This window comes from Sciurus carolinensis, chromosome 2 (genome assembly GCF_902686445.1).
Source record: "Sciurus carolinensis chromosome 2, mSciCar1.2, whole genome shotgun sequence".
In the NCBI taxonomy this organism is placed as follows: Eukaryota; Metazoa; Chordata; class Mammalia; order Rodentia; family Sciuridae; genus Sciurus; species Sciurus carolinensis.
Window position 1 is genome coordinate 151,704,404 of NC_062214.1, and position 144,179 is coordinate 151,848,582.

Sequence of the window (144,179 nt, forward strand, 5' to 3'; positions counted from 1 at the left end):
AATTACTGTTGCTTGGAAATTGCTTTTCATGTGTCATACAGGTCAAGTTACTGGTTTTCTTTTTCCTCTCAGACTTTCCTTGCCTACATTCTTCCATTAATGTTTGAAAAATAATTTAATCAATACGCATTTTGTCAAATTCCAAAGAAAGGGATTGTCACCCAAGAATATGAGGGGAATCAGTACTGACATTGAGTTGGGATCTTGTTAAGCATTTATAGATCACACACAGATTAGTAATACCTAATACTTCATAGAACTTGTTATATGCCAGGCACTGTTTTGAGAGTTTCATACATCACTTCATTCAACTTGTTTTTTATTGTAAACAAATGGGATACATGCTGTTTCTCTGTACATGGAGTGAAGGCATACCATTTGTGTAATCATAAATTTACATAGGGTAAATTTGTTTGATTCATTCTGTTATTTTTTCCCTTCCCCCCACCCCTCCACCCCTCTTTTCCCTCTATACAGTCCTTCCTTCCTCCATTCTTGTCCCTCTTCCTAACCCTAACTCTAACCCTAAAACTGACCCATCCCACCCCCCATTATGTGTCATCATTCGCTTATCAGCGAGATCATTCGTCCTTTGGTTTTTTGAGATTGGCTTATCTCACTTAGCATGATATTCTCCAATTTCATCCATTTGCCTGCAAATGCCATAATTTTATCATTCAATATGGTGGAGTAATATTCCATTATATATATATATATATATATATATATATATATATATATATATATATATATCACAGTTTCTTTATCCATTCATCAATTGAAGGGCATCTAGGTTGGTTCCACAATCTGGCCATTGTGAATTGAGCAGCTATGAACATTGATGTGGCTGTATCTCTGTAGTATGCTGATTTTAAGTCCTTTGTGTATAGGCCCAGGAGTGGGATAGCTGGGTCAAATGGTGGTTCCATTCCAAGTTTTCTAAGGAATCTCCACACTCCTTTCTGGAGTGGCTGCACTAATTTGCAACCCCACCAGCAATGTATGAGTGTACCTTTTTCCCCACATCCTCGCCAACACCTGTTGTTGCTTGTATTCTTAATAATCGCCATTCTAATTGGGGTGAGATGGAATCTTAGAGTAGTTTTGATTTGCATTTCTCTTATTACTAGAGATGTTGAACATTTTTTCATATGTTTGTTGATTACTTGTAGGTCTTCTTCTGTGAAGTGTCTATTCATTTCCTTAGCCCATTTGTCAACTGGGTTATTTGTATTCTTCATGTAGAGTTTTTTGAGTTCTTTATATATTCTGGAGATTAGTGCTCTATCTGAAGTATGAGTGGCAAAGATATTCTCCCACTCTGTAGGCTCTCTCTTCGCATTGCTGATAGTTTCCTTTGCTGAGAGAAAGCTTTTTAGTTTGAATCTATCCCAGTTATTGATTCTTGCTTTTATTTCCTATGCTATGGGAGTCTTGTTGAGGAAGTCTGGTCCTAAGCCGACATGTTGAAGATTTGGACCTACTTTTTCTTCTATAATCTGCAGGGTCTCTGGTCTGATTCTGAGGTCCTTAATCCATTTTGTAGTTTTGTGCACGGTGAGAGATAAGGGTTTAGTTTCATTCTGTTGCATATGGATTTCCAATTTTCCCAGCACCATTTGTTGAAGAGGCTATCTTTTCTCCATTGCATATTTTTGGCCTCTTTGTCTAGTATGAGAAAATTGTATTTATTTGGGTTTGTGTCCGTGTCCTTTATTCTGTACCATTGATCTATCTGTCTATTTTGGTACCAATACCATGCCGTTTTTGTTACTATTGCTTTGTAGTATAGTTGAAGTTCTAGAATTGTGATACCCCCTGCTTCACTCTTCCTCCTAAGGATTGCTTTAACTATTCTGGGTTTCTTATTCTTCCAGATGAATTTCATGATTGCTTACTCTATTTATGTAAGGTACATCATTGGGATTTTAATTGGAATTGCATTGAATCTGTATAGCACTTTTGGTAGTATGGCCATTTTGACAATATTAATTCTTCCTATCCAAGAACATGGGAGATCTTTCCATTGTCTAAGGTTTTCTTTAATTTCTTTCTTTAGTGTTCTGTAGTTCTCATTGTAGAGGTCTTTCACCTCTTTTGTGAGATTGATTCCCAAGTATTTTATTTTTTTTGAAGCTATTGTGAATGGGGTAGTTTTCCTAATTTTTCTTTCCAAAGATTCATCACTTATGTATAAAAATGCATTAGATTTATGAGCATTGATCTTATATCCTGCTTCTTTACTGAATTCACTTATGAGATCTAAAAGTTTTCTGGTGGAATTTCCTGGTTCCTCTAAGTATATAATCATATCATCAGCAAATAGGGATAGTTTGAGTTCTTTTCCTATTCATATCCCTTTAATTTCTTTGGTCTGTCTAATTGCTCTGGCTAGAGTTTCAAGGATGATATTGAATAGAAATGGTGAAAGGGGGTATCCCTGCCTTGTTCCAGTTTTTAGGGGGAATGCTTTCAGTTTTTCATCATTTAGAATGATATTGGCCATGGGCTTAGCATAGATGGCCTTTACAATGTTAAGAAATGTTCCCACTATCCCTATTTTTTCTAGTGTTTTGAGCATGAAGGGGTGCTGTATTTTATCAAATGCTTTTTCTGCATCTATTGAAATAAGCATGTGATTCTTGACTTTAAGTCTATTGATATGGTGAATTATATTTATTGATTTCCTGATGTTGAACCAACCTTGCATCCCTGGGATGAAACCCACTTGATCATGGTGCACTATCTTTTTAATATGTTTTTGTATGCGATTTGCTAAAATTTTGTTGAGAATTTTTGCGTCGATGTTCATTAAGGATATTGGTCTGAAATTTTCTTTCCTCGATGTGTCTCTGTCTGGTTTAGGTATCAGGGTAATATTGGCTTCATAGAATGAGTTTGGGAGGGTTCCCTCCTCTTCTATTTTATGGAATACTTTGAGAAGTATTGGAATGAGTTCTTCTTTAAAAGTTTTGTAGAACTCGGCTGAGAACCCATCTGGTCCTGGACTTTTCTTTGTTGGTAGGCTTTTGATGACTTCTATTTCATTACTTGAGATTGGTCAATTTAAATTGTGTATGTCCTCCTCGTTCAGTTTAGGCAATTCATATGTCTCTAGAAACCTGTTGATGTCTTCGAAATTTTCTATTTTGTTGGAGTATAGATTTTCAAAATAGCTTCTAATTATGTTTTGTATTTCAATCATGTCTGTTGTGATATTTCCTTGTTCATTTCGAATTTTAGTGATTTGGGTTTTCTCTCATCTTCTCTTTGTTAGTGTGGCCAAGGGTTTATCAATTTTGTTTATTTTTTTGAAGAACCAACTATTTATTTTGTCAATTTTTTGTATTGTTTCTTTTGTTTCAATTTTGTTGATTTCAGCTCTGAGTTTAACTATTTCCTGTCTTCTACTACTTTTGGTGTTGGTCTGTTCTTCTTTTTCTAGGGCTTTGAGCTGTAGTGTTAGGTTGTTTATTTGTTGATTTCTACTTCTTTTATTGAATGCGTTTTATGAAATAAATTTTCCTCTAAGTACCGCTTTCATAGTGTCCCAGAGACTTTGATATGATGTTTCTTTGTTCTCATTTACCTCTAAGAATTTTTTAATTTCCTTCCTAATATCTTCTGTTATCCATTCATCAAATAATAGCATATTGTTCAATCTGCAGGTGTTGGAGTAGTTTCTGTTTTTTACTCTTTCATTTATTTCTAACTTCAATCCATTATGATCTGATAGAATACAAGGTAGTGTCTCTATCTTCTTGTATTTGCTAACATTAGCTTTGTGGCATAATATATGGTCTATTTTAGAGAAGGATCCATGTGCTGCTGAGAAGAAAGTGTATTCGCTCTTGGTTGGATGGTATATTCTATAAATGTCTGTTAAGTCTAAATTATTGATTGTGTTATTGAGATCTATGGTTTCTTTGTTCAATTTTTGTTAGGAAGATCTGTCCAGTGGGGAGAGAGGTGTGTTAAAATCACCTAGTATTATTGTGTTATGGTCTATTTGGTTTCTGAAATTGAGAAGGATTTGTTTGACATACATGGATGAGCCACTGTTTGGGGCATAGATGTTTATGATTGTTATATCTTGCTGATTTATGCTTCCCTTAAGCAGTATGTAATGTCCTTGTTTATCCCTTCTGACTCACTTTGGCTTGAAGTCCACATTATCTGAAATGAGGATGGATACTCCAGGTTTTTTGCTGAGTCCATGTGCATGGTATGTTTTTCCCCATCCTTTCACCTTTAGTCTATGTGTATCTCTTTCTTTGAGGTGAGTCTCTTGCAGGCAACATATTGTTGGATCTTTCTTTTTAATCCAATCTGCCAGTCTATGTCTTTTGATTGATGAGTTCAGGCCATTAATATTCAGGGTTATTTTTGAGATATGATTTGTATTCCCGGTCATTTGGCTCATTTTATTTATTTATTTATTTATTTATTTATTTATTGACACAACTTGGTTCCTCCTTTATTTGACAATTCCTTTAGGGTAGTTCCTCCCTTTGCTGATTTGCTTCTTTGTTTTTCATCTCTTCCTCATGGAACATTTTGCTGAGATTATTCTGTAATCCTGGCTTTCTTTTTGTAAATTCTTTTAGCTTTTGTTTATCATGGAAGGATTTTATTTCATCGTCAAATTTGAAGGTAAGTTTTGCTGGGTATAAGATTCTTGGTTGGCATCCATTTTCTTTCAGGGCTTGAAAAATGTTGTTCCAGGCCCTTCTAGCTTTTAGGGTCTGGATTGAAAAATCTGCTGATATCCGTATTGGTTTCCCCCTGAATGTAATTTGGTTCTTTTCCCTCACAGCCTTAAAATTCTGTCTTTATTTTGTATGGTAGGTATTTTCATTATAATGTGCCTTGGTGTGGGTCTGTTGTAATTTTGTGTATTTGGAGTCCTATAAGCCTCTTGAACTTGATTTTCCATTTCATTCTTCAGATTTGGGAAATTTTCTGATATTATTTCATTGAATAGATTGTTCATTCCTTTGGTTTGTTTCTCTAAGCCTTCTTCAATCCCAATAATTCTCAAATTTGGCCTTTTCATGATATCCCATAGTTCTTGGAGATTCTGTTCATGATTTCTTACCATCTTCTCTGTTTGTTCAACTTTGTTTTCAAGATTAAATATTTTGTCTTCAATATCTGAGGTTCTGTCTTCCAGGTGTTCTATCTTATTGGTTATGCTTTCTATGGAGTTCTTAATTTGGTTTATTATTTCCTTCATTTCAAGGATTTCTGTTTGTTTTTTTTTTTCAATATCTCTAACTCTTTATTGAAATGATCTTTTACTTCCTGTATTTGCTCTTTTAACTGTGGATTGGTGCGATCATTCAAGGCCTGCATTTGCTCTTTCATCTCATCATTCAATGCCTGCATTTGCTCTTTGATCTCATCGTTTGCTTCCCTGATCATTTTAATTATGTACATTCTGAACTCCCTTTCTGTCATTTCTTCTGCCATGCTGTCGTTGGATTTTATTGATGTAACATCTAGATTTGTTTGGGGCATTTTTTTCCCTTGTTTTCTCATATTGTTCAGGTATCAGTGGACCGCTGAGATATTGCAGATTTCCTCCATTGACTTATAATGTCCCTGAAGATTTTTAGTATATCCCCTCTTAGCCTTCAGTTGCCTGAAGTCTTGGAGGAAGTTGATAATGTGGTGCTCCCCAAGGAAGCTGCCCCTCTATGGGTGGTGGCCTTCAAGTGGGGTATATTCCCTGCTAGTGGGCAGAGGTGCCTCCACTTGTTGACCAATGGTCATCCAAAGGGGAACCAGGCTGCGGGCTGAGGCAAGGCCTGTTTGGGCCTGTGTCTCTGGTTTTACTGTCCTTGTGGACCTCACCCAGTGGGGAAGACTCACCCAGTGGGGAGGTCTCGCTGGTCAGTTCCCCTCCTAGAGGTTCCCCTCAATCCACAACTACTGCCTGGGCTGGGCAGCCTTCCTCTGCAACGTTCCCAGGGGCCCGGACCTACCTCCTGGGCCTGGGAGCCTTGCCCTTCGCAGTCGAGTCTCCTTAGGCTGCCCCTCCTCAGAGAAGCTGCCTGCAGTCCTGGAACCTTTGCTCTGCCCCTCAGCTTGTCTCTGTGTGGCTCTTCCACCAAGAAGCCACCTAGGTCCTGGGACCCTGCTCTGCACCTAACGCCTGGCTGTGCGGCCCCTCCTCTGAGCAGCCACCTGGAGCCCAGTATAGTCGCTTGGAGTCCCAGCGACCCACCGCATGCCTCTTCCTCCGGGCAGCCACCCGGTGTTCCGTGCGGTCGCTCCAAGTCCAAGTCACCCGCCGTGCACCTCCTCCTCCTCCAGGCAGCCGCCCTGAGTTCCAGTGCGGTCGCCACTAGTCCAAGCAACTCACTGCACACCTCCTCCTCCTGACAGCCGCCAGTAGCCCTGGTGCAGTCACTCTGAGTCCAAGCGACCCACCGCGCTCCTCCTCCTCCTCCTCTGGGCAGCCCCCCGTGTTCAGGAGCAATCGCTCTGAGTCCAAACAGCTCACCGCAAGCCTCCTCCTCTGGGCAGCCACCCGGAGCCCTGGTGGGTTGCTCTGAGTCCCAGCACTGTGCTGAGTGGCCTCCTCTACAATGCTCCCAGTTGTCCGAGTTCACTGCTCCAGTGGGAGGAGGGGTGTCTCATTGGGCAGCTGTACTTCACAAAGTTCCCTGCGTTCCAGGACTACCGCTCCATCCAGGACACCTCCCCAATGGGAGAGACTCACCCAGGGGCTTTGAGTTGGTCCCAAGTCTCTCAATATCTCCTCTTTTGAATCCTGAGTCCTGGAGCAACATGAAATGCAGCCACCTTCTAGTCTGCCATCTTGAAAATCCCCCTCATTCAACTCTTTAGAGGTGTGGATGGATGGGTTTTCATTACTTGCTCTAGGACTCACAGTTGGCACACCCTGAACTAAGACCAGAACTGAATCAGTCACTGTTGGATGCTGTACTCTATCACTGTATTTCACTACCCTCAGGGTTGTTTGAGTGTGCACAGTGTAAAAATCCTGCTCTGTTCAATCCTAGATTTAAATCATCCCTTTGTCCTGTGTGTCCATACTGTATATGCTACCTGCCCATTAGTCACTTAGGAGCAATCCTGGTTGTCAGGCCCACTTCCTTGAGGTACTGCAGTTCTTGCATGCAAATAACCCTTCTTTTTTAAAAAAAAATAATGGCCCTGAAGTGTAAGAGAAGTGATACTGGAGATTTAGATACACTTAAGAGAATTCATAATATGCTTTGCCCTCTGAAAAGGTGCAAATTCTGCACTTAATAAGGAAAAAAAATCAGATGCAGTAAGAACAAGTCTTCATGAAATTGTGAAGGAAAAAAGAAATCGTGCTAGTTTTGCTGTGGCACTTTAAACTGCAAAATCTCTGACTATAATGCATAATAAGTGCTTAGTTAAGATATAAAAGGAATTAAATTATGGGGTTTGGTATTATCTATGGTTTTAGGCATACACTGGGTGTCTCGAAATGTATCATCTACTGCATATGAATACATATTCAATATATTGTCCTTATGAGAGAGTTTTGGCCAGGATTGAGAGACATTAGTTTATACCTTGTGTCCTCATGAATCCTTCTCTTATCCAATTGGTTTCTTTAGCTTTATGGTTTCCTTTGTCATGCACATACATTAAAAGCTATTAATTTGTAAGTTGTTAACAATTAGTTAAAATTAACATTTTCCATGCTTCTTAAGAAATTATAATTTACTATCTTCATCAGTTATTAGAGAATTTTAGAAAAAAGACATTGGGGGGAAAAGGCAAGAAAACTGTGTTAGTTAGCTTTGTGTTGTTATGACCAAAAGACATGACAAGAACAACTTAGAGGAGGAAAAGTTTATTTTGGCTCATGGTTTCAGAGGTTCCGTTCTTGGGGGGTAGCTCCATTGCTCTGGGCTGAAGATGAAGCAGAACATCATGGTGAAAGGGCATTTCAGGGGAAAACAGCTCAGGACAGGGCAACCATGAAGCAAAGAGAGTTCCACTCACAGGGACAAAATATAAACACCATATGCACGCCCTCAGCAACCTTTTTCCTCTAGTCACACCCTATATGCCTATATTTACCACTTGGTTAATCCATTCAGGTGGATTAATGTAGATGTTCAGAGACGGGGTTCGCTGAGGGTGAGGACAAAGGACGCCTACCTTACCTAGTGCACTAACTCAGGCATTGGAGAACGGGCTCTGGAGGCACAGATCTAATTTTATTTAGGGGTGTGCAGGACATATATAGGCACATTATCCAATCAAGTTAACATGTTTGTTAAAGCATAACAGAGTCAGCCTAGAGGTGAACTATAGGTCAAGGTAGTGTAAACAAACCAAGCATGCCTAAGTAATTCTGCCCAGCAACAGGTCTGAGACAAAGGACTGGGGGGACGTAAGCTGCAGCACACAGCACGAGGCAAGGCAGCGAGGGCAGCTCCCTGTGATGCTTGACAGTGAGGCTTCCCCTCAGCTCTTAGCTCAGACTCAGCAGCTGCAAAGACCTTCATTCCATGGCGAGTCTTTACCACTACCTCAGTTTCTCTGTCCAGACTGTTTGACTTACTTAGACCATGACGTCAGTGACTGCTGTCAGATAACAGATAAGCTTGAGGAATGTTCCCTACAGATTAATCCACCAATTAGGTTATAACTCTCATAATCTAATCTTTTCACCTTTGGAGATTCTTGCATTATCTCACATATGAACTTATGGGGACAGCTCATAGCCAAACCATAGTAAACACTAACCAAACTATTAACTCTTTTAAATTTCTTGGAGCATGCTTATTTTAACTTGATGGAAGAAGGAAAAAGATATGAGCAAGCTTTATGACCACTAAGGATGTGTAAGACCTATTTTGCCTTGTTCTCTTAATGAGACCAGTTCCTTATTCTCTCCACTACTCTGGTAATGAAGGAAAGGAGCAGACTAAATTTCCTTTTAAGAAGGTGGAAAACTAAATGTAGAGGTAATTTCCATTAGATAGGAAGAGGAAAATGATGGCATTTCCATTTACTAAGTGATAGGGTTTGAGTATAGTTTGTAACCCCTGAACTCAAGCAAGAGATTAATCCCCAGTCTTAGGTTAATGGTATTAGGAGGGTGGAAATTTAATCTGACTATGGTGTTTAGAGCTGGGGCCTTTGGGAAGTGATTAGGTTAGATTAGGTCCACTGAGGTGGTGACTTTATAAGGAGACTGGTGACTTTATGAGAGGGAGAGAGACCACATGGACACAGAGATATGCATGCACTCCTGCCATTATGTGATGTAGTAATGGGGGACCCTCCCCCAAATCTGCATCATTGCTGTTTGGACTTCCTGCCTCTAGAATAGTGAGACAAATAAACTCTTTTCTTTATAAAGTAGTCTGCCTCAGATATTTCATTATAATAAATAATAAACTAAGAGAACAGGGGAAGGGAAAAGGAAGGGTAAGGTCCGGAGGTCAGGTCCTATGTTCTTGATATCCTCCCTCTCTATTTTGGGCTTTGTCTCAGAGGAGAGAGGCTACAGGAGCTTCTGGACAGGTTACAGAAACAGAAACAGACTGTAAAGAGAGCCCTTGTAAGACAGAGATTGCCCAACCTGGCCATGAAGGGACCAGGTCACAAAGCCTTGGGAAAAGGAGGCAGTGGGGTCTGAAGGGCCTGAGAAGGGCCTCAGTGTCCTCATGTACTTTGTTTCCTGCTCAGGAGATCCTTTGAGTATTGTGATGGATTTTTCTGTTTTCATATTGACTGAGATATAATGTACATGTCATATACTCACCTTTGAAAGTATCTGTTTCAATGCTTATACAAACCATTGACACTATCTTATTGTATTAAATTTTGGTCCCCCTTTCCACCCATATATATATATATTTATACAGAATTTCTTGCCACAATTGTGGTAGGGTGGGTGGGGAAGCAATAAGTTAAAAGATCCTCACTGATGTTTCTATTTAATTGGGTGTGTTTGTTGTTCACTCATATTTAGTAACCCCAATTTCATGTTTATCTAAAAAGTTGGTTCTTCAAATAAATACAAGATTTAGGTAGACTCAGTTGCATGTGATATGTCAGATCCATAGTTCCCTAAACACCAGTCTTGGTGGAAGTAGCTTACACATATATTTGAGAATATGTGCATGTATCTTTAGTGTTCATATAAATTGTAAGACAATGTGATCTGAGAACATGTTAATTATTATAGTTCCCTTGATTCTAATTGGAAGTCTCGATTCAATAGCAAGTCCTTCTTTCTTATCTGTGGGTTGAACTGATGGGCAAAAGATGAGTGCACACTTTAGAGGTAGAAAAAATAGGATCTCAGTTCCATAAAATAGGATGCAAATCACTTTTTAATCACTCCTATTAGGAAATGCTGGGGGGTCAGAAAGTTCATTAACATTAGGACCATGAGAAAAACAAAAAATGGTCCATGAGTTCCATTAGGTGGTGAATGGAAGAGAAGAAAACTGGAAGAAGAGAGATAAGACAAATAGAGGAAGAAGAAAAATCTCTCCCAGTTGGGTGTAAGGAGAGAGGGATATGCAGAAACTGGGATGGACAGAGAGCCCTGCAATGTGTCCTGAGATTACAGCCTAGATGATGGACTTTTAAAAAAAATATACATATACATTTTTTTAAATTGTTGATGAACCTTTATTTTCTTTATATATGTTGCTGAGAATTAAACCCAGTGACTCACACATGCCAGGCAAGCGCTCTACCACTGAGCCACAGCCCAGTTCCAAGATGATGTACTTTTTTTTTTTTTTTTGGCGATGCTGGGGATCGAACTCAGGGCCTTGTGCTTGTAAGGCAAGCACTCTACCGACTGAGCTATCTCCTTAGTCCCCCAAGATGATGTACTTTTAAGTCATATTTTCTTTTAATAAGAAACACAGTTTATCAATGAGGGAGACTAACGGTGTAAGGAAGATCAAAAGTGTTATTATTTACAAACAATTGCACTGTTCAGCCCTTCTAGGAAATGCTGTAGGAACCAGGTTTGACCAAGTCAGTGACTCCATGTTTGGCAGCACAAGTTTGTGACTCTTTTAGAAGCAGATTTGTTAAAATAGGTCCCCAGGGCTTGGAGGCAGATCCCCAATGCATCTGAACTGTGGACATGTCACATCCAACTAAGGTTCAGGAATGAGCGAGCCTTGGGGTGGTACAGGCTCGTGAGGGAAGCTTGTGGAGAGCATGTGCTTTCAAGAGCTCGGGACTTTCCAGTTACACTTTACTGAAGAAATATTGTCCCCACAAAGGTGAATTGTCTCTCCAATAGGTAAAAACTAAGACATTCTACAGAGACGTTTTGTGCTCTCATAAAAATCATTTATTGGCACAGGAAATGATTTTTTTTCTAGTACAGTAGCCGTATGCATCTATCATTGCAATTCAGTGTAAACTACGGGTTATGAACCACTAGAAATCTGATTAGCAGGATGAATTTAATAAAGAATGAGAACAACTATGAGTCTACAGAGGCCCAGCCATCGAGTCTCATTGGAGCACAAATCAAATATCAAACCAGTGTTGTCCTGCAACAGTGTTGTTTGTTTAGCCACAGAAAACCAAGACGGACAGATAGGATAGCACCCGTTCAATAAATTAGCTTCCAATTAGAAAAACATTATAACTGACAGAAATAATCTAAGTAAAAGAAGCACAAAAGTAAATAATAGTAAAGTTGCTATTTACATATATTACTTTTTGCCAAAACTTTATTAGCTTTCCCTTCTTACCTTTTCCCTTGGATTTGTTATTCTTGGGGTTTTTCCCCCCACTTCTTTCTTTCTTTCTTTTATTTTTTTTTTCATGGTGATATTCTTGGCTCACTGGAAAATATTTAGACAACTAACCAGACCTTTATCCTCCAGGTCCTACATTTTCTACATCTTCATGTCAAACTAAAGAATCTGAAAGGTAAGTGTCTTTCTCTACAGAAGTAATACACCTTATTATTGTGCCATCAGTCCTAGTAACCACATACAATCTCATCTTTTCCCTAAACATTATTTGAACTACCCCAGAAAGTCAGGCTGTGAATGGCAGCAGAGTGAATGGAGATTTTGTTTGTAACAGGCACAGGTAGCACACAGGTAGATGTTTATCCTGAGAGTGTGAATGCAACTTAAGATCCCCCATGACTGAGCATGGGTCCTCTGCCCTCTGCTCACCGTTATTTCTTAACCGTTTTTAAGGCTTGATATCTAAGAATGCTGACGTCATTTCTACCAAAGAAGGGCTCTGTGATGAGTGGCAGCAGGGCATAATTAAAAGAGTGCAGTTGAAAAGGCATTGAGTTGGTACGTTTCTGGTGTGATGACCAGAACGTGTGGGTTTTTAGCATCACCTAGGAAGCCTGAAAGACCTTGTCAGTAAGGCTCTTTGATCTTTGTCTACTTTCTTTCTGGTACTTAAAACAATTTGTAATTATTTAATTTCTGCTTTGTTCTCCAACTAGAATATAAACTCCAGTGGGGCGGAGACTATGCCTATCCATTCATCCCACAATTCCACAGTGTCTAGAACACAATGTTCTAGTGTCTGGAACAGTGCCTGGTCCATAGTAGTTCTCAATTAAAAACCTGTATTAAATAAATGAGTCAAATCATGAAGTCCCCTGGTCTGCCTCAGTCTAGAGACTTTCCAGGTTCATATAATGGCCAGGGTTTCTGGCCTGTCCTACTGATTGGGCTATCCTAATGACCCTACCCTGCTGTGAACCTGTGTAGTTGATATTTTTGTGCTTCAATGGGTAGTGAAACTTCTCAGTGATAGATTCACTCTGCCCACCTCTCAAAGGTTAGCTATGCAGATGGAGCACTGCATGAGAGGGCATGAGGGCAAGAACATTCTAGGAGGTAAACTGCAAGCTCCAAATTCAGCTCGTTCTTCTCTACCTCCCTCTACAACCTCATTGTTTGACCAAAAGCTTAAGAAAAAAGTTATTAGGAGAATTCTTTTCTCGGCAGTGCCAGTTCTGTAGGTCACCAATAACATGTTCAGAAAAGAAACAAAGTGAACTCACCTATGTAAAAAATTAAGTTAAATAAAGCAAAACCTGGGAGTGGAAAGGAAGTGAGGTGGTGGGCTGTCCAGGTCCTTTGTTGGTTAGAATTGCTAGACGTGGAAGCGAACACAGGCATGGTGAGGGTGGAGAGGCTGGAGGGAAAGGGGCAGAGCTCTAGAGGACCAGCTGTTCTTTCCTCCTTCTCCTGCTTCTGCCAACTCTGCCCTTGGCCGTGACTGGCTGAGCTCCTTGCCGACGCGCTCTCTCTCAGGCGGAGGAAACAGGCAGCTGGTGCCTCCACAGCACATCCTTAAGCTATGGATGCTCTGCTGGAGTAGAAGTCAGGGACTGGGAGCCCAGTGTGAAGCGTGACCTGGTGGGGACAAGACTGTGAGTTCTGCAAGGCACCAGGGTTAACCCCTTTCCCCAAACACAATGTACAGTGGGTGTGCTACTACTAATTTAAAAAGGGGTTTATCTGCTGCTCTTGAATCTATTCTAGTAGACATTAAGGAGGATTGCAGCAGAATTCTAGCTGTGGCAAAAGCCTGGTGATCATGGGAGGCTCCCAAATTCTGGTGATATTTGATAATCTGGTTCTCAGCCACCTGCTTCTTTTAAAGGATTCTGAGAGACTGTGTACCTTATGATCAAAGACAGGCAGGCACTGATCTGCAGGTAGTAAGCCTGCTGGCTCCACCTCAGTGAGCACCCCTGAATCCATGAATAGAGGACAGATTAGCAGAGATGACTCCTCCCTATGAGTTACTCCAAATGGTGATAAACTTCTCTGGGACTGCATGGACAATTGGTTGCCAGTTATGAAGAAACATGGCATTAGTTTCTGTTCAACCTCAAACCTCCATGGACAAGACTAGAACTATTTCAAGCAGTACTGTCATTTTTCTCCTTCTTGTCTCTGTCTTCCCCACCCAAGAGTCTATGAAGATACTCAGAACATCCTGGAAACCCCTGTAGGGCATGTAGCATGATCTTATTTGTTAGGGAGATGGCTGAAACTTTTGAAAACTTTGTTTCTTTCTTCTGAGATTCACTTATAGGGCAATTTGTGATTTTCTTTCTTCCTATGTAGAAGATAAACTGACAGATTAGATTCTAGCCTCCCAGAAAACTCCATCTTGCATAAAGAAAGAAGAGCAGAGTCACTGGGTTCCAATCAATTGTACTGCTCATATTGATAGATAACAATGATTTAAAAAAATATCTTAGGATTCTCGAGTGCTATCTTAAGGCAGCTATATGCTGAATGAGGTTCATAGTTGTTAATGAGAGGCCCAACTCAGGAGGGTAGTGAGGTCACAAGTCCCAACAGAGGCTGGCAGGGTACAACCTCCATCCCTGCATGGCTCTGATCTTCCTCTCCTGCTGCCTGCCACCCCAACCCACCGGTCTCTTTGCCCTTCCCTGCCCATCTGGGTTCCTCATGCCATAGAGACTTTGCAAAGGCCATTTCTCTGCCTGGAACTCTCCACTCAGCTCACTCTACCCCTGTAGGGGTCAGTTCACCTGATACTGCAATAGGGCCAGCCTAAACTGACCATCCTCATCAGGACTGTAACCACCCTCTCTAGTCCCAGGACTCTGGATCCCTGACCCATCCTTCTTTCCATCACACTTTTCACTTTCTAACCATAATATACTTAATGTCATTGTACTTACTGTTTGTTTCTTATAACTGGAATATAAGCTCTAGGACAAGATCATTATCTGCCCACCCCAACTGATGTATACCAAATATGTAGAATAGTGCCTGGTGTATTAAAAGTGCTCCACATTTTTACTGAATGACTGAATGAGAAGAACCTGTTGTTTTCTGTCTACCATCAACCTTAAGTAAGTGATCTGCAGGCAGACTCAATGTTTCTATTCGTATAGCACCTAGCAGAGCTGGAGTGCAGAGAAAGTGCTCCTATTTCCTGCCTAGGGTAGGAATACTTCAATCTTACATTTTCACTTCTTATCCTGGAGCTCTGTGTAAGTCATCTCATTTGGTTTTGTGTTAGTTGTTAAAGGCTTTCACTTCTACTTAGAGATGAAACTAGGGCAAACCATGTGTAGAACAAAATAGATTTCAGTTTCCCACTCATTGTAACTAAACTGCAACTGTAAGGTAGGGAATATGCTGGTAGGGAATCCCACTAGTGGTCCACACTAATCCTTCTCTCCCCCTTCCTCCATGCCTGTGCTCTGTGCTCTGGGTATCTGATTTGATCCCAGGTACAGCCTCTGAAACCAGAAGAATCTGTTACACCAGAGTGTCTTGGGGCTTACCTGCACATTTCTGTTCAGGCTGACGGCAGGGAAGAACAGGCCCTCCACGTTCTCAAATGCTATGGGGCCCTGCTGTTCATCGTTGATAAAAAATGTCAAGGTCTTTCTATTTAAGTCGAGGAGGACACCAATGGTGGCCCCTTTTGTGATCCCTCCCTCAGTTCTGTGGGCAAAGAAAGAAGTGGGGTTTCACTTGCTTTTGTCATTTTAAAAACGCCCCTTTTTGTATGGTTAAACCATACAAAACAGAGCAACCTGTTTAAAAGTTTTGCCTCCCTTCCCCCCATCTTTTCAAAGCATTTTTTTCCTGTAAGCACCCCCTTTCGCATACAATTTAAATACCACAGATATACTGTATATCTATCGATGTTCTGAATGTATATCTGTGCTTTATAAAGAGTAAGATCATTTTGCCTCCCACCAATGTCCACTCCCTTGTGGGAGGTATTGGATCCTGCTGGGAGTATGTAGGTTGCTCTGGATTGCTCTGCATCGCTGAGAGTGAACATGTTCATCAGGGTCTCTACCACTGGGCTGCACCAGTAGAAAACCAGGGACTACAAAACAATAGCCTTTGGTCTGCCAGAGCTCAGACTCTGGCTATATTGCATACTTTGCACAAATTTTGGAAATTAAACATCATTAAATATGAAATGATTTAATTTGAAAGTCAAAATAAAGAAGCACTTAGGTTGAACCTAAAATATATGCATGGGAAATTGAATTTGGGGCCTTATGCTTCCCATTAAATAGTAAAACTCATTCCAGAAAGATGATAATTTTTTGGCATGCGGAATTTGAATTAAGAAGTTATAGGGTCTCTGAAAAATGACAACATTGAAGAAGATTCTTCCATGTAAAGTGAGGTAATTATACTAGAGGAAATGTAGTGATTTTATGGAATCCGCATACAAATGTCATTTTACAAAGAATTGTGTCTTATGCTTCAATTGATGGTTTCATCAAATGCCATTAAACAGGGATGATCACATTTGTCTTCCCTTCCTGTCTGAAACCTAGCAATACTGAAATTCATCTTCATCTCAGCAGAGCACAGAAATTTAAAAGCATCATTCATTTCCTCTTGCATGCAGAATACAGACTGTACATAGTCATTAAAAGACAGGTTTACAAACTACATCTTGTTATTCACAGGTTTAGCAAAGACAGCACAAGTGACATGCAGTTTGCATGCAGGCACATGTGTTCAGAATGTGTTTCTCTGCATAGTGTGTTGGTTGTGTTCTTATTCAGTCTTTCACTTTGAAATAAAGATACTAAGCATGGTACATAGGTAATAGCATCAAGAATCTAGCATTAGAGTTCTCTAAAAGGTAAATTACTGAAGATAATTGCTTACATACATCCAGTAGGATTTGATATCAAGTTGAAATGGTGTGTGTGCTCATTTCAAGAGGTAGTGGAAAAATATATACCTGAATGGAGATACATTGAAAATATCCCAGGGAACAAGAGGCCCTAGGAATCTACTGGCTAGAAGGGTCAGTGATGCACACACAGGAAAAGCTGAAATGGGGGAGACTGGTCATCCTGCCACTACCTGGTCTTATTTTCCTTTGAAAAGCAATTGGATTTTTTCATTTTTTTCAGAGACACCAGTGAGAGTGTGTCTTCAGGAATCTTTAAGAATAAGGTGGACCAGTGTTCATGAAAGACAACTTTTCAGCCTTAGAATTTTTGAAAAACTACATTTGAAAAGAACACAAACAAATGAAAAAGGAAATCCAAGAGAAAATCATAATTTGTGTTACATTATAGTTATCTGTATTTTGGTGATAAAGGAAAACCTTAAGGAGCTTACTACCTTCTCCTTCTTTAGCAATTGGGTGCTCTGAATTTATACAATAATAAGAGAGTTCTAGAACAAAGCTACCCAAATTGACATCAAAAAGATTTAGTTCAATGCATGGCTTCTATTTGGGGCAGTAGTGTTGGTAATAATAATAAGAACAATGGCTTTTATTTTCAGGTACCTCCACCATTAGGCATTTTTTAATAGGTCTCACTTAATCTTCAGAAGACTCCTGTATGATTTTTTTTTTTTTTTTTTTTACTAATTTGGAGGATTTGCAAACCCACGTAGGGAAAAGCAAATAGTACTTTGTCTGGAAGCACTTTTCTGGTCATAGGCCTGGCTTTTAGAATCCTGCATTGTTTTTCTATAATGGATTTCCCTGGGGAATCTAGTTCCTAGTCCAGGGTGGAACATAGCAATGAAGGGTCAAGAAAAGTGCACATGTATCTGTTATTGTGCAAAAAGTCCACTAGCAGGATGGACGCAGCTTAGAGTAATGGATCACTTCTGTGACTTAATGAAAACTACTGCCCCTTAATGTTGCCTATATAACAGGTCTTTGGACCAGGGTTCTCATCAGTGACCAGAAGCCAACGTGAAGAAGGCTTGGTTTGGGGCTGCAGGGTACCTGTTGGTGTGCGAGTTGTTGTGCATGAACCAGCTCCGGTTATTGTCCACATACATTGCCCAAGCTTTGTCGTCTTTTCCTAACATCACATCCTTCATCACATCCATGCGGGCTACACCAAAGGCAGGGTCGGGGTGGTTGTCATAGCGATCTATCGTTAGCTCCCAGTAGTGAACTCCCTTAGAGAAGCCAGTCTTCCCCAGGACCACCCGGTCATCATAGCTACTGCAGGTCACCGTCAGGTTGTCATTGGAGAAGATGATGTCCGAGTGTGCAGAGCCAGGGTCGAAAGCAAACCAGGCCACTGAGAACAACAGAAGGAATTGGGTTATTAAGGCAGACCCAACAGGCTCTGCACTGTAACACACCCCTGGGCGGGTGAGGAGCATCGTGTCAAGTTTTCATGCTGCCATGCAGGAAGGAGGTGTCCGGGGCCAGAGGGGCTGTAAGTGAGCAGACAGGGGCACATCCTGGGAGTTGGTACTCTGCACCAGAAGCAGACGGAGGACACACGACCGATTCAGCAGGGGTTACCTGGCGCAGACTGCACTCCCAACCAGGTGATCCGGGAGTGAAGTAGCATCGAGTTTGGAAGGTGCAAGTCCCTTCCCCTGGTGACTGGCAGAACAGTGCACCAGAGACATAAAGGGAGAGGGGATGCACTAAGGTGCCTGTGTAACCCCTGAGGCGGGGAGGCTAGATCTAGAGTCCTGGATGGAGGAGGGATAAAACACACTGAGTGAAATCAGGAAATAGCCCTTAGGCAGAAGTGCTAACGTCTAGTTGTTTTGAAAATTTCCTTGGTTCTCCTGCCCGCTCACAAGCTGTGAAGCTATAAGCAACATAAACTAATTTCCACGAATGATTGTGACTTGGATGTAGGACAGGTTTCTTCCTTCCTAACTGAAAAATGTACTACTCCTAAAACTAATATGTACTCTATTTTGCTGGAGCAGTAGGTAGTTTGGACATTAGGCACAAATAGAATGACATCTTTGTACACACTGCTGTGCCCCAAGTTCTAAATGCTGCCTACAAATAACACACTCCGGAGAGATGAAATCGCTGACTTATTGAACCTGTGAGCCACCTCACATGCATTTCAGTCTTTGCTACTGGTAATAGAACAAGGTTATTCCATACCTGCCAACAGCTTTTTAATGTCAACTGTTGTCATTCCAATGAAAGGCATGGGGGAGAGAAATAGGAAGCAAAATTGACATTCATAAGAAAACATGTCTCTTTTGACAGACTAATACCACAAAAGGGCTCCACTGAAAAGGTTACACACACTACAACAGCTGGTTTGACTTGTTGTACCCACATTAAATGCTCATAAAGAGTGCTTTGCATTGATGCATAAGGCGGGAAAGTAAGCTTGGAGGTACAACATTAAAAATACGGATACTTTTTCCATTTTGCTAAGAATCCAAGAAACTTATAAAGGGGTGAGAATGACAATTAGACAGTTTTATTGACATAAAATAAGCTGCTGCCATTTATTTTGTGAAGGAAATTGAGCATACCGGTCACATAAGTCAAAGATAACAATTACAATAAGTATACTTGCCTAATTGAGAGTAAGGTGCAGACTGTGTCTCAAAATTGCATCCTATAAAGAGATACTACACATCAAAGCTATGAAACGACAGCCAGGTTGATAAAAAATATTTGCATACATATAAAAAGCACCAACTGCATATAGTCACCAGAGGCCTGATTCATGAAAAAACAAGCCCTTTTTATGTTCATTGTCTTTGCTGGGTAAAAACTGCTTCTCAGCTCTTTCCAAATGAAAAGTACATCTTTTTACCTTTTAATAAGTTCATTTCCAATTGATTCTAAATCCTGGAGCTTAAATTTTCATCATCTTTCAAGTTCAATCTTGTCCACTGAATTTTTATACTAAGAAAGTTGACTGTTAAAAATGAGAAAAAATTGCCCAATCAAAATGCAGAAATTACTGACTCTTTAGGATTATTTTGTGCATTTTTAACTCTGGATATGCCAAAAAGTCTTTTGACTTGGGTCTAAGTTAAATGGTATATATGTAACTAAATGTGCAATGTAACCCATATGTTGATGCATCTGATAATTAATAACGACGTGAACTGAATGTTTTAAAAACAAAAATTGCCTCTTCTTTGTAGATTGTTTTGTTACATCAGTCATTGAGGGAGAGGAGTGGGGATGCTGGGAGTGGGAATGGTCTCAGAGATACAGTAGAGTCACTGTCCCCTTCACGAAGGTTTGCAGACCCCACACTATGAGAAGCTGCATGGAGATGGAGGAAGGTGTCTAGTCTTAAAATGTTCAAAGGTGTGTGACTTATAATTTCCAGTGGTATTAGGAACTACTTTAGAAAATGCAGTTTTTTTTTTTTTGTTTGTTTGTTTGTTTGTTGCAGTGCTGGGGATTGAACCCAGGGCCTTGTGCTTGCGAGGCACGCACTCTACCAACTGAGCTATCTCCCCAGCCTGAAAATGCAGTTTTTTAAAAAAAAATTTTTTCTTAGTTGTAAATGGACACAATGCCTTTATTTAATTAATTTATTTTTATGTGATGCTGAGGATCAAACCCAGTGCCCCATACATGTTAGGCAAGTGCTCTCCCGCTGAGCTACAGCCCCAGCTTAGAAAATGCAGTCCTGATGAGCACTAGGCGATAAAGTATCAAGTCATTTTTTTTTCCTGATTTGTTAAGTCCTTACATGCCACTTTCTAAAACAACTAAAGGATAATTCACTGACTTGAAAAAATTTACAATAATTAGAAAATATACTCACTATAAAAAGAGGACTGAATTAAAAACAAAATGTAAAGATTATGACCTTACTTTGGGTTAGCTAATTTCACTCAGGCTGGACTTTATGTTTGGTTTCCACTGACTGTTACTTGGATTCCTACTCCTGGATTAGAGCACAGTGAGTATGGAACATTCAGAGTTTTAAAACTGAATTTTATTTCCAGCTTTGGAAATCAACTTGTAGAATCTGATCAGGGCTTTATCAATTTTTAAATGAATCATGCCTCGTGCAAATCTTTTTTGGAAACGAACATTCTGAAATCTTTTTACACTACTTGAAACACATACATTCAAGATTCCACAGTACAACTAGAACAATGCTGCTAAATATACCTGTCAAATATCCCCAAACCCACATTTCATTTTATTCTTGAGACAATATACATTACAAAGACTATAACAATATTTCAGTACATTAGACACAAGTGAAGAGAGTTCCATAACAAAGCATGTTGGAAAGCCAGTAGTGCACAGAAAAACAATAAGAAACGCAAAAGCACAAAGAAAAATGTCATTTTCAAGAGAGCTTGAAGTCCCTGCATCCTTTTTGCACTGTCATGCTGTGGCCTTCTTCATTCCAGGATGTGGGATGAGCCAAAAGAATAAAACAAAAGCCAAAAGAAACCTTTGGAAATGTGAAATGTGCATCATGTGTATCCATGATTACAATATAGTCCTGAAGAGATCAAATAGGTCTGCATTGTAGATATTTTAAGATTCTATTTGCTAGACGTAGCTCACTGCAAAGTAACACAAGTCTAGCTTCCCTGAAATCAACCACAGGCCCTGTCACAACCAGGGAAACTCCCCAGAGGCTGCACTTTTGAATTACTTTGAGTCTTTGGGTATTGGGCATTAGGAGTTACAGGTTTCTAATTCAGTCAGAGGTGGTCCCTGCCCTTTGCTAGGGAAACAGCCATGAGCCCGCTGTCTTGCCAGTGAATACAGGCTTCTGCAGAAAATACTTCCATTCTCTGCGCTCTGGTTTGCCTGCTTTGTAGGATTCATTTGGCTGTGGGCATGTTTTCACTTTTTATTTGATTTTGTCAATAAAGATCTCTTGAGTCTATGTTTAATCAGACCACTCCAGGCTGGATGCACTGATCCAGTCTCCCAGACACAGCTGGTTTCCTGGATACAGAAAGGTTGCAAACCTCCCAGCTACTATTGCGGCCTCCACTCAGCCAGAGCCTGTGCCGTGCTATGCCACTGCATGTGATGACAGCGAGTTATCCATGGTGGTACCAGCTTGTGCAAAAAAGAACAACTTCACTCATCACTTTCCAATGTCATCACACACGGATCACAGCTCCATGGCTGGTCCTTTCACCACACAAACAAGAACGCCACAAAGCTCCATCATCCAAATGATCCTCACACTGGAAGCAGGCCACAGACACAGAGACTAGCTCATCCCCCTCACCACGCACATGAATGGCAAGAACAAAACAGGTATTTCAGAGATGCCTTCAAGGCACAGAGATCAAGAGGAAAGGTCTGACAGCTCAGCTCACCCGATGTATTGAGAGACTGTAAAGAAGAATGCAAGCTCAGCTGGTGGGGTGAGGATCTGAAATCAAAGTAGGATCTCCCGGGGAAGCTGGGTTGAAGATTAAGGGTGGAGGAGAAAGGACTCATTCTACGGAGCGGCAATCTTTCCGAAGGCACTGGAAAAGGGAGGGTCTGTTCTTCTGAGTCTGTGTCTAAATGTAAGATCAATGCAAACTAGAGATCAGAAATCTGCCACCTGAGGTTCCCCAAGACCTGCCTTAACAATGCATTCATACAAGCCTCATCTGTCCTGCAGGGCACCACATGCAGGCATTAACAAAGCCAAGGTATCTGGGGGCTGGCAGGAAATTCTCAGCAGGTCAGGACCCAAGATCCAGGCCCAAGGCTCTCTAACATCACTGACAATTATTTTCATTTTCCACAATTTTTGGTGGTAGAAAAAGTATTTTGGAAGGTTTCCTTTAATTTAAATATTTTTAGGGTTGAATTCAGAAACTTCAGAGTTAAATTTTGCCCATTGATGACCAAGAAGAGATTAATACTTTACCAGCGTCAGCTACCCCACAAATTGCTGTGTATTCATTAATAATCTCTTGAAGTGTTTCTAATTTGGGAGATAATAAGTTTTACAAACCGTTTTATACTTCCCCTTTTCTCTGCTAATGTGTCTTTACCCATTTCTGGATGAATGACATGAGAGAGGGTTCAACAAGTAATCTGGGAAAGAGCCTTACCCTTTGCTTCTGAATTCTGATCAGACCCTAGGGGACATTATTGACATTCTCTGGTTCTTTAATTATAAACAGCCTATGGGCAGGGGGAGGTGCATTGGTGTAAAGTGTCTGTTTCTTTTCAAACAGTCATGTCTGGCATTGAAGATTATTATATCAGACTAAGAACTTAATCAATTACTTGGTCTGATTTTAGATGGTTGCGTGTTAGTTTCTCTAAATTATTAACATCACTCCTTTTGCTTGTCAAACAGCTCTCTATGCAGTGCTGTGGACGGTCAGAAATAGATCATCCACCATTTGGAAGGTTCTAAAACTCACTATAATAGCAAAAATTCAGGAACTATTCGGGACATGAAAGTTACACACTATGTCCAAAACCCCAAGGACACTTTCATCTTTTGAAAAACTAATTTTGTTTTGGTGTCCATCAGGTGTTACTGGGAATGATTTTCTGACTTGAGTCTGTTAGCAGCTCTTCTTTGGGCACACTCCACACCCTTCTTCTGTCAAAATGCTACTGTGTGCATGTTTAGGCAAAAATAACTGCAGTGTGTGTGTGTGTGACGAACGTGATCCTATTTGAGGAGCTCAGAACAAGGGTGTTGGCAAGTTCTAATACTGCCAAGAAGCAGCTTCATTTTCATTTTTGAACTCACAATATTAAAGTTAGCTTTCCATACTTTAGAATTATCCTTGGGGGAAGATTTTTTTTTCTAAGTATAAATCAGATCTCAGAGAAAAGGAATTGCTATTTATGGAGTTAAAGCTTTATGTTTCCAATAATAAAACTTCTACCTAGACTTTGTATAGTTTGGATGATTGGGCATATAGAATCCTTTGTTCACATATGATACATCAAAAGATATTATTTGTAAAAATCAGTTTTGTTATAATCAACTTATAGGGGAAATTAGTGTCGGTTTAATGAGAACGATTTGAACTAACATAGCACTACCAACAGACATGGGCTTTCAATGAGATAGAGCCTTTACAGCTATATTTCTGTCAATAAAAGATTTTTTATTAAAAAGAATTTGCTTAAAAATGAATCTTTAACAGCTATGATTCTCAATTCATTGTATTGAAAATATTTGTTGCTTTCAAAATTAAGGGAAAAGGCATATGTGGTAAGATAAATTCTGAAGAATTTCAAATCCCGAGCAATTATCTGTAAACCCATGACAAACTGGTTACAGAATCCAGAATTGGGGAAGCATATCAAACCCATCCTGAGTTGTACTCACCTTTGCTACTCTCAGCACCAGGAAGAAGAACTTAAGGGTTGGCGAGGGCACCACTTTGTAGGGTGGGGGTTGAAGGTAGTTATGGCTAGTCCTGGGATTAATAACTTGACACTCAAATGATTATTATCTTATCCTTTTTTGTGGATCCATTGTTTATTGATGACCCAATTTTCCTTGACTCCTCTTACTTTTGGACTCTGCCCTCCACTCAGGCAAACATATAATATCCATGGTTATCCAAACATTCCACTTTTGTTTTTGAGTTTTTTTGTTCTCCTCACCTAGGGCCTCCCATTCTTGACATCATTATTCTTACCCATTTCTTATAAACTGCTTCTATATCATCATCATCATCATCATCATCATCACCATCATTATCCTGCCTTGCCATGAGAACTTCCCAAATAAATTAGAAGAGACAGAACACTTTCCACCTGATTCTAGACAGACTAGACAGGCAAGTCTCCCTTCTCACCCTTTCTCATGGTCGTGGGCACATGGTGGAAGTGTTTGGTCAGATGCCTTCAGGTCACACATGCCACTTCATGTTATCTTTGATCACAGAAGTCTCAGAAAGACACTTATCTCAATATTTGAGAAGGAACCATCATGCTTCCTTTGAAGTGCCCTGGGATGAGAAATATCACCTCCAGCCAACTCTCTCTAATCTGTAGTTAATGCTTGTATTGGGTGGATACTCTGCCCCCCAGTTGTAGTATTATCATCTGGGGCCATATGGAGCAGATTATGAGTTCTTCAAGTATTTGAGGCAAGTAACCAATCCTCTTTGAAATTTCCCTTTTCTGGGCTAATCAGAGTTTATTTCCAACTATACTTCTATATATGGATTTCAGATCCTTGACGCTGCTGGTCATACCACTCTGAACATGTTGAAAGGCATGAACCAAAGACAACATGAAAATGTTGAGAACAGTATTGCCACAACCTGGTTTAGCCAAATCACATTTAACTCACATTTAACATATACATAACTACTCAAGTGTGTATTCTGTTATCCCCATGGGATGCAAGGAGAATGTATATCCCACATTCTCACTTTCCCTTCAAAACACAACTAGTGAGATATGGAGAAGGTTTCTTAGTCATTAATATTCTATTCGCAAAGACAAAGAGGAAAGGGGTTATTTTTTGCAGAATATGAAGCTATGTTTCAGGTCACAGCTAATGTCCAGGATGATGATGATGATTCATTTTTAACTTGTAGATCTCTAGAGAAAGCCAAGTAGCTCCCTAACAGATTGCTAATGCCTCATTATTATGTGCAGTGATCCTGCCTGGTGAAGAGCTGTGCTGAGTGAAAGCAGTTTAGTGGGAAAGAAGAGTGGAAACCAGCATGCCAGTGACAGAATGTGGAGATTCCATGCATATCGATAACGCTAAGATGGGACTGTGTTCACAAGGAAAATGTGTCAAGAAGTGCTTTTCTCTACCCTGACAATGACCATCATTTTCCTCTAGCTGTTCCCTAGACTTCTTTCCCTTCTCACCTGGGGTTGATTGGATTCTAGAGCAGGGACCTAGTTAAAGGCAGAGGCCTCTGCTTGAAAGAAGCATTCAAGAATTACAGAAATAAAAATCAACTGGGGGATCATGTGTACTCTTTACTGGATTTGAGTTCAAGGAGAAAAAAGAATGTCTAGATGGTGTACTCTGGCTCCCTGTATGGTTCGTTCTCCTATTTACTTATTGGTTGATTGATTATATTGGGGCTTGAACCCAGGGATGCTTTACTACTGAGCTCATCCGCAGCACTTTTTTACTTTTTATTTTTATTTTCATTTTATTTTACTTTTTATTTTTTACTTTCACTAAGTTAGTTAAGGCCTCACTAAATTATTGAGGATGGCCCTGAATTTGTGATTCTCCTGCTTCAGACTCCCAAGTTGCTGGGATAACAGGCATGTGCCACTGAGCCCGGCTTGGATAGTTCTTTTAATTGTCCATTAGCTGACACTTATTGAGCACATATCATGTGCTAGACATTGTATTAGCATTGAGCAGCTGATATACATGAAGCTGGCAAAAGTGACTATAAGAAAAATAATCTAGAAACTCTGTGTCATTTATTATTGATTGGTTTTATTACTTCTAGGGGTGGCATTTCTAGACCAATTCCAACATGTATGGAGTAGGAGAGATTTCTACAGGTGTAGAATAATATGAAAATGTAAAGTACAATCTTTAAGGGATCATCTTTGGGACTCAAAGAAGAAAAGCAAACTGACAGAGGTTTCTTATGTTGGCATGTGCTAATTCAGGTTTCTCTGTGTTCTGATGGAAGCCCCATGGTGTCCTGTCTGACAGTGAACAGCTTCATAACCAAGCAGCCCTTGCGCCCTGGTTCAACACAATGGCTGTATTTCAGAGCATGGTTAAGCAAGATATGCCACTAAAAATTACACAAGTGGTGTTAAAGATGAGTTTCAGTTCAATTATAAGTCAGCTGTAAAATAATTTCCTTTTGTTGGAAAGATTTTAAGAGACAAAAGAAATGAATGAAGAAGGAGGCTGAGCTTTCTTCAATGATCTAATCAGCAACCGAAGTCACAATTTATGTCCAAGTGGTACATAATTTATAACAAAAGGTGGTATTTTAAGCTTTCTTAAGTGTGGCATTAATTGCAGTTGAGCAGTGAGAAACAAATCTGTTTTGAAAACCTCCTTTTAAAAGAATGAAACAGCCCTTGCTATGCCTAGGATGATTGTGTACTTCATCACTCTAATTTAGAGCACCAAGGCATTATTTATAAAGAACTATCATTAAGAGAAATGAGAATTCCTATATTTCAATTAGATATCCAAGATTCCAAAGGACTCAACTGTTCCTCAGAATGTAGGACTGCTAAGCATACTCGTAGAACAAAAATAGAATCTGGATTCAATTCAATCCTATGGAAAAATTCAGGAAATTTCTTGGGATATCATGTATGTTGTCAAAACTAAAAGGAACAAAAGTCTCTCTTTGGGCTGTGAAACCTATCATTATGATTCTCCTTTTGCAAAATTTACCCAAATTTGGTCAGGTATGATTGACCTACCTTTAGGCTTTTGTTCTGGAAATTAATGTTCTTTTAACTTAATTATTTTTGGTGAGGCCCAGATGCTCAGTGAGCCATATTCTTTTCCTTATATGATCCTTTGTCACTAGTATTGAACATTTGGTATCATAGGCAGAACTTTAAGACTCACAAAGACCCTTGGAGGAGGCAGGAGGTATCTAATGCCTTTTCATAGTATTCTCTGAAATAGTTAACAGCTTTCCGCAGTAATTTTAAAGAATTTGGAGGTCATTTGCTCTAAGTTCCTAGTTTTACAGATGAGAAAACTGAGATCCAGAGAGGCTAAGGGAATATCCAGATCACACTGGCAGTTGTGGTGGAATGGTATTTAGACTCTAGCAGGATCAATTTACAATGGGTACAATCTGGATTGAAAAAACTATTTGACATTTGCAGGTAAATGGATGGAACTAGAAAATATCATGCTAACTGAAATAAGCCAATTCCCCCCAAAAAACAAAGGCCGAATGTTTTCTCTGATAAGTAAATGCTGATCTATAGTTGGGGGGTGGGGTAGAAAAGAATAAAGGAACTTTGGATTGTGCAGAGGGGAGTGAGGGGAGGGATGGGGCAGTTGGGGTGGGAAGGACGGTAGAATGAGACAGACATTATTACCCTATCATGCATGTATGATTACACTACTGGTGTGACTGAGCACCATGTATAGTCAGAGGAATGAGGCATTTGTGTACAATGTATCAAAATGCATTCTAATGTCATGTATAACCAATTAGAACAAATTTTAAAAAAGAAAAAAAAAAACCCTGTTGTTGCTCTTTTGTGACTTGGAGGTACACAAAAGGTAAAATTTATGCCACAGGCCATGGGGCACATTCCAGTGGTCTCAGGGTAACCAAGTTTTGTGTAGATGATCTATTATTGACTACAAACCCTGAATATATTAAAGATGAATCTTTTCTAAATAGTGTTCAGTAGATCAGTGTGATTAGGTTCTAAAAGGCAGATGCATTACCACCCCCCCTTTAGAATTCTGGTCACATAGTTGGTGGGCTGAGGTGTTCCCTGTTATTGGTTTTCTGAGAGGTTCTTCTTCCCTCACAAGATTGCATCTTCTTGGGGGAGAGGGACCTCAGTACAGTAGGGTTTAGGCTGGATTAAAACCACTATAAAATTATGCCTGCAAAGAGATGCTGGTCAGATGACAGAGGCCATTAGGCATTCAGACAAATGGAAGCAGAAATCTGTAGTCTGCCTACATCATTAAATATTTTCTGACTGGTTTCCTTTGATGGGAGAGTCTAATCAAGGAAAAAGACATTATAATCTTCGTAAATAACACCTTCTAGGCCCACTTTTTAGGAAGCAATTTCTAAGATTTAGCTTTAAGAATCCCAACCTACTTATTGTTGTTGAATAAAACAATACTAGAAAATGTTGGGTGATGGCTATGGTGGTCATTTGACTAAGGATGCTTGAGGGCACTCTTCAGTACTTGCTGATTGGTGCTGGAGTTTATAGCCTTATCTAAAGCATGAATCTCTAGTTATCCCTGATTTCCTTCTACTTTTCTTCCCAGTTGAGATCTGAGGGCCAAAAGCCTTCTGTGAATTAATAGCTGTGTGCTTTCAACTTGAACAGGACTCCAAGTCCCAGATGTCATCTGGTTACAGCTTTCAAGGACCCCAGAGATTTGGCTCTGATATTCCCTTTCCTTCTAAAGCAGTGATCCATTCCTGCTAGCCAGGAGCATCCATGGTACCACCTGGAGAGATGAACCTCTCTAAGGTGAGTTGCTCACCTGGGGTAGGAAGAGGCTGGAGAAAGAACAGAACCCTGGAAATAGGAGGGGGTTCAGATGTTATGCTGGGAATGATGGCCTATTCAATATCTATTCCTTAAAGCAGGAAATTTTTTTTTTTGACAAAAGTCTAACTTAACTTTTTGAAAATATTTAAGTTCTATTTCTGGCTTTCTGGATGAGCATACAAGGCAGCAACTCAGGGCGGCTTTGCTTTGACAGGATGTTTTTAGATACCTAACAGACAGAGTTAGGGTAGTTTCCACCCCCCTCTTTTTTTTTCCCATTTTGGTTAAATGCAAATAGCATAATTCTAATGTCAGCACCACAGCGTGCTGAGCCAGGCGTTGGAGGCTAAAAGAACTGAGTTTGAAATGTTACTTAACCTTCTAGAAGCTCAGTTTCCCCATATGGAGAGTAGGATGATGATAATAATAATAATGATACCTCCTTCATAGGGTGTAGCAGACAGAATAATGGCCCACCCCAAAATACCCACATCCCAGTCCCCAGAAACCTCTGAATGTGTTACCTTTCATAGCAAAAGAACTTTGCAGCTGTGCCTGAATTAAGGATCTTGAGATAAGGAGAGTATGCTGGGTTAGCCAGCTGGGCCCAAAGTAATTACAAGGCTCCTTCTATAAGGAAAGCAGGAGGGTCAGAGTCGGGGAGCGAGTGGAAGATGGCTCTTAAGAAAGGGGAAGGGCCAAGAGCCAAGAAAGGTAATGGCTTCTAGAAGCTGCAAAAGGCAAGAAAACAAAAGGCTTCCCCAAACCTCCTGAGGAACCCAGTCCTGCTCACACCTCACTTTCAGCCCGTAGGAATCTGACTTCCAGCTAATAAATTTTTGGTGTTTTAAAGTCATTAAGTTTGGGGGTGAACTGTTACAGCAGAAGACTAATTCATAGGGTAGATTTGGAATGTTGTGGCAACAGAGCAGGGGAGGGATTCAGACTTTAGCAATAGGTACAGAGGTGTAGTGTGTAGTCTGTTTAACTCCATTATGACAGATGAAAAAATTCCCTGTTTTTTTTTTTTTTGTTGTTGGATTTTACAGTGAAACATGGAATGAATAGTTTTTATATAATCATTCCACTGAATTTCAGTATCCTAAAAATATTTGCTGGCTCTCATGTGGCTGTCTTTAGATGGACAATGAAGAAATTCTCAGCAGCTTGACGCAAAATGAAGAAGGATTTAAGGTAATAGTTTTTTTCAGCTTATTTCATGTTACTATTCCACAAGACCTTTTGTGATATGCCCTATGCCCACCATGGAAGGTTCCAGAGAACATACTGACTTGTAAATATTTTAGATGGAAATCTTTCTAAAATGTATTATATACCTTCTGACTTTCTTAATCAGAACATTTGCCACAGAATACTCTGTTTTGATTTTTTTGGGTCTCTTCTCAGTTTTTCCAAACACCTTCCTTGATCAATGCTACCAAAAGACTAAATTAACTTCTATAACAACTCCTTGTCTCTATTCTAATGTGAGGTTTTTAGTTTGCTATGGTCTTAACAAATGGGCCAATGAGCTCAGTGGAACTGTGCATAAACTCGGAATAAATAAACCTGAACTTTGTGTCCTTTTTTTCCCCCAAAATTGGAGGCATTGTCTTTACTATCTGGTTGCAGGATGGCAAATAAATTGTAGGGTGGATATCTTAGTTCTCCAAAGGTAGGTGGTATGGTGGTTTTTAGTTCTGAGAACTTCACTGTCTATGAAAAATAACAGGAACATGAGAGCACCAAATATTTTTAGGAGACTGAGATACAGTAGAGGAATTACATAAGAACTATTAATTCCATGTTTCACTATAAGATCCAACAGAAAAAAATAGCAATTTCTTTTTTCTATCTACCCTAAGGCAGTTCAATAGATATGCCTATACTTCTGTATTCATGGCTAAGGTCTGAACCCCTCCCCTTATCTGAGGTGTCACAGAGTTTGGGAAGGACGAGCAGTAAGGCTCCTGAATTTTAAGGCATATGCCCTACTTGATGCTCTCCTGTGATCTTGGGGTCCAGTTAGTTACCTGACATACAGGTGCTTCATTGAAGTTCTGAATGACCAGATTTCCTCTTGTGTCAGTGCAAGGCAGATTTTTGAAGCTTTGCTTTGCATATAGTTATCCCCTCTGCCTGGATGTCTGTCTGTTTGTCTGTCTGTCTCTCTCTTCCCCTTTCTTTCCAACCTATTCTATGTAATTCTCTCTGGGAACTCTTTCTCTCCCTTTAGATAATGTTAATTTACCCTGCAATATGTTGTGACCTATTTCATGTAGCTATTAGATGTAAAACAATCAGAATAGTACTTCTGTGAAAATGTATAGTAAAAACTCTTTTAGAAACATTTTTTTGTTATTTTTAGAGGAGTCTTTTAGTTGAAATTAAACCCCAACTAGTAGAATTAAGGTGATATACTAAAATGGAATGGCTCATATATTTCTGGAGTAAAACTATTTAGAAAGCAATTTGGAAACACAGATCAAGGGCCTCATAAATCTTCAGACTCTCTGGACCAGTAATTCTACTTTTAAGAATCTGTCCAAGGAAAATCTCTACATAGAGGTCAGTGTTGAAGAATATGTATTGCAATTGTGCATGTTTTACTTCCCCTGACTGACTGGGGAGGGTAAGTTCTCTAACTCTGTGAAAGAGGCTGCCAGAAGCATTTCCCCAGTTTTGAGGGGCTGAGTGGAATGGAATCTCAGGGACTTAATTTTTTTCAGTCAGTTAATAGACTCAAGTGAATTATTTGATTCCCATAAATATTACTTTCCCTTTATTTCAGGTCTCCAGATTAAAACCAGAAAAGGTACACTCTGTTTAGATAGGCAGAAGGCAATTAGAGAAAAATAAACAGAAAGTGTCCTATCCTGCACTCAGCCCTGCCTAGTCATTTTTGGTGGGAGTGTAGTCTGTTGCACAGAACGAGCCTCAGAACACTGTGTATCAAGAAGGCCTGGGTACACAAGGTTTTTAGCAGATACTCATTTGCAGATGGTTTCAAGGACTGTGACACAGTCATGATGGGTATCGAATGAATTACTTTAAAATTCTACACAACTAAATTTGTGGGCCTTGTTTTAAAATTGCATTAAAATTCTAAATTAGTTATATTTCTTCTTAAGTCAGGGTGATTTGGTTTAGATCTGGGATGGGCCATATTTTTATGGATGTCTTAGATACTTTCCCAGGAACTTGCTTTCAGGGAACCAAACAAACTTGAACTCACACAATAACACATTTTCCTTTCCTTTTATCTTATAATAACATATTTCTTTATCATTTCCACTGAATTACATTGTTTTTCTGGCTGGTATAAAAATAAAAAAATAAAAAAACTTATGCCTTCCTTTTCTTTTTCCACAGTGCTCATTAAAATTTATAAGTTTGTGACTATGTGTTTATTTCCTTAAGGCCTTTCTCTCTTACTAGTCTGTGAATTCCACTGAGCAGGAGTACCATCTGCTAAACTATACCATACCACAGTGTAGTACACAGTGGGCACTTAACAAGCATGCCCAATACAGAGAGATAGAGAAAGAGACAGGTAAATTTTGAGGGAAAAAATGGTAAAAATTCATAGTAATGTAGACATTTGATCTTCACCGTGTAATGTTATCTTTAGGACAACAGAAGGTTTTGTGACAGTTCAGGGTTTCAGTGACAAGTGATTTAAACTTCAGACTAAATACATATAATCACAAGTTAGATTTGCTACCACAAATGTAATTGTACTCTTCTGTGATTCAAACTTTGTGTTCTGAACTTTGGAAAGGGGTTGACTCTTGCTAAGAAGAATGTGAAAGATTTCATTACAGTACAAAGTCAAAATGAACCATCCCACCTCCCCCAATGCCAGCAAACATGATAAATCTCTAAAGCAAACTTTCCAGGAATGGTGAAATAATATGAATAAAGTACAAGTGCAATGAATGTATCAAAAATTGGTTGATAGCATTTTTCTCATTGTATCTAGAAAACAAAAAAGATATAATTAATTCTGTAGGCTTTATCTATTATAACAGATTGAACAAATCCTTTTTTAACAAATAAACTATCCACTATCTTTTTCTTGCTTTCTAAGTTCTGTCTTACTATTTGAATGAATTAGAAAGAGGGAGAAACAAATAGAACAAACCAAAGTTATGGAGAAAGTATGTGTGCGAACTTTATTTCATCATGAGAAAGTCACTTCTGTGCAGTAACAGAGAACACTGATATCTACATGATGATAGCATCTGCTTTGTATTCAGATACATACCTTATATTTGTATACAATATATAAAATTCATGGAGGAAATTAATTTCTACAGTACAGTTTCTTTGTTGGAAGAGAACTGGTTCCATTAGTTTCACTTAGAAATTGACCCCCGATTCTGTGACTGTGGTACCAAGGATCGCAGTTCCAAATCCTGTAATTTATTAAATTAGACACCATAATCTCATGAACATTGAAAGAAACTAAGAAATTACATCCTTCTGCAGGATGAAAGAAGCACTCAGGCTGTTATGCTAATAACTGATTTTAGCAGAATAGTATAATTTCCACGATGTATTATGAATAGAAATAGTTTTCCTATAGGTCTGAGGACAAATATTAGCAACACTATTGCAAATTTCTCTCTGCTCTGCTGGCATGCATGTCATTGAATCTGCTGTGTGCATACATGGGAAACGAGGCCAGCATATCAAAGGCCTTCTGCATTGCACCTAGGAAAAACTTTTGGAGGGTGTCAGCGTTTATCATGGTATTTTGGGAAAAGAGGCAACTGCTCTCAGACTGATAGGTCCTCCCAGAGAGAAGTTGCTAAAAGGATAATCCTGGGGAAAGTTCTAGTTACCATGTCACTGTAATCCAAATAGAATAGGTCATGTGGGCATTTTCCTGTCAACAAATCTTCTGTTTGAATAGCATCACTCAGATTTACAACTGCTCCCCCAAAACACTGTTTTCACGGCTAGGGGTCTTCTGCCCTTGCTGTAGAATGCAAAGTTGTGCTTGTTTTTAACCATGTGAACCATTTTAGGGGTGATGGGAACATGCGGTGGTTTGTGGGAAGTGGGAAAAAACACCTCCACAGTTCTTTGAGCTAACATCTTGAACGTGAAAAAAATCAACATAATTGGTTCTGTGAAGGGAAGTTATTGAGAATGCCAATGGGGTGGGAGGTGACTTCTGTGATTAAAATGACACCCCAAGGTCTCAAAATACTTTTGGCACTGGTTACAAATCTCTCTCCATAGGTTCAATTTCATGTGTTGCGATTGCTCTTAAATTGAAAATGTTAAAAGCCTCAGAGGTATACTTGGTCATCATATTCAAGCCTCTCTTCTGAGGCAGATTATTTGTCTTTGATGACCAAAATATTTACAGTATAGCCAAGAAGCAAAAGTTCTCTAGAGATTAACATTGTATAGTGGCCCTAGGCAGCCTAACCAAGACTAGAGGGACTGGCAAAGACGCAAATGGCGAGGTAATGCAGAGTTGCTGGTCTCTTCCTGTTTGGTGCCCACAGGAAGTCTCTGTCCTGGTGCCCACAGCCTGGGCTTTTGAGTAGGAAATGAAAGTGATCTGAACTGGTTAAGCCAAGAGTGGCCAACAGGCCTCTCTGGATAGCTTTAGCATCCCATGCCCATTGGAAACATGTTCAGTCATACAAATCCACAGCTGGAAAGAACCTAGGTCCCAACCTCAGGAACAAGCAAGCACTACACAGGAATTGAGAACCATCTGGGCAAAACTGGCAACTGGTGTGTACTGGTGGAGAATGGAAGCCTACTCTACAGCCTAGATACATTCGTCTTAGACACCAGGGGCACATTCAGACCTTCAATTTCAGTTTCTTCAACTGCAGCTTATTTAGAATGTTAGCAAAGGAAGCCGACGGCCCAGGCCGTTGGAACTGCCGATGTGGAATCTTTGGTTTGATCACATCCACATACCATGGGCTCTCTAAAGGCAGGAGAGGAACAGCGGCTCTGTGCCAGAATGCAGAGCAAGTCATGGAAACACTTCAGGAATGTGGGCAGTGGTGGGGTTACCTCCGAGAGTGCCAGCCATTTTAGATGCCACGCAGTTCTCGCTCGGAGGGGTACTGCTGAAGGGCCTTACCCTCGGACGTCTGGAGGACCAGGGTCTTGCTGTAGGGGCTGACTCCTGTTTTGTTGAAGGCCTTGACTCGGGCATTGTATGTGCTGTTGAAGTGAAGACCATCCACGGTGCACATTGTCTCTTTTCCCACATACACTTCCTGAGGGTCAACAAATAACAGGACACCACTTAATGTGAACCCTGTGAGGAGTGAGGAAGGCAGAATTGCTGAGTGGTTAGGAATAAGAGTTCTTCTAATAGCCTGATTGTACTTGAATTCTTTAAGATATTGGGCAATTTAATATACCCTTTTAAGTCTCAGGTATCTAATCTGTGAAATGGTATGTAAAATAATACACCCCTTCCAAAGTTGGTTTGAGGACCTTATAAGGTTTTATGTGAAGATTGAGAGCACAGCTTCTTGTATTTATCATAGACCCAGCAGCTTAATGAGTGGTAGTTATTAGGAATTTGTAGGACTTAAAAAATTAAAATTGGATGCTTATAGTTAGAACTATACTTATTAAGCTTTGTATTTACATTATACCTGCTGAGTTCTTTATCATAAGAATGATTTCTATGTATTTAATTTTTATAAGCATGAGTTTTTTAAAAAAATGTATGAACACACGAGGGTGGTTTCTGTGCTGTGTTTATAACTCCACTGGTAACTTTAGGAACTCTGATAAAGGTTACACTCAAAGCTTCAGAAGTATAGGTTTGCACCATGGTACAGAGGGAAGGGGGAGGAAGAATGACATTTCAAAGGCTTAAAATAAATCCTAGCATAATGCATCTTTAGCATAGGTTAGGCATTTGCTTCCCTCTTCAGCGATTGCAAAATTATGCGGTGTAATGAGTAAAAATAATTTGCATTCAAAGCACAGCCTTAAAATGACAACTCTCTGGTGGGTTCCTAAGAAGATTGGGGCCTTGGATAGCCCTTCAATTCATTCTACTGCAGCAGTAACACAAATCTAAATATCGTGCCCTCTCTTTCAGGCTCCTCGAATTTCATGTGCATAGGAATTACTTGTGAATCTTATTAAAATGTAGTTTCTGATCCAGTAGGTCTCTGGGGTGGGATCTAAGATTTTTCATTTTTAACAAATGCCCAGGTGAAGCTAGTGCTACTGGGCAAGGACTGCACTGGAGGAGTAAGAAAGGAACAACCTGAAGACTGAAAGGGCTGGGACCTTTGTGGAGTTTGACTTGGCCATACCTTCTCACGGTAGTCTGTGGAGAAATAGGGGGGCACCCTGGTGGGAGAGCCACAGGCTGACTAGAAGGGATCTGGGGATTCAATGACTTCCTTACTGTTACTGGATCTCAAGGAGGAAGGAGGAGCAGTTGGTGCTGAGATTCTGAATCTGATATAAAAGAAGAGACAATGGGAATGTGGAAGGAACACAGCTGTTTTGAAAGAAAATTATGGGTTGTTTTGAAGCATGCTGAGTTTCAAGGGGTTTAGAATACAGACATGGGAATTTCTGCAAAAGTAAAATCTTGGAAGAGAAGTGTGGGTGAGAGAGATGGTTTGGGGAGGGACAGGATGAGAAAGCGGGACAAACATGAGACACTGGGATTGTAAGAGAAAAAGAGGCCTGGTGTGTTGCCTCAAACACTGCTAGTAGGTAGTAACTGGGTGGAAAAAGTCAGGATAAAATAAGTAATTAGGAAAACCACAAGCATTAGTTTCTCAGGAGAAACATAAAAGCGAGAAGAAAGGCCCTGAAAGTGACATAAGAACTGAAAGACAAATCAGAGGTGAGAAACTGACCAATAACTGGATGTTACACACACACACACACAACCAAAGACATGGACTGAAATGTAATCCAAGGTAGAAACTTGATTCTGTCCTACCAGTAAACAAACACATATGCAAATAAAGTTTTCCCTATCAGAAGACAGAGAGTCTTTGTCCTTGAGAAGAATGGCAGAAGACATAGTTCCTGCTTGAAAGCATTCAAACCTAAGGAGAGTCAAAGACATTCAGAAAAGGAGGCACTGGTAGACTTTGCTCTGGAAAACTGGTGCCCCAGGTTTGGCCACTGATGGCCAGAAGAGTAGGAAAGTTCCCTCCTTGGGGGCCTTGGGTTTGCTTTTTAGACAGGGTCCCTCTCCATCAGGGCAGGGATTAACTCAGTACCCAGAAGGACTGCTCCATTAGGAGGACCTAGGCATCAGAGCTCCCAGGAAAGAAAACTCAGGCAAGACTGAGTTGGACCAGGTGGAAAGCAAGGTGGGAAAAGAGAACGATTGAGAATGAGGTGGTCTGTATATGACAGAGAAGCAGGCACGTGCAGACTGGCTGTTGTCACACGTGGATTGCCAACTTGTAGGCAACATGGTCATGTCTTGCCTAAAGACCAGCCTATGCTACCTTCAGAGGGGACCATAAAATTCCCAGAGGGATTAGAACTCCCTTGCATTATGTTGATAATAATCTGTTGACATTGGTTCTATCTGGTGAAAGGCTAAGAAAAAACATGGAACCAGGGAAATCTTTCCTAACCATGTGACTAGGAAAGTTTTTGAATATAGGGAGGCCATACCTGGACAACATGTCGAGTAAGAGGAATGCCAATCAATGACATTACAAGTTACGGCTGCAGAAACACATCTTAGACAATGGCTAATGATATTACTAGCAATAAATAATAGTGGTAGTAATAATAGCTCCTACTGCGGGCTTGCCATATACTAGGTAGGCAGCATGCTAAAAGATCTTACATGGATTATCCAGTGAACTCTTAGGAACAAGTCATGAGATACATGTTATTGTTATCCTTCCCCTGGTTTACAGATAAGAACCTGAAGGTTCAGAGGTGAGAAACAGGCCCAGTCACACAGCTAAGTGAAGGAGATCAGATTACAATGTAGGCCATCCGATTCACAGCTTGTAGGGCTGCTTGTTCTGTCTCTCAGGAAGAGTAGGAAAGTTCCAATATTCCTTTGTCTGTCTTTGATGGCATTAGGAGAAGGTAGGCCTCAGCTGAAGGGCCAGTAGGCCCTGTCAGAGTGGCCTTCCCCAAGAGGAGATGGAGAAGCCAGGCTAGTGACTCCATGGCAGGTCCTCTGAGGGAGTCACTGGTTTGTGATAAAAGTAGTAGGTTGTCTACTTACTCTGAACTGACCACCACTGCCATCATCCAGCTCCAGAATGTATCCCTCGGCGGGCACCGTGGACAGAGGTGGCTGTTTCCAGGACAGTGTAGCGCTGTTGTTGTGGGTACAACACTCCTCCAGCTGTAGGATGGGGGTTGCTGGGACTGGAGAGGAAGCTAAACAAAAATCAGTGTAACTCTGGTTTCTGTTGAGTATCTTGGAATGATAACCAACCCCCTGATAAACATGTGGTTAGAAGGAGCAGGCCTGGGGAGCATGGGGATCTGGTTCAGATCTTCGCAGAGTCTTCACGTGGGGCGAGTTCCTCAACTATTGTGAGATCTTAAAATAAAACCATGTCTGAGCTACTAAATCCACAAAAGGGAATTAAATTTCATGACTCATTCATTGGAGGTGATCAGTTTAGGAAGGGAAATAATGTTTTGAATTTCAGTGGTATAGATTTTAGATGGAATTTTATCAGATAATTGTTGATACTATAATCTCAGAAGTTCCCAGAACATGTGAATTTGGGAGAAGGGAGATAAATTCATTGACTCGTTCAAAAATAAACTCTAGGACTAGATGGTAAGAGGAGAAGACAGAAAACATAATTCCTTCTAAGGATTCTAATGAGCATCCATGTAGAAAAAGGCAACATCCAAGAGTTATAATTGAGGACTGACTTTAAGTCACAGTAAGTATCAGTGACTTACTTTGTTATTTAAAATGTTTCTTTATAAAAGCAATACATTTTATCATATTTACTATGGAAGCAAAATATGACAAATTTAAGCAGATCATTCTTCAAAGGGCTTCCAGAAACATGACTGATTCTTCCTGAGATGTTTGTTCTGAACCATCCTTATTAGTTAGATCCCATCATAAAATATTTCCCTGGACTCTCATTCCATTAGCTGTATATTACTTTTCTATTTTCCCTTTGTTCATGTTTCAGACAGGTCCACAACTCATCGATTTAAAAATCAAAGAATACAAACACAAGGTAGTTTTGACTTAAATCCTGCAAATGCTTGCAATGTCTCTGATCAGGTCCTCAAATATCCCTGCCAGACATAAGTATAATTAGAAGATTAATTGAGCTACATGATGTCATGTGTAATTAAAATGTTAGTCCTCTGTGGATACACTTTAAAAGAATGAAAGGATAGGGAAAAAAAATCTAACCTCTTGCTAATCTTCAAATCTTGATATCATCCCAGATTTAAACAAAGAAGCAAATGGACACAAAAGGCAAAGGGAGGGGAGAGAACTTACTCGGAGACATCTGCATGTATCTAAATCTATTTCTCCATGTGCCAAAAATTATTTTTTTCTGTTTCCTTATTTATCTATTCCTGATTTACCCCAAAATGATGGTGTACATAACAGGCAAATGTGACAAAATCACAGCCTCATTAGCAAAGACTCAGGCTGACATTTAGAAAAATAGACTTTATAGTAGATTTTTATGTTACCCTGTTTCATTTTATTAGATATAAAATAAATGGTCTATAAAAACCCAAAGTATTTTCAAGATAATCTCTCTTTTATGGTTTGGAAATGCAGAGCACTCCAGTGCTCAGTTCCTGGACTGATTTCTAAGAAAGAGTGTTTTATTTTATGTGAACTCCTGTCTCTGGGCTAACATAGCTATCTTGATCTTTACACTTTTAAGCTCATTTCATGCTTTTTCTTTAACAACTAGTTTCTCCTGACCTGATCAGACTTCTACAGGTAAGTTTTCTTTTAGCCTGAAAATCAAGCTTCAGGCTACAAATTTTCCTCTTAGATACCAGGGGAGCTACTCTTACTGACTTCCTTAAGAGTGGAAGAGTTGTAGTTTAGTTATGTTCTGCAACAGTGGCTTCTTCTACCAATGTTTTCAAATATCTTGCTTTCTAAAGGCTACTCCTTTTCAAATTAATTCTCACATTTTCCTTATTTATTTTTTTCTTGAATTCTTCAGATGTGAACACTAACAACTTTTTAGAATTGTGAAACCAACAAGTGTGGTGAGGACAAGGGAGAAAGGAAACTGGTCTCCCACCCTCGACAGGAAACATGAATCATAAATGATGCCTCCTGATCCCTCACTGACAGCCAGTGTGCTGACAGACTTATGTATATTAACGCACTGAATTTTCACAACAACCTACAAGGTAGGGCCTCTTATCATCTCTTCTTTGCAGACTAAAAACTAAAAACTAAAGCCCAGGGATGATTCTCAGCTGGGAAGGGGTGGGCTGGGATCTGAGCCCAGGAGGCTGGCTCTGGGGCTGTGTGTTTAGATCAGTTTTTTCTCCAGGGGGTGCCCAGGGAAGTGCACTAGAGCAAAGTCTCCACCCCTGATTCTGAAGGCTTCTTTCTGTATTCTCTGATGTGAATGACAAAGACTCCCAAGAATTGCTCAAAGATATTAATGAGTTATTTCATCTTCAGAGCTATGATGGTTGGGAATGCCATTTTACTACATCTTTTCTGAAGGTTGGTCTGTAGTCTGTCATTCCTCTTTCTGATGGCTGACAAAACAAATGGCATTTAGACTTTAGAGGAACTACAGGCCATTTCTAGAAAACTGATGCTGGTACACTGTTAAGGAGAAATGTGAATGCATGTTCTGAGGACATGCATTTAGGTCCCCACACCACCACGCAGGAACAGATTACATGCATGGATGTGTATGCTTACCCCCTCGCTGCCAACCTGGCCACTTCTTCTCTATGATTTGTAGGACAGCCTGTTCAGATCACACTGTCCTTGCCCATGACCTTGGTGCACACTCTGGGCTCTCATATTCAAAATGAATTAATGAAGATAAATATATCCTTAGAGGAGCAGAGGCACTTAAAGGAATTAACAGTCATTTGGTTTATATGCTAAAAAGCATCGGTGGAGTTTTAGGTCATGGTTTCAACTTGGTTCATAATGAACACATTCACATTTCATTTTACCACCATGACTCATGACTCTTGGGATATTCTATATACTTGCTCCATTCTAGATTAACATTTTTCAGCAGTGGAACCCTTGGCAGACTAGAAAAAAATTTCTTTGTCATGACCTAGGGAATAGTAGATGATAGCAACTTAGAATTAAGGGGAAAATGTTGTTTTTACTATTCTCTAATAAAAGCACAGGAGAGCTTAATATGTTGCTTTCAATTTTAAAAAGTCTGAAATATCAAATACCACTCCCAATCATCTGGAAAAAGGGTAATAGGATTTTCTAATCAAGATATAACAAGAAAATATATCATTTCAATTTAGGAATGTTTGAACAAAGAAGATATCTGGCTTTTTCCAGATGGGTTTCAATTGCTTAGAGGTGATATGGAATCAGACAGAACAGATCAGTTAAATCTTTAGATAGTAAGAGAATAACTTCAGGCAGTGCATTCTTGCCGAACAGTAGCTGGCTGAGTAGAAATGTGTAGAAACTAACAGCAGAACTATCTTCTTCCGTATCAACAATAACAGAAAGGGCATTTGTGATGAGATTGTAAAACTAGAGAGATGGCTGCTAAGGTTTTTGGTCAAGAAGTGAACAGATACTTTCATTATCATTTTAAGTCATAATTTTAAATGCATACTCTCAGTAATTTTAAAAATATTTTAACTTTCTACTTGTAATCTACTTAGCACAATTAGAAAACACATATTGAATTACATATATTGTTACTTTCACAATGGTCAGACTACATTAACACCATTCCAAATGCTACTTAATTTGGGCCATTTGTACATGGATTTTAGAGTATGGTTTCTTGGGATATTTTTATTGACAAGTTGCAAAAGAGTAGTTCATTAAACTAAGTATTTATTTATTCCTAAAAATAAAGCCTAACACTATGCCAGGAACAGTTGTACATGTGTTAAGAGAAATTACACAGTCCAGTAGGAGAAGTTTATACTAGTCAATCAAGTTCTCTCATGTTGTGACCTTTGAGTTTTTCTTTCCATCACAAGCATCTGACAGGTAAAAACGATTTGGATTCTAAAAAGGACTGGGCTTTCACTGAATTAATCAAACTTAACGAGCACAAAACAAAGCATATAAAGTAACAAGGCAGAGTGATATTAACCAAAGTAAATTAAGATGAAGTCTTAAAAGGGAAATGGAATACCTACCTCTCAACACCAAATGGTCTGTTATATTAACTTCATAAATGATTGTTCCAGATATTTTGTGGTCCAGGTGAACTGTTGCTGTGTGGGTGTTCTGCATTTTGACCATTCTCTGCTGTGGGTACAGACTCGAACAGACTGCACACACAGCTGTGTCCACCTTTACTTCTGTATGCAGTGCCAAGTGGCCAAGGGGCAATGCTCTGGAAATGTGTTCTGTGATGCCAGGCACGTGAACCTGTAGTTCTCATAGCAGCTGAAAGGCCTGCTCACTTCACACAATTGTTACCACCCTGCCAACTGGCCTGGACTCCACTGTGGGCAGATGGACAGAACTCAGAAAGGCAATGAATCGGGGAGGGGAGGGGTTTGCCAGTTGATTGAAACATTGCAAAGCCCTGAAGCTTCTACCTCTAGCCTCTTGCTCTTCGCCCCCTCACCAAGGCTAAATTGGGTTGGCTCATTTTTTCTCTTCCATCAAGCCTTTATTTTGTTCTTTTGTGACATATTTTCTTCTCCAAGTGACTTGTGACATAACCTTTCAGTGATTTTTATCTCATTGAAAGAATTGGGGACAGATAGAGGCTGATGGAAGATTTACCTGGGGTTCTATATTCTTCTAGGGACAGGTTTACTTCACAGGCTACTGTGTAGGTGTTAAAGAAAAAAAATTTTAAACAGCAAGAAAGAATTGCTGAAACATAAAAAGTTAGATTGATTAAGTGTGAGAAAGGAATTCAGATATTCCATTAAGAAGCACAGAGGAAAGTGCTAGCTTTTTAGCATAGATGGGAAATTGTAGAAGCATTTTCTGGAGCCTTGTTTCCTGGCTCCAGACCTGGTTGGTCCTGCCACTCACTAGCTGTGTGAGTTCAGGTAAGTAACCCAGGCGTCTACTAGGGCTGTGGGAATGAAATGAGGTAATACATATAAAACACTTAGGAGAGTGTCTGGTTCGGTTAGCACTCAATAAATGCTAAATATTTTTGTTACTATCACAAAGCATTTTAATTTACCATCTGCACACTACTTTAAAAATCGATTAAGGTATCTTCTGATAGCAATGTATGTTAAGAAAAAAAAAAAGGATAAAATTGAAAATAAAGCAAGCCTATTAAAAAGATGAGAGAAATCCCAAGTACAAGGATTGGTTTAACTACTTTATGTGAGCCCTACAAACCCTGACACTTGCTTGGTTATGTGACTGTCTGATAAAAGGAAGCAGGTGGATTTTTCTTAAGAAGAAAAAATTTTAAAGCACCAAAATCCAAGAGTCATTTATTATATGTATGCTTAAATCAGAAGTTGCAAAGAGAAAATCAATTTCTTCAGTTAAAAAAAAAAAAGATCAGAAAATGATAAAATGCTAGAGATGGAGAACGATGAAGAACAGACTGGTGGTTGTCAGAGATGATGATGATGGAGGGCAGGTGACTATACAGGGGCAGCATCGTGGGGATGGAATATCTCTGTACCTTTATTTCTGTGGTGATTATATGAATCTACACATCAAAAAATGGCATAAAACTATACACTATGCCAGGTCCCGGTTTTGGTATTAGATTATAGCTGTGCAAAATGTAACCATTGAGGGCAACTAGATGAAGAGTTTGAAGGACCTCTTCATACTGTTTGCACCTTCCTGAGAATGTATGTATGTATGTTTCAAAACAAAAGAGCAAAAACAAAAACAAAAACAAAAAATCCACCGAAAACCCATAAATATTCTTTAAATGAATATTATTTAATTTGCCATAAAGTATTATTGCATAGTTGACTTGAATTTTTAATTTTCTTTGAAAGTTATCTTCCTTAAAATAATTTTATATACTTACAGTTCCCTTCACACCCTACCCCAAATCTCAAAGACAGCTTGCTTTAGTTACATAAATTAATTTTATAGTTCATGTCAAATTTTCATTTTCCTTCCACACTTGTATTTTCTTGCCAGTGCTGTCAGGCTGACTATGATCTTCCCAAATTCCCACTGGTCCATGCTGAACTGTTTGCTCATTATCGCTATCCGGGCAGAAGCAGTAATTTCAACTCTGGGCTCCCTTGATTTATATCCATATTTCTCTAAAAAGGCTTTAGGTATGTGCAGTGAGGTTTTCTCTTTCTCCCTACCTCATTTTATGTCTGCTATTCTCTGATGCTGACCATGTGAAATCTCTGACTCTCACACAGCTGAGTAGTGAGTTTATCTGAATTTATCTGACTTGCTCAGAGGTAAGTTACACAACTACAGGAGATGTTTTCACTACCCAATAAGATAGAAGCCACTCCAGAATTTTATTCCTCAGAGGGGTACTGATGATGCCCAAAGCACCAGCATCCTCCCAGAGGTTGTTCTCTGACTCAGGAGACGCAAGCACGTACCTTTCACCTGCACGAAGTCGAGCTGGTGAATGGACTGCAGCAGAGGGCTGTTGTCCAGACTCAAGTCAAAGTCCGTGGTCATCCTGGGGGTGAGCGTGCCTTTCCCCCACTGATCCTCAGTCAGGTGCACTCTCCTTATGAGGGCGTCAGAAATCTAATCACATCAAAGACCACAGCCTAAGAAATACAATGCCACACTCGAAACAACACTGCCCCTCGACTCCAAGAGCGTTACCACCAAACCGCTTTGGGATTCACACCCATCCTGTCTCAGTGCATCTGGTGAGAAGGACCCTCATGACTAGGATGACCAACAATTTATCAAGCAAATCTGAATATTTTTGTGAGTTGGGGCACTGTAAGTAATTATCAGGTGTTAATTGATCTAATAGCATGCTTGGATATATGATCCTGCTAGCCAAGAGTGACAGAGGGAGAAGCCTATTCCTTTCCCTGTTGTCTCTCCCCACAGCCCCATGAGCATTTGTTCTGATTATTGTCCCTTGGGTTGGTGGTAGGGGCCTGGAGGATCAAGGTGGAACTTGTGAGAGACAAGCGATATTCTATGAGCCTCTAAAAGTCAACAACTGTAAAGGATACGATGCTGGTGATTAGTTAATCCAATTAGAATCAACAGATCTAAGTTTCTACTCTGAGGTGTGGGTAGTCTATAAAGACCTGGGAACTGGTTTAAAGAGGGTGCCTATGGAATTTCTTATGTTGTAGGCACACCAACTTTGTGTAATTAATACGTTATTCTCTGGAAGAGAATTCTTTCATTCAGTCTCCCTTTATCACTCTTGGCCAGTGCAGTAGAATGAGAGTTGGAAGAGATCTACACATCGCTTAACAAAGGGTTCCTTACCATTGGGATCAAAACAAAAGTAAAATTCAGGTTATCTTATGGCATTTCATTAAAACAATACTGAAAAAATGAAAAAGGTTTCACCATATTCAAGAAATCACTGACTTATGGCCAGTGACAGGGAGGTAGAAACCTTGCACACTCAGACATTTCCAGATGACAAAACTGTCCAAAAGACAGTAATAGAGAAGGCCCAATTCTTAGGCAGGGCAGTGACTCCACTTTAGAAGAACTTATAGGGAGTTAAGTTTTCATGATTAAACATATAAAAATAAACAAAAAATCCGAAACATTTCTGTCTTGGAGTACATGGTGACAGCGTTTCCAGTAAATTAGAGGAGTTTAGCAGGCACCCACACACTCATGGCAGTGTGAAGGTAGGTTCTGTTATTGAGGGACCCATGCTCAGTCTGGGCTTCTGGATGCCCCACCCAGGTGTCCTAGACTCAGTCCCATGGAATCTGATGTGGAATCTGAAGCAGAACTAGTTAACACTTACCTGCAAAAAGCCACTAGGATCATTTTCCTTAATCACCTCCAAGCAATACTCCATGAGACCTGTGGTCTGGCGTAATTTCACTGTGCAGTGAGAGATCTGATCTCGAACCACCTAGAATTGATGAGAGACAGAATGATCCAAAATGACAGAGGGTAGAAGAGATACCAAATGCGACCTTGGAAGGTTTCTTCAAACTAGAATCCAAGAGGATCACGGAATGGAACCAAATTTATGAGAATACTTTAAGGCAACATCTACATGGACAATGGCTCTGGAAGACAGGTTGGATTAAGGCTCTTACAGGAAATTGGTAACAACAGAACCCATTGGAAAGGAACACAGAGGTTGGAACCTTGTAAATCTGGTGCCCTTGGCCATCAAATATGCCTGTGAGCGGCTATAAGCATGAGGTCCTTGAGTCTGAAGGGAGCTACCCCTTCCTGATGGGTGGTGGCAGCTGTGCTTTGTGACACCGTTGCCCATTTTCCTTGCCCTCTGTCTGCCCCTTCGGAAAAGCAGACATCACCATCTAAAGCCTGTGCCTTTCCCTTGCTGCTCCTCCCCACAGCCTAATGGGCATTTGTTCTGATTATTGTCCCCTGGGTGGGTGGTAGGGAGCTAGAGGACCAAGGTGGAACTTGTGACAATGAGATGCTGTCAACAATGAGATGGTGTCAACAAGTCAGTGGGAGAAAGATGGATACAGAATTAAGTTTTAAGAATAACCCACTTAGAATCATTGCATCAATTTGGAAAGCAGTTTGAAAGGCTGCCCTATTTGCTAAAGCAAGCTGTGAGTCTGCTTTAACCTAGATAGGCATCTCTCCATGCATGCAGTTTCCGCCTCTGGGAAGTTGTCTCTGCCCAGTGACAAATGTATGACATTCCTTGAAAAGTTTCTTTCTTCCTTCAGAGTCGTTCGACTTTGTATCCTCTGCTCAGTGACCTGAATCCTGAATGGTATTTGAAGCAGAATATTGAACAAGAATTTCCAGGAACCTTAATCACTTGCTTCCTTGATACTGATGCTATTGGCAAAAGTTTCAAAGATAGCCAGTATTTTTGGTATTTATAGATAACTAAAAAGGATAGTAATAATTATTTTAAAATGTTACCTTGTTATTTCTTTTCATATTTTATTATAAGTTAATTTTCCATTAAAGATTATTACATGTTTTCCAAAAAAATTGGGAAAATGAATGAAAATAAAGCAAATAATTTCACTCTCCCAATTTAAAAATTTAAAGCATTTTGATATTTCCTTTTAGTCTTTTTCTGGAACCAGAGTTATTTATACTTACAATCATATTATATGACAATTTTACCTGCCTTGTATACTTAATATCATATTATAGGCATTTTTCCATGTTGCCACCATTAATAAATAAATATTGTTGGCTACATAAATATTCACTGAGTGGGCAATAATAATTTATTTAATCATTTCTGTTCCCATATTATTGGATATTTAACTTCTTCCCAATTTTTAACAACTCATTCACTTGTTATTTGTGTTTCTTGTTCTCAGTTTTTAAATTATGATAAAATGTGTGTAACATACAAATTTTTCTGGTTTAACCATATTTAAGTATAGAGTTCTGTAGCATTAAGTACATTCACACTGTTGTTTAACCATCACCACCATCCATCACCAGAACTTTTTTCTTTTTCCCAAATTGAAATTCTATACCCATTAAACAATAATTCCACATTCCCCCTTCCTCCCAGTCCCAGGTAACCACCATTCTACCTTCTGTCTCTATGAATTTGACTATTCTAGGAACCCCATAGAAATTGAATCATACAATAGCTTGTCTTTTGTGTCAAGCTTATTTCATTTGGCATAATGTCTTCAAGGTTCATCAATGTTGTAGCACGTGTCAAAATTTCCATCATTCTAACGCATGTATATACCACCTTTTGTTTATCCATTCATCCATCCACAGAGACTGGGCTTGTTTCCACCTTCTGATCTTGTGAATAAAAGTGCTATCCAAAAAGGTGTACAAATATGTGTGTGAGTCTTCCCTAAAGAGAATTACTGGATCTTGAGGTAAATCTATGTTTAATTTTTTGAAGAATTGTCATAGTATTTTCCATAGTAGCCATACGATTTTACATTCCCACCATATCCATTGATATGGGTTTAAATTTCTCCACAGCCTCATCAACACTTATTATTTCCTGTTTTTAAAAAAATATTCTAATGGGTGATCATCATAATTTTGATTGATTTACATTCCTATTATGACTAGTGATATTGAGCTTCTTTTCATGTGCTTATTGATCTTCATTGGAAAGAAGTCTACTTAAGTCTTTCACCATTATTTTAGTTAGGGTGTTTTGTTGTTGCTCTTACAAATTGTAAGAGTATTTTATATATTCTGGATATCAATACCTTATTAGATATATGACTTAAAAATATCTCCTCCTGTTCCAAAGGTTGCCTTTTCATTCCTTTGATATTTTTAATTTCCACGAGGCTTCATTTACTTCGTTTTTTTTTCCCTTTCATTATTTGTTTTTGGCATCATATCAATGCTGTCATTGCCAAATCCAATATCCCTAAGCCTTCCTCTTTAGTTTTCTTCTAAGTCTTATGATTTTAGGTCTTTGATCCATTTTGAGGTTTTTAAAATTTTTTTTAATGTGATAAGTGTCTAACTTCATTTTTTGGCATATGGCATTTGTTGAACAGACTGCCTTTTCTCTATTGAGTGATCTGGGCACCTCTCTGGAAAATCACTTGATTATATATGCAAGAATTTATTTCTGGACTATTCTATTCCAGTGATCTGTCTTTGTTAAGCCAGTTCCCACTGTTTTGAAATTGTAGTTTTGAGGTAAATTTTGAAATTCATGCACTTCAATTTCATTTGTCTTTTTCAAGAGTGTTTTGACTGTTTAGATCTCCTAACTTTTTGAAATATGATTTAATTTTTCTTTGTTTTTCTTCTCTTTCTTACTTTTTTTTTTGACACCAGGGCTTGAACCCAGGGGTGCTTTACCACTGAGTCACATCCCCAGTCCATTTGTTTATTTATTTTATTTTTTATTTTTATTTTGAGATAGGATCTCACTAATTTGCTTAGGGTCTCACTAAGTTGCTGTGCTTGGTCATTTTGCTTTTTAACTTAATAATAATTGAAAGAAAAACAACATATGTTTTTAAAATCTATCACAATTGGTGAAAGACAACAACCCTTCACACTTTGATGTGAAGGGTTTTTTTGTGTGTGAGTTTTCTTGGGAGGAGGAGTCAAATTTAAAATTCACTGGTTGGCTTATTTTCTTCTAACATCCAGTATGTTTCTGACAACCACTACAATACCATCTCTCTATTGGTTGGGGCTCAAGGAATATAAATTATTTTATTTTTTTATTCAGAAAAGAAACAGGAACTTTAGATTTCTGTTTCTTGGGGGGGGGGAACTCCAAAAAATGTTCCGTGAGTTAAACATTTTAAAATTTAATACCTACAACTAATACTCTACTCCCCTCAGCTCTATGAGGCTTAACTCAGTTGTTCTCAGAAGACATTTTTATATTTTGGTAGTCAGGGCATCACTTCTGCTAGGTAGCAGAGACCTCAGCAGTAGACATTTCATTATTTGAATGGCATCTGTCCTTTGCCTACTGGTCCTGAAAGTCCAAACAACAAGCACAGGGTGGATCTGAACACAGGAACCCAACAGGAATGTGCTTTTGAGATAAGATAGACTGAATTGTTATGTTTACCTTCCAGAGGATTCAGCTCAATGATACTTTTATGATGTACAAGTACTGAAATAAAGTACATTACTTAGTCTTTATAAAATTCCATGTCTGCTTCAGTCAATTTCCTTCTGGAGCAAGGGTTATTTGGTGCTTGAGTTTCTGAGTATGGGCTCTCTGCCTCCAGTTGAGAAGCTCAATTGTTGCAGAGCTGGAGAGTCTCTGAGTTTCAGCAGGTGGTTGCCAGTGATCCCTCCATTCTATGGCTCAAGCTTCCTGGAAGGACTTACAATTCTGAGTTTCTATCTCTCAAGTGCCGCTGCTGCTAGTGCTACAAGTGTTTTGGCTCTTTTTACATTTTAATCAATATTTCCACAATGATCATAGTAGCCTGTGATAAAATCACTGCCAAAGCTTAAACTGGGTTTGTCAGCAGCATTTTTGGGTGCAATGTAATTGACTTCTAGTTTCTGAACAATTGAACAAGATTTTCTGCCTTATGGAAATTAAGTGAATATTAGATCTTTCAAGAGTATAAATATTTTTTCTTCTAGCTGGGTCTTTTATCAGTTCTTTTACTTGTGACTTTCTTCAACTTTTTATTTGTATGACTTTTTATGTACCTTTACATTTGTGTGTTTTTATGGCAAATAATTCACAGGGAGCCAGATCATGTCCCTTTTTCTTTTTCATTTCTGTGCTTTGGCACCATGTTTGCATTTGACTGGACTCAAGAGTTTCTCTTCTTAAGAACTGTGCAAGTAGCCCTATTGGCATAAATAGGTACTAGGAGAACACTCTTCCTGCTTTTATCTACACTACAGCTTAAACTAACTCCCACAGGTCAATGAATTCATCTGTAGTCCAAAATTTTAAGCTTTCAAAATTTTCTCGGCAGGGCCACCATCTGTTCTGGATGGCAGGTGTCTGGTGACCATTAGAATAGTTTTATTTTGTTAAGTGGCACACTTATAAAGTTCATTTCTTGTATCAGGATACAATGCTGGCACCCATTCAGAAAAGAAGAGCCTGAGAATGACTGTTGTGTCCCTTGAATTCCCAGACCTTTTCAGTAGTGGAGCAACCCAGAAGAACTTGTACAATACAAACACAGAATCTGTTCTGCCAGTTCACAGTTACATCCCCACTGACAGGCAGTTTCTTTCTTCCAGTCAGCTCTTGTGACAACTGGCAGCAAGACCTGAGGTCAATTACAGGCATTTCACTATTTTGTCCAACTTTGACCTTGACAACTTTCTCTCATCTTCATGTGTGGGCTCTTTAAATTTTTTCTTTATTTATTCTTTTGAATAAATACTTTTAAATCATAATACTAGGAGGGATGCCACTTGTAAATTGTCATCCTAAGTAAATGCTAACAGTCTCTTTCCTGTTTCAGAAAACTCTCTTTTCTTAATATAATCTATGCCTTTTGATCACAGTTTAAAATGATTTTTCCTAAGCATAAGGTAATCCTTTGATCCTTTTTGTTTGTTTCTATCTAATACACACATGCTTTTAAGATGCAAGCTTGAAGGATTCGTTCACCACATTTTTTTGTTTGTTTGTTTTTTGGTGGGTCTGGGAGTTTCCATGTGTCCCATTTTGTACTGAGGTTCTATGACCAGCTGATGCTTTGAACTGACTCATGTGCGAGTTCGAGGTGAAGTGCTTTGGTTTTAGATTCATTTGGTAAAATAAATAATTCTGATTTTTCCCTTGAGTATAATATTATCTATTATGTCATTGTCATATTCATTGAAACACAAAAGAATTTAAATTCAGGAAGAACATTATGTTTCTAATACATTATTATTGGCTCACAAGGTTTCAGGCAAATATTTTTTCCCATTCTCTAGATACTGTCTTCTGTACACATATTTTACCCACATTGGCAACCAATCATTTCAAAGGCAAGTTTGAAGCTTTGAGATTTTATTAAGAAAAGGATTATATTAAATAAACAACACATGCACTTGTTTCAAGGAAGGCTCAAGATTTTAACAGTAAAGCTGTGAACTTTCTATTCCACAGTGGCCTTATCAACAAACACTGAAAGGAACATGCAAAGCGTGGTGTTAGTGTACAGAATGCTGTATCCGTATATACAGAAGTTAATGAAGGAAGAGATAAAAGCCAGTGGGAGAGGTGAGCATATTGGTGCAGTACCACCCACACACGACAGTCACTATCAGCAATGGGCTGCAATTAAAGTGATGCGGTATATTGTTTTGTAGGATGTGAGGTGCAGTAAACCACAGTGGAATATTTCATCATCTTCAAAGTTCGAGTCAGGTGTCTGCTGGAGGTTAGGAGTAACACTCACATCTGGGTATAGGCTAAGTGCATAAAAGACATGAGATGGTCCTTCATTGATGCTGCCAGTGTGGTTTGGGGGTATTCAAGGGTGTGCCCTGTAACCTGGGGGAACCCCTGCTAGGTGTGGTGGCTTCCTGGTGATTCGATAGGGACTCTGGTTGCTCTATCCACACAGACTCTGCGACCTTTGCTCCCATGGAATGGGAAGCAGAGGACAACAGAATTTGCCAAGTGAAACCTGGAAAGGAGTTCCTCATTAATAATGGACTTGAATCAGTCATTATTGTAGTTGAATTATTAGAGCTAGCCCCTCCCAACTTTTGCTGAATGCAGCTGGAGGTTTTGAGTTGTTCCAGGTGCCTACTTTTTCTAAATTTCTTCTTTCTAATGGACTAGTTAGACTCTTTGCCATTAGTTGTATTGGGTTAAGATTGGTGTTTGGCTTGAATAAGGTACTTTTTCTTGCTAGCAATGGCTGTAGTCAGTCAAATCATATCTAATTATTTAAAAGTTCTTTGTGAGCTTGGTCAGATTTTCTCTCTCTCATCACTGAGTCAAAGAGTTATCCGCCTAGTATAGGAAGCAATGGCAAAAAAGCTGAGCTAAACAGTTTTACAAACCAATAACATTCATAATGGAAATTTATACTCTTAGTGATATGGATATATAATTAATTATTTGCAAACATAGTGGGAACATGACAGGCAATACATCATAAGTGATAACAAAGATAATGGTGAAAATAATTAAAATGATTCCAACAAAACCCCAGTGCACTAGGCCTTAGAATGAAGTATTCATACCTGTAGTTGGCATGCAGAGGCCCTCTATAAACAAAGAAGCTCTGTAAATTAGTAAGTTTGATCATTATTCCTTGGCATCCTCATTGAGTAACTGATATGTTAAATTTACCAACCACACGTAGAAAGTAAAGATTAGATCTTCCCCAGAATAACTGTGAATAATTATAATATTTTTTTCTTCCAGAGATCTCAGAATTGAAAGGTAACTAAGAAGACATGTATTACCTGTGCTCTTCAATATATCAATTGATTCTAAAATGTTGGAGAGAACACATTTATGATGAATTTTTTAAAATTCTGAATGTAACATAAGCAAAAACAATTCCTACATATTACTTGAAGCTTATAAGGAAAATATTACATATGTAAAGTTTCTGAAAAAAAAAAAAGCATAGATCTTACTCATAACATAATTTTAGGTTGTCACAAATTCCCTGTGAGGATCACAGATAGTGAGGAAATTTTGAACCTACTCAGCTAAGGAAGACCTGGGAAGGATGTTAACATGACATTATAGGTAGGATGAGAATCTGGGGATCCAGATTACTTTGCCTAACTCCAAGATACTGACCAACTAATTCTGAATATAAGCTAGTAATATTTCTTGTAAGTTCAAAAATACTATTTCCTTCCAGGATCTTTCTGACATTTGCTTTTGTTCATCACATCCTGAAAATAGGCAAGTTGCACCCAGCATTTGTTTCAAACTGCCAGATAGTATTAACCGTAATATACATCTGAAAAAGGATTTCTAAGATATGACCACATCTGCATATGTCTCAAAGTTTTTTTTTTTTTAATTTAGTTTTTAATAGCTCACCAAAATTTGTGAACTGTTTCATAGAAAGATCAACTATAACCCAAGGTCACTAAAGAATTCCCTGTATTCAGAGATAATACCACCAGTGTATAGGAAAATTCTACTCTGTGAACTGTGGTATTATGGAAAACAAGTCCCTGGAAACATTTTTTCAGTGTTTTGAATGAAACTTTGTTTCCAAGTATTCTCTCTCAGTGGTAGCAACAGTAACAGTTCCTACCTGTTGAGTACTGTGCTAAGTGCTTTACAATGGACCTATGAGGTGAGAATAGTACTATTTTTAGCAATATTTTACAAAGAGATAAAAAAGAAACAAGTCGTAGAATTGCCCAGAGTTAGAGATCTAGTAAGAGACAGTGTGACCTGTCGCTGGAGTCTCAATGTACCGACAGTGGGCTCTTTTCCACTCAGCTCCATCTTGCCTCAGGACCAAGATCGTTATAAACCTGTTCAAGTCAGTGCTTTCAGAGAGGGACATGAGCAGATTACAAAGACTGTGTCAATACATACTCTTTTTCCAGCATTCCTCGCCTTTTGAATTGCTCAAGGAGAGAAAATTGCCAGAAAAATACACCCACAACTCAGTTCCCTCTTTATCAGCAAAAAGCCTGCCTCCCAGAACACAGTCAACAGGAAGCGGGAGAACATGATTGTCCTGCAGTACAGAGAAGGATGGTTAGCCAACAAAGACAGAAAGAAGTCCTGTGCTTGGCAAGCGGTGTCTATAAAAGGCCAGTCTTTTCTCATGAATCTCAGTAGCAACAAAAGGGACAAGAGAGGGAAAAGACAGGAGGACAAAGAAGAGGAAGGGAAATGTGGAGGCCGGTATCAGTCGTCATGGTGGCAGCAGCATCGATGGCTGTTTTTAGATGCGGTGACAAGATACAATCAGCTGAAAACGGCACTGAAACAAATTGCTCCAGACAGAAGACAGAACAGTTCTGCTGCCGTGGGGAAAACCAGCCACCTGTCTCTTGTTTCTGCAGTCCTTTTAGGTCTGGGGCAGGGAACTCTCAGAAGGGGGAGGATGGAATGAGGTCAGGCAGCGACCTCTACCCATGCACAGTGAGTGCCCTGCCAGGGCAGCCCACCCAGCACAGGTGAACCATCAAGAAAGGGAAAGAGGACAGTTAGAGGACACAGAGTCCCAGTGATGAATTAAAGCCATTCCAATGCAACCTACATCTGTACACACAGCACAATTCATAACTGATTTCTCACAGTCCTGTCCTGCAGAGGTGGCACCAAACAGAGGGTACTGGGAACTTTTCACATCCCTCTGCCATTCTTTGACATGGATAAATGATACTTTCTCAATCTTCGACTTCCTCTTTCATTCATATTGCTACCCTTCTGTCTCTCCTATATAGAAAACCTGGAGTTGCCACTAAAGTTGCCATGTGACTTATCACAATCCATTCACCATCTTCTAAAAGACATTTACAGTTTTATTTTGCACAGTGCTATGTGATTCAAATAATATTTTGAGAATTGTTGTTACAATAAAATTCCATGTTTCAGAAGGAGGCCAAAATGAAGGACTATCTTGACAATTTTTAATCACGTTGGAGCAGGCAATAGAAACAGAAAATGTCCATCTGTCCTCAAGTCTAACTGGATGGAGCAAGACCAGTGCATACTGGGCTACTCGCGCTCTCTTTCCCTGGCAGCTTTGTGGTCCTGCAGGCAAGAATGCAGTGGTTGGTCATTAACACACTCCTCCTGCAGGTCAGACTAATCCGATGCCAGCATTTCCATGAAGTGCTCTATGACCCTTTTAGCTCCAAGTAACTTCTTTTTCCTCACAATTTCTATGGCACTGACCACCTCTCTTGGAAGCTTGCTCACTATGTCTGCAGGAGTCATTTGTGACTTATCTCTTCCACTGAACTGTAACCTCCATAAGGGCAGGGTTCATCCAGAGTCAGTCAACTCAGTGTCCCTCCCTCTCGCTGAGTTTGTGCAGCACTGATCTCCTTGCAGATGTGCATGAGGTCCTGGTTGACTGATGGAAAGCCTATTCTCTGCATTGTGCTTCTACCAGCCAGAAGCAATAGAATGCTGTGGTTCTGATTGTGGCTCCGTGGTCAGGTTACCAGCAATCAAATTCTGGTTCCTTGGACCTGTTTTTAATATTATGGTGTTATCCTTTCCTCATCTCTAGAATGGGGACAATGGTAATAATGACCTCATAGAGCTGTTGTGGGCATGATTGAATTGATCCCTATAGCACAATTTATATAGTGTTGACTCAAAGAAAGTGTCCCAAACTTTAGCTATTGCTGTTATTAAAGCCAAGACTTGGTCACTGAGAAAGCCTATTCTATGATACTGTTTGGGCAACGGCAGAATCACATGTCATGACATTTACAGATTTTAATTCAGACTTTTAAAATGGTGATTATAAAAAAAAATTGTTCAGACCTAACCTGATTATGTTGAATGAAAATGCTTATGGAGTGGAACCATTTTCCAGATTGTTGCAGGTAAATCTATAAGATTGATATCCACATGACAAAACTTTCAAGAACTCTTTGGGTAAAAGAGCATTTGTATCTTTAATACTGCCCTTGCCTTCCCCCCACATTCTAGGAATCAGTACATATGTTGTCATGAATCACAGTTTGGTGGGCCTTTTAGGAATTCAAAAGCAAATAATTTAATCACAGACATTGGGAGATGAGACTGGAAACTGAGACACAAAGAGCCATCTAAGTAAAACTCCTCATTGCTGGACACTTTATGGATTATGCAAGCACAGGTCATGGGGAGGGTGACTCCCTAGGAAATCAAATCCCTTCTGTGACCTTCAGTTCCTATTGAAGGCTCCATGAAACTGGGGTTGGTGTGGTTTCCCTCAGAAACTTAAGTTCATTTTAAAATGAACCTAAGAATGTCTTCCTGTAGACCCACAACCAGGAAACATTAATGGCTACTCTGGAAGGAATGTAGGATCACCAGCTTCTGTTTGCTGCCCAAACCAACAGATTAGGGCTCTTTGAACATTAGAGTCCTGGTCATTTTTCTTTCCAAACTTAAGATTCAGATTCTAATTCCAAGGTATACAATTTCCTTTATCCATTGTGCCTCTCCTTGATAAAACTGTGTTGTTGCTATCAGGAATACCGAAGGAGCTATGGCACTGATAAGTACCAGCTGGAGGTCGGGTTGGCAAATTTCATCAGGAAGCTCAGCCTCCTGCCTGCCTCAATTTCACAGGCTCCTCACCCCCAGAGTGACAGCCAGGGAACTCTCAAAGGCAGGGGAGAAAGGTTTGTGTTCCTACCACACTACTCTGTGACACTGGGGAAGGAAGAAGCAGGTGTGTGGATCTGAAAGTATCTTGAGAAGATGGAGAGGTGAAGTAGAAGAGGGAGTCTAGGAGGAGGAAGCTACGGTTGGGGTTTATTCATCTTTGGAGTGAACTGTGAAGCCTCCTTGGGAAACATTTTTCTTTATTATGCTATCTAGTTCCCTGACTTCAAAGCAGACCTCTCTGGAGCTCAGGGTCCTGGTACAAGGGTGGGGCACACCTTAATGATTGGCATCTCTCCTGCTCAGGGCTTGGCATTGCCGTCTTGTTGCAGGCTTTGTCCAGGTCTCATGTTAGTAACTGGTTTCTTGCCTTGTTTCTAGTCATTACAAATGGGGTACTGCCCTGCTCAAAGTTCCCTAACCACCAAGCTTCAACCCATATCTTGTAAGCTGTGGTAAATTATATTTTCATTATTGAAACTCTTCCTTGATTTACCTCTTGGAACCCATTCTTTAGAAGTGGGCCTTCTCCTGTTCTCCAGGGACTAGAGCCTCTTTCAGACCTGCTAGGTGATACCTGCCCCTTTTTGGGTCACTGACCCACCAGTAGCTCTCCTGAGGCTGTGTCCACTTACTGCTGCCCATGATTGAATCTCTTGATGCCTGACTTCAATAGAGAGACTCTTGTCAGGCCTCATTTTTCTTTCTGCCCTAATTACAGGCCACCTGCCTGCCACTCACTCTTTGGGAATCACCCTGAGTTTACTGACCACATGTGAGGCCCTCAATTGAGTGCCCACTGCTGAATTCCCTTCTGCTTCACTCTTGCCATCTAACCCTTGCTCTCACATCTTTTTGCTTTGTTCCAGCGAGGCAATAGATAGGATATCAGTTATCTCTAGGATGACCAGACCTGCTGATAGGGTCCCAGACTTGTAATCAATAAAGTTCACTGTGTGGTAATATAAGTCTGCATTCCTGTCCAATCGCAAAGTTTATTTTAGAAATTAAGACAAATTTATGTTTTCTAGAAAGTATAGATTCCATTTCCCTATTCCAAAATATATTATTGCCTCTGTGTGACCACCCTGGCTACCTTATCTAAAGTTTTAACTCCCATCCCTAATACTCACCATCTCCTTTTTCTGCCATTCCCCCTCCTTAGCATTTTTTACTTACATAATGCAAATTTTACTTTTCTTGCTACTGGTAGAATATAAGCTCCATGAAGGGAGGGTTTTAAACTTATTTTATTATTTCTGCACCCAAAGCTGTCATTCAAGAAACACTGGTTAGGAAAATGAAGGAGTTAGTAGTGAATGACAGGATTGCCTGCTGCTTCGGGGCCAGGCCACAGTGCTGCGTGTATTGTGCCCTTCTGTCCAGGCAGGGAGTTCTCCCAGCTTGTCCATCGTAGCCCCTGGGAGCCTGGCTCCTGGGCTTTCTGCTCTTGCCTAGCACAGTGCTCACCTTCAGCTTGTGCTCATGCTCCTTGTTGACACGGGCCAGCAACTGAGCTTTCCTTCTGTTGAGGGCATCGATGAGGGCATCACACTGGGCCACCAGACAGGCCTCAAACTCCACACTGTTCTCCTGTGTGAGAAAGCACATTTCTCAGAACTTAAGCTGCCAGAGAAAACAGCTCCCTCATTCATATGTAGATGAGGCATCCCTGATAAAGGGAGTGGAAATGGACTCTGTTCACCAAGCACATGTGGTATTTTTAAAAATAACTGGATTCTATGGTGTTAAATGTAGATCAAAAAAGTTTTTATTACTTAAATTTTTATCAAAAGGAAACCATTTCCACAGGTTGGATTATAGTTAGTAAAGTAAAGCTTTAACTTGTAGAGTGGCACACAAGTCCCTCAGTGAGTCACATGTGCTCTGTTCTGTGTGGTGGAGGGTGGCAAGCAGGAGGAGTCAGGTGTGGTTAATGCAGGAGACAGAATCATTAAATTCTATGGAAGGAAGAAGACAGGGATGCAGTGGTCCTCAACATTAAATGATACTCTCACAACAACAGAAGTTCATAAGAATAATGGGCAAAAGTTCTTCTCCGTTTCATTAGGGAAAGCAATAGTGAAGAACAATCAATGTTTGTAACAGGATCACTTTGCTGTATCAGGTATGAAGTAACATGTCTGGAAAGGTAATTATGTGTTAAATGTATTACAGCTTCCTTATGATGTTTAATTAAATGCAGGATATCAAATTTTTACTTGATTTAAATCTATACATGTCTTTCATTTAAGCAATTCACTGAAAAATAGGCATTTAGTCAAAATCATCTTTTTAATAAGTTATATATGCAATTTTGATTCTTAAACCATAATCTGAACAAAATGATAATTTATAGCAAATGAAAGGTAAATCCTCACATGTACGTTAATAGTTCTTAAAAATAGCACCCAGTTGAGTAAACTGTAAATATTTTGGGACTAGCAAGGAAGGAACAGCTTAGCTTAACAAACTTTATTCTCAAAGCCAAGAAGAACTATGTCTGTATAATAATCCACTGATAGGTATTTGGTAAATTTTTTCAAACACAAGATCTTCTTCATATAAGGTATGCTTTAGTAACTGCTTGAGCAATGGTTGAGCAATGGCTCCTATAGATGCTAATTCTGGTTTTCATGGCAATCATTTTTTTTTTTTTTTCGAGTTCTCAGAGAACATCCTTTGAAAACAGAATTTAAGAGCTCTCTATGCCCCATGCAGGGAAATAGTGGGGGGAGGTTGGGAGGGAGGGAGCTTTCCCCTTGAAGGCTCTGTCACTTTTTTTCTTGCAGAAAGAAAGCTTTGCTCTGATGAAGAGGCAAGAAAGAGGCAAGCCTGGGGCTGCACATTTTATGCCAGCAAAAGCAAAGAAAGGACTGATTGATAAACTCCATGGCTTTGAAAAACAGAAGGAAGTGTACAAAACTGTTGGGTTGTTAGGGAATCAAACATTTTAACACAGGCATGCATGCCAAAAAACAGGCAAAATCAGTGTGTAATGCTTTGAAAGGGTGGCTTATGTTTTAAAAAAATTCATTTCTGCCTTGACATGGGTTAAATATTAAACCAGAGAGTCAATATACTGGAAGCCAGTGCTTAGGTTATTTCTGTGAGGCAAACCTCAAAATATAAAAATGGTAAACAGTGCACAGGTTCATTATTTTACTGACTCATGCATTTTATGACTTCTCCCTTTTAAAACTGTAGAGAATTTATGAGTTCTCAAATGCTTAATGACCTGCTGATCATTTTTTCCAGATAAAGAAATGTGAAATTATAGTCACCAAGGGACTGGAGAGTATCCAAGTATCCAAGTGGAAGAAAAGCAATTCTATGGGAAAGGAAGAAAGAAAGAAGAAATAGAAGGACAGAAAGAGGGAATGTAAAGAAGAAAAAAAGAAAAAGGAAAGAAAGGAAGAAAAAAAGAAAATGTGACTTGTTACTGTTAAATAAGATGTGATTACTATAAGTGTTTTGGGAATGTATAGAGTTTTAAAACTCAGTGATAACAACCAGAATTCACAAAATAATAGTCCTCTCTCTGCATACACACTAGTAGAGAATTAGGACTTAAGTGTGAAAGACAGGAACCACTTGCAAACTTGCAAACCTAGGCTGTCTCTTGCCTGTGGGCAAAAGGCAAGCACCTCAAGAAGGGGCAGGTTGGAAGCTCTCTCTGTGTTTTTGTATGTATAAAAGAGACAGGGCAGGAAGCAAAAATAGGAATTCCCCCAGAGCACATAAAAATAAAGGAGAAGAAACAAACACCTCTACAATTACACATTAGTCCATGGGATTTTGCTTTCTGTCCCAGGTGATGCTCATACCTGGATCTGCTGGACCATGTTGCGGAGTTGCACCAGAAACTCCTTGGCCTCTTTGGCCCGGTCTGACAATCCATTCAGTGCCTGGGAGAGCTGACTCTGCAGAGAGAAGGGAGGAAAGCATGGAGTTGGAACCACACAAGGCCACACATAGTTGTTTTCAGAGAGAAAGACCCCAGGACCAGGAGTTGTCAGCTTGCCTCTTGTTTGAGCTCAGGTCATTGAACTGACATTGGTTCATGTGGATTTTGTTATGGTTTGGATGTGAAGTGTCCCCCAAAAGCTCATGTATGAGACAATGCAAGAAGGTTCAGAGGAGAAATGATTGGGTTGTGAGAGTCTTAACCCAATCAGTGAATTAATCCCCTGAGATGGATTAACTGAACAGTAACTGAAGTGGTAGGATGTGGCTGGAGGAGGTGGGAATAGGGGGCATGGCTCTGGGAAATATATTTGTATCTGACAAGTGGGGACCTCTCTCTCTGCTTCCTGATCATGATGGGAGCTCTTTCCCTCTGCCACTCTCTTCCACCATGATGTCCTTCCTCACCTCAAGCCTGGAAGAATGGAGTCGATCTTCTATGGATTAATACCAATTGTTCTGGTTGGACCTTTTAGTCACAGCAGTGAAAAAAGCTGACTAAAACAGATTCAATTAACAATGATGTCCAGGCTCCTTCCAATGGCTCCTCAGGGGTTTCTCCTCTGATACAGTAAAAACTTTTGGCCTTGGCAGTCAAAGGTCCTCACTAATTGATATATACCTAGAATTCCCTCATCTTGATTAAGTGATTGTTTATTTAATACCTATTATTTGCTAAGGATAAACAAACAAAATAGTGAGTCAGATGATCGGATTATTACTGACATTCCTTAGTCAGTAATAACTGACTATCTTTGATAGAACTATCTTTGATCTGGGATTGGAGCAGAAAGGATGAAGAAAGACAAGAATAGAATAAAGAAGAAAGGTTAAGGTTCTGGTGTAATGCTCTGGGGCCACTTACATGTGATGACAAAGATAAAAAGCAGGATGTCAGTCCCCCTTTCTTCCCGTCAATGTCTCCCTCCTCCTCCACGGACAGCCCTGTTGCCCTAACTCCTCTCCACACCAGCCTCCAAACCAAGTCTTGCTCCCTTACTGACTTCCCACACCACCCTGTCCCTACGGAGATGCAGTTTCCTTGAAAAGGCAATGTGTCCAGGTAAGTGCTTGCTCTCCCAGCCTCACTGTCTGCTGGCGTGGCCATGGCACACATTGCTGATCAATGGAAGTGGAAGTCGGCTGGGGGCCCGCTGACATGGGATCAGTGTGGCTGATGCAGCCTCTTCCCTTGGCTCCTGACTTTACGATGGTTGTGATGTCTTCTGACTGGCATGTGGAGTAGCAAATGAATGAAGTAAGCTCTGTTGGAAAGACAGTGAAAAATTCTGGAAGGCTATTCATCTCTGGAAAATGTCCTTGTTGGTAAGGATTCGTGTGCATTGCTATTATAGGATAGTCTTTTGATCATATTTATAAATATCTGGCATAGAAGAACATTATTATTTATTGATCTGGTTTCCTAAAAACATTTAGGTTCCTGTGGTAAGGGTGGAGGCACGGGAAAAAAGGAGCCTGGATCCCGATGGCATCTTGGAGCAGCTGAGCCAGTGCCTGCAGCCTCCCACCACCAGGCTTCTTGGAAAACTCCAGTCCCTGTACCAGAGTCTTCCCTTGCTTCCAGCATTGTACTTGATACAGAATTCTTCCTCCACGAAGCCTGGGCATATCCTTCTGTCCCTCACACTGTGACAGACTCCATTTCCCAAAACACCTCCTTGGAAAACTAAACCCTGTTCTTCCTTGCCAATGTAATGCCTTATCTACACTCCTGCCTTCTTCTTCTTCTTCTTTTTTTTTTTTTTTTCCTTCAGTGAAAGGACAGAATCTTAAATCTTTGGTCCTGTGAATATTTTTCTCTTATATTTGCCTTATTAAATACAGACTGGGTACTGACTTTTAAAAATATGCATGTCAAATGCTGGGAGGAAGCAATATGGGATGGTAGAAAGAACAGGCTTTGAAAGGGTTAAAATTCTGGCTTTGTCCTTTACTAAGTGTGACCTTGAGAAAGTTTGCTCTGCTTGAATGACTCCAGTGAAAAAAATGGGAATAGTAATAATGCTTTATCATTGGATTTGTGAGAGTTGAATGCATTCATCTGTGTGAAACCTTCTCCTAATACAGGGTATGATTAAAGAAACTATTCACACCTCATAAATGTTGCCAGTTACTGGCTGTGCAACCTTTTATACATAGTTTTACCTCTACCATAAAATGAGAATAGTACTACTCTTGAGTGTTGTGGTCATTGCGTGAGATACTGTATCTAAAGCCCAGAACCCTGCTGGTCTGCAGCACAGGGTACATGATTAATACATGTTGGCTTCTATTAACTCTTACTTGCTTTCTCAATCACTGCTCATATGAATGCCTGTTGACTGGAGGGATTCAAAGGATTGGTTCCTGGAACAGGATCTGTTGGAGAATACTTTCTATCACTTATGCTACTAGGTGGGAAGACCAACACAACTGAGTTAAAAAAAAAAAAAAAAAAGCACACGGTGAGTCTATAGTTGGAAAAAGCCTACTCAATTCTTTACTGGGTCTCAGTTATACCATCATTAGGGGTTAATTTTCTCCTCAAGAACTATTTTCAGAAATCCAGGAGATAAAGGAGGAAAAGAGGGTCTCATTTAGGAGGGCAGCAATAAAATGAGAGACACATTTTAAACGAGAATATGGTTTATATTGTTTCATTTAGAACTCATACTTCTCTATTTTTTTTGTGAATGGTTAGAGGTTTGCTGAGCAATCACAGTTTTCTTCCCATTTTATTATAACGTATGCCTTAGTAACCACACTTGGAAGTGAGAGTACAGAAGTTAAATTCATGTGGCTCTACAGAAGTGGAGCTATCTGATTTCTTACATTCCAACCTTGTGAATAATTGTGTCTGTGTATCTAAGTCAGACCTGACACCCATGTAGTTTGTTGACCAAGTGTTACTATACACTTAGAAAAAAAAAAAAAAATTTAGTAGTAGACCGAGTGCTGGTTTCATCCAGGATTTTATGTGGCAAAGCAATAAGTGAACTGCAAAAGTCAATTTATTCCCAGGTTTCCTTTCTTTGTGTCTATGTTCAGTACTAGTGCCCTCACCTGGCTAATGATTGTTCTGGTATTGATAAACAACTGCATTATAAGATAAAGGTCTAGAAACCTTTCTTCTAAGCTTTGTTTACTTGTAGAAATTGATCAGGAGACAATGAAAAATCCTGGAAAGTTATTTATCACTAGAAAATGCCCTTTTTGGTAAGGGCTTATATGTGCATTGCTTTTATAGTATAGTCTTTTGAGTGCATTCAGAAGCTATATCTGATATAGAAGAACATTATTATTGATTGATCTGGTTTCCTAGAAACCTTTAAATTCCTGATCTGTGCTTCAGAAATGTTCTGTATTCAGGAGCACAGAGCAGCCTTGCAAATTTACCACCAGAGCACTGAAGATGCAAATCTGTACTGTGTGTTTTCATTACAGTGTCTTTGGCTATACATTTAGTCATTAGAGGGAGGAAGGTATGGTTCTACAGGTGTTTATAATGTCTCTGCAGTGACTTTCAGAGTTCTTGGATATTCATTTTCTAATTTGCTGCAAAGGTGTCTGAAAGTGAATGAGAGTGGAAAAATGATGCAGCTGCAGAAGCACAGACAGGTTTCCAGTTAAGTTGTTCTTGGCTCAGAGCACGCTCAGAATAACCAAGGTCTCACAGAAAGAAGGCAAGCTGCTGGAGCTTGAAGGAGAGAAACAAAGAACTCCATCTCTTCCTCTTCTCCTTGCATGCCTCTCCCTTTAACTCCCACCCTGAGCCAGGCTTTCCCTGCCTCCAAAAGAAGTGTTTCTATGAGAAAGATCAAGAGTCCAGCCCTGGAGCAACCACCGAAGATGTTCCAGAACCCATTTCTTAGGCTTAACAAAGGGGAATGAAATTCAATTCACCCTGACGAATTTCTTACTTGATGTTCATGCAGCCATGCTGCTAAGCACGACCCAAAGAAGACTGGCTCTTCCCCTATTACTCCATTGTAACAATCATACATTTGTCATTTTCCCCTCAATTTACTACTAATATTGGATGAAACTTCCTGGTTGTCTGAGATCTGAAGTTACAAGTAAAGGGCAGGTCAAAAGGGATCAGTCAGAGAGTTGATATGAAACAGGTGAGGCAGCAAATACACAACAGCTGCTCAATGGCCCAGAAGGTGTGGGGCAGCTTCTGATTCTCCATCACAGTGCACACTGATCAGGTACTGCAGGCATTGCTGGACCCATGAGCCAGAGCCCACTCCACCTCCTTTCCATGTATCAAGGTAAACACCAAACACAGGAGGAAAGTGGTCACTGATGCAATGGGATTATAAAAGAAGGTGCCTGAGAGAATACCTTTTATTTTTCTGAAGAAATACTGATTTTTGACTTCTCAAGACATTACGAATATTATACAAGTAAAAAATAAAAGCAAGAAACTCTAGTAGTTACAATGGTCATTTGTTATGACCTAGGAACTCTAATGGGTGCTTTAAATGTATATTCTACTTAATCCCAATCACCACTCTATCAATTGCAGAGGCTTGGAGAAGATATGCCTGAGGTGTTTCTACTCACATGGAACACAACAAACCTTAGTGTGATCCCCAAATCATGCCTTTTGCTCCACAATCCCAAAGAAAGGAACAAAAATAACCCATGGTGTAAGCATGTAAAAGCAGAGATGGTGAGTTGATGAGAGCTCATGAATGATTATGCAGGGATCTGATCATGCTTGATTATCAGATAATATACAAACTATAGCATGACTAGTTCCCTGTGAAATGTTCAGCTTCCTTTTCCTGCATGAAGTTTTTGATTTTGTTTTTGTTTTGGTGAATTTGAAAAAGAATCCTGTCAAAGAGAAGGGTATCATGGCAACAAGGAAGAAGCTTGGGATTGGGGTTCAGAACTGACTTTATCACCTACTGGCCTGAGGTCTTGGGTTGGGACTGGGCTGAGTGGAGAGTGAAGTAAAGGAATAAGAACCAAGTGGCAAGTGCTTGGGAACCTTCGAGGTGAGCTGTGCATGGGATCTGATTCCCCTTCTAGCTAAAATTTTCATCCTTTCTGCTTGCACGTTTCCTGCCCCATGGAGGGATCTCACCTTGGTTTCTCTGGTGGTAGAGATCTTGGATCCACCTCAACCCCAGCTCACTGGGTAGTGGATGGATAGGAACAGAGATCAGTCTGCCTGGAGGATTCTAAACTCTAAGACCAGCAGCAGGGCTGGGGCATGAATGGGTTGTGATCTACAAATTGAGAAGCTGGGCCTGGGAATTGAAGCACATAATCTAGGGACATGGTATGTGTGTGTGTGTGTGTTAGTTTGTATATGTGTGAGTATGTAAGTATATATATATATATATATATATGCATGTGGTTGAGATTACATGTAAGTGTATGTAAATGTGGATGTGTATGAGTGCACAGGAATGTGAGTTCCAGAGTATAAATGTGTGCATATGTGTGATGTCTCATTGGTGGAGTACAGGGAGGTTCTTGGTTTTGGGTGAGAATGGTGTTAGAAGGGTCTTATGGGTACGGATTTTGTCCATTAAAATGCTACTTATTGTTGATTGCTTGTGACAAAGATTCTCTTCTTGCCAAAAACCTAGCCAGGCTCCTTGGAGCCCTCTCTTGACTACAAAGACTTGAACAAATCTTGGCCTACACAGACTTGAACAAACACTAACATAGTGTCTGACAGCTCAAGGCTACATTCCAAGGCTGAACCCAGGTCCACTTAAAGTGCCTGCCTGAGAAAACTCAAGGTTGTCAAAAAAAATTTACTGAAGATAGGGCCCCTATCTCCCAGTCTCTGTGGGAGGGTGGGAACCTAAATTCAATAAGCATCCATCAGCAAATGCAGATGAGTTTCACATGGACCAACCCCCTCTTTCCTATTTCTTATAATTTTTCACCTCTCTGGCTATACTTAGTCCCTGATCACCCTACTCCCTATTCCCACATTCTCCCTTTAAAATTCCCAGTCAGCCCAGCGCAGTGGTGCACACTATAATCCCAGCAACTTTGGGGGCTGAGGCAGGAATGTCACCAGTTCAAAGCCAGCCTCAGAGCTTAGTGAGGCCCTAGGCAACCTGGTGAGACGCTGCCTCAAAACAAAAAATAAACAGGGCTGGGGATGTGGCTCAGTGGTTAAGCACCCCTGGGTTCAATCCCTGGTACCCAAACACAAAAACAAACAAACAAAAAACCCAACAAATAAAATGCTGAGTCACCCCTGTATGAATGGAAGTTGAGTTCAGTTCATGCTGGACTCTTTTCTCTATTGTAACAGTGTATTATTTATTAAGATCTATCATTACTCCTTAACTAGTGTCTGGCTTTGTTTCAATTTGACACTTGCTAACCCTGGCTCTGACCCAGGAGAACTGGGCCAATCCCAGGCAATGAGCTGGCCTCTCAGCAGCTGTTAACTTGAAGGACAAGTGAGGGAGCATTACTAGGGATGCAAGTCCCCTGCCTAAGATGGCACACCTCTATAGTAAGCAAATCTCACCACGTTCATTGTGAACTTGGCTCTGAGTCATTTGGAAGGCAGAAAGAAGGAGAACTTTTAGTAACACACCTAACCCAAGGGGATTTTACTGATCCCCTTTCCCATTCTTCATTGCTAGACCTCTATACACAAGCACACAAACATTCACAGCAAAAGCTAATGCATAGTCCCATTTGCTTCCTTTCCCACAATAATTTCAACACAAATAACCTATTTTACTTATTTTTAAACCATAAAAAATGTATTATAAATGTATAAATGTCACTATTCTATCAAATGGTAGCAACTTTATCAGATAGATGGGGCAATGGGGACCAATATAGCATCAAAGTTAAAAGGACAGGCTAAAATCAGACAGAGTTGGGTTTAAATCTCAGCATTTTACTAGTTGTGTGATCATGGACACATTACCTAATTGTACTAGATACTGTGGTGTTCTGCCCAGAATCTTCTCCTAAGGCTATGCATCCTTCTCCCAGTTGCTGGGACTATCAGCTGCTGCTAGAGCACACTAGTTGGCCATCCGGAACTGTCTTGCTGAAGGCTTATCCACTTACAGGGGTATCCCATGGGCAGTGACTGGCTGGGGCCTCCTCCTTGATTGGGGGGCAGTGCTGAAGAACTCCCTGAAGAACTCCATCCTAGCTGCAGAACTCCCTGAAGATTGGCTTAGGACACTGCACATCAGCTTTACCCTCTACTCAATCTTGGTTTCTTCATATTCTTACAGGTGTGTCTACCAAGAGCACTAACAATTACTCATTGCTAAGCAACTTATCAAAAACACTAAGCTTCAGTTGCCTCATCTGAAACATGGGGATGATAAGAGTACCTGCATCATAGGATGATGTTCAGGATTATATGAAATCATATATAGAAAGTTCTATAGATTGTGGAGCATATTTTAAGAACTAAATATATGGGCTATTTATGTAAGAATAATATTAAAATATACATGCATCAAACATTGAAACACTTTGTCATATCATATGTCCTGATTTGGGGTTTGGTCAATGATAATTATTCAAACATTGAGGTAGGACGTGATATTGCTCACAACTATTTGCTCCCTCTCCACTCTGTCAGTTCTCTGCTGTGCCTCTTGAAGATGGACCATGAGTTCTGCCTTACTGTCATCCTTGGCCATGGACTTTTGTTAGCCTAAAGAGACATTGTGATTTTTCTGCCAGCTCTTTTTCTCTTCCTTTTTCCACACAAGTCGGTGGTGTACTGATGAACTCTCTCAAAAAATAAATAAACAAATAAATAAATAAAATAAAAACTAATTTTGATTTATAGTATTTGTCAATTTTTATGATATTAAATACATAGTTGATATTATGCTACAAACATGACATCACTGAATTTGGAGTTGCTAAGAGAGATGTCAGCTCTTTTGAGCTGTGAGCTGGTATAAGCCAACTCATCCACTGGGCACTTCCCAAAGGGCAGCTATGGGCCTAAGAAGCAAAAGATACATGGAATAAAACCTCAGACTCCCTCCAGTCATACTTCATGAGCAAGAAATGAACTTTAGTTTGAATAACCACTGAAATGTTGGGGATTGTTTGTTACTGCAACAGAACTAATACAAATTATGATTTGTCTCATGGTTTATTCATTTAACCAATATTTATGGATTAAGACCATGAGACACAGTGATTCATGCTTGGAAAACAATGATAAAATAGACACACTCCCTCAGGAACCATAATATCTCTGAAATGGTCACCATTCTGAGCTTAATAATGTCTATTTAAAAGTTCTCTCTCAATCTAACTACTATGTGTATCTATAAAGCTGTAATAAAAAAAGTTCTCTCTCACTCTAACAAAGGAGAAATATAGGATATTTTAATATTTGAAAACAGAAATGCAGCTTCTTTACCTCTCAGGGAAAATGAAAAGTAGTTTCTTTACCAGCAAGATAATGCCAATTCTAGTCAGAATTTGACCTTCACAGATACTCTGCACGACTATGATCCATCAAACATAAAATATTCCTATACCTTAGACAGGAAGCTCTCAAACTGGAGACACACATCAGCAGAGCAGTTTTTTTTTTTTTTTTTTTTTTTTTTTCCTGCAATGAGATGGAGGGAGATTTTTCTGGCCTCAGGGCACAGCAAAAAGAAACTGTCACCTCACCCAATATTTAGTGTCTTGGGTGAAAATTGATTGGCTATGTCTGTGCCTATCACTTAGAAGGCTGAAAATAGTGAAAGAACTCATGCAGTGATTGTTGTGATTGAAGGAATGAAACTTTAATAAAGCAGCAGGGGTGCAGACTCTGAGGTTACCACCTCTCTGCTCAGGGTTCTGCAGAGAGCATGCCTTTCTATGGATATTCTAAACCCTGATATGTGTGTTGTTAGGCAGTTACCAAGTTTAAAACTATGCCTTCCTAGGGCTAAGCCTTTGTGTAAATATTGGGTTTTACATCCTGGAGATGGGCTACAGAATAGACTGCCTCTTTACATATGCTATTTTTTCTTTTGGAGGGTACTAACCAGCAGACTCTGAGTCCTTTTCCAGAAAACGGTTTGCTCTGCAGTTCCTTCTAACTGCCTTCATGTCACACTGGGCCTCCATGTACTTCCTGGTGGTACAGTGTTCTTATCTGTCTTATACTGTCAGGGAACAGTTCTGGGATAAGCAAAACAGATTTGGGATCCATGACTTTTCAGTTGTCTAGATAGAAAATTTCAGTTACACAAATAAAGGCATTCTGCTAACTAATTAAAAACATGCTATTAGAAATATATGTGATAAAGTGAAAAGACCACAGAAATATTTTGCATATAGAAATGCTTTGTGATCTCCTGGAGACTCAAACATTAAGTGTTAAAACAGAATAGACATCATTTACCCTGCAAATGTCCAATGAAATCTAGCTAGCTGGGGCAAGATTTTTATTTGAGAAATAACTTATTCTTTTTGATAATATACCCTATTTTTCATCTTTTGAAAAACAGAAACCCTGTATATATTTATATACAGATATTCAGTCTCTATATAATGTATATCAACAAAATTGGGGTCATATTGTATGTTGACTACTGTCTTGAAAACTACTTTTGTGTTCATCTTGTAAGTTATAAATATTTTTCCATCTATCTAAATATGCTACTATCACCTTTTATTTTTTTACAACCACCTTTTAATAGCTATAAAATGTTTTGATTATATTTACCATGTACCAGGCACTGCTTGCAATGCTTTATATATATTATCTTATCTTTTTTTCTCAAAATAAATTTTATAGGTGATAGAACAGGATATGAAAATTTAAGTGGTCCCAAACTCATAAAACTGTTAAAGAGCAGAGCAGTGATTCAAACCCAAGCTGTTTAGATCCAGAACCCCTGATATTAACTGATAAAATAGAAGATCATCCTGTACAGGATGCCACGATTTATTTATTTAATCTCCTCTATTTCAGAATATTTGATTTAATTTTGTTGAAAAGTATCGAATTGAAATTTGTTGTAAATATTTGGATATATTCTTGATTATTCCTGTTTCTGGAAGTGAAATTGCTTGATCAACAAACTTTCATATTTGGAGGGTTTTAAAAATCACATTACCAAACTGTCCCTCTGAGGAGTCATCTGCTGAGAGTGGTAAGAGTAATTCTTTCCTGTGTATCTCACTTCAAATGTTATCAATGATACACATTTATATTTGTTTTTGTAACTGGATGGGCAAAGAACAGAATCTCATTTTTAATAATTTACATTTTAAAAATTGACCAGTGTTGGGGGAGGAGAACAATTTTTTTCAAAGCATCTTAATGATCTTTTCCTAGGGAAGGTATAAATTCACATTGCTATTATTTGTGAAGCACTCTGAAATGGTCCTGGCACACAGAGTGCTGTCTGTTTGTTAAACAAGTTAGTTTTTTTCCCATTGCTAATGACTATCGTCAAGGCTGACGTCACCACCAAGAATGACTTAGGGGGCAAACTGGAAAATTCAGTAATTTCGTGGAGAGGAAGTGAAAATTCATGGACACTGGTTTTGGTGGTCAGAGTGTCTGGTTCACAGAATTTCTACTCTTTAAAGTTTACAATCATCATCTGGGCACAGTGACCCGTGCCTATAATCCCAGCGGCTCAGGAGGCTAAGGCAGAAGGATTGCAAGTTCAAAGCCAACCTCAGCAACTAAGCAAGACCCTGTCTCTAAATAAAATATTTTAAAAGGGCTGGGGATGTGGCTCAGTGATTAAGCATCCCTGGGTTTAATCCCCAGTACAAAAAAAAAAAAAAAAAATTGACAATCATCATTTGGTGGATAGATGCAGGCACATGAAAGTGTCTGGTAAATACTCCATGGGCACAGAAGAGAATATACATAAAATAAGGATGAATATATAATGTAAACTTGTAATATATTCTTAAACATAATTAAGCTTGTTAATTTGGTTACTCAGATAACCTTAATTTTTCCAAATGGATCTTTTAATTTAAATAGATATCCACTAAATCCCCAAGTCATTTATAATTAAACCAATAGAAATATTTCACTCAATTTTCTTTAATACTGGATTTGGGGAGTCCTCCACCTGCTGCTACATGTGATAAAGACTTCCCCACATTATGCTGCCAGCTTTTCTTCTGTTATAGATACCCAGAAACATGAGAAACTGTTAACCTGTGGGGTCAGTGTGCCCTCCCACGAGACATGATTTTATTTATACCTACTTGAAAAGCAGCTGTTCTCTGGGGGAACAGGAGCAATTGGAGCCATGGAGTACAGAACTGCATGACACATGCCACCTTCTGCTCCTACCTTAACCCACCCTGACAAGTGTCCCATCTTTAGAGAGGCACAAACGCCACAAAGCCTGTCATATGCAGGCAGGTGCCCTTTGCAGCCAACTCATGATGGTTAAGTTTGTAACAAAAAGAACCTGAGGGTAGGCATGCTTTGTTCCTTCTATTTGACTATGAGTTTGAAAGGCATGTCGTCCTTTCATAATGATGGTGAACCACAAATTCCTTGCCTGACAGTCCTAACATTACATTTACAAAGATAGAGAATAAGGAAAATAATTACCCTTAACATAACTCACCCTCTTACTGCCACTGTTTCAATTACTCTGAGAATTAAAACAGAATTTTATTCTAATAATTGACCATCTTTGTTGGCAAAAGGAAATTCTTTGGGATATCTTAAATAGTATTTACATTAGATTAAGGTTTTTCCATAGTAGTATTGAAAGGTTTGTTAGGATCCAGTACTTATAGGCTAATTTCCATTTGCAATACAATTAGTAATGATCATCAATATTATTCAGAAAAGTGAATTGAAGCTACATCTGATATTTTTCATCCTTTCCCTCAGCATCTTTGTCAATTCATTTCCATGCAAGTGAACTGTAGCTCCAGCCTAGTGAAAATAGGAATGGTTTCCATGGCAACAGTTTTCTCTCTGCTAGTTAGAGTCTTAGATTTGACTCCCACGGAAATAAATCTCACCATGGGAATTGGCTGATTTTGTAAATGACTAAATAACTGTGCAGTCATTTTGAAGAAAAGCTTGTGATAAGCTTGCACAAGCAGGGGCAGGTTACTCGAGGTGACCACAGAACCTGCCACTGAAGTCACACATGGAACAATGTGCTGGACATGCCTGTTGTGAGCTGCAGCTTGCTGAGCTCCTGCCCACTAGTTGTGGGTCTGCTCAGCCCTGCCCTACCTTGAACTGCAGTGATGTTTCAAGCCAACGTGGGGGGAATAGATTTGAAAGCAACTCAAAGCAAATTTTCCTCTTATTTTCTTGATAAGATGAGATTCCCAGAGCAGTACTTAAGGCATCCAGTATGGTAGGAATTTAATTTCTTAGGATCTATTTCTTGATTAAGATTAGGAACTGCTATTGTACAAGAGCTGTACTCTTTGCTTTACTACATTTCTCCTTCAAAATTTCTTATTACCGTAAAATATATTGTTTTTATTTTAAAATAAAAAAATTGAAAATCTATCATTTCAAATGTTTTCCTAATGACATTTATACAAATCATAACATTATTTCATACATGTAAGAAAAAATTTCTATTAATCTAGCAATGTATAATTAACAAATTGAATTTCAAGTGACCTTGTATCCCTGAATCTCCTAAACCAGGGATTTGTTCTGAATGTTGGGACTCTTGCTGGAGCAGCAAATTCTGTTGGAGACAGGTGGTGTCCTCAGCTCAGGTCTGAGGAAGGGATGAATGTACAGCTTTGAATAAAGATGCAAATATTCAAAATCGTGATGAGCACACTTTGCTAAGTGAGCATTATGCTAAGTGAGTTGGCTTTTTAAAGTCATTGCAGGAATGTGACAGAAATCCCTCAATACCCAGACTGTCATCATCCATACCCAGTAGAAGACAATGAGGGCAAAGTGTGGTGAAGTCTGCATTTCTGTGTTCTGCACTTTCCTTGTCTCCTGGGCCCATTCCCAGGTGACAACTCTCCTCTTTGTCCCTCCTCTCAATGCTAGAAAGGACCAGAAACCCATTATCCTGAAATTCACTGAAATTCACTCACATTAAATTTTTATCTAAACCAAAGATTTCCCTTTTAAATCTTTTATTTCTCATTGCCAAATGAAATACTATAGCTAAAAGAACTTTCGGTAATGTTGAGAAGAGTGGGAACAATTTGGGGAAGGAAAGAAGACCTTGAAATCACATTAATTTTACCTTGCTGGCTACAAAGGCAAACCCAACCTTATCAGGACAGGATGAAGTTTCTCTCCTCCCATTTATCCCTGGGCATCTTCCTCCATGGGCAAGAACTCCACCTAGGAGGCCACCAAGGGCAGTGGGGGTGGAGGGATTAGTGTACCTTCTCCATGAGCTTTTCCCAGGGCCCAGAGCCTAATCTCTACAGGACAGACCTGCTGCTACAGACTCTTACTCCAGACTTGTTCCCAACCTTTCCTGAGTGAACACAGAACTGGCCTCCTCCTCTTCCTCTCTTAACCTTAGTGGTCCTCTCTTCCAGGAATGTTCATCTCTATCTCTGCAATCTATCTATCCTCCATAAAATTTCATCCAGTAGTCAATAATGTTAATGGCATATCTTGCCTATGTAAGGTCCAAAAATGCATACACTATATCTTCTATACAGGTTCTCTCTAATGATTTTTCTAAGAATGTTGTTACTGGGTAACAACATTTTAATGACATTTGTCTTCCCAAATGGCTTATATTTAGAATTATTGCCTTCTGCCCATTTCTAATTATATTTTTAAAAGATAAGACTGAGTCTGGTAATAGAGATTAATAGCTGTGTGGGAGTGTACACATAGGTGCAACTTATCTGCAGTGCTCTGGTCCTTGGGTTGAATGATGGGCTAAAGGGTATTTGTTACATTATATGATATGTACAGATACACATAAAGGAATAATACAAAGACCCTGATGATGCTGACCCCAGTTATGTGCATCTGAGCACAGAAGAAAAAAAAATTCAGGGAGAAAGGAAACCTGACCTTAGTTGAGTTGTCACTTATCAAGAATTCCAAGAGAAAATGATGCACTATTTATAAAGCTTGCAATTGGCCTCAACTCCAAAATCTATCTTCCAAGACTGATAGCCAATCTTGATTCTAGGGGCATATTGTGAAAAAATTTAAAGGTCTTGAAATACACTACAATGATGTTTTTCTAATAATTTTGATTATTCACCCCATTGCCCCCCACCCACAAATGATAGGAGTTTGGTATATAGGTCAGTGGTAGAGGGCAAATGATAGGGGCTTGGTATGTAGGTCATGGGTAGAAAGCAAATGATAGGGGCTTGGTATGTAGGTCAGTGGTAGAGCACTTGCCTAGCATGCACAAGGTCTTGGATTCTATCCTCAGCAGCACCTCAAAAAAAAAAAAAAAGAACTTTAACATGTTAATGGCTAATTGATGAGTTAAGTACAGAGGGAGGAGAGATGAGGGGGAAGGAAGAAGAATGTGTAGAATACTTGGTCTTGTAGTGTGTAGAAAACATGGTCTTGTGAGCAGAGAACTGCTGAGACACTGAACTAGGAGGAAGCATCCAAAGGAGGAAGGCTGAAATAGTGGGAACAATGGAGAGAAGAGGAGAAAAGAAATTACGGAGGTGGAGAACAAATTAGAATCAAATGTTAGACCATCTGATCCCATAAGAACACGTGACCAGTTCTGTGTATGGCCCAGAAAGCCAGGTGTCATGGCCTCCTCTAGGGCTAACCCTGAGGGACTAGAGGAGAGTGATGCCACAGAAGCTGTATATGAAATTTAACATTAGGATTAATGATTTAGAGATCCTTTAGCCCTCTCCATAGGATGTACACACAGGCTTCATACAACTAGGAGGCTCACTGATTACTATGGTGCTTTTCAGTTCTTGGCAATAGAATGGAACTGAGAAGAGTTGGTGGCTTTGAAATGTCTCAGTGTAGGCAGAACCATATTCCCCAGAACCCCTAGTTCTGTATGTCCAGTTAGAGTGGGACACAAAAGGGACTCTTGTGGAAGACCAGGAGGAGGGAAATTAATTATCAGCCATTTTGTAGTTGGCAAGTGTTGTTACATCTGCTGCTGGCTCAAGGAGGTGGCAAGAGGTAGCAGCTGCACCTGCAACTGTCCCACATTCCCTTGGATTTTTCCTTCAGCTTCTTCAATTCCCTAGCCAAGCATATGTGTGTGTGTTTAGTTCCATGACAAAAGACCCCAGACTCTGCAGAACAGTTTCATCACAGAACCAAGGGTGCAGAAGCAAGAACTGAAATGGGTTTTGATCCATCCTCATGAACTACAGTTTGTGCTTGCGTGGTTTAACCTACTCTACCTCTCCTCCCTTTACATCCCTCTTCCCAGTCTGCCTGCCTGCTTGCTCGGTGGACTTCAAGCTCCAGGATCAGATTTGAAGGCCACAGTCTTAGACTGCTTAATCAGTTCCTCCCACAATCATGAAAGGTCAAATTCTGGTAATAAGAATACCTATATATCCACCCACCCAACCAGCCATCCATCCGTTATATCTCCTAATGGTTTTACTTCTTTGAATGCTGCCTAATACAGAAGGGCAAGAACGGTGTGAAAAATATCAATTCTAGAATAAGCAAATTAAGTCTTCCTTAATGACCACAGGGAATGCCAGTGAGAAGAAAATGCAACACATCTTAAAAGAAAAAGGACAAAGCTTTCAACTGGGTGATATGTAGCTTTTTACACAAATTTCTATTTCATTCACATTAAAGAACAGCATATTTTGAGTGTTTATATCTTTATGGAGTTTAGTTTTTTAAAAAAAATCCTTGTAGCTGGGTGCAGTGGTGCATGCCTGTAATTCCAGTGACTGGGGAGGGTGAGGAGGAGGATCTCAAGTTCTAGACCAGTTCCAGCAACTTAGCAAGGCCCTAAGCAACTTAGTGAGACCCGGTCTCAAAATAAAAAATGTTAAAAAAGGACTGAGGAGGTGGCTCAGTGGGAAAAGTGCCTCTGAGTTCAATCCTCAGTACCTGAAAACAAAACAAAACAAAATAAAAAACACTGTGTGACATATCTTTAACTGTACATAGGACATGTCTTTTAGGCACCCAAAGGTGATATTTTCTTTCCCAATTAGTAGTTTCTTTTTGCCATTTCCTAAATTTTACTCATATAAGACTGTGTTGTTAATGTTAGAAACATGCATATAGAGCTATACCAAATTAAATTCCCTGATTGTTTTACAGTGTAGAAGTTTTCAGGGCAAAATGATTTTCTAGCAGCAGAGGGAAATCATTGCATTGCATGGACAATCTTGGCCTTTTGAATATTTATCTGTACATGTCATATAGGCTGTGCTGAATATCATGTGATTCTGACCCCAAACACCGGTCCTGAGAATTCACATCTTACAGACCTTTCAGACAGGGGCCATAATCACTGTGACAGTCTGGGAAGACAGCTATCAATCCTTTCTCCAGTAAGCACAGTAGCAGGATGCTGAGTAAATGTCCTCACATGCTTTCTTTTCTTTTGAGGGAGCACAGTTAAGAAAGTTCACAACTTTTTCTGTCTGCTGGTTCATTCATCAGACCCTTCCCTTGCACGTGTCCTAGGTAAAAATCATTGATTGGTTATGGGGGACATAAAGTTCAACATGACCCAGACTCTGCTATTAAGAAGTTGGTGTTCCATGACAGGGGGCAAGAATGTAAACAAACACAAAAAAGCGTTATGGTGTATATGTAGGGTATATGTGTGCTCAGGGTACTGTGCAGTCAACAGAAGGAAACACAGGTTCTACTGTGGGTGGTGGGGTTTGAAAGGGGCCTCAGAGAGGAGTTACCACCCATTTGTTTTTTCATTCATTCAATCCACAAGTGTGTGGTGTGTGTGTGTGTGTGTGTGTGTAATACTATATAATATAAACATACACATTTATATTGTTATACATAATAACACAGGCAGAGGCAATGAGCTTGATAGAGTGCCTGGGTGGGTGAAGGTATGAAAGTGATAACTGAGGTTAGGTCATAAAAGGCTAAAAGTCATCTGCAGGATTTCTCTCTCTCTCTCTCTCTCTCTCTCTCTCTCTCTCTCTCTCTCTCTCTCTCTCTCTCTCTCTCTTACCCCTTCTTTATTTTTCTCTTATCTTGCCCAAAGCCCCGCAGGGGATCTACGATTCTCTTAGCCAAAACTACCACCGTTGAGAAAGGACTGAAGAGCAAATTTGGGCCAGGTCAGGTGAGGGCAGGTAAGTCTTACCTGGCAAGCATGTGCTGCACATTGAGGATGGGAGGTTTTTATACAAAGCGCCCAGGAAAAGATGCATTTACATGTCTTGCTAGTGTGGGTGTAATTAGCAGAGGAGTGCAACACAAATAGCTAAACTGTCCTAATCTGGAAAGCTATAAATGTGGCTTCCCAAAGAAAAAGATGGAATAGTCAAATCATCCATACTTAAAGTCTTTGATATAACAGGCACAAAATGCAGCTACTTACTTCCATGAATATTCTTTCCTGGCTTGGCATTTGATTACTTCTCTCAAAATATATTTTCCCCAAATCATTAATTTGGTTAAAAACAAAACAAAACAAAACAAAAACCAAACCTGTAACTATTCAAATTTAAACTATCAACTCCCTAAAGAGGAAGCTCCTTAAAAATAACAAGAGCCAAGGTCTGTGAACATAATTAGGAATTAACTTTTTTAGTTAATAACACCTCTTTAAAACCTTTTTACTTCCTACTATGTGTCTGCTGGAATTCCTCCTTTCCTGGGACTTGAATTTGATGATTAACAGTCCCAGCCCTTATTTATTTTTGGACTTTGTGGCTATTAGCAACATTAAATTTATATTTAACCCCTACGGATTGGATTTTGAAAGGAAAGCAGAAAATGGTTCTGATAGCCTGAACCTGCACAGCCTATGTGACATATCTTTTCGGTGATACATGTCCTTGACTTCAAAGTAGGAATTTTGACATAGGTACAAAGGTTGCCAAGACTCCCTAATATTCATTTTAGCTGCTGCCTCTGTGTATGCAAACTCCATTAGTTAAGCAGATCCTCTTTAGTGCCCTTTTTGACTCCATATACAGACATCATTGACCATAAATCACTAAGAGTTAAGAGTTACAGTTCAGTGGGTCACATAATTTAATTGGAGCACCATATCTCATGTGTCTGGTGCTCATGGAACAAACTTGTCAGTTTACTATCCGTAAAAAAAATCCAACAAAACAAAAAAGAACTCTCCAAAAACCTCAGAATCAAAAAAGAATCTTGAAAAATGCCTGGCACGGAGGACTTTTTTTTCACATTTATGAAATGTTTTATTAATGGCAACAGAATGAGCTTTATTTTAGGTCCTCTAACAGCACTTATCAGATCCTCAAGAGTCCCAAGGGGAGTCAGCTCTTCAAATGCCCACGTCCTCCCAATGTGCTGAGGGACAGCCTCTGCTTCTTTCTGGTATAGGCACACATCACTTAATGAAGGGGTGCATTCTGAAAACTGTGCTGTTAGGTGATTTTGTCTTTGCACAAACATCATAGAGTGTACTTATGCAAGTTAAGATGGCTCCAGCATCACTAGGTGATACAATCTTATGGGACCATTGTCATACATAAGGTCCACTGTTGACTGAAACATCATTATGCACTACATGACTGCACTTTCTTTTAAAGAACTGAGTCTTGTTAGAAAAGAAGTAGGAGATGGGAGAGGAGGGCAAGGAAGGGTCCTGGAGGGTGGATATGGTAAGAGTATAAACATGCCACAAATCCATTATTCTGTATAATTAATATGCATTATTAAAAAAATAAAGATCTGAGTCTTAATGGAGGTGGGGTCTACATAGGCCACACTAACCATTGGGGATGCTTCAATTCAAATGCAGGAAAGTTCATTCTATCCTCAGTTTGCAGTTCACACTTCACTGAAAATGTCTCAGACACACAAGCTCAGCTTTAAAATTGGTCAGACAGTATTCTTACAGATGGGAAATATTACAAATTATTACCCAAAGGTAAAGACTAACTGAGTATAAAATATAAAGGAAGCATGCTATGGAGAAGAGTGAATTTACAAGGGATCTGGTGTCTTAAAAGTCTTTTATGAAGTACATTATCAACTTAATCAACGACCATCTCAAAAGAAAGATGAGTGGTAACCTAAACTTTAAAAGCTGATTATCTTAAAATTTAGTAACTGAAATTCAGAGACTATCACAGAAATAATTAATCCCTCTGTGGAAATAATTTTGACATCACTTTGAAAGCATGTTTCAAAACATGATTCACATAGAAGAGAAAGGATTGGATTTTATTTATACTAACTTGGCATATTATTTTGAAATTATGATATTATTTCATTAAATTTAAAAGCCATCAATTGTAAAATGCACCCTTATTTAATGTTCCAATAAGGAAGAAGAGCACTGTCAATTAAACTATGAAACAATGATTTCTTATCACATTGACTGTAAACCTTATCTTATTTGCAGAGATTATAAAATGTGAAAAAAGTATTTATAGTAGGCAGGATAATGACTCCCCAAACATGTCCATATCCTAATCCTCAGGTGACATCAATGTATCAGATCACATGGCAAAAGGAAATTAAAGTTGCAGATGGAAAATTGAGGTTGCTAATGAGCAACTGGGGAGATTATTCTGGATTCTAATCACATGTAATCTCACCATCCATGAAAGTGGAAGAGGGAGAAGACAGTTGGGGGAGAATGGTCAGAGGGAAATAGGCTGGGTTTGAAGATGGAAGAGGGGGGCTGGGAGCCGAGCGTGAGGTGGCCTCTAGAAGCCAGAAAGGACTATTTCCTGGAGTCTCTGGAAGGGAAAGCAGCCCTGCTGACAGGCTGGATTTCTAATCTACAGATCTGTGGAAGAGTCAATTTGCGTTTGTTCAAGTCACTGAGTTTGTGTAATTTGTTATGACAGAGACAAGGATATTAATATAACATACATCTTAGAACCCATAAATATAACATAACTTGCACAAATTTGAACTTAAAATATTTATATTTTACAAGATATTTAAATTTGTGAGATTTATTCAACTAATATTCATGAATATTTTAGATAACCCTGGAAAGTTTCATAATGCACTCCTCTGCCATGAGGGACAACCTTCATTAAGATTTATAAATTCAGATAAATATGTCCAAAAACTACCTCATCTATTCAACACTACTCGTGTCTCTGATGCTTAGTTCACTTCTGTTGATTACAGACATGACAAAGTAAACCTTCACAATGGGACCACAATTATTCTTGTGGTTTAATAACCTTTGATCCACATAAGAAAGTAGAGTATTCCAGAAACTTAAAAATCTCTCTATAATGAATTTGTAACCAGTAATTCTTTGTCCTACAAGGGAATAAAAAACATTAGTTTTTTTTTTCCAAATTAAAAATAACCAAATTCATTGTATTAGTTCTGGCTCTAGCACATTCAACATTAATTTTATACCAATGTGTAATTTGTAACTGTAGTAATTTTATATCCAAAGCTGAAGTCCCAAAAACAAAACAAGCAAACTCATCACAAAACAATGCCCCGTGCCAGATAGGCTATTCTCTCAATCCCAGATCTCATAATCTCACATATAAAACCTGACATTCAACAAATGAGTCCAACATTTTCCAAGCAGTTTGGAAATGTCATTTCGCATGTGCACAGTGAGCTATCCATCAGAGAGCACCCACACTGAATACAAAATAAATGACCCAGACAGTTGGTTTGCAGCAACAGCTCAGCAAACTAAGAAAATTCTTATTTTGCTATTCTGTTTTTCTCTTATGGTGCTGGGGTTCAAACCCAGGGCCTCTTGCATGCTAGGAAAGTGCTCTATCACTGAGCAATACTCTAGCCATTATTTTGGTATTCTTATACCATTATCCTTCATTCCTGTTTCACAATTCCATTATCTTAATTGCAGCTGGTCCAAGATCTTGATTTTTCTATCAGTTTTTTTCCCCATTTCTTTGTTTCCTCTGTCATTGCTGTCTTCTCATACATAATGCAATTTGCTGAAGTCTGGTCCTTTTCTCCCTTCAAATCAAAGGTCAGTGTTTTCAGCTTTTGGTATCAAGAAGCAAATATTTATTAGGGTGAAACAGATTTAAGGCTACATATTGTACCTGTTAATATTCATCTAGCTTGGCTTAACTTCTGCCCATGAGACAAAAGAATGAACAAATAAGCCTGTCTCCCATTCATTAACAAAATCATTCTGGAGCCTTCTTTTTTGGAGCAGTTAGTAATAAGGTAGCTATCATGCCTCAGAAATATTGTCTGCATAGTCATCTGATGCTTTGCTTTAAGCCTCCACCATCCCACAACCCTTTGGTAAAAATGGTTGTCCATACTGCATTGGGAAGCAAATTAATTGAGTGGCCACACAGCAAATGACTGAGCTAATGAATTGTTCTACTATCACTATGAGCCTGATTATTGGCAGTGCTGCTCTTTTTTTTTTTTTTTTTTTTTTTTTTTTGGTGCTTGCAAGGCAAGTACTCTACCAACTGAGCTATATCCCCAGCCCGGCAGTGCTGCTCTTTTTCCAAAATGGACATGTTGTTGTTTTCCTTCTAATATAATACAAAGTAATTTACAGATATTCCCTGAATTGTCTTCAAGGTTATAAGTAATATGATTTCCTCTTAAAGATGAAGAGATCTGTTTTCTGTAAATCACCATAATTAGTATTATTAAAACCTGAGTCTTCTATCTTTTATAATAATATCCTATCTGGTTGGGCACGGTGGCTCACTCCTATAATCCCAGTGGCTCAGGAAGCTGAGATAGGAGGATTGCAAGTTCAAGACCAGTCTTAGCAATTTAGAGAGGCCCTATGCAACTTAGTGGGATCCTGTCTCAAAATAAAAAAATAAAAAAAGGACTGGAGATTTGACTCAGTGGTTAAGTGTCCCTGAGTTCAGTCCTTAGTTCTACTACTACTACTACTACTACTACTACCAATAATAATAATAATATTCTATCTGCAAAAATAAAATAAACTTTAAAATTTATTCATTTTTAAATTTAAAATTTAAAATACTGATCTGAAATATTTGAAAATAATTCTTGAATTTTTTAACCTTTAAAATCTGTTCACCAACTATTTATGAGACATTTAAAATATGGTACACATAGGAGGAATAACACTAGATATCAGAAATTTCAGAAGGCAAGAAAATCATGTTTTATTTTCCTTTATTTTTATTGTAAAAATAAAATAAAAATAAAAAATAAATAAAATAAAAAATAAATAAAAATAAAATAAAATAAAAATCATTTGATCTGTTATTCATCTTTCTCCTAATAATGTATCCTACTGACTAAAAAACATGAGCCACACTTATAAAATCCATATTTTAAAAAATGTTTTGATACTAAAACATTTGTATAAGAAACAGGAGATAAGTGGGAAAGATGTCTGCAAAGCCAAATTGGTACACAAATGTATCTACTAAACATCAAGATAATTTACTCAAAGAAAAGATCTTTGGGCCCTGAATCTATACCAATTTACTCTGGTTTTAAATTAAATTGTAACAACCTTGATTATTTAGTTTCTAAGTCTATAATTGATTGAAAGTGGTGCTTCTATAAACAGATTACAGCAAGAAGAGATAGGTGATAGCCTATCAAAAAAGAAATTGAGAAGCAAGGGGAAAATGGGCGGGGGGAGTCCCTTGACAATCTAGGAGCTTACGCTAGAACAGGCAACCTCCCACAGCAGGCCAGAGGCATTCCTGAACTAACTCACCCTTGGCCATGCACTGGAACTCAGAGCCAAAACTGAAGTTCAGCCCAGATACCATGCACTGCCTGAATGTCTCTGAGCTAGTTACTTGGGTGTCATGAACCTCACGTTCACAGAAAGGGAAGTTATTTCTGCCTTGCCAATATCAATGTTATTGGCTGGGGAAACCAAATGAGATCATGGATATATTAATTAGGCCACTGGTTCAGCTGCATGTGAATTCTCATTACCCAGAATAAAGACTCCATTTCTTGGCCTCTCTTTGGCTAGGTGTGGCCCTAGGACTAACTTTTAACCAACGAGATGTGAGGGGAAAGTGGTAGGTGCATGCTCCAGGACACACCATCTCTTCCCCTTTTCCCATTGTGCTCATGAGAATGTAGGTGTCATGGTGAGTCACACTTGGCCAGGTAGATGACTACAAGACCAAATGTTACCTAGACCCCAATGATGAACCGATACATGCAGAGACAGACTTGAGCAAACTGCAGATACACTGACTTTTACGTGAAAGAAATTCGTATTCTGTGTAAGATCATTTTGTCCACGTATAGTGTGTCTCTATCACACTAATTCAAAATGACAAATATCCTGAAGATGATGAAAGTCATTATGAGATGTTTGAAGAATAAGAAAAAAAATATGGCCGATTCTTAAGCATAATGGGTTATATTCTTAGCTCTCTACATGGAAGTAAGCATGCTCATGTGATGTTTTGTATTTTCTTTAGAAACAAGGATTGTGGAACCTCTGAACCAGCTCCATGGTTCTCTGACTTCTCTAGGGCAGGCTAGAATCTGTTTGTAAAGGAAGATCTGATGAAATGGCCGAGTCTTCCAGGTCACAACTAGCCCCAATATCAGCACAACCTCCCTTCTGCCAGCACAACCACCCTGTCGTGGTCCTGGGAAATCAGCTCTTTCCCACAAGGAGGGGAACTGCAGAACACAGAGGATCAGAGAGCCACTTTTACAACTTGCCCTCGTGTTACTATGGTTACCACATGACTTCTGAATCAGTTTCTACAGAAACAGCAATTGTAAAAGCTGATAAGCATAGCATTTACCCAGGTGCCTTCATTAATAATAAGAAATTCAGGCCATCTGTTAAAAATGCACACGATGAGGTAGCCTTTTCTTTCAGCATTTACTTTTTCCCCCATGTGTTTACCAACATTCAAATTGGAGGCACAGGATTGGGAGTGCAGTGAAGAGAAGGAAAAAGAAAAATACTGCCTTTATTCCTGTAAGGGATAGCTAACCATAGGGGAAGCTTTAGCATACTGCTCACTAGCCAAACCCCAAGTTCCAAATGCCATATTAAATGGAAAATAAGGAGCAAATATTTTAAGTATGCTTTTAACAATTTTGAAGGACTTTCATTAAACAAGTAGCATTCCTTCAAACTGGAATACACAGATAAATCACCTTCTGCCTGGAACACTTCAGAATTTGTAATGGATTTCCTAGCTTTCTGTTTCTTCCTTTCACAAATCAAACTGTACTTGAATTTTAAGATAAAATCCATTTTCACTATGTTATTTACTTGTGGAGATTCTATTGTCATTTTGTGTCTGGTCAATTCCCATCCCCTTAGCCTGGCCTTCAAAGCCTTACATCAGCTCATCTTCCTGTTGCCATCTTGCCAACTTCTTTAGTCCCTCAGTATTTTTTATTTCAGCAACCTCACATTCTCTGCATGTATTATATACTTTTCTTATTTTTACAGAACTACACAAAATGCATATAGTACCAGTTGCTTTCACTCAACATGTTTTTGCAACTCAATTATATCATTCCACGTATCTTGAGTTCATCCTTTGAACTGCCAAGTAGTATTCCACTACATGATCATTCCACAATTTGTTTATTCATGCTCCTACCAGAGACATTTGTTAGGCTATTATTAATATAACTACTATGAACATTCTAGTATGGTCTTTCATGGGTATACGTTTTCGTTTCTCTTGGGTAAATTCCTAACAGTGGTATGGTTGATTCATAGTACAGTTATATGTTTAACTTTATAAGATATTACCAGTTTTCCAAAAATCATTTTGTTCTCTTATTAGTAATAGAAAATTCTAGTTCCATATCCTTTCTAACATTTGGTATTGCCAGTCTATTTAATTTTAATAAGTTATATAAAATGATCTTCTTATGGTTCTAAGTCACATCTACTTGATAAATGATGTTGACTGCCTGCTCATGTGATTAATGACCATTCCTATCCTGTTTTTTGTTAACGTGTCTGCTCAAGTCTTTTGTCATTTTGTAATTGGATTGTTTATTTTTATTACAGGAATAAATTCAAGTCCCTTTATACATGTCATCTTGCCTAGTGTTTGTCTTCATGCCTTTTTATCTATAGATTTTGATGCACTTAATTTATATGTTCTTCTTCCATGGTTAGCAGGAAATTGTGTCTTCTCTATGAAGTTTTTGCTCATTCAAACTGAAAATATATTCACCTATGTTTCCTTCAAGAAAACACAGTACTCTCATTTTAAAATAATTTATTCTACTTGGGAGTCTATTACCTTTTTGGATCTGTGGGTTAAAGTTATGATTCAACTTTGGAGAAATTCATAGGCATCATGTCCTCAAATATTTCTTCTGTCCCATCCTCCTCTTCACCATTATGGACTTCATCGTTACATATGTTAGGCCATATAATATCATCCTAAAATTTCAGATCCTCTGTTCTGTGTTTTTCTTTTCACTTTTTTTCCTCTTAGAGTTTTGGTTTGGAGGATTTCTTATTCGAGTTTCCTGATTTTTCCTCCCTCTGCTGTCTTATCTGTTACTAAGCTAATGAACACAATCTTCATTTAATACAGAGTGCTTGATTTCTAGTGTTTAATATTAGTTCTCTCATTAGTAATAGTAGAAAGTTCTAGTTGTTTCATATCCTTTCTAACATTTGGTAATTCCAGTCTATTTAATTTTAATAAGTTTCCCTTTCTCTGCTGAGAATGGACAATATATCTTTTTTGAAAGTGGACAGAGCAAAGATAGACTGAAGGTCATATAGTTCCAGAAAAATAGCATAGTGTATTTCTTTCTGAAGGTAAAAACTATTCCAGTGGACTAAGTATGCAAAACTTGCTTGTGTCATTTGGACCCCATAGGCATTTGACTTATATTTCTAGATTGACTCTCCCTCTCCCTTTTCCCTTTGCATTCCCCTCCCTCCTCCTTCCTTAACTCCTGACCTCCCTCTTTCCTTCCTTCCTTCTTCTGTTCCCCTCTCCTTCCCTTCTCTTTTGTTTCCTCCCCTCTCCTCTCCTCTCCTCTCTTCTTCTCTCCTCTCCTATTTCCTGGTATAGATGGGAAGCATCCAGAACTGGTGAAGAAAGCAACAAGTCAGAAATTCAGAAAATAGTCTACCATGTAAGACAATGTGAATAATCTTGCGAAAGGGAATGCATTTATACTCTGGGGCTTTGGTAGACTGATGGGGAAGATCCAATAAAACGATATCTCCTAAGAAATGATGACAAATTAAGACTTCAACCCTAATGGATTGGTATTGGTCACTCAGTATGCTGTGCGAGGGATTTCGAGTTGCCTTGAGATTGCCCCTGGACTTGGTGGAGAAAGTGTCATGACTGACAGGGATGGCTGCCTTGGCCCAGAAGAGACAAGTGGCAAAGTGCTATAGATTTACCAATCTTGGTCTCAGCATGAGAAGGGGTGGCACAATGACAAGGGAAGGAAATGCACAAGAGGGAAATGTCCCCTTCTTCCCTGTTTTGCTCTGGGCTGTCCATGTTGTGCAGTGAAAAGCATACTTGACATGGCTGGGCAGACCTGGACTTTGGGAAATATGTCTGGGCCTTCAGAAGGTTCTGGGAACATCTTTGGTTCTCTCTGGAACATTCTAGGAAATTTCTTTCTTCTTCTTCATAGGGAAAATTAATCCTTTCCTGAAATCATAATACTAATACTTTACCTTTTTCTTTCATTTAGGAGAGAAAACTCTGGTTAAAATTCAGGTAGGAATGCTACTTGGTATGTTTGATACATCTAGCCCTCCACAGAGTTTCTTACCCACTGAAATGGTGAACTATTTAAAAATTGTCTTTATTATTGCCATACAATAAGTTATGAATTAATATGTTGTACCCAGGTATTTAAACATGGATTTCTAAGAAGGAGACATTCCATACAAAACATAGGAGGAATTCAGTTTGGGGTAAAGAAGTTTTTCTTAAAAAGACTTGCAGATAAGAAACAAAGTATTTCTATTGAGATAACAGGAAAAAGTAGAAAAACCCTGGAAACTTCCTACAATTCATATTTAATAGGAAACCAAAATCACTTTTTCAAGGTTATTGAGGTTTCATTTCCTTACCTTTTCTTTTTAGCGACTATTTGAATAGTTCTTACTTTCTTTTAAAAAACAACTGTTCTCTTTTAAATGTATTTTCATTTTCACTCTTCGCTCTTAAGAACTCTTCTCCCTAAATTGATTTATGATATTTATAAGTGAAGCTAAGAATATGCACAAAATCTACTAAAGGTTTGATACAGAACCATGAGTGGTGTTGGAGATGATCTGCATCATGAGAAAAACTACAAGAGAAGGCAGAGGTGGGAAATTTATTCTGATTTAATCTCACAAATTGAGATTATAAGAAAAAAGCAGTGTATTTCAGAATTAGGTTTTGTTTCATTTTGATTTTTGAAAGTATTTGTGATTTTAAAAGGTATTAAGAAGAGTAAGAAAAAGGCAGACAACCCAAAAGCTGGCAATGTCTTAGCAGATACCACACAAAGAGGCTATTCAAATGACCAGAAAACACAAAAATGTGCTTAATGTCACTGGTTGTTATAAATTGTGATATGATCCCGCCAGGATGGCTGAAATGAAAGACAAATAATAGCTAGTACTGGTAAGAAGGAAGAAGATTGCTGGTGGGGATATACAAGGGCTATAACAAAGTTTTGCCACATGTGCTAATGCTGAGCATGGGGTACCCCATCATCCAGCAATTCCTGTCCTAGGGATACATACGCTCACCAGAAATGCTTATATTTGTGCACAAAAGACAGGTACTACAATGTTCATAGCTTACTTGACTCATAATAGCCTAGACCATAAAAGTATCCAAAGGAAAAATGGATAAATTGTGGAATATGTGTAAAATGGAGTACTACACTATGAGAATGAACGATCTAAAATTATATGCAACGATATGAATGAATCCAACAAAGATAAAGTTAAGCAAAAGAAGCCATGCATAAGAATGCACTCTGTATGATTACATTTAATGACGTACAAAGAATGAAGTTGCAATCCATTAGAAATCAGGATACTGGTTAGCCTTGGCAGGGGTGGGTGGGGGTGCTATTGAGTGGAAGGGAGCATGAAGAGGTCTTCTAGGGGCTGATGATTCTGTTTCTTGATTTAGTGCTAATTACACAAGGGTGATCAATTTGTGAAAATTCTTGGAGCTATACATTCATGGTTTCTACACTGAACATTTCTGTAATACATCCCCCCTTCCTTTTTTTGCATATGTAAGCTTAAATAATTTTCAAAATAAATTTAGAATTAATTTTAGAAAACTTGCTATCTAGCAGTTCCTCTTATATGACATAAAGCTAAAAACTAACCAGCAATGTTATGCTAGAGCTAGCTGGTAGGGACTCTTCCAACTCCAAGGTCAGTGATCTTGGGTAGGTTGCCTGAAGAAAGACACAAAAGCTTGGAATCAGGACTTTCCGGCACACTGCTGAATATCAGCGATGAAAACTAAAACACCCAAACATCTGTTTCTCCTGAATGAAAAAGAATGTAATGAAATAGAAGGAATCTGGCATTTAAAATGAATAATGCATTACTTCCCTTAGAAATTTTGTGCCAAACTGTGGCTCTTACCCTGAGTTTAAGAACTCCGGGACAAGTTCAAATCCCAACTCAGTTCTCAAAATCTCCCTGATGAGGAGTAAAAAGGCATAAGCACATTTATCCATTTTGTTTTCACTTTTTATCTCTCTCAAGCAAATCTTACTTCTCATTTTAGGAAGTAAATAATTAAAAACTGTTTTTTGCTCCCTTTGACTCCTTAGCGCACTCTTTCCCTCCAAGAAAATAACAGTGGGTGTGGTCCTTCAACCCGGCTTGGCTTGTTAACAGCTTATCCAGTCGGTTGTTTTCCCAGAATGGGGAAGCAGAGTTCAAACCTGGTCAGCATGTAATCTCCTCTCTTCACTTAGCTGTCATTCTGCCTGTGCTGTTCTGCCTCCATCTAACAGGGATCCAACTGGGCTGTGGAGTCCCCTGGGCACTTCCAAGGCCCAGATAAAAAGAGGGATATGGAACATGCTGCAGCCACCTGGCCTTTGATACCAAAATACTGAAACCCCAACTGAGAAACTTGAAACAGGAGGAAATGTAAAGTGTCTTCACAAAAGCACACGCTGCAGACAGCCGACAGTTTTATCCAAGACTCTTGTCAGGAACTGAGTCAGAGAAACATCAATCAATCTAGATCCCAATTAAATTTGCCACTAACTGAGACCTTAGCTCTCATCTGATCCTGCATCCATATTTTGTGCATGAGAAGCTGGAGGTCCAAGGAGTTAAGTGAGGAGGTAGAATCAGGATCCCAATAGTGGCCTCAAATTCTGAGTCTCCTGTTGGTCACCACAACTCTAGATTCCGTGATGAATTCCCCCACAACTCCTACTCCATGTTAATGTTTCTAAACGTGGAATGTACCTTATAATTCTTATTTGTAATTTTCTTTTCTTACTTACTGTTTTTTTCCTAGGAAAAACATTAAAAGCCTGTTATTAACTTGTTGGTGTCCTGAAATCTAGGCAATGTAATTTTACATGTATTGACATTTGAAAATATACACCAAATATTTCTTCTTAATGAAAATGTCTTGAGTACATTTAAAATCTGATATAGTTTACACAAAATTTTCAGGAACAGATACGCACATGGACCTGCATTTTGGAAGCACTCGTTAGCAGCTTATGGCCTGTCCATCTTTTTTCCATTTTGCTGCTCTTCTTAGAGTTATGGACTAAATTCTTCACAAATATCCATTGGTTAGTATGAGTTAGGGAGCCTTAAAGCAGACCCTGAGGGGGGAAAATGGCAATGGGGATGGCTGAGCTGCCCTAACTCTCAAGAATTCTGGAGCTGGGAAGTGGGTCTGATCTCACTGTTCTTGGTCAGCCTCTGACTAACACACCTTTACCTTTATTTGGTGCAAAAAATCATCGGCTGTCTTGTTAGAGAACCTATAACCTAAAAGGTGATTATGGTAGGTATTCAACAAATGTTCCATTATATAGAGTCTATTATTTGGTGGGCAAGAATTTATTAAGTTTTCTATCTTTTTTTTTTCACTGCTATAATCACAATACATATAAGAGCACTCTAGCACAGATATAATTGTTGAATGATCTTTGAATAATAAAAGCTACTCTTTATTAAAGACATGTTAATGTCAAGACTTGCCAAAGATAAGGTCATTGAGCCTGTACTACAACTCTAGTTGTTGGTGTGTTCTCTGTTTTCACAGATGAGGAAACTGAGGCATAGGTGAGTTAAATGATTTACCAGATAGTTAAGCAAATGAAGAAGGTGAGGTTTTCTGACTCCAAAGTCCAGCTTCCTTCTCTGGATGTGCTTGTTCCCTTTTTCCAAGAAAAGATATGCTCTAAGGTCAGGAGTGACTCTGAGAGACTGATATAGTCCCCTGCTAGAGATTTTGTCTCCTGATATCTTCACCATTCCATTCTTCATCCTCTGCTCACTCTGTGTGTTTGGCTGTTTGACTTTCCTTCAGTCCTAGGGGCAGGACCTGTATGTGCAGGAAGCATTATGGCCATTCTCTCCATGTTTTGTGTAGCCCGCTATCTGTATAGATACACAGCCATAATGACAACTTGGATTTATTACAATAGCTCTCTCATCCTTTCATCCTTTCATCTGGTTCTTTCCACAGGTCTAGGCAGAAATAACCAGTTCCATTTAAAAGGTAACAATTGCTGTCATTAATCAGAACTTATTCTGGCCAGGTTCTGTTCAGTCCACAGGCTTTGTGTCTTCTTTCATCCTTACAATAATCCCAGGAGGTAGGTTCTTATTATCATCTCTATTTCACAGATGAGAAAACTGAAGCATAGAGAGATCAAGTAACTTACTCAAGTTCATGCACAGTTAAACACATCCCTGCCCATAAGCTGCAAGGCCTATATTCTTACCCACTCCATTGTGCTTCTTGAATAGCAGCAGACCCAGGAACAGAGCCTAGTGTTCTATTTAACTGACTGATATCACATGGGCAGTCCCCACTTTTCAGCAGGACTAAGGACCTTTGACCTTAACTCTAATTTTAGCAATTGCCATAAAAGGGCTTAACCAGAGACCAGTTTTTGCATTTCTGTCATGTTCATTCTGTTTCCCTTTCTTCTTGTCTTATCTGTTAGCCTGAATTCCTGTTGCATCTCAGAATCTCCTAGCTTATGTATAGTGTCAAATGCTTGTTGTAATTTGTGCTCAGTCAATAGGGCATGGATTTGGCTACCACACAATGGTGTAAATGATTAACTGCAGTTAGGATTTGGAGGATGGAGTCTCATGGTTCCTATAAGTGACAGAGTGGCCAATATTAGATGTTTTAAGGTTTGAGTTAAGGTGGCTATAACCTGTTAAACTTAAGTTCTGGTCCTCAATCTTAGCTTCAACATACAAAGCCCACCTAACCCAATCCTAATGAGTTGCCCTGTTAAATCAAAGAAAAGATCATGGTGGAAAAGACACTGAAATGAAATCACATCACATAGCATAGTTCACCCAGCAAACCATATTCCAGCAACAGCTCTCCCATGACAGTTGTTTGGTTTTAACACACCGCAAGAATCAGTTCTTCTTAGAGATTTCTGGGAATGCAATGGTCATACACCATTATCTATACAAGCATTATCCATTCATCCACTGAACATACAAAAGTGCTTGGCTTATGTAATCAAACTTGAAATCTCCTTCATTGTGTGAACTTCTTAACTGAGCAACCAAATAAATCCAGAGATTAGTACTTGCTAAATAACCTTATCACCAGGACCCTGAAACTGAGTCACCAACATAAGAGCCTTACTCAGACTACGTGGGGTCTTGAGATAGTTAGAAGGATGAAGCTCTGAATGCGGATTATCTAAATTCCTTATTATAGCTGGGAAGATTGAAGAGCAGTAGGGTTGGAAGCATGTAGTGAGTATAGTGTACCACTGATAAATATGACTTAATTTATGAAGAAAATCATGAGATGTGAACAAATACTAAAGGGAATTAACTTTCAAATCCAGTATTTATGCAAATGTTATACCAATCTTTTCAGATATACTAATTAAAGGAATTTCTCCAAAAGCACTCCGGGATTCATAATAGCTAATATATGGAAACTACCTTTGTCAATGGATGAATAGACAAATAAAATGTGATGTACACACACACACACACACACACACACACACAGAAAGAAAGGGGTGAAGGAGGAGAGGGAGCGGGGGAGATTATTTGGCCTTTGAAAAAAAATAAAAAGGATATTCTGCCATTTGCTGTCCTCCAGATGAACCTGGAGGACATTATGCTAAATGAGATAAGCTAGAGACAGAAAGAAAAATAGGTAGAATCAAAACAAAAAGTCAAATACACAGAGCTGGAGAATGAAACAGGGATTACATGGTAGGGGAAAGGAGGAGATGTACATCAAATGATCCAAAGTAGCAGGAATAAAGGATGAATAAGCCTAGAGATCTAAAGTAAAACATGTTGGTTATAGTTAATAAAACTGTTTTTCTTTTGGTTATTTTTGCTCAGTAAGTACATTTTAGTTGCTCTTGTCACCAAAAAACGTAACTATGTGAGATGATAGGTGTACTAATCTGCTGCAAATGTAAATCATTTTACGACCTATATGTATCCCATAGCATCATGCTGGAGACCTCAAATATACACAAGAAAATTTGAAAAACAGAACACTCTGGGTTAAGCGTTCAATGGCTTTTTCACAATAACCTTTTGTACATATGGAGTTTTAGAAAACTTAATAATCAACGATAACCAAAAGTCCTCATAATATACTAATTAAAATTTTAAATAATAAACTTACGACTTTGTTATTATAAAAGTAAATAGAACCTTTAATGGTACAAGATTATAATATAATTGAACTCTTTGGCTTCACTCACAAGAGAGTAATTGACCAGTCTTTGGCTAGCCTTCAAATTAGGTAATAATCCTCTTCCTACTAATCCCTTCCTTTCTATTTTGCAGATGAAATTTATAAATTATTCTTTATTTCCTGCCCTCAATGTAAGCAGAAAATCCAGGTTCTACTAAATATCTGTCTTATTTCATTGCAGAGGTGGTTATACGTTAATGGATTCTGTGTTGCATTTAGTTAAATCATTATATATGTCATCTTTCAAAAAGAAGAGAGGTACCTGAGTTTATTTTTATACAACTGAGATATACATGTTGTAACCTTATATTAACATTACAGTAATTGGCCAAGTACATTACAATAATCTATTGTTGGGATCAGTGCCAGTCCTAAAGCTGCCACACACAAGGAAAGATTTCAGAAGCTGTTGACCCTACGACCTTTAGTGGGAATGAAGCCAAGGCTGAGAAAGCCAATGTAAGGATGAAGGAAGATGGTTCATAAGCCAAATCAGCTGGGCAGAGAGACTTTCTGAAGTTCCTGGTCAAGGATCAGGAGCTGGCTGAGTTCATGCACACTGATTACAGCAAGCCATGGCGATGACCAAGGAAGGCACACAGGGTTGGGGTATACACTGGTGGTAGAGCACATGCACAAAGCCCTGGGTTTGATCCCAAGCACAGAAAATAAAAGTATCCAGGAAAAAAGGCACATACTTTGGAAGCAAAGATGGGCTTGTAGACAGGTAGGTGGAAACCAAAAGACTCACAGGGGACCACAGAGGAAACAAGGGAGGAGTGGAGAATGGTGGTAGCCCATAAGATGCCAAGAAAGGTAACAGTAGTGCAAAAAAATGGGGAGGGGAGTAACAAGAGACCCTTGTGCTTCATCCACAAACTTCTTTTGTGCTTTTTTGCTAGGACAGGAATCAACCAAACAGTCAATCAAAGGGGACAGCCAGGCTGCAACCAAGTAGTACTGTGTGAGAGGCACAGCAAACCTTAATGCCTACAAATATTTTCTTTTCAGTCTCATGTGGAATCTTCTACCACTAGATTTAACCTTTGGGCAAAGGTACTGTCTTATGAAAGTCAATGTTAAAAAAAAAAAAAAAAGAATATATTACTTATAATGAAAGAAACATCAATTTAGTAGTATAGACAAACATAATTTCCCTTAAAGAGAGAAAACAAGGTAAACTTTGATAGTTGTGTCATGATATGAAGGGAAGAAAAAGAACCTTTGATTATGGGTATTAGGCGGGGGTATGGGAAAGCCCCCAAAGGGGAGAATAGGTGTTTCAACGAGCTTCATCAAACAAGTACATACACACTTGTGCATACCTACAGAGAAGCAATAAAAAATAACCCTTAGATGTTCTGAATTCTTAGTATAAATTCTATAAAAATTCTTATTTTGGTAAGATGAACTTTAAGACTTTGGTAACAATAAAGTGTTCAAATTTTTTTCCAACTTAGAAGAGGGATATACCTAGATCCAGTGTTCCAATTCTATCAACTCATAACTCTCAAATGTAGGGGGGAAACATACCATTTTGACATCACAAAGTAACTTTCTGAATACACAATGGTAAACCTTAGGTAACAGATACCATAGTACCATGGGAACTTTATGACATTATACAGAAGTGAACTTCCTCACCGAAGTCAGGAGAAGTACAACTAGGAGCAGGAGGCAGAACAGCTGCAATATCCAGATCTTGATGATTAAAGTGTTTCCTCTTCCTGCATTTGGGCTTTTCCAAGTCTCTTATTTGTTAGGGCTAATCCTGATAGAGCTTATCCAAGCTCTGTCTTAGAATTGATTTTTCAGGGTTTATTGGACAAGGAATTTGCAGAGGTCCTAATGGTAAGTTTTCTCTTACCAAGACTCAGCTTTATGTCTACTTTTTTCCTACTGTGTTTCTGAGAGATGAGAGGCTGACATCCCTGACCCTTCCAATTTAAAAGTGATTAAGTAGCCAGTATATGTTTTTAAAAACTCTTAATTTTTAACAATAAAAGACAAATAACTCGATTAAAAATTGACAAATGATTTGAATAGACATCTCTCTTTAAAAAAATGACATAGTCCATAAGCATATGAAAAGATTTTCAACATCATTAGTCATCAGAGAAAAGCAAACCAAAACCACAGTGAGACACTATTTTACATCTTCTAGGATGAATATAATCAAAGCTTGACAACAAGTGCCAGTGAGGACGCTGAGAACTGAACCCCTCACATACTGCTGGCGGGAATGTAAATGGTGCAGCATCTTTGAAAAACAATTTGATAGTTCCTTAAATGTTAAAAATAGAGTTATCATATGCCCAATAATTCTACCCTAGGTGTATACTTCTGTGACTTCCCAATTCCCTGACACCAATACGTGTCCTACAATTCCTGTTCTGAGACTGCACTCACATCCAATGCCAATCACAAGTTCTGGGCCCCGAGGCTACACATCCTCCTGTCTGATGTGATTTCAAATTTGGGGCACCCCATTTCAGGTTCTATATCCCCAGAATGACTCAGAACTCCAGAAAACACCTAACTTATACTTGTTGTTATATTATAGGGGACCCTATTCAGAAACAGTTAAATGAAAGAGACGCATAAAGCAAAGGGGAAGGGTGGAACTTGGCACATCTTCTGAATGTGCCGCCTCATTGCCTCTGTGTGCTCACTCACTAACCTCGAAGCTCTCCAAATCTTTTCATTCCACTGTTTTTATAGAACTCCAGATCGTTCTTCTCCTTGGTGTGAGGGTCAGAGGTCAGGGGCTAAGAAGGCTGAAAGTTTCACATTTGATTTTTCTGAACTCCCATTCTGAAATTATGTGGGGGTCCCAACTGGAGTCACCTTATTAGCACAAAATCAGACATTTTCTATCATGCAGGAAATTCAAAAAGGTTTTAAAAGCTCTAGGATAGGAGCTAAGAACAAAACCAAATACATTAGTCATTATACTGCAATACTCAAAATAATTGAAAAGAATTTCTACACAAAAACTCATACATGAATATTCTAGCAGTATTACTCATAACAGCCAAAGAGTGGAAGCGACCAAACCCATCAACTGCTGTATAACTGTGGTAAATTTGATACAACAGAATATTACTTTATCATAAAGAGGAATGAAGTACTGATACATGCTATAAGGTAGATGAGCTTTTTTGGGGGGTGGTGAGTACTGGGGATTGAACTCAGGGGCACTTGACCACTGAACCACATCCCCAGCCCTATTTCATATTTTATTTAGAGACAGGGTCTCACTGAATGGCTTAGCACCTCACTTTTGCTGAGGCTGGCTTTGAACTTGTGACCCTCCTGCCTCAGTCTCCTGAGCTACTGGGATTATAGGTGTGCACCACATGTTGAAAGCATTATGCTAAGTGAAAAAAACCCAGACACAAAAGGATACATATTGTATAATTCAATGTATATGAAATATCCAGATTAGGCAAATCCACAGAGACAGAAAGTATGTTGGTGGTTGCCAGGGGTTAAGGAGAGGGTAGGGTGGTGAGTGACTGTTAATGGGAATAAGGTTTCTTTCTCCGTGATGAAAATGTTCTGGAATTTGTGGTGCTGATTATATAATTCTATGAGTAAATATATGAAAAAACTAATGAATTATATGCTTTAAAAAGATGAAGTTTATGGTACATAATTATATCTCAAAAAAAAAAAGTGAGAAAGTGAGCTGCTATCTCCACATAAGAGTCAGTAACCTTGTGCAGCTGTTAGGATGCAAGTGAACAAAGCCATTTGTAGGATCTCTTCTGCACAAAGTGGTAGTTATCCTGCTGAAAACACAGAATCTGGAGTCTGACTCTTTAAAGGGAAAACCTGGATCTGGCACTTGTTAGCTGTGACTTTGGGTGTCTTGGTTTCTTAACCTCAGTTTCCTCATCTGTAACATGAGAATAATAATAGTACTTACCTTATATAGTTGTAGGAATTCTATCTGCTAATGCATAGATAGTCCCTAGATTCATGCCTAGAATATTGTTACACTTTGAGTATAATAAATGGTGAAAGATTATTAAAGAAAACTTTGCTAGATTCCTTATAAGTCTCACTTTCTTCTCTGATATTCTCAGACTTGATGCTTTCCTCTATTAAGTGAATCTTTGTTTAGTTTTCTAATGCTAATGTTCTGAAATATCTGTGGGTCTTAAGTATTTGAGATTTCTAGTTTTGAAATACTTTGGATCAACACTCTTCACTTAAGACCACTGTAGAGTTAAGACACCTGCATTCTTTGGTTCCATTTCAAAAAGTAAGAGGAGAAAATCTATGAGTTTCAAATTTGAGAGAGATGATGAATTCAGTTCTGGGCATGCTGAGTGTGAGATAATTGTGATATATCTAAGTTGAGATGCCACTGAGTTTTAGATATGGGGTTCAATGCAAAATATTTAATAGCCAAATATGAGCTCAATTACACAAAAATGTGAAATCTTAACAAACATGAAATACATTTGAATCACATTAGTAGTTAGCGAGGTACATCAGAGAAGATTGTGGGCTTGAGAATTAAATAGGCCAAGGTTCAAGTCCTGTCTTTTATATCAATAGTGTGATTCTAAGCAATCTCTCAGCAACTCTGAAATAATAGCAATCTCAACGTGTGATGCTAGAATCAAGTCAAATAATGAATGCAACACAAACAAGAATTGAGGATATTCTCAGTGACAGAGGAATTCAATATCTTTTTGATGGATAATTTTAAAAATTCACGTGAAATATTTGTGTGCCAATTTGCCAATTAACACCAACAGTTTAAGCCATATGTTCCATATCTACATGGCAGGAGCTTACTATTAATTTAAACTTTCCCACTCTTTAAAATCTATAGGATTCAGAACAATCCAAAATCCATGTCTTAGACTAGTGTAAATGTGCCACCTTTGAACTTTAAGGGAATGGTAGCCACATTCTGGACCCTTACTTACTGAGCTTATTAAAGTCAGTCTAGAAATTAAATTCCATTTAAGTTTCAATATTTCATATTTCTTGTTCCTTGAAATAGAAAGTGGAGAAATTTTTATTTAATACTGAATAATGTTTTAGTTTCACCAGTGGTAGATTCACTTCCATAATGGAAAAAGGTAGCCAACTAACACAAGTGGCATGTAAACATCACACTTCTTCATACTGCCTTGATTAGAGGCTGATAGCTAAGTATTTCCTTGCTCAGTCTTGGCTGAATGATTGATGGTCAATAAAATCAACAACAACCGCTTGTTAAAAGCACTGTGGATTTATCTATGCCATGTTAGACTGGATGGAAGCCCAATTTTACATTTGATTTTATGTGACTAATGCTCTTGGGGTAACATTTCAAGGTATGAGAGGAAGGACGGCAAAGCATAAGCAACATTGTTTTATTGGTTTCATGAACTGCTCTGTGGTGACAGTGTAAATGTCATCAGTAGTACCAACTAACAGACTACTTGTATCTATGGTAAAATGAGTTGCTGGTTATTTGCACTGATAAAAAGAAGCAAAAATACAGATAATCAAAGAAGATAGATTATGTTATAGGGTCATTTCTATTTTTTTTTTTTTTGAGTCAGTTATACTCAAAAACTCAAGGCTCATGAAATTGAGCCTTGGTATGTTTGACTTTCCAAAATTTACCTCCCCACAAAATCACAAAGACTGTTATGAAGACCTGCTTTTGGAAGAAACTGCTCAATTCCCATAGTCACATTTATTCCTGTCTGCAAGCTGTTTTGTTCAGAGGACATATAATCTCTTAGACAGATACACATGACAGGTCAAAGTAGGGTTATTCTCTCTCAGGCTTTTACTGGAGCATGGGGATGGGGTGATGAATAGTTGGTGTCATACTGCTAATTCTTAAAATGCAGGCTGCAAGCAAAGTAATACTGGAGGGCTGAACAAAAATCTCAATAAAGCTGAATTATTTCTATCAGACTAGAAAATCAGCTTCACCTGAAAAAGTCAACAGTGAATGAGAATTAACCATCTATATACACCAGCTACTGGAAGATGTTGGCTATTACAAAAGCAAAGAACCAAAGAACAATGTCTAGCATTCTATTTCTAAAGCTAATTCCTTAAGGAACAGATTCTTCCTTGATCAGAGCTGCATAGTGAAAAACAGGCAGTTCTTGTATGTGTCTTAGTCCATTTTGTGTGCTATAACAGAATACCTCAGATTGTGTAATTTCAAATAAACAGAAATTTGTTTGGCTCATAGTTCTGGAGGCTGGGAAGCCCAAGGTTGGGGCCGCATCTGGTGAGAGCCTTCTGTTGCATCATAACATGATAGAAAGCATTACATGGGTGACAGTGAGTGAGAGAAGGGACCAAATTCATCCTCTCATCAGGAACGTATTCCCTCAGTAACTAGCCCATTCCATCCATAATGGCATTAATCCATTTGTGAGGGCAGAGCCATCATGACCCAATCTGCTTTTGAAGGTCCAACCTCTCAACACATTTACACTGGGGATTATTTTCCAACATAAGAACTCTGGGGGACACATTCAAACCATAATAGCCAGGTATATAAATAATAATTTATTTGGCACATGTCTAAATCCATTTCTAAACAATATCTTTTCTAGTTTACACATTTCTTTTTTATATTTATGGTGAAAAGTGAGTCAGTTCATGAATCCAATTCATGAACTGGATTATGTACATTTTCTTTGAGCACATAGGCAAAAGATACAAGTAAAACTTGACAGTAAACATCAAGCAAATAAATCATACTTTCATATTTTCAGGTTAAAACATACTTTTGTATTTTCAAAAATGAGTTTATAAATGTTCTAGGTCTGCAGAAATAAACATACTTAAAATGTTCATGTGCCACTTTTATTTTAAAAGTCCACTGATTCTTTTATGCTACTTTTTTCTGTAAGTTTTAAGATGTATTGTTTTATTAATAGAGCACAATGACTCCATGGCTGCACTGATAGACCCTTGTGCCTCTGTGTCACTTAGATCTTGCAGGGAGTTAGGCTGGATGCCTCACAAGCTATTCCTGCTTAAGAGGATTAGCAGGAAATGTAGGAGAAAAATGACTTTTAATTTCTCAGCAATTTTCATACCTGAGAACTAAAGAACCCCAGTTATTTATGACACTATAGCTTATAAGATCATAAAATAATACCTTATGGGTCATATATTTCCTGGGCTTATCAAAAGGTAGGGCAGAATAGTTTAATGCTGAGCTCTGAAGTCATATAGCCTGGATTCAAACTCTGCCTCCACCACTTAAAGCTGATGTGACTTTATAATCTTTTTGGGTCACAATATTCTCATAGGAAAACTTATAACTTAGGAAGATTAAATGAGAAAATGTTGCTAACGGCTTAGAACACAGTGTCGGGCACCTAGTAAATGCCCAGTACATTTTAACAAAAAGTATAAAATGTAACTTTTCTAATTATTTAATGATTATTGTCAGGCTAATATATGAAACTTAAACTATTGGATTATATTACTAATTATTAATTTTATTAATCTTCCTCTTTCTGATGCTTTTTTTTTTTCATTAAATCAATCTTTACCTAACAGCTACTAAGTGCAGAAATGGGAAGAACAAAGATATGTAAGAACCAGCCCAACACACTGAGTGGTCCAGTGGAAGACTCTATTATAAGCAGTTACTCTTTGGTGGAGGATATTCAGCGTTAAAACACAGATATGGCAACTGTGGGAAGCAGAAGGGTGGAAGATAGGTCTGGGAAGATAGTCTGGGATCACACTGTGAAAAGGAAGGGTACTGAAATGACCAGGTCTGTTTTAGAAATTCAGTTACAGCAGGAGTTGAAACCGTGGGGATGAGTCTCTAATGTCAGGCTTGATCAAGGAGGGAAAGTCAACAATGTTCATTTATTCAAGACTAGAAATTCAAGAAGAGTTATTGTTAGAGACCATATAAAAATTATGGGTTTGCTCGAGGCCATTAAGGCAGGGAAGCTGCTTCTCAGGGACCTACTGGGTGAAATTCCCCAGTTAGCTTGAGAAAGCCAAGATTATGCTGGCACCCTGTTTTAGCTCACAGCCTTAGAATCAAACAGCCTCCAGGAGATGGGCATAACCAGCCAAACACCAAACAGCTTGTATACTGCAAGACCCCTGACACACCCAGGATCAAGCATGGAAACAAGACTCCTCCTACATTGAAATCTTATCCCTGCCTTTGATGTGCTCCCCCTTAAATAAAGAATTGGGGTCTTTTTCAGTTGTTCAGTTCCAGTTCCTATCAGGGTGGAAGACCCATCAGGAGTCCTGCTTTTTAAATCTAATCTTTGGCTTTGTCTTTATTTCTTACTGAATATTTCAGACTATTTATTTTCCCAGGAAGCTCATACCTCCCGAACAGGAACCGGCTCTGCTGGGTCAAGTTATCTTGCTTTTCAGCTTAAAATGAATCAATAAAAATGAAGAAAAGTTCCTCTCTATAATTAAAAAATGTCTGCAGTTAAACCCGGTGAGGGGTGGGGAGGTTGCAGGTGTAGACCTAAAAGGGCGGTGGGTAGCACCAGGTTCCTGGTTGGCAGGCTGGTCTGCTAGAAGTCCATGAAGCTGGCTCATATGAGCTGAGTTTGGCAGTTAGTCAGGGGATTTGAAGATTTGGTCTATGAAAGTGATGGAGGGCAAGCCTGGAACACAGGACAGCAGCACCCAGTGGGGAGGCTGGAAGGCCAGATGGTATCTGGAGGGAGGAGGCAACTTAGGCAGATGGCATTGTGAAGAGACCAACACTCTCCATTTTAACAGAAAAGTTAAAGATGGCAAAGCCAGGGGCAAACAATAGTGAGATGATGTGATGACTGCCCTGGGGCAGATGCAGAAGAAATGGAAAGACAGTCAGCAAGTGAATGTTTCTCGAGTCTTCCGAGCCATTATGGTTGAGGATGAAACCTCTGTGAGCACTTTCTTAGGAAGTGTTTTTGGCTTTGGGACAAATCACATATGCTAGGGACAAACCTAAACCTGATCATTTAGGTACACTGCTGGTGGCCATTTTACAGCTCTTCTTCTAAGTTTAAAATTAACTCCAAATGTCAAAATGAAAATATTAGCAAAGCCTGGAATATAACAGGTGACATACTATTCATTTAGCTTTTATAAATTGCTGTGCCATGTTGTCACGGGGCCAACATTAGGGGTTTTAACTTTTTAATATCATTTTATTAAAGGATATTAAATTTTAATTTTATTTTAAAAATAACGTCATTAACACAGTTTAATAAAAGCTCAATTAAACCAGTCATTTGGAATCACATATACAAAGCCTAAAAGTAGTCAAAAGTAGATCAGTTATTTTTTATTATATTACTTATAATCATTTTTAAGAGTAAATTATTTACAATAGAAAGGGAGGCAATATGTATTCAAGTCCTCATATGTAAATGCCATAAAATGAGGCTGTTTATACCTTTTTGTCTTTGAATTTTAATATTTAAAGAATAACAAATTTAACATTTAACACGCTTTAGAATTAGCATAAGATTTATGGATAGGCTTATTATGGACATGCATATGTAGTTTTAGGGTATTCTATTCTGCCTAGACAAGAAATTGATAACAATTGCCTCCCTGCTGGCTTAGTGACTAATCATTGCCTAGACTAGTTGTCCTCTCTTATTCTTAGAGAATATAGTCCAAGACCCCACTGTCCACACAGTGGATACCTAAAACTGGATAGTACCGAATTCTGGATGTATAGTATGTTTTTCATATACATAAACGTATGATAAAGCTGAATTTATAAATTAGGCATTGTTAAAGATTAATAATAAATAGAATAATTACACTGTAATAAAAGTTATATGAATGTGGCTGTGTGCCTTCAAAATGTTGTACAGTACTCACCCTTTTCTTATGATGATACAATATAAATTCCTACTTGATGAGATTAATTTAGGTGAATGATATAGACATTGTGACACAGGGTTGGGTGACTACATAAGAGTTACTTGAATACAAGCACTGTGGTACCAGTGAGATGGCTACTCAGTGACTAACAGGTAGGAAGCATATACAATGTGGATACACTGGAGAAAAGAATGATTCACATTCTGGGCAGGACAGAACAGGGTAAGAGAGAAATTTCATGAGATTTGCCACTCAAAACTTGCATAAGTTTTAAATATGCAAGCAATTTAAAACTTATAAATTGATTATTTCTAGATAATTCCATTTAATATTTTTGGAACATGATTAACACTGGGCAACTAAAATCACAGAAAGTAAAATTGTAGTTAAAGGGGACTACCATATAGTATTATTATGATGTAATAATGCACAATGTGAACTAACAGGAGTGTGTTTAGAGAGTCTTAAATTAGAATTATAAACATTTAGACTATTTTTACAAAATATTTCACAAATACAGTTTTAACTCCTTTATATCCTTGTGAATGGGAGGTATGAGACTTGCTTAAAGTTTGGAGGAGTATCAGTGTCACTTATGGAATAATGTCAGAATTTAGAATTGAGAACTATTTGAAATTAAAAAGTGATAATAGGTATTCCATTTGTCCTGTTTTTAAAATGTTTATAAAGTCATTTTTTTATATTGCAGGTTTTTTTATATCAGCCTTAATTGAATAAAGGACTACAGCAAGTAGTGATACTACTAAAATTGCTACCAGATATGGCTTATAAGGCTACTTTATGTATTAATATTTTTCATGGATTTTGAAGGTCACAAATGTATGAAAAAATATTTAATTTGGTCGTCTGACAACTAATAAATTTTAACTAGTTGTTTTTGAAACTACTTAAAAGTAAACTGTGTTCATTTTGTCTTTAATATGTAAGATGATGACTTACACTTAAAGGAAACACATATTCACAGGATTTTCTTTAGAAATGGCTAATATATTTGAATATTAATGAAAACTTTCAGGTCTCATAATAGCCTCTGCTATAACTAATTTCCCAACTTTGGGAGCACTAGGTATAATTCTTTGCTTTTCTATGTTTTGGAGGGCATAGAAATTCTGACCCATAAGCTTTTATTCTAGATAGTAACTAGAACACAGACTACATGAGAAAAGTGAGCATTAACACATTAACTACCTTTTAAGGAAATAAGTTTTGGGAAGAATGTGTACTGTTCATCTAACAGATGACAACTGAAAGTTAAAACCTGTCCTCCTTCTGCCTTATTTTCTCTAGGCAGTTTAATCATCCTGGTAGCGACTGAATAAAAATGATACCTACTTACTATAAGTAAAAGATCATAGAACAAATGGTCATTTAGCCCTTGTCTCAGGGGTTTTAAGATTTTTTTTAGCATAAATCCAAATTTCAAACCAGTCAACATCACAGTGTCTACAACTTCCATTATCAATAAAACAAATGGTTTAACACTTCAAATCTACATGGGGCTTGACAAAGATGTAAAGGTCCTTTTTGGTCTTAGTGCATAAAGTATAGACTCTTCTTCATAGAAAATTAATGATGTGGGTTGACCATTCTAATTAGCAAATGACTTAGCTCTTTGCCCAGACAGTGATTAATTTCCTAAACACTTTGTAGGACAATTCAACATAGATTATAGTTAGCAGTTGAATAGTGAAATTATAATATGAAGAAAAAATTGGCTGTGAATTAAAGTTTTGGAAACTTTCTAAATTAAATGTCATTTCAAAAAATAAAAATTGAAGTGTTTTAAAAGCAGTGGCACGTGCCAGTGGAGATCAAATTTGTGACAAAATAAATCCCATCAGTGCTAATATGGTTCAATAGGTTACATGTGAGAATACAAATGACTGTAAACATGGACTCCATTCAGTTGGATACAGGGTTAAGAAACCTCCAATGACTGCTGGAAATGGTGATATTCACTCCCTGCTTTTTGCTGTGAATGAATTAGCACTGTTCCAGCCCAGAGTTGGCATCTCTCAAAGGCTATCCTTTCTAGTCTCCAAGAATGGTGGGAAACTCTGCATGGGACTACAGCTGAGGCCTGCACATCATCTTCATTGCCCTTCTTCTTCCCTGGTCATGCAGCTCGGTGACTGATATAAAGAAAACTCCCCTCAAATAATCTTGAATCTCTGACCTGCCCTCCATGCCCCCAACTAAGTAGGTTATTTTAAAAGTAAAAACCAATTTAAGCACATCTCAGCAAAGTGGTTGCCTTCCTTCTAAGTGGTGTGGGCATATTATTATAATCATCTTTCCTATGAAGCTTATTTTCCTGTGTGTGTGTGTGTGTGTGTGTGTGTGCAATAGATAAATACAAAACTAATACAATTGTTAACATAAATAGCATTATTAGCATGCCAGAGAGTGACAAGTACTACTAAGAAAAATATGGCAAGAAAGGAATTTTGGGGTTCTTAAGGAGGTCCCAAGCATTGTGGTAGGGAAATCTCACTCTAAAGGTGACTTTTGAGCAAAGACAGAAAGGAGGCAAATGAGTGTACCATCCAAACCTAGATATTGGGCACTTTCAAGGGTGGGGGAACACCAAACACAAGGACTCTAGGTTGGGGAGGCACCTGGTGATAGCTGAGGAACAGAAAGATGCAGTGTGGCCTATGCAAAGGGAACTAATGGGAGGAACAATGAAGTGGAGACTGAAGGAGAGCAGGTCCTACAGGCCCTGATAGATCATTCTATTAGTGACCCAGCATGTTGTTAAAGGCAATCTTTTTGTCAAGCCATGGTAGAGGCACCATCAAGAGACCGGAAAGATAAATCTGGTATGAGGTGCCCCAAAGTCTGTACATAAAACTACTGGAAGAGGAAAAGGATTGAACCCTGGAGAAATGGCATGTGGTGTTGGAAGCTGTGGGTTTCGCTGAGAGACACGTCTGTCTGGCTTTCAGGCCGCAACAACGCCAAAAACTCTGGTCCTGTCACTCTAGCCTCAGGTCCCCCTCCCGAAGCATCATAGGTCTAAGCCTGCGCGCCGCGTTGCCATGGTGACCGCAGTATTTTCCTTTCGCTCCTCCTCTCCAGCACTAGGCACTTTGACCCCGCTACCCCTCCGGCTGGAGCATCGGGTCTGGCCCAGAGCAGCTCATCTGTATTCTGCGGGCGACTTCTCCCACGTCCCCATTGTACTTCAAGGCATCCGCGTATCCAGCAGCTACAGCCCCCAGCGGTCCACATCATCCCAACGCCCCGACCTGCCTCCTCCTCCCCCGGGGCTCAGTTCAACCTGCACTGGAGCTTGCCTGGAGGCCTGGCGCGGCTTTCTCTGTCCAGCTACGCAGCACTTTGCACATTCCGGCCGAGATCATAGGCTGCAGGCCAGCTACGGAGAGGGGGCGCCCTGCGCCCAGCTTACAGGCAGTGCGCCTCGGGAGACCTACTCTAAGGCATCCCCGCAACAACTCTCTGGGGATATTCAACTTCCCTGTGTGCCATTTGATGCCCCCTGAGTCTCCTGCAATGCACCAGACCGGGAAGGCAGACATCGAAGTCACCTGCATTGCGCCCCCGCTGGGATGCGCTGTGAGCAATAAGGGGAACGGTCTGCTGCAAAACTGGAGGATCCGAGGAGCGGGGAGTTAGGGGTTGGGTTCTCTTACGACTTACCTTGTGCAGTTTCCACATTGCCCCCAGAGCCTTGACTTCGTGACTGGAGTGTTTGCCCTCTTCCAAGCATTGGTAGCACACGGGCATCTTGCACTGCACACAGTACATGCTGTGGTTCTCTAGCTCATGGTCTGTGCAGGTAGAGACCTTTCGAGGGCTCAGTCGCCGGCTCACGCGGCCCTGGGCCGGGGGTACCAGGCGGTGTTTGGCTAGAGGCCCCCGAGGCGGATGGCAGCGAAGACGGCACGGATCGCAGTAGAAGACATCGCACTGTTCGCACATGACGGTGGCCTCCTTGGGCGCCTTCTCACAGAGCTGACACTTGAGGGCCGCGGCTTTGCTCTGTTGGTAGCGGTCAATTACCCCTTCCAGGACGCGGTTCTTGGGGAAGCCGCGAAGCCCCCGGTCATCCAGGATGAGGCTGCGGTGACACTGCGGGCAGGTGATACAGGAGTTGCGGGGCACCGGGGCCAGGGCCGGTGACAGGTGGGTGGCCGGTGGCGGCATAGCCGGGGGAAACACACGGACGCCGTTGGGGGACTTCTGACACGGGGTAGTGGGGGCGCTAGCGAAACCTCCGTAGGAGCCGTAGCCGCTGTCCGCCTCGCTATACAGGCTCATCTTGTCCAGGTCCAGGTAGTCATAGTCGGAGACCCCAGAGCCGGAGGCCCGACGGCTCTGGGGGGACTCAGACTCCGGGGTCTGCACCAGGATGTTGCGGGCGCACGCCTGACATAAATTGTGAGAGCAGGGCAGGATGATGGGCTCCCGATAGAAGGAGCCACACACGGGGCATTTTAACTCTTCTTCCATCTCTTCCATGGGGACCTGGTTGGAAACGAGGAGGCAGCAGCAGCAACGGGTTCCTCAGCTGGTGAGGTGGCCTACGGGCCTGTTGTGTCCAGCACCTTGGCCAGCGGCGACAGCGGCTGAGACCACGGTGGTGGCGGTGCCTTCCCGAGTCGCCTTGGCGCCGACTCCCCGCGATGCGCTCGCTCTGTGAGTCGCCGAGCCGCTGCGCCTGGCGCCAGCCCGGGCCCGCCCCCAGCTGCCCTCCTAGTCCCGCCCCGCCTGTAAGCCAAGGCTCATTGGACAGTGGGCGATAGAACGGGGCTATCATTGGCCACATGCCCTGTCTGTCTCCTCTCCTCCGCAGGCCACGGGGGGTTTGGTGGTGAAGCGTGAGGGTGAGGGGAGTGTTCGCTCGCGGCTGCAAGATCTCGGTAGGGGGCCGGCATGCGGAGGCTAGGGTATAGCGAAGGAGAAATTAGGCGGGATGACTCACCCCTCGCCCTGCTTCCTTCAGACCTCCGGTACAGTCGCCCAGGAACAGGGGGCGTGAGAAACCCCTCCCAGCCGCGAGTGAGCTAGAGGAGGGGGCTGGTGCTCCTTGCCAGCAGCGTTTGGCTTCCAGCTCAGATCCCAGCGCCGACCCACCAGGGGCCAGTGCAGCGCGGAGGACGCCCCTTCTTCCGTTGCTGGCAGCCTGAGCTGGCGCCTCAGCCAGGCCTGGGTTTCTGCAGGGCGTTTGGGCTTTACGCCCGCTGCGAGAAGCCACAGAAGCCTTCATCCCCAGAACCTGGAGGCGCAGCTCTGAACAGGGCAGGAGTCTCCTACCTTCTTTCTCTCTCAATCCCTAGTCTCCACAAGGGGATATCCTGGTGCGGCTTGAGATTTAACCAGGAACCCAGTGTAAAAGCTTAGCATCAGTCAAGATTTATGTCCCCCCTTCATTTCACACTTTAAATTCTGGCTCGGCCGGAGGCCTCGGTACTGTGCTGTGGACGTGCCTCCATCCCTTGCCACCCTCCCGCCTCCCAAAGCCATGGCTTCGCCTCGCTCTCAGCATCTGGCTTGAGCTTTCACAAGGCCAGCAGGAACGTTGGTTCAGTCGAGGCAGGAATAGTTTGTCTATTTTTGAGTACCTGTGGTTTAGTAACTAGCTCTGTGAATGAATCACAGTATGACTGAGGAGTCTGAATGTTTGACTCCAAACAACATTATTCAGTGTTCACATACCCTGAACATCTACCACAGCTTCCACCACGGGGTTTCTTTCAGTTCTGTAAGGTGTTGGTGATAATGATGAGAGTGGGATGGAGTGGGGAGAGGTGAGGTGGGGACTGGACTGTGATTCTAGTGTTAGTTCTTAAATATTAAGCAACCTTCTCTCTCTTCTCCCCAAACCTTGCTGGAGATAATGGTTCCTGCCTCATGCCTGCAGAACTGTTTTGGTGAGGGAAAAGGAAAAAGAGAGCAAGAACATGAGACAGAAAAGAAAATCTTTGAATCAAATGACATTCCCAGGTAATAACTAACTTGAAATTAGTACATGACTGATTTTTGCTGAGTGACTCATGAAATAAATGACAAAAGTTCTTTCCAAGTTCTAAGAAATCTTTCAAATTCCTATCTTCCAGAAAATAGAACTTGATTATGTTCTGCTACATTTATAATTTAAAATCAATTTATTGTCTACAGCAGGTTTGTTTATGTACAGTACTTCACTCACTCCCTGTTATAAGAAGAATTAGTTACAATTATCTCCATTTTACAGATTAGTAAAATGAGAATAAGAAAAGACACTTGAGGCCTGGCTCTCTGGCCCATGCCTATAATCAAAGCAACTTCTTAGGCTAAGTGAGGAGGATCCCAATTTCAAGGTCAGCCTCAGGAACTTAGCTTGACCCTGTGTGGAAATAACAAAAGTCTGAAGATGTAAATCAGTGGTAAAGTGTCCCTGGATCCAATACCCAGTACAAAAAAAAAAAAAAAAAAAAAAAAAGACAAAAAAAGTTAGTAACTCAAGGCCAGATACTAGGAAGACCAAGACTGGGATTTTAACCCAGTCACATGAAAGTTTGTTCCTTGTTCATTCATTTGTTGGACAAGTGCTGAGTTCTACTTTGTGTCAGATGTTAGATTCTGTGTGATAAATACCTGATATAATATTCTACTTACCTTCTGTGAGAGTTTTTTTTTTTTTCCCTTGAGTTCATTTCTTTAAAGTATACAGGGCTTTAAAGAGTTTCCTCTCAGGTTGCACTATTTGACCATAATGTACTTTAAAGCCTCCCAATGAGTTGTGTTTAAAGGGCAATAAAAATCTGAATACGCTTGGTGATATTGCAGAAATACTATATACCATGGGGGAATATCTTCTTTCTTCCACCTGGTGATCAGTCCATGCCCTGAAGCATCAGGATTGATAGCTCTGTAATTTCATCATTCCTGTGGTGACTGCAGATGTTCTCATTTATGTAAAGTGCCTGATTTTCTTCTGAAACTTACTATTCACTCAAATGATGTTCTTTAGCAGTAAGTAGAGCAGTTTTTTCTATTTAAAAAAATAATAAATGTTTTCCAATGAAAAATGGAGTTGATTTCTTGTTTGTTTTGACTACCATGCTTGATTATTAGCACAGCAGTCTCTTTGAGTCTAAAGAATGAACATAGAGAAGAAGGAATTTTCATTCCACATTTCCTGCCAGAGCCATCTGTCCTTGACCCTGTGTGGAAATAACAAAAGTCTGAAGATGTAAATCAGTGGTAAAGTGTCCCTGGATCCAATACCCAGTACAAAAAAAAAAAAAAAAAGACAAAAAAAGTTATAGGGACTGTGGGGTGGGGGTGGGGGTGAAAGGATTTTAGAATTATAGATGATATTGATTTAAAAAGATTCAAACATACAAATACAATTCTTAAACTCTGAAGAATTCTTAAATTCTTAAACTCTGAAGAATTCTTAAATTTTTAAACTCTGAAGAAAAAACAGAGTACATCTACAAGCTTCTAATCAGACAAAAACAAGTTAATTACAAAGAAAGACAAATGGAAACAGGATTTGACTTCTTTATGCAACCTGGAAGGCAAGAAGAAAATGAAATAAATTCTAAGGTCTATTAAATATAAAAGAAGGCACCCTATCTTAGTCCATTTTTACTGCTGTAATAGAATACCATAGACTGGGTAATTGATAATGAACAGAAACTTACTGCCTCACAGTTCCAAAGACTGGGAAGCCCAAGTTAAAGACACAGGCATCTGTGCAGAACTGCTTGCTATGTCATCTTGTGGGGAAGGGGCAAAGAGAGGGCAAGAGGGGGCAGAATTTATCCATTTATATGAACTCTCTCTGCCTTAATGGTATTAATATATGAGGGTAGGGACCCCATGTCCCAACACCTTTTAAAGGTTCAACTTCTCAACTTCTCTATATTGAGAATCAAGTTTCCCAGCTCTTTAACTTTGGGGGACACATTCAAATCATAGCACATCCTAAGTATTTTGTAGCCAACCAAGAGATCATTTGCTTCTCAGGTCAAAGAAAGATATTTGCAACATAGCAATAACATATATGAGAAAAATATCCAAGAAATTTCATTTGAACCAAATGAAACATGAATCTTAACAGGGTCTCAAGATGAGTTAGGAGTGAATGGGAAGTAAAGACTTTCTAAGGACCTGATATTTGGGAGAAAGAAGAAATGGGAAAGAAAAGGTAAGAAATAGAATATTTCAGTTGAAGGGATTACTTGATATCTTTTTTTCCCCTCTCACATAATGGTAAATCAATGCTTGTATCAAGAGGCCTGGGAAAGGACATATAAATATTAGTACAATGGAACTTGCAAATTAACAAGCATTGGTAAAATACTGTGTAAAACTATATAACTAATTTTTTTTAAAACTAAAAGAATGGATATATCCTGGAAAAATATAAGTGAACTAACCCTTCAAAGTAGAAGGTTGAATAATAAGCCAGACTCTATAAAAGGGATTTGAAAGGTAATTTAAGGTTTATTATTAAAAAGGACAGGATGGTGGAACTTATAAGAACAAACAATTTTGGTGTTACTGAAATAATTAAAAAAAAACCAGAATGTTCCCCAGTCCACTTTATAAAACCATTATGACTTTAATAAAAAAAGATTATACAGTTAATAGAGAACACAATAAGTAAAAAACTATAGATCAAAACTAAGTATTAGAAGCAAAAATATTAAATGGTATATCAATCAATAGATTTAAACATTGAATTAAATGGTTAATAACCCATGACCAAGTATGGATTTTCTCAGAAATGGTAGTATATCTGTCAGGAAAACTATAACACAATTTATTACATAAAAAATTCAAGAGGCAAAATTCCCTCTTTTGGCCAAATGGGAGTAATTTCCCTTCCATAAATGACAAAAATGCAGGATTAACTATAGAAAACAGCTATAGGTAGACAAAGAGATTGCTAGGCAAGCACTCTACCAACTCTGTTCTTAGAAATCATAGCTATAAACCAATATCTACCAGATATTCATTTCCAGATTTTGGTATACAGCAGAAGAACCCAAACAAAGCCCAAAATCTCCAAGTTGAAGAAACAGAGATTGTATTATGAGATAACCAAGGAAGCCAGAATTTGCAGAGGAAAGCGATAAAGAGGGGAAATTTCTCAGGTAACTCTATGGTGGTTTGCTTGTATTTTCGAACACAACATTTGAATGTAGGGTGAATTTCCAATAACAAATTCTAAGGAAAGAGCAATTAGTGAAATTCTAATACAAACAATTCTCAGAGCAATACAGGACTAGTAATATTTCATATTCCCTTTTGCCAGAATAGAGAACTCATTCAATATACAAAAATCAATTATGTCTATTTATATTAGCCATGCACAATTAGCAACTCATATTTAGAATACCACTAAAACAATGAAATCAAATATGTGCAAGATCTTTACACTGAAAACTACAAAACATTACAGAAATAGATTAAAGTTGACCTTAATATATGGAAAGATACATTATGTCCCTAGCTTGGTAGACTCAAAATGACTAAGATCCCAATTTTCCCCAAATTGATCAATATACTCATTGTAACTTCAATCAAAATTGAGGCTTTTTTTTAAACAGGCAAACATTATAGTATTTATAAGATGGTGTAAAGAAGCTAACCATCCAAAATGATTTTGAAAAAGCTGATACTTGAAGAATTTGAACTAATTGATTTTAAGACTTACTATAAAGCTATAATAAGATATTCTGTTAGTGTCTTAAGGATAGACATACAGATCAAAGAAACAGAGCAGAATCCAGAAGTAGATTCATACATCTATGGTCACTTAATTTTAAGTACAGATTCTAAGTAAGCAGGAGATTCAAGATGGCAGATTAGAGAAAGGTTGCATTTCTAATTGCTCCATGACTTAAAACTCAAGAAGTGGGAATACTGCTTCTCAACCAGGTGAGCAAAAGAGGGATTTCACTAAAATTTGCTACAAGACAATCAGAGTGTCTTAGAGACTCAGAAATTTGGATGCATGAAACAAATAAGAAAGGGTACACTGGAGGGGAGCTGGTTGTGGCAGTGGTGGCAGCAGCAGCAGAGTAGGGCTGGTCCCCTGCACAAGTGATGGGTGGCACACAGAGAGAAATAGAATGGAGATATTTTGCACAGAAAAACCTGCAGATCAGAAAAGCAATCTGATCTTAGTTCATCCCGAGACTGCATGGTGAACTAGTGTTTGAAAAATGCTCTGTATTTCTCAACTGACAAATGGAGAACTGAGGCAGAAGCCATCTTGAGAATACCACAGTGCAGCTTGCTGCTTCAGAGCCCAGATCAGAGCCAACATTGTCTACCAAACCATCCTTTGATGTTTTATTAAGAATTAACCCTGTCTTTCTTTTTCTTTCTTTCTTTCTTTCTTTCTTTCTTTCTTTCTTTCTTTCTTTCTTTCTTTCTTCTTTCTTTCTTTCTTTCTTGTTCTTGCTGTGCTGATTGGTTTGTGGACATACATACATATACATATTTATTTCTCACCCCCCTCATTTTTAGCATTTTATGTAGTTAATTTTCCTTGTTTTCTGAGAAGTAAGGTTTTGGGGTTATTTTGGTTTTGTTTGTTCATCTTCTTTTCTTCCTCTCTTCTCATGCTAACATAACAGACAAATTCTCTGTTCTTTCTCACTCCTTTTACTTTGTTTTTCCTATTTTTCTCCTCTTTATAACCATCACTTGTTGCATTTCTTCTGAATTGTTTATTTTTAAGCATTCTGAACTCTCTTCTACCTTCCTATTATATTTTCTTTTCTCTTAATGATCTTTATTTTTATCATCTTTTAGAACTATTTGGTTTGTGTAACTCCTGCCCCCACCATTCATGCAGTTGTAGTTATTGCTGCTATGGATGACATAGTGATACATGCTATTTACTTTAATGCTAAATTTAGTTCAGAGTTATTATTGTTTTTGCTGTTGGAAATTGCTGACCACACTTTTCCTGTTTTTGTGGTAACTAGTGTTATAGATGTCATCATAGGCCTGAATATTTATTTTAATTCTGTACATTGTTTGCATCAGTTGTTGCTATTGTTTGTTTCACCTTTTTGGTGAGGTGCTGGGAATCTAGAGTGACACTACAAGTTCACATAGACTCTGCTGTTGAGCTAATCTCACCCCAAAAAAAGCACACCTGCTCCACAAACAAATTAATAACCCTGAAATTTCAGCTATACTTTAATACAAAGACTAGAAGAGACAAAAAGCCAAACTAATGACCATACCTCAAGTAGAAATAGTGAGGAGTGGGCTCTCAGGTACCATTCATGGACATCTACTCATACAGCAAAAACAGAATTAACAGAAAGACTGTGGATACCACACTCAATCTAGATCTTTCTAGGATACTTTGGCAAGAGAAGACTGTGCCCTAAAAATGTTCACACATAAGAGTGGAAGAGAAATGCATCTCAACTGATGCATAAAAACCAACACAGGAATGTAAGAAATATGAAAAAATAAGATGTGGAGAGCAGTGACTGAGATTAGGGATCTTTGATGACCTCATGACTGTGGCATGCCTGGTGCCTGGGAATGTTCCTGTACAAAGACACAGGATGATTAGCTGCTGTGGTAATGCCCTGCATGAGGAGGCTCTGTGCAAGAGTCCTACCAGTTCTGACCTTGATCTTCAGCACATAGCTCCTGGGAAAGAAGGAATTCTTATGCTAGACAACCACAATGTTTCACCAGCTCTGCTTCTCCTGAACCTGCCCACTTCACAGTAACTTTAAACAATGAACTTCCTTGAGAGCTACATAAAGCTCCTAGCATTGCACTTTGCAACTGTGGATTGTAACTGCAGAAAAGCTACAAAAATGTTCTAGTTTCTGTTACTTTCCTGAATACAAAGAATAATGATTGGGTAGTCTCTAACCTGATGACAAGACATATATAAATAAAGATTGATGGTGTAACTCTTTAGATCTGCTTCTCCATCAGAGGGAAGCACTCCATCTGATCTCAGCTGTTTTATCATCAAAATCTGCATTTGTGAATCTATATTTTTCTAATCCTCCATTACCCCTCTCCAGAACTGCAAGTTTAGTGGTGTTTGACACAGTAATAAGGTAACAAGACACCTCCTAAGATTCATAATTTACCAGTAACTGATTCCAAATATTTTCAAGTGTATGAAATATCAGATAAAGAATTCAAAAGAATGATTATAAAAATGATCAATGAATTCAAAGACAACACAGAAAAGCAACTGAATGAATTAAGAAAGCCAATATACAGTATGAATGAGAAATTCAGTGAGGAGTTAGAGATATTGAACAAGATTCAAATAGAAATTTTGGAAATGAAAGACACATTAAATCAAATAAAATGTTCCCTTGACAGTATCTCTAATAGAGTAGACCATACTGAAGACAGAATCTCAGAGCCAGAAGAAAAAGTGGCCAGTTTTGAACATTCAGATAGTATTAAAGAAAAGAAAATAAGTGTGATCAGAATATACAAGAACTCTGAAACAACATTAAGACACCAAATTTAAGAATCATTGGAATTGAAGAGGGTTGCAAGATGCAGGATAATAGCATGGACAACCTTTTCAGGGATATAATAAAAATTTCCAAACCTTGAGAATGAGATGGACATTCAGATACAGGATGCATTTAGGACCCCAAATAGTCAAGATCAAAAAAGAACATTTCCATGGCACATTATTATTAGAATACTTAACACACAGAACAAGGTTCTCAGGAGAAAAACAGCAGGTCACATTTAGAGGTGAGTCAGTCAGAATTACTTCCAGTATCTCAGCACAAACTATAAAAGTCAGGAGGGCCTTGAATGTATTTAAAGTTCTAAAAGAAAATAACTGTCAACCAAGATTGTTAAATCCAGCAAAGCTATTCTTCAAAACCAAAGAATAAATAAAAATCTTCCAAGATAAACAGAAACAAAAGGTTTATGATTACTAATCCAACACTACATAACCTACTTAAAGAAATACTCCACACAGAAGAATAAAAAAACAAGCCCTAGAGTTCAAAATGAACAAATCTCATTTGAAGAGTAGCTAAGCAAATGAACAACAGGACCAAATTAAACATGGTAAATCAATCGAAATAGTAGAAATTAATGAACATCCCTCTATGATAACATTGAATGTAAATGGTCTCAACTCTCCAATTAAAAGACATAGGCTGTCAGAATGGATTAAAAACTAGACCCAACTACATTTTGTTTGCAAATGATTCACCTTACAGGCAGAGACAGCCATAGACTGAAAGTGAAGGATAGAAATTGATATAACATGCAAGTGGAACCAAAAAAAAAAAAAAAAAGAAGAAGAAAGGAAGGAATAGCTAAGCTCACAGTGAACAAAGCAGAATTCAAGCCAAAATAATCAATCCAAAGGGACAAAAACAATAATTTCATACTGGTAAAGGAAAAAATCCAACAAGAAGATAAAACTATAATAAATATTTATGCCCCAAACATTAGTGCACCTAATTAGATGAAAGAGACACTACTCAAAACCTCAGATAGACCCCAGTACAATAATACTGGGTGATTTCAAAACACCTCTCTCACCAATAGATAGGTCACAAGACATAAACTTGGTAAAGACTCTTTGGACCTAAAAGATATTTTAAATCAAGTGGACTTAACAGACATCTATAGAATATTTCATCCAATAATAGCTGAATACACTTTCTTCTCAATGACTCATGGTACATTTTCCAAAAGAGACTGCTTTTAGGCCGCAAAGCAACTCTAACCACGGAGTGAAATTAGAACTCAAGATCAAAAAACCCTACAGAAACTATATAAACACATGGAAATTGAACAAAACACTTTTGAATGACAAATGGGTAATAGAAGAAATCAGGGGAGAAATTTTAAAATTCTTAGAATTAAATGAGAATAGGAATACAACATTTCAGAACCTCTTAGACACTATGAAAACAGTTTTAACAGGAAAGTTTATAGCTATGAGTGCCTACATAAGGAAATCAGAAAGATCTCAAATAAACAACCTAATTATGCATCTCAATGACCTTGAAAAAGAAAAAAATACCATTTTAAAACCAGTAGAAGAAAGGAAATAATTAAAATCAGAACCAAAATCAATGAAATTAACACCAAAAAAATACAAAGGACTGATAACACAAAATGTTGTTTTTTTTTTTTTTTTTGAAAAGACAAACAGGATTGTTAAGCCCTTTCTAAACTAACCAAAAGAAAAAGAGACCAAATTTATATAATTAGAGATGAAATTGGAGAAATCATCACAGATATCACAGAAATTCAAAGGGTCATTAGGGATTATTTTGAAAATTTATACAATAAGTTGAACAACGCAGAAGAAATGGATACATTTCTAAACACATATGATCTGCCAAAATTGAATCAAGAGGATATAGAAAAACTAAACAAATCAATAACAAGCAATCAGCTAGAAGCAATAATAAAAAGTCATCCAATAGAGAAAAGTCTGGGATCTGATGGATTCTCAGTTGAATTTTATCAGACCTTTAAAGAAGAACTAATGCCAATACTCTTCAAATTATTTCATGAAATAGAAAGGGAGGGAACACTTTAAACTTCATTCTATGAAGCCAGTATCATATTCATACCAAAATCAGATATGAACACATCAAGGAAAGAAAACTACAGACCAATATCTCTGATAAACTTATATGCAAAAATCCTTAATAAAATATTAGCAAATTGTGTTCAACAACATATTAAGAAGATTGCACACTATGGCCAAGAGGGTTCTCTACCAGGGATACAAGGATGGTTTAACATAAACAAGTCAACAAATGCAGTTCATCACATAAAGAAAATTAAGGACAAAAATTTCTTAGTCATTTCAAAAGATACAGAGAAAGCCTTCAACAAAATTTAGCACCCATTTTTGATAAAAACATTGAAGGAACTAGGGAATAGGGGGCACTTACCTCAACATCAGAAAGGCTATATACAAAAATCCAAAGCCAACATCAGAGTGAAGGGGGAAAAAAATCTGGAATAAGACAATGATGTCCACTCTCACCACTTCTATTTAATATAGTACTAGAAATTCTAACCAGAGTAATTAGGTAAGAGAAGGAAATGAAAGGGATAAAAATAAGAAACAAATTATCACTGTTTTCGTATGATATGAATCTATACTTAGAAGATCCAAAAAATCCATCAAAAGACAGCTAGAGCTAATAAATTCAGCAAAGTAGTAGGCTATGAAATCAGTATATAAAAGTCAATAGCTTTCCTAGATACAAATAATTAACCTGCTGAGAAAAGAAATCAGGAAAACAATTCCATTCACAATAGCTTTAAAAAAAATACCTAGGATAAATCTAGCCAAGGAAGTGAAAGACCTCTACCATGAAAAGTATAGAACACTAAAGGAACAAATTAAAGATGCTCCCAGAAGATTCTAACCTATATGGATACATTTATTAAAGTTAAAAATATCTCTGCTCTTCAACTCAACAATTTTATTGGTAGGAAACTGTTATAAAAAATATCTACATGTAAGAATACTTGTAGAAAGATGTTTATATTGTCTTCAAACTAGGAAAAAGATCCACAAGCTTTCACTGAGACTGTCATAGTTGAATAAATTGTATTATATCCATACCATGAAATATAATGAAGTTATTGAGAAAAATAAAGTACATATGAGTATATACAAGATAATTTTGTTTTTGGTAGGTTGACAATATCCCTTCTTAAAGCAGTTTCTTCATTCTCCCTCTCTCTATACACATGTATTTGCATATAATTATATGAATATGTAGAAACTTACTAAACCATGTGCAGTGATTTGTAAATTATGGCTATCTGGACAGGTCAGGAGACACATTATAGGTGGAGATGGAGGAAGATAGTGGAAACCATTAATAATGCACCAATTGTATGTTTTCAACATATAGAATTTAAAATATTCTACTTATGTAAACTCAGTTTATGAGTGGCAATGTTTTACACACACACACACACACACACACACACACACACACACACATATTATAAAAGGAAAAGACCTAGATTTACAGACACTGACTTGCATGGTTATCCTAAAATTCTGTCAAAAGAAAAAATTCAAGTTGCAGGTAAATGTGCATATTATGATTCTCTTTTTTAAAAAAGTAACTAACCAATGCGCTCACACTGGGGTATCAACATATTCACTTGGATTTGTAAGACTGATCAAAGAGAAGTAGGGTGTCAGGATACCATGTCATTAGCACTGTTTCTGACTGGGGTTAGGGAAGGAGCAAAGATGGCTTTATTTTTGAGCATCTCTGAACTAGGTTATTTCACTTTTTATAACAAACGTGTTATAATTTAAAAACAACTAATAATTAAAAAGTTTGTTTTTTTTTTTAACTAATTTCTGAAGGTGTGTGAGTACATTGACTTTGGAATTTACATTCCATCTAATCTTTACTGTTTCACCCTGGAATTTTGAAGCATCTAATGTTTCTAATCTTTTATATTTTGTAATTCTATTTCATGTATGCTTTTACAGTGTTAATCTGACATTATTTTCTGTGTTCTTTTTTGTTTTGTTTTATTTTGTTTTGAATCCAAATCTAGGGACTCATACATACTAATTGTTTTGGTCATCTTTTTCACTGTTGTGATTAAAGACCCAACCAGAACAATTATAGAGGAGAAAATATGAATAACTTCTGACTTTGATACTTGAGGGCTCATAGTTTCAGAGTTCTCAGTTCATATATAGTCAGCTATAGTCCCTGGGGCTCCAGGTGAAGCTGAACATTATGGCGGAGAGTGTGGCAGAGGGAAGCAGGTCACATGAGGATCAGGAAACAGAGAGAGAGATTCTGCTGGCCAGATACAAAATAGAAACACCAAAGGAACACCTGCAATGCCCACCTTCTCCAGTCACACCCTACCTGTCTTTCAGTCACCACACAGTTAATCCCATCAGAGGATTATTCACTGATTGGGTTAAGGCTCTCACAACCCAATCATTTCCCCTCTGAACCTTCTTGCATTGTCTCACACGTGAGCTTCTGGGGGATACCTCACATCTAAACCATAACACTATGCAAATGCTCTACCAATTCTGTCCTCAGAAATTACAATTATTTTCTTCTTCGGATTTTCAATACAAATTCAAGGTCATTATTCCTTATAGTGTTCCATTTGTGCTGTCTTCTTGCTAAACCTCTCTATATTGGGCAAACTTTCAAAATATTGTCTCCTAACTTTAAAATGAAGACTCTGCTAGAAAAATAAACTGGTTGGCAGAACCCCTTTTCTTTAGGTGTTTAGTAAATGCTGCCCCAAATGTGATATTTAAGTTTCAAAGTCAGAAGTTATTCATACCACAATTTCTCTTAAATTGAGCTGTTACTGCTTTTGGTAATGCTAAAAGACAATGAATAGGAACTCTTCCTTTTTTTTTTTTTCAAATTAGAAAACTGAAAGATTGAGTATGTTAGTTAGGGGGCTAGGCAAAATAATTCATGAGTATATCAGAGGCCCACTTAGCCAAGATAGGTATATGGAAGTTAAAGTTTGAAGGTACTATTAGATGTGGTGGACATTACCCATGCTTAGCAATATTTAATTTATTTCTTGGGCATATGAGAGAAACCACACATCCCAATTCATTGTTGTTAGGCAAGATTTTCTGAAAAGTTATATTTTTAAAAAATACATTCAGAAGTGATGTGTGTTATTTCCAACTGAGTTAGTGAAAAGCTCTTGCACACTATTATGGAGAATACATTGACCTATAATGTCAGAGCTGCTTAGATAGTCAAATCTCCATGTGGAAAGCAATTATCAGAATCATGGAGTGACTTCTTGAAGAACAAGTTTCCTCTGTTGACTTTTGTTGTAATTAAGCCAGAGATGTAAGGGTGGTGCCTTGTTGTATCATAGTGGTTTCAGTGTTTGGTGGGGGTTTGCTTTGCGGTTCATAGATAGCACCTTCTAGCAGTGTTCTCACCTAGTGGAGAGAAAATGAGATCTCTGAGTCTCTTATACAAGGTTACTAATCCCATTTACAAGGGCTCCAACCCCATGACCTAATCATCTACCAAGGCTCCACCTTTTAATACCATCACCTTGGGTGTTAGGATATCAATCCTAAAAAATTGGGAGGTCACAAACATTCAGACCACAGTATAAATGTTTTTAGCTGCTTTATTTATAATTGCCAAACCTAGATATCTTTCAACAGGTGAATGGATAGCCATTTTTGTGGTACATCACACAACAGAGTATCATTCATTGATACAAAAGAAATGAACTATTAAACCACAGGAAGATGTGAAAGAACCTTAGTGCATATTGCTAAGTAAAAGTAGCCATTCTAAAAAGCTTCAACTATATGATTGCAAATATACCACATTATGTTCACAAATCTGCTTCTGTAGGAAATAATATACAGTTCAGACCACAGGTTTTGGTGTCAGACAAACATAAATCACAGTCTTAGATCTTCTCTTTATGAATTGTGTGAGGCCCTGAACAAGTTGCTTGAGTTCTTTAAGAATCAGTTTATCCTTTTATAAGATAGAGATACACATATGTTAGTAAAAGAGGGGATTAATGTGTATAAAGTTGGTCTGGTTAAAGTTATGTCAATATTATAGATCATATTCTTAAAAACTACTCTTTAGATTTCTTTTTTTTTTCAGTACATTGTTTTTGTTATCTGTGTTGTTTCTATTTTTATCTTTATTATCTTATTACTTCATGCTAATTTTATATTTAGTTTGCTCCTTTTAAAATTGTCTAGTTCATTGAGGTATTTATAGCATTAGGTTTTTATTTGCAAGTTTTTTTTTTTAATGTAAAATTTTTCTTCTACAAATTTCCCTTTTAATGCTGATTTGTTACATTTAATAAACTTTAGCATGTTTTTGATTTCCTTTGCCTCCAATTATTTTCTAATTTTCTTTATGATTCCTTTTTTGACCCCTTGGTTGTTCAAGAGAGTGTTAATTTTAATATATTTGTGAATTTTCCAGTCTTCCTTTTGTAATTATTTCTAATTTCATTTCATTGTGATTGGAAAAGATATTTGGAATGAATTCAGTCTTAGTGAAATCATTAAGACTTGTTTGTGACTTAATGTGATTTCTTCTGGAAAATGTTCCCTATGTGCTTAAAAATAATGTATATTCTGCTGCATTGTGTAGATGTTTCTATGTGTGTCTGTTAGGTTCATTTATTCTGTAGTGTTAGGTATTCTAATTCCTTACATATTTCCTTATTTCTGTCTGGATGATCTCTTCCTTATTGATAATGGGAATATTGGAACCTCTTACTATTCTTGTATTACTATCTATTCTTTCAGATTTCTCAATGTTCGATTTACATATTTAAAGTGCTCTGGTGTTGGGTGAATATATATTTATAAGTGTTACATCTTCCTGATGAATTGGACCTTTTATCAATATAAAAATTCTTCTCTGTTGTGAGTTTCTGACTTAAAATCTATTTTGTGTGATAGCCATACAAAAAAGTATAGCCAGTTTGATCTCTTTTGTTTACCATTTACATGGAATATATTTTTCTAACTCTTCACTATTAATCCACTATTAACCTATAATAAGTCTAAAGTAAGTCTTAAGTCTTAAGTCTTTAGTCTTAAGTCTAAAGTAAGTCTTTTGTAGATAGCATATAATTGAGTCACGTTTTGTATCTGTTTAGCTACTTTCATTTCATTGAGTGGTTTAATCCATTTTACATTTCAAGTAATTATTGCTGGGGAAGAACTTACTGTTGTCATTTTGTTAATTGTTTTCTGTATTGTAGTTCTTTTGTTCCTCTTTTTCCTTTCTTGTTACCTCCCTTTGTATTTTGTTGACTTTTGTATAGTGATGTTTTGATTCCTGTTTTAATTTTTTATTTTGTGTGTCTGTAGATATTTTCTTTGTGGTTATCATGAGGCTTATATAAGACATCTTATAGTTCTACCACATTTTTCTTTTTACTTCTTTGTCTTGATCATTTCAAATCATCTATATTTCAGTATGTTGGTCATTTATTTAGCTTGGTTGCGTCTGCTGTTGTAACCCCATGGTGAATTTTTCAATTCAGTTATTGTATTTTTCAGTTCCAGAATTTTTGTATTATTCTTTTTAGTAGTTTCCCTTTGTTGATATTCTCACTTTGTTTATATATTGTTTCCCCATTTAATTTGGTTGTCTATCTGTGTTGTGTTTATGCTCACTGACCTCCTTTTTTCTTTTCTTTTCTTTCTTTCTTTCTTTCTTTCTTTCTTTTTTTTTTTTTTTTTGCAGTGCTGGGAATTGAACCCAGGGCCTCATGCTTGCAAGGCAAGCAATCCACCAACTGAGCTTTATCCCCAACCCCACTGACATTCTTTAATACAGTTAATTTGAATCCTTTGTCAGATAATTTATAGATCTCTGTTTCTATGATCAGTTTCTGGAGATTAATTTTCTTCCCTTATTTGGGTCATGTTTCTCCATTTCTTCATATGCTTCCTGATTGTTTGCCAAGACTTGGGCACTTGCAAAAAGAGCTACTTTTCACAAAAACAATCATGAAATTCATTTGGTAAAATAAAAGACAAAGAATAGCCAAAGCAATCCTTAGCAAAAAGAGTGAAGTAGAAAACATCACTCTACCAGAACTAAAACTATACTACAGAACTATAGTAATGAAAATGGCATCGTATTGGCACCAAAGTAGACATGTAGAATTGAGTGTTTTCTTCCTGTGCTTGAGCCATGCCAACTTGGGTGATGGGAAATTTCAGGTAGAGAGCAATGGCTTTTTGTTTTGTTTTGTTTTATTTTGTTTTAGTATGGCTGTTTTCATTTTGTTCACCTATAGCGCTGCAACTTCTTAACTATTTTCTTGAATTCCCACGAAGCATTTTGGTCCATTTGTTGTTATTAAGTTGGTGTTTCTGTGTGTGAAGAAGTAAAGACTGAAGGCTCCAATTGCACTAAGTTGCTGATGTCACTCTTATCTTTCATTTCAAAGTAGAATTTAGTTTATTTGTATTTCTACCCCATATAATATAATTTTTTACTTAAACTTTAAAAACCTTTCTGGAGATCAAAAGAAATTTAACAATAATGCAAGTATTTGGTGTTCTATAATGTGTGAAAAATATTTACATTTATTATCTTACCTGCTTCAACTCTGGCAGGTAATCGGGATAGGCATGTTAGTGTTTTAGTGCAAGACCGAGAACTCAAATCTTGCAACCTCTCTAAGGTCACATAACAATGAGTAGAGCCTGCACTTTAAAACCCAAGTTCTGACATGTAATTGAGTTCTCTTTCCATTGCAAGAAAAAAAAGCACAAATAATTCAGGTGTGGAGGTAGGGGGTGCACACCAGTAATCCCAGCAATTCAGATGACTGAGGCAGGAGGATTGCAAATTTGAGGTCAGCTTCAGCAACTAAGCAAGGCCCTAAGCAGTTTAATGAGACCCTGTTTCAAAATAAAAAAGGTTGGGGATGTAGCTCAGTGGTAAAGCCCATCTGGGTTCAATCTCTGGTACCAAAAAAAAAAAAAAAAAAAAAGTGAGAATAAAATTATCATTTTTTAATTTTAAAAAAATATTCAAGAGGGAAAGAACAAGGTAAGAGATTTTAAAAAGACCTTGGACCTCAATGTAAAGATCTTGAATGGACTGATTCTTTATATTTGATTGTGCCTTACAGAGAGAAAGCACAGATTACAGTTCTGGATTTCTTGCCTTTCATGATCTATATTCTTGTGCAGGTCCTGCACCTCACATGGGCCTAAGTTTCCAAGTCCCGAGAATGCCAAGATAGTTTCTTGAGTCCCCTGTAGTTCTGCCAGTCTCTGACTTCAGTACATAAATTGCATTTCTTTTTCAGAAATACCATACGAGAAAGTTGAGGAGCAGGAGGGGATGAAGGAAAGGAGAATCTGGAAGAGAATCTGCTTTGTGGTTTTAAAGGAGAAAATGTTCAGGTTATTTTTCTCCCAGCATGCTGAGAAAGAAGATGGGCTCTGGAGTCCACTTAAGACTTATAGCATCCTGTACACAGACTTCCAATAAATGGAAGGTCAGGACTGCTTGCTAAGTGACATCTAACAGGATAAAATGGAGCTAAAACTAATTCAGAGGAGGAAAATTACTGAGACGTGGCTCTTGAATTATTTACCATTCTATTAATTTCTTCTCCTTTTTATAAACTTTTGTTTAGTTTGTCAAGCAGAAAATACCTATTCATGCTTAAAATAAAATCCAAATTTAATGTAATAAAATATCAGTTTGATAAATTAAGCAGGGAAAAAACATAATATCCTTTTGTATGGTATCTTATTTTTCTCTACCACTTTCATATATTTGGTCTCATTTAGTTGTCATGACTGTGGTGAATAGGTGACTTTAGAGAAATGAAGGCTCTGAAAAGTGGTACATTGTATCCAGGGTCATCCCTGGTCAGGTGAAATAGAGCTCAGGTCATCCACAGGGCTAGCCAAATCCACTGTGCAAGGGACCATTTTTGTTGCCATAATTTTAGAAATAGCATTCTATGATGTCATACTTTCTCAGCTTCATTGATATATTGGGTAGTTAAATAGCAAATCAAGATGCCAAATTTTATAAGATGGCTAATATTTACTGGTTCATGTTTTTTTTCCTTCGTGTTTCTAACGGACTCTATATATGTAGATGTTTTGGATAATTTCACTTCATTGCGGGTTTGCAAGCCCTAGTGTTTTTACTTCTTATTTTATTTCTGACAAGAACCTGAATGAGTCAGTTTGTTTTTCCTTGCCCCAAACCCACAATTTAAATCTCTCTGAATTTCTTTCTTAATTAGTTATTAAATTATTTTTAAATTCTTCACAAATTCAATTACATGATTTGATTAAAAATATTTATTCCTCACTTATTGATCATGAGATAACTTGAGAAAGCCACCCTGGCCCTTTCAATGTTTTATTTGTAAGAAAAGACAAAAGCTACTGTGATCAAAGTCTATGACCAAAACTTCCAGGAAAAAAAGTCCTGAGTGTTGTGGGATCAGAAGTAACACTCATGAGTGAAGTTATGAAGTTTTATGGGCCAGATTTCAAAAGAAAGAAGTAGGGTAGTGTTATGGTTTGGATATGAGGTGTCCCCCAAAGCTCTTGTGTTAATGTAGGAGTATTCAGAGGTGATATAATTGGATTATGAGAACTGTAAGCTAATTAATCCATCCTAGTTTGAACTTACTGGGTGAAACTATAGGTGGGACATGACTGGAAGAGGTGGGTCACTGGGGGCATGCCTTGGAAGGGAGCATCTTTCCTTCAGTTCCTTTCCCTCTCTCTGCTTCCTGGTTGCCTTGAGGTGAGTAGCTTCTCCTCATCCATTCCCTTCAGTCCTGATGTTCTGCCTCAGCTTTGGCCCAGAGCAATGGAGTCTGCCCACCATGGACAAACCCCCTGAAACCTGGAACCAAAATAGACTTTTCCTCCTCTTAAGTTAATCTTGCCAGCTCTTTTGGTCACAGCAACAAAAAACTGACTAACAGGTAGGGAAGAATGTTTAGAAGAATACACAGTAAGCAGAGAAGTTAGCATTCAAAGTTTTTGAAGATATAGTTTGTAATACAGAAGAGTCAGTTCTGAGTTATTGTTTGGGTCATGCAAGACATGAGAATGTAGGGACAGGAAAAGGAACTGGAGATTTTTCTAAAAAGGCAGAAATAAGTCAAGGAATCTTAATATCTGGATTCAGAATCACTCCTTGCTAACTGGCAAAAGTCTGATATTTTCCAGAATTTAAGTAGGAAAAAGTCTCTATTTTCACACACACACACACATACACACTTACATGCACACACACATCCCTAAAGATATATACATATTCCTTGTTTTTTAAAACAAACAATTTAGAGTCAAGAATTGAAAACTTTTACCTTTGGGGTGTTGTGTCTAGTGCAGCGAGGACTTTAAATACTGCAGCCTTCTCTCTCCAAGTTCCTCCATTCCAACCACCATGTGCAGTGAAAAGGGCATAAATATTGGGGTCTGGCAGATCTGGATGTAAACCCGATTATCGGTCACGTGGACACAGACACACAGCCCATGAAAGTTTTGTTCTGTTTACTGCTGTGTTCTCAGCATCTAGAACAATGCCCGAAACACCACAAACAATAATGAATAAATGAATATTTGTTGAGTGAAATTAAATATTAATGCTTCATTTTGAACCCCAGTTTCCTCTTTAGTAAAGAGGGAAATATACTCAGTTCAGAGTGTGTTAAGGAATTTTTTTTAAAATGTCAGTGAAAATGTCTAACAGTATCATTCATATAGGTTTTTGAAAATATGCCTTTCTTTTCATTTCTTAGATCAAGATTTCAATTAACTATGTGTTTTAGCAATACATTCCTCTTTTAGTTTTATGACTATACAACTGGCTTTGAAGAAACATGTGATCTAATATCTGTAGGTTCAAGAACGCTATGAAAGTGTGAACACATGGATTGGGAAAACAAACCAGCATTGGCATTGATGTTTTTTTCTAACTCATGAACGCCTGGCCTGAATGAAATGGAGACAGGGATGCATGAACAGTGGGGTGAATCAGTGACTCTCCTTTGGGTCTGTCAAGGGACACCAGTGAGTTCACCTGTTCTCAGTGACTTGACCAACCTATTCAGTTTTACAAAGTGAAGCAAGACAGTTGAACTAGACAGACTATAGATGCAGTTTGAGTTAGAAAAAAGTCACCTAAGGGCTAGTTCTCTTTATTCAATATTTTTAATTATCCATTGAATTTTTTAAAAGTCCATTCCAATAAAATGTGCCAAGAACTATGCTAGATGCTAGGTATACAAAGAAAAGTAAGAAACTTCATTCAGGTTTTAGATTTAGGATAATATTTGCAAATAATGACAAAAATATTTTGAGGCTTTGCCTTGCATAGATTCTTTGGTTTTTGAGAATACCTTAGATATGCTGTGAAAAGTGATTGCTCTTATAAATGGCTAGGCCCTTAAGTACTAGAGGTCAGCTCAACCTTAAGAAACTAAATCTCCAAGCATTTCCATATCTTAGATGGCCTATATATCTGGCACTAGAGAAAGGGAAAGGTCCATCTTCATTCTCCTTGTAAGACCAACCTCCATTCCTATTTAGAAATGATTAGCAGTGGGCTGTCCTTTCCTGTCCCCAGAGATTGACATTCCCTTTAAGAGTGAATTCATATCAGAACTTCTGGTCTGGTCTAGACAGTCCAGATAGTTGATGATGCACTCCCTAAAATCTGGCTTATTTCGTTTTTTAAAATCCTAGAATAAAAATACATTTTTCAAAGACAGTATATTCTGGAGATAAACTTAGTTTAAATTTTTATTCTACTAAGGGCAAAGACCCAATAAATTATGGAATGGAATGCTGAATATCTCAATTGGAATTACGTGTATTCAGGATCATGCTGATACTGTTTTCTGCTAAACAATAGGTGAGAATGTGCTTAGTCAGACAATTTTCACTAAATGAAAGAAATCTATTGATGTCACTGCTAAAAACAAAACAACTTTCTCTTTTAAGTGACAATTCCCCATCCAAGCCTCCCTCTCACCTGCTGCAGCGACTGCCGAGGTCATCGTGTCAGTGACTGCACATCTCTGACAGTGCAGGCCTGGGACCCATTGTGGTGCCTTCTTTGTCTCTTAGTTTGCTAATGGATATTGACTTATCACTTATGGGGAACACTGCATTCTATTTCCTGCTTTTAATTTCATTTTTAACCACTATTTTATTCCTTTACTATTCTTGGGTAAGCCTGTGATTAAGCTAATCATAATTGCATGCTCTGGTATGGTCTTTTGTGTGTATAATATGGAGATCTGCTTGTAAGAAGACATGAGAATTTTATCAAGCCCTCAAGAGACATCACAAATCATTCACAGACACTATCACAGTCAGTGGTATTAATCAAAATTCTCCCATAAACATAGGGGAGAAAAAAAATCAGAGGATTACACCATTATCAACTCTTATTTTTCTTTCATCATAATAGTCTAAAACAATTTAAAAAACAAGAACACTGACTTGTCATTAAGATTGACAAATTATAATGCGATGAAAAGAGACACAGTATAGTCAGGTCAGATTCAGAATTAGTGATGTTGGCAGTCACTGCATGGAAGACCTTGGATGTGCACTAGCAAACCAGGTCTACCTGTGAATAGCTAAGGACCTGAGGGAGTAAGGCTACCTGAACTGTCAAGGAAGTTTCTTGGAGACCGAAGGATGCAATACAAAGGAATTCAAGTATGGCCCTTTCTTCCACTCTCATAATTTACCATGATATTTAAAAGTCGAGAGAGTAAGGCAAGTAAATTAATTGATATGTCTTTAGTTAAGAAAAGTGGAAAACATAGCTAACATCTTTACTGGGTTCAGAAATTAATGAGCAAAGTTATATGTGCAATAAAAATTCAGTTACACCATTTATAAACACCACAAGTCAGTCTTTACTTCCTTCTGTTGGACATTGGGGTGGGAGTGGGAATGTCATGGTCATCATTTCTGATAGAGATATTGAGAAGTGATTTTCTGTAAGTCTCATGTAAATAACCATTTACAATGGAGGATTTCACTTCAGTTCAAAGAAAATTGTCTTGTTTACATTCTTCTTGAAGAAATAAACTATAAAATAAATCTGGAAAACCATCCCTTTGTCTGCTTCCAGGATAATCCAAGATGGCTGCACTGGCTTCCAAACATGTTGGCAAATGGGGAGCTGCAGCATGGGGCATGGGCGCTGAGTCCGTGTGGGGTGTGGTGGGTCAACCAGGGGGTCCCTTTGTCTATTTCTTTTGTTAAACTATTTCTCCAAAGATTCTAATGTTTGGGTCAATTCTGAATCTAGGGAGATGTTAAACAGTCAAGTTAATATCATACTCTTAATATCCATGTTCTAGGGATTTTCAGAGGCCTGATAAACAAATGGGATCCAGTTCTCCCCTCCTCTCAGCCTCTCTGCTTGGAATTTCTTGAGTTATTACACAATGATCCCAGCTGTATTGCACAGGGAAATTGGTAAGAAGGGAGTTCAGAAGAAGGAGTGTAGTAGGCTTTGAGTACCAGAGAATGGTGGGCAGGGCCTAGCAAGGGCAACAGGGGGAGAGAATAGAACATACAACTGCAGGATGGGTAACATTATGCCTTCAGGATTAGTGAATAAAGAGATCTTGTGCTAGGATTGGGGTAGAGAGACAAAGAGAAGGCAGCTCAGTGCTTCTGGGAAGGACTCGACAGACACAGACATCAGGGACAAAATTCAGAAGGAAGCCTACCTGCAGTTTTATATTTTGATATATGTTTAAATGGTTCAACCTCAGCTTTATGTCCATTTATTGATAAAATTGTGAGGAAAGACTTAAAACATGCAGTGGAGGTTAATGTGCTCACTTCTAAAATTCTGAAGCTCAGAGGCCCAAAGCAGCTCTATTCTGGTTTCCTAGGGGAAGCTAGGCAACATGACATATTTACATTTACTGTGGAGAATGCCTTGTGGGTAATTAAATTGGTGTGATCTGTTTTACAATGTTTTTGTAAAACTTCAATAGGAGAAATCGTGTAAGTTTTAGTGATGTCTTTCCTTCCCAAGTTGAAAGTTTTGGTTGCTAGAGAAACCACTTATAGTAAAAATAATCTAAATATCAAAGTTCAGAATGTTTATTTGAAAGTTAATGTACTTGACCTGAAACCGTAATTATCAGATAACTGTTCTCCAGGTTGATATTTGCCTGAGAACCTGTGTATAAGAGACTTTCCTAGGAAATTAATTAGAAACAAGTTGCTTTCTTATTAGTCTTAATGTTTTAGTAAACTATTTTTCTAACCACAGCCTCTCATAGTTCTGTAAGTTTAGAATTTATATTCTCACGGTCAGGCTTATCTCTGTCTACTATAGGATAGTCTCTGCTTTATTTTCCACTTTATTTTTTAGCACTGGGAATTCACCCAGGGTCTTGTACATGTCAGACATAGCTCCACCCCTAAACTACATCCTAAGTCTTTATTATTTTATTTTGTGACAGGGTCTTACGAAGTTGCTCAGGCAGGCTTTGAACTTGTGATCCTCCTGCCTCTGTCCTGAGTTGCTGTACCTTGTTTATTTTCCACAATTCTTATCTGCATTTTAAAGATCAAAGCCATACTTGTGGTCTCTGATGGCACCTGTATGGGAACTGAGGTATCTTTAGGTGTATGAAACCATGAATGCAGTGTTTTCTATTAATATCTTTTGAAGACAAGTGATAGTCCGAAAATTACTTATTTCATCTAATTGTATCCAGTTAAAATTCCAAAATAATAGCCATAATAGTGGTAATAATATTACTTTGTGAGATGCTAAGTTCCAGACACCATGCTAACTAATAGTGTGCACCATCTCGTTTTATTCTTACAGTCACCTCATGAAATACAGTAGAGGAAACTGAAACACTGAGAGTTCGTTAACTGTCTGGGGTTTCATGGTTACTAACTGGAAAAGTTGAGATTCTACATAAATTTGACTGACTCCATTTGTTTTAGTTTGCTCAGGCTGCCATAACAAAATTCCATGTGCTGGGAGGCTTAAACAACAGAAATTTATTTCCTCACAGTTCTGGAGGTGGAAAGTTCAAGATCAAGGTGTAATTGGTTCATTTTGAAGGCTTTCTCCTTCGCTTGTAGATGGCTGTCTTCTCTGTGTCTTCATGTGGTTTTCCCACTGCCTGACTGTGTCGTAATCTCTTTGTCTTATAAGGACACCAGTCATATTAATTAGGGCCAACCTCCATGAACACATTTACTCTAATTACCTCTTTAAAGACCCTATCTCTAAAAACAGTCACTTTCTGAGGTACTAGGAGTTAGGATGTTGACATTGGAATTGGCAGTGGGGAGGGGGAGGACACCATTTAGATACAATTTAATAGTCCTTAAACCATGAAATCTGTGTATTGCCAATAAGAGGAAATATCAGGTCATCTAGATATTTCCACCCTGTTACGAATTAGTTTTTTTTCCCAACACATTTCCTGCAGGAAGATTCTGATGATGAAACTGGTGGACAATGTTGGAAGCTTTGAGTTATTTAAGGAATGAAGAAAAGCCATCAAAGTTGGGAACAAGGAAGAGAACCTGTGGGTGCATAGGGCCAGCATCTCCTAATTTGCTATTTTTAATACAAGCCAAACTTCTGGAACTAAATTCAACCAAAGTGTCCTTCTATTTTTGCTTCTATATTTCATCTTTTCTAGCTTCTTTTCATTTTTGTTCTGAAAGCATCATTGCTATCCAACCAAATTGGCAGGCTCCTCAACTCTTGGAAAAGCTCCTTAGCAAAATCCCATTGTCAATGCTAAAATGAAAAAAAAAAAAAAAAAAAAGAAAGAGGAAGAAAGAAAAAAGTAACCTGCTAGATTCTCTCCCATTTAAAAATAAACTGTTAAAAATTGTAGATGTTGGACTGTGAATGTGGCTCAGTGGTTAAGTACCCCTGAGGTCAGTCCCTGGTATAAATATATATATATACAATATATATCTATTTTAATATAGAATGAAATCCAAAAATTTTCAGAGGGTGTGTGAAATGTTTACCAAGAATTCACAGGAAACCAATCAACATCAAGGATAATATTTTTTTCTGGTGAACTCCCAATTTCCACCAGAGCTGTTCAATCCAAAGGAATACATCAGAAAGTAAATCAGAGAACTGCTCACACCCTGCCTTCCAAGAGTCCTTGTTTCTACAATCTGTTGGGAGCCAAAACTAATGGAGCAAGCAGGACCTTCCCTCCATCCTCATCTGTCAAGGGCCCACTTCTCCCATTACATTTTCTTTTCCACTGCCAGTAAGTTTGTCCATGGGTGCGTACTGCTGAATTTGTCATTTGTCCAGAGGCAAAATTAACTACCAATTTACTTTTGGACACCATGCTCAATGTTAATAATCCTGCTTGACAGCCTGTTAAGAGCCTCTGAGTCAGGAAGGGCTAATAGGTTTTCGTTTGCATGCCAACTCCAAGTGATTGATTTGTTGTAACTGTCTAGGCAAGGGCAGTCTTCAGAAGGTTGTGAGACCATTTTTTGTTTCTTTTTAAAGAAAGAGTGCCATCATCAATTAGTGAGGGTTGCCATGAAAGAAGGACTAGTGGCACAAGTATAAACTTATGTTTCATCAGTAATAAATTCAGAACTACAATTTATAGCAAACTTACATTATGCCAGGAATTGGGCTAAGCTTGGAGCATGAATTATTTCAGTCAATTTTTGCAGCTCGACAGGGAAGGAGCTATATATCCCTGGTTGTGAGGATAAAGAAACTTGGCACGTTGAGCTTAAATAACCAGCCCAAGTTCATGCATCTAGAAAGAGCCAGAGCAGGGATTTGAACCCTGGAAGTCATGCTATAGATGTTTTGAAAAAATACACTGAGTGTGGATTTGATTTGAGATTTGGCTGCCTCAGGCAAAGCTGTGGTACTCCAATCACTGTGAAGCTGCAGGGCACCACTGAGGGCACGGGTGTACCACTTCCTTGGATGTGACCTCAATACAGACTTCCTGGCTTGGGGATGTTGGCTTGTCATCCTGTAACAGAGTCCACAAGTTTTAAAAAGCACGTACTCTATGCCAAGGATCTGGGGATGCAGCAGTGAACAAAACAGAGTTTCCTCCTCTGAAGGAGCTTATAGTCGAGTTGAAGGAAGCAGACAATCAACACATAAACAAGGTAACAGAGAAATACTGTGGAAATGCTTAAAGAGGGTGATTAAGTTGGACTGAGTGAGGGAGCTACTCTAGCCAGGAATGGAGACTTCTCCAAGAAAAGGACCTGAAAAATGGAAAGGAGGCAGCTATGGGAAAGTATGGGGACAAGCACCCCCAGAGAGAGGAAGGAACAAATGCAAAGACTCTAACACATAAGGACTCACCTTGTTTGAAGGAAAAGTATGCTTCAGTGACTGGGGTTCAGTTTTTCTTCACAAAATCACTTGGAGGGAGAGATAGAGACAAGTGGTTTGCCTTCTTTTTTCTCCCCTCCACCCCCTGAATGTCTTGTGTCCATAAGTCAGTAAGGGGTCGTACATGCCCAAAGCTTCAGTTTTGTGAAGAATTTGATTAATTTTCTTAGAGAAGAATATGAACTTACAACATGTCTTGTAGAAAGTGTCTATTGATAATATACTGGTCACACATTTGCAAACTGGTAATAGGGAGAATATTTTTAACACAATTTAGATATTTTATCTTTGTAGAGAATAGGTTAGAAAATCCATGAAAAGGGGCATCATTTCCATGAGTCTCAATGCACAAAAAAATCTTGATAGATCATAGATTTCTCAATAAATAGACTTTTGTTGCTTTCACAGGAACTGAATCTGCACATCCTTTGGAACAGAGGTGCAGGGGTTGACACCTCAGGTTAAGGGGAATAGTGACATGACAGTTGCTTTCTTCTTCGAGTTTTTTCTTATATTGATTTCAGGTTGATTTACATTAGTCTATGTATTATTTTAAACTAAAAGAATGTACATGTCATGATTTTTGACAACTTTTGGATAAAATCCTGAATTAAATTTTGCACAATGGTTTAACAAAGCTTCCTCTGGTATTGCTGTGCCTCATGTCTGGGCTTATTTAAGAAGCATTTACCAAGCACTGACTATGTATCCAGAAAGGGCTATATTCCATAGGAGATAAAATTATAAAGCAGAGAAATTGTTGTTTCTACCCTTGAGAAACTTGCATTTAGATGGGATAATTTTAAAACTATGTCTGACCTCAGAGTCCATGCTCTTAACTATTATAGGGTCCTGCTTCTGTTCCTTACTAGCTATCTTGGGTATTTAACCTCTTTAAGCCTTAGTTTCCCAATCTATGAAATGGGGAAAGAACTAAGGAGCAAATCTAAAGCAATTTAGTAAAAAAAAATAATAGTAACTCACACTGTATGGACCATTGTAGATCATTTTCACATACCTTTCTTTTTCTCAGATGGGTCATTGGAGCTAGGTATTGATATGATCCCCATTTTATAGATCAGGAAACTGAGACTTAGAAAGGTCAAATACCCAGGACAACTAGTAAGGAGCAGGAGCAGGACAATTTAATAGTTAAGAGCATGGGCTCCTGGGTCAGTTTTAAAATTTTGGCTCCAAATAATAATTATCTTGTAAACTTGAGCAAGTTTTTTTACTCCTTTTAAGCCATTTTTGTCCCATTTTCAAGGAGAAAAGTGATAGTCACTTCCTCCAGGTATTGCATTAAATAAGAAATGTATTGAAGACATTTAGCACAGGGCTGAGGAAACAATTCTTTCAACAAACACAACCCTTGTTATGAGGAAGTAGCAGGCTCAGGATTGGATTCCTGGCAACTCCTGCCTTGAAAATATAGGCCCTGTATGTCATATGGACTCCAGAGATTCTCTGCTTAGGTTAAAAACATGGCTCAGTCACTTACAACAAGCATGACCATGGGCCTTGACTGCTCTGTGCCTTGTTTTCTTCCTTTGTGAACGTGGATAGTTTAGTGGCTACCTCACAGGCTGATGTGAAGATAAGGTGATTTATTATACACACAGCACTTAGAACAGGGTTCACCACACAGTAAGCCCCCTAAAGGAATTCCCCATGAAGGATGAAGGCTGGAGGTGGGGTGTGCTTTATTAGGAGGCTTCCTCCATGCAGCACTTGTCATTTACATCCTGATGGAACAAATGCCAACAGACACTGAATCGGCACATCCTGTTGATCACCCACCTCTCACAGTTGGGGGAGGCATCGTGGCTAGATTTGCAAACCTACCTCCACCGCCTCTCTTGCACCTGTCAAAACTGCCAGGGATGCTCGGCAACACATGAAAAATCTAATTTGCAATGAAATCATTTTCTTCCAAATACATCTGTCCACACTTAGAGGTGGCAAAACACGTTTGAGAATGCGTAATCCTGAATAGAGGGTATGAACCTGTCAGCATGTTCTGTCAACAGGCTTGATGTCTGAGCATTGTTGGCATCACAGCGCTACTTATTATCTGCCAAGCTTGATTGTTTCCCTCTCAAGTGGGAATCAGAGGTTCTCTAACAGAAGAAAGCTTTATCGAGTCCCAGATGCAATGAAAAGCCACAGTCCTTGACTTTGCACAGTGGAAAGTTTAGTGTCTGTGTGCTTTTAGCTTCCTTTTGCTTCATGGCCCTAGAGACCTTCCTCTTTCCCCTCCCCCTTCCCTTCACTTTTCATTCCCTTTCTCTCCTTCCAGGGTTCATCGAATGAGATAGGAATTGGGTCAGCTTTCCTTGCCACTCTGTAAACATTTGTTAAATTCAGCTACTGCTCATTGTACCATTTATCAGTTGTTTACATACGCAACATTATTTAGTCCTCGAACAATCCCCTGAGGTTTGAAATTGGCCTGCTTGATGATGGAGTCAGGAATTTACACTGTAGTGCTTCCTCTGAGCATGTGCAAAGAATTTGTCTTCCCCACCTGTGGTCACAGAAGCTTTAGCTCTGCTAATAGGGCACCATATTTTAATTGTATTACTTGGCTTTTGGACAACTAAAAAGGGCAAAAAATAAGCAAGTGGTAGACAAAATAAGAAAGACAAGGAAATAATCCTAGATCCAGAAATTAAATTAGATAAATCTTGGTGAATGGTAGAGGTCATTCAAGTGGGTTTTATTAAAATTGGGGTAAAAAGTGGATACATCAGAAAACCCATGTGGCACCATATTCTGTTTTCATATGTGACCTTTCATATGTGACCTTACTTAATTGTTTTTAGAGACTTTATGTCCTTAACTATAAAACTGGGGTGGTAATCCCCAAATTACAGAGTGGTCATGACAACTAAGTAAGGAAACACATGTACAACACTTGGTTCATGGTTGATAATAAATTAGTTTTGTATTTCCCTCTCTTTGAATCCTGCCTCTCTAACAGATATGGAAAGAGGCATTTTTAAAATTTGTTCTAATTAGTTATACATGACAGTAGAATGCATTTTGACACACTGTACACAAATGGAGTATAACTTCTCATTCCTCTGACTGTACATGGTACTAACACCAGGAGTGTAATAATATATGTATATAAGGTAATAATATCTGTCTCATTCTACTGTCCTTCACATACCCACCACCCCACCCCTTCACTCCACCCTGCATAATCCAAAGTTCCTTCATTCTTCCCAACCCTCTCCCCCACTACGGATCAGCATCCACTTATCAGACAAACATTCGAACTTTGTTTTTTTGAGATTGACTTATTTCACTTAGCATGATATTCTCTAGTTCCATTCTTTTTTTTACCAGCAAATGTCATAATTTCATTCTTCTTTAAGGCTGAGTAATAGTCTATTGTGTATATGTAACACAATTTCTTTATCCATTCATCTGTCGTAGGGCATTTAGGTTGGTTCTATAGTTTAGCTATTGTGACTTGAGCTGCTATAAGCATTGATGTGGCTGCGTCTCTGTAATATGCTGATTTTAAGTCTTTTGGGTATAAACCAAGTAGAGGGATAGCTGGGTCAAATTGTGGTACCAGTCCAAGTTTTCTGAGAAATCTCCATATCACTTTCCAGAGTGATTGCACCAATTTGCAGTCCCGCCTGCAATGTATGAGTGTACCTTTTCCCCCACATCTTCTCCAACACTTATTATCACTTGTATTCTTGATAATTGCCATTCTGACAAGTATGAGATGAAATTTTAGTTTTGATTTGCATTTCTCTAATTGCTAGAGTTGATGAACAGTTTTTCATATGTTTGTTGATTGATTGTAGTTTTTCTTCTGTGAAGTATCTGTTCAGTTCCTTAGCCATTTACTGATTAGGTTGTTTTTATTTATTTATTTATTTTTTGATATTAAGGTTTTTGAGTTCTTTATATATCTTGGAGATTAGTGCTCTATCTGAGGTGCATGTGATAAAGATTTTTCTCCTATTCTGTGGGCTCTCTCTTCATATTATTGATTGTTTCCTTTGCAGAGAAGAAGCCTTTTAGTTTGAATCTATCCCATTTATTGATTCTGAATTTTACTTCCTGCCATTTAGGAGTCTTGTTAAGGAAATCAGGTCCTAAACTGATATGATGAAGATTTGGGCCTACTTTTTCTCCTATTAGGGACAGGGTCTTTGTTCTAGTGTCTAAGTTTTTGATCCACTTTGAGTTGATTTTTGTGTAGGGTGAGAGATAGAGGTTGAATTTCATTTTGTTACATAGGGATTTCCAGTTTTCCCAGAACCATTTGTTGAATAGGCTATCTTTTCTCCAATGTATGTTTTGGCGCCTTTGTCTAGGATGAGATAACTGTATTTAGAGTGGGTTTGTCTCTGTGTCTTCTATTCTGTACCATTGGTCTACAAGTCTATTTTGGTGCCTTTTTTTTTTTTTTTTTAACTACTGCGGTGTAGTATAGTTTAAGTTCTAGTACTGTGATGCCCCCTGCTTCACTGTTCTTGCTAAAGATTGCTTTGGCAATTTTGGGTGTCTTATTTTTCCAAATGAATTTCATGATTGCTTTTTTCTGGTTCTATGGAGAATGTCATTGGGATTTTAATATGAATTGCACTAAATCCCTACAAAACTTTTAGTAGTATGGCCATTTTGACAATATTAGTTCTGCCTATCCAAGAGCATGGGAGATCTTTCCATCTTCTAAGGTCTTCTTCAATTTCTTTCTCTAGTGTTCTGTAGTTTTCATTATAGAGATCTTTCACCTCTTTTGTTAGATTGATTCCCAATTTTTTTTTTTGAGGCAACTGTGAATGGGATAGTTTCCTAATTTCTCTTGCAGTGGATTCGTTACTGATGTATAGAAATACATTTGATTTATGGGTATTGATTTTATATCCTGCTACTTTGCTGAATTTATTTATTAGTTATATAAGTTTTCTGGTGTACTTTTTTGAATCTTCTAACTATAGAATCATGCTATCAGCAAATAGGAATAGTTTGAGTCCTTCTTTTCCTATCTGTAATCCTTTAATTTCTTTGGTCTGTCTGATTGCTCTGGCTGGAGTTTCAAGGACTATGTTGAATAGAAGTGGTGAAAGAGGGCATTCCTGTCTTGATGACCATGATGTTGGCCATGGGCTTACCACAGATAGCTTTTACAATGTTGAGGTATGTTACTACTATCCTTAGTTTTTCCAGTGTTTTGAACATGAAGAGGTGCTGTATTTTGTCAAATGCTTTTTCTGAGCATTGAGCACTGAGATAATCATATGATTCTTGCCTTTAAGTATATTGATGTGATGAATCACGTTTATTGATCCTGTATATTTGACCAACCCTGTATCCCTAGGATGAACCCCACTTGATCCTGGTGCACTATCTTTTTAATACGTTTTTGTGTGCAATTTGCCAGAATTTTATTGAGAATTGTTGCATCTATGTTCAACAGGGATATTGGTCTAAATTTTTCTTTCCTTGATGTGGCCTTGTCTGGTTTTGATAACAGAGTGATACTAGTCTCATAGAATGAGTTTGGAAGGGTTCTCTCCTTTTCTATTTCATAAATGATTTGAGGAGTATTGTTGTTAATTCTTCTTTAAAGGTTTTGTAGAACCAAGTTGAGAATCCATCTGGGCTTTTCTTGATTGGTAGGTAGGTTTTTGATGCTGTCTTCTATTTCATTGCTTAAAATTTCTCTTTTTAAATTGCGTACATTCTCCTGATTCAGTTTGGGTGGTTCATTATTTATTCTGTTGTTTCCTTTTTGAGTTTTTGTTTGGATGACCTATCCAGTGGTGAGAGAAGTGTCACCCAGTATTATCATGTTGTGGTCTACTTGAATCTTTAAATTGAAAAGGGTTTGTTTAATGCATGTAGATGCTCCATTTTTGGGGGCATATATACATTTATGATTGTTATGTCTTGTTGATGTATGATTCCCTTAAGCAGTATGAAGTGTCCTTCTTTATCCTTTCTGACTAACTTTGGTTTGAAGTCCACTTTGTCTGATATGAGGATGGAGAAACCCCTGCTTATTTACACGGTGCACGTGAGTGCTATGTTTTTTCCCAACCTTTCACCTTCAGTTTGTGGATGTCTTTCCCTAGGAGGTGAGTCTCTTAAAGACAGCATATTGTTGGGGATTTTTTAAAATCCAATCTGCCAGTCTTTGTCTTTTGATTGATGAGTTTAGGCCATTAACACTAAGGGTTATTATTGAGATATGATTAGTATTCCCAGTCATTTTGGTTTATTTTTGGTTTTTAACTTGACTTGGTTTCTCCTTTGATTGGCTTTTTCTTTAGTGTAGTTCCTCCCTTTACTGGTTGTCATTGTTTTTTGTTTGTTTGTTTGTTTTTGTTTTTTCCTTTCTTCCTCATGGAATATTTTGCTGAGGATGTTCTGTAGTGCAGGCTTTCTAGTTGTGAATTCTTTTAACTTTTGTTTATCACAGAATGTTGTTTATTTCATTTTCAAATCCAAAGCTTAATTGCTTGATATAAGATTCTCCATTGGCATCCATTTTCTTTCAGAGCTTGAGATATGTTATTCCAGAACCTCCTGGCATTGAGGGTCTGGTTTGAGAATCAGCTGAAATTCAAATTGGTTTTCCCCTGTATGTAATTTGATTTTTTTCTCTTGTAGCCTTTAAAATTCTATTCTTATTCTTTATGCTAGTCATTTTCATTATAATGTTCCTTGGTGTGGGTCTGCTGAAATTTTGTACATTTGAGGTATTGTAAGCTTCTTGTAGATTATTTTCCATTTCATTCTTTAGATTTGGGAATTTTTCTGATATTATGTCATTGGAAACATTGTGCATTCCTTTGGTTTGTATCTCCACGCCTTCTTCTATTCCAATAATTTTAAATTTGATCTTTTCATGTTATCTCATATTTCTTGGCAGTTCAGTTTATGGTTACCATCTTCTCTGTGCAGTTGACTTTATTTTCAAGAGTATATATTTTGTCTTCATTGACTGAGGTTCTGTCTTCTAAATGGTCTCATCTCTTGGTGATTCTTTCCATTGAATTTTTAATTTGGTTTATTGTTTCCTTCATTTCAAGGATTTCTGCTTAATTCCTTTTTATCATCTTTGCCTGAAAGAGGCATTTTTTAACAAATAAAGTAATCACAACATGCGTGCATTTTTTTTTCATAAAAGAAACAACAGTCTCTTGCCATGACAGGCTAAGACAGATAAGAAAAACTATTTAAAAATTAAAACAAAGGAGACTAGTGAGACAGAAATACATAGTGGTCATAGTGGCATTCTGCCCTTGAGTAATGTGATTTTTGGCTGCCATTATCACACTTTCCGATTAACTTCTTTTGGAAACTACTGCCAAAAAAAAAAAAAAGGAAATTGAGTGAAATTAGTAGACTTTTCACCTTTTTATTGGTAATTCCTTTGGTATACAGTATAATTGCCAGGAGATGTGAGTATAGATTTTGAACATGGGCTATGACCATAGGAGATCCAGGTTGGACTTCGAGAAAGTAATTTAAACTTAGATCATATTGCTCTGAAAGTTTCCAATTTCTAGTCCAATTAATGGTGCTCAGTGTCAGAGCCTTAGAAAATAAATAATACAGATATGGTTATCTTTTTGCTTCTTTGTTTTGCTTTTTGGTACTGGGGATTGAACTCAGGGGCGCTTCACCATTGAGCCACATCCCCAGTCTCTTTTATTTTTTTATTTTGAGACAGGGTCTCACTAAGTTAAGGAGGGTCTTGATAAGTTGCTGAGGCTTGCCTGGAACTTGCAGTCCTCCTGCTTTAGACTCCTAAATTACTGGGATCACAGGTGTCTGCTGAAGGACATGAAAAATAACATTCCCCAAGACAGCCCCCAAGAAGAAAGGTGGACAGTGTGGCCTGGGAGGTGGGAGGGGGAAGCAGGCAAACATTCGTCCCTTTCTAGTAACCATGGGTCCTGAAGGGAGGAGTCAGATACTGAGTGCTGGGCCCTGGACTTTCACCCTTTCCCAATGCCTATGAGTCCTGGAAGGAAAAAAGCAAATAGTGAAGCCCTGGGTAACAAAGGGTCCCAGAGGAAGAAGATGAACAGTGAACTCCGCTGAGCTCTGAGCTTTCATACCTTCCCAGTAATAATAAGTTTTGAACTTTTTACAACTTCTTTCCTGATGGTCCAAACTGATATGTCCTGCTTCAGTCTTCAGAAAATGAAAAAAATCCCCTTCTAAAAAACACCAGGTCTATAGAAAATATAATGATTAAACCAGTGTGAAAACAGTAGAGTATCTTGAACTTAATGGTAGGTTATATTTTTAAAATATTTTTAAAAATAGTACAATTAATAAAAACATGTTGTTGAAGAATATATGCACATTTTGAAAAGAGTAAATTGAAAGGCATATCAGCAATTGCTATGCAGCAAACAACTCTAAAATGTAGTAGCTTAAAACAATAACTATAATTTCTTATGAATCTACATGTCATTTGATCTTCATTGAGTTTGAGTTGGACAGTGCTTTGATCTTAGCTGGGCTCACTCACCAACTAGCTGGCAGTGGTGGCTTCAACTGGGGTGCCCAGGCTCCACTCAACATATCTAATCCTCCAGTAGGCTAGAACAGGCATGTTCTTGTGGCAATCACAGAAGTCTGAAAGAGGAAGTAGAATTGCAAATTCTTTCTTCAAGCGTGTGTGTGTGTGTGTGTGTGTGTGTGTGTGTTGTTGTGTGTGTGTGTGTGTGTATGTGTGTGTATGTGTATGAAGTTTGCTATTTTCCTATTGGTCAAAGGCATTTTGCCAAACCCAGATTCAAATAGAGAACTCATTAACTGAAACCAAAAGTGCATCAATTTACCACTGTGAGTAATATGGTAGGAATAACTTAGTGACTACTAAAGAAATATTCATGAAGATATGGAATATTCCAAGAAGACTCCTGAAGGAAGAAAATGAAAGAGAAAACATTTCAAGTGAGAGAAAGATAAATTCTGAGAATAAGTCAATCTGGAGATACAATCATTTATGTAACCAATTCCTAGTTGATGAACATATAGTTTGTTCTATATTTTCTCTGTTACAATCAGTTTTGGTTTATGTATCTATGTAGTTGGCTAGCTCACATATAAAGATATATGGTACATTTATATACACATGCATACAAAATGCAAATATAAGATACATTCTTTAAAATGGAATGACTAATTCAAGTAGCTTATAAAATTTTTATATTGTCAAATTATCATCTAAATGGGCTATAGAAATTTATACCCTTCATATTTGTACTGGATATTTTCCTCATATTTATTTTTGGATATCTTTGCCAAACTAAGAGGTAAGACAGCATCTTATGAATTTTACATTTCTCTCTTCAGTTATAAGGGTGTTTTGACTATAGTATTTTCATATATATAGGACATCTCTTTCTTGTGAATTGTCAACTTTCTTCAACATCTTTTTTTAAAAAATAATTAAGCCTATTGTAGTTCTTTGTTTTGACATTTAATTTCAGGTTTCAATGTGACTTCTTTAACTTTTGACTTTTATTTACTTTTGTATTGT

The 144,179-nt window shown here is 38.5% G+C and overlaps 1 protein-coding gene and 1 non-coding gene across 8 annotated transcripts; both read right to left on the reverse strand.

Moving 5' to 3' along the window:
- Nucleotides 1–11,773: 11,773 nt before the first annotated feature.
- Trim9 (tripartite motif containing 9) lies at nt 11,774–108,440 on the reverse strand. 7 transcript variants are annotated; one of them, XM_047539023.1, is made up of 13 exons: nt 107,376–108,440; nt 60,719–60,814; nt 58,362–58,484; nt 45,981–46,091; nt 44,617–44,770; nt 38,129–38,286; nt 35,021–35,159; nt 22,080–22,268; nt 19,331–19,372; nt 18,904–18,927; nt 17,815–18,064; nt 15,317–15,479; nt 11,774–13,397 (listed from the first exon to the last, which is right to left on the reverse strand). In XM_047539023.1, the coding sequence occupies exons 1-13, from the start codon at nt 108,195–108,197 to the stop codon at nt 13,335–13,337; spliced, it is 2,334 nt and encodes a 777-aa protein (XP_047394979.1). In that variant the 5' UTR covers nt 108,198–108,440; the 3' UTR covers nt 11,774–13,334. The 7 variants fall into 7 exon arrangements, with proteins under 7 accessions (XP_047394979.1, XP_047394978.1, XP_047394982.1 ...); XM_047539022.1 differs by having other exon boundaries at nt 17,761–18,064; nt 107,376–108,432; XM_047539026.1 differs by lacking the exon at nt 22,080–22,268 and having other exon boundaries at nt 107,376–108,439.
- On the reverse strand, nt 20,160–20,231 carry Trnaa-cgc (transfer RNA alanine (anticodon CGC)). The gene has a single exon. It is a non-coding gene; the product is annotated as a tRNA-Ala (tRNA).
- Nucleotides 108,441–144,179: the final 35,739 nt, after the last annotated feature.

What these genes read in the sequence shown, in the direction of transcription:
- Trim9 (XM_047539022.1), bottom strand. Translation starts at nt 108,197, where the DNA reads ATGGAAGAGATGGAAGAAGAGTTAAAATGCCCCGTGTGTGGCTCCTTC. An exon ending in CATTAAAAAGCTGTTGGCAG is followed by an intron (nt 18,065 to 18,903) that starts GTATGGAATAAC and finishes TGTTGTTCTCAG; the next exon opens with TGGCCTGGTTTGCTTTCGAC. An exon ending in AACAACTCGCACACCAACAG is followed by an intron (nt 15,480 to 17,760) that starts GTACCCTGCAGC and finishes CTTTGCCCACAG; the next exon opens with AACTGAGGGAGGGATCACAA.